At 42.9% G+C, this 144179-nt stretch overlaps 3 protein-coding genes across 4 annotated transcripts; 2 read left to right on the top strand and 1 right to left on the bottom strand.

Moving 5' to 3' along the window:
- Positions 1-2492: 2492 nt before the first annotated feature.
- On the top strand, positions 2493-50162 carry ttc12 (tetratricopeptide repeat domain 12). Of its 2 annotated transcripts, XR_010977205.1 has the most exons (22): positions 2493-2569; positions 4841-5037; positions 6076-6094; positions 7741-7818; positions 9131-9252; positions 10413-10472; positions 12857-12928; positions 14032-14092; positions 15504-15692; positions 18397-18466; positions 20723-20811; positions 21485-21653; positions 23211-23303; positions 25206-25269; positions 25511-25645; positions 28955-29059; positions 33829-33897; positions 34092-34193; positions 35806-35905; positions 37662-37887; positions 38546-38733; positions 49457-50162. XR_010977205.1 is itself a non-coding variant. In XM_068054344.1 (21 exons), exons 1-21 carry the CDS (start codon positions 2512-2514, stop codon positions 38613-38615), a joined length of 2148 nt encoding a protein of 715 aa, XP_067910445.1. In that variant the 5' UTR covers positions 2493-2511; the 3' UTR covers positions 38616-40267. The 2 variants fall into 2 exon arrangements, 1 of the variants encoding a protein (XP_067910445.1); XM_068054344.1 differs by lacking the exon at positions 49457-50162 and having other exon boundaries at positions 38546-40267.
- Positions 50163-60515: 10353 nt separating this feature from the next.
- Positions 60516-91891, top strand: ankk1 (ankyrin repeat and kinase domain containing 1). The gene is made up of 11 exons (XM_068054264.1): positions 60516-60712; positions 61747-61799; positions 66985-67180; positions 70504-70795; positions 72447-72589; positions 75297-75346; positions 76406-76561; positions 80074-80189; positions 81416-81491; positions 88682-89947; positions 91743-91891. The coding sequence occupies exons 1-11, from the start codon at positions 60516-60518 to the stop codon at positions 91889-91891; spliced, it is 2694 nt and encodes an 897-aa protein (XP_067910365.1).
- Positions 91892-91943: 52 nt separating this feature from the next.
- On the bottom strand, positions 91944-133456 carry LOC137381571 (transmembrane protease serine 5-like). The gene is made up of 13 exons (XM_068054263.1): positions 133017-133456; positions 116496-116895; positions 114886-114984; positions 106322-106438; positions 105547-105682; positions 103205-103318; positions 101494-101537; positions 98838-99000; positions 97986-98164; positions 96240-96338; positions 96007-96149; positions 94944-95096; positions 91944-92078 (listed from the first exon to the last, which is right to left on the bottom strand). The coding sequence occupies exons 1-13, from the start codon at positions 133032-133034 to the stop codon at positions 91944-91946; spliced, it is 1800 nt and encodes a 599-aa protein (XP_067910364.1). The 5' UTR covers positions 133035-133456.
- Positions 133457-144179: the final 10723 nt, after the last annotated feature.

The raw sequence follows: 144179 nt of genomic DNA, 5'->3' as shown, positions 1-144179 counted from the left end.
GGTGGCAAGGGCAGATTGGCGATATGGGAAATCAAACGATTTCCCGAGTAACACTATGAATGTTTTGATTGCGCTGTATTACCAGCGCATCCCCTTTTCTGTGAGAATCTCAAAGTATTGCTTGCCTTTTTGGGAAGTCATTGCATCTCTGTATGGTGGTACATTTAATTCATAGAATGGATACAGTAGAGGGAGGCTGTGCAGCCTGTTGTGTCTGTCGTGGATCTCTGCAACAGAAACTCAGCTAGTCCCACTGCCCTGCTGTTTCTCCATATACCTGCAAACCTTTTCTTTTCAGATGCTTATCCAATTCCCTTTTGAAAGCCACAATAGTATCTGCCTCCACCACACTCTCAGGCAATGCATTCCATTCAGTGCAGCTAAACTCTGTCTCTGGCTCATCCGTCCCGTTGTTTCAATATTTCCTGACTCCTACCTATTTACAAGCTCTAGATACAGTTTCTCTGGCTCATTATTATTGTTTTATACAAAATTTGTATTATATTTTCATAGACTCATTTCTGCTTCGTGTAAGGTTTTCATTAGGACTGTCGCTATTTCTGGAGGGGCTGAATTTTATTGACTAGTAGAGACCCGCAAAACATTTGCAGTGAAGTTAGTATTTTGATTGCAACAGTACTTCTTTAAATGCAGGATTTCTGGTTATTTTTTCACCAAAGACTTTAGCAGAATCAGAACTTCTCACTTTGGAAAAAGATACAAAAAGCTGCCCATGTGTAAAGACACGCCTAGGAATATAAATATGAATTTTGACACAAGTCTGCCCGTGTGATTTGTTTATAGCCACAGAACATGAAAGTTTAATTGGGAACAATTTTCTCCCCTCCCGTGCTGTCAGCACCTCGCCTGACTGTACCCCGGAAACTTACCTTCCACTGTTTTATTTTCTCGCAGTTAGAAAACATATCCCTGAAACAACATCTTTACAAATTTGTCAAGCATCTCATCTTGCTAAAAAAAGCATTCTTTTCCACTACTCACTCTGTCCCAGTCAAAAATGGTGCAGTAAACTGAATGTGCCCCACGTGAATGACTCTCACATATCCCAAAGTTTAATTTAATGCAATGAATGGAATTGGGTTTTTTAAAAATTGCAGTCAGCAACCACTTCCCAGAGAAAATATTTTTACAAATTTGTCATGCATCTTATTCCATTGAAAAAAATTCATTTCCACTACCCAGTCAAAAATATTGCTGAAAACTAAACTCAGGAACCGCCTACCAAATAACCCCACCAATAGATCCGTCCCTTATTGTAACATTTTATTGTAACATTGAAGTAACGTCTACTGAATGTAACAATTTTTGGTCCATTTGATTGCCACCTGGAATAAACCGACAGGCACACCTCTTAAACTGGCCAATCAAAACACTTCGGACAGACAAAAACTGCGTATTATTATTATAGATTATTGTGTATATATTTTGTATTTATCTTGATCCTATTTCTTAGATTTATTTGAGATCAGTATCTGTGCTGTTGTATATTTAATTTGATGTTGCTTCTCTGGCTTATGCCATGTACCAGGCCTGACCTGGAGTTGACATGTTTCTGGAGTGTTGGCAAGCCTAATACTGAAGGAGGTAACAGAGTGAAGACCACCACCACTAGAAACTACTCGGCAGTCGGAGAATGTAGGGATAATCCCGAAAAAAATACACAGCAGGTGAGGCAACATCTGTGGAGAGAGAAACAGAGTTAACATTTCAGGTTGATGACTTTTCGTCAGAACTGGAAAAAGTTAGAGGTGTAAGAAATTTTAACTGAGACAGCGAAATGGGGAGGGGAGGGGTAGAACAAAAGGGAATGTCTGCAATAGGGTGGAGGGCAGGAGAGATTAAATGACCATCGAGACAGCAGTGTGAGGTAAATAAAGGTGGAAATGAAGCAAGTGAAGAAACAAAAGGTAGGGCTAGAGGAGGTAAAATGCCAGAAACAATCAGCAGCAGGTCTGGCAACATTAGAGAGAGAAACAGAGTTAACGTTTCAGGTCAATGACCTTTCATCAGAACCTTTTATGGACTGTTGAGTTTTTCTGGTATTCTCTGTTTTTATTTCAGATTTCCAGCATCTGCAGTATTTTGCTAAATATTTTGATGAAATATCACAGACCTGAAAGATTAGCTGCTTCTCTCTCCACAGATGCTGCCAGACATGCTGAGTATTTCCAGCACTTTCTGTATTTATTGCAGTATTTTGCTGTTGTATGGGTCTAGAGGAGGTGCAAATATCAGGATCATTATTAAAATAAACATTATAGGCAAAATTAGATATAATTATATAAGGATAAGAGATGAACCTGAACACATAATGTCCCTGTTATTTTCTATACAGCTGCCTGTCTGGGTTGCTGCTGGAGCCCAGATGCCAACTGGTGACTCGGGGCAACGGCGTCCCCGCTCCATAGCGACCGGCCGTCCAATGGGCGCTCGGTTTGTTGGTGGGTGGGCAGCAAGAGCACGGGCTATTGGCGGAGCAGCTGGAGAAGCATGGCCGCCGCTGGGAAACAGGAGTTGGAGCGGTTCCTGAGGGAGGTGGATGAGATCAGTGAGTGGAGGCTGGGGAGGGGGCAGTGAGTGGGCGTTGTAGTGGGCGGGGGCTGGGGAGTGGGTAGTGAGGGGGCGCTGGAGTGGGTAGTGAGGGGGGGCTGGGGAGGGGGAGGGGGAGTGGGGGATGGGGGGGAAGGGAGTGGGGGGGGTGAGTGGGGGAAGAGGGGCGAGTAGGAGTTGGCGAGCGAAGGAAGGAGATGGGGGGTTGAAATGCAGCAGAGAGGTCCATGTCGGGGAGGGAGTTGAGGGAGATATCGTGGGGGAGGGAGATGTCAGGTTGGGAGATGGGAGAGAGCAAGATGTCAGCGGAGATGGGGCGGGAGAGGGATGTGTCAGGGAGGGAGATAGGAGAGAGGCGGGATAGAGGGAGATTTTGTGGGAGGGTGATGGTGGTGGTGGGGGGCTGGTGGCGGGCACTAGAGGGTTCAGTCACTGTGGGTCCATAGGTTGAAAGCTAAGGGCTGGATATACATGATAGATACCCGATAACGTACATTAGAGCTTATGTATAGTGAGCAAATTTAATTCTGTATTAGGGTTTATATCTAGTGAACATATGTAATACTCTATGTTAAAGTTTATATGTGGTGTATTCTTGTAATTCTATATTGAATCTGGTATATAGTGAGCATATGTAATTCTATGTTATAACAACAACAACTTGTATTTATATAGTGCACTTAATGCAGTAAAATGTCCCAAAGAACTTCACAGGAACATTATCAATCAAAATTTGACATCGAGCCCCATAGGGGATATTAGAGAAGGTGACCAGAAGCTTGGTCAAAGAGGTAGGTTTTAAGGAGTGACTTAAAGGAGGAGAGAGAGGTAGAGAAATGTAGAGGTTTAGGGAGAGAATTCCAGAGGTTCGGGCCCAGGCAGCTGAAGGCACGCTGCCAGTGGTCTGCACGGAATGTCCTCAAGGGCCTATGGGAAAAGGAGATGGTGGATCCTGTCCAATGGTTCACCGAGCAGACTGGCCAAGTCATTTGGCAGAATGCCTCATCGTCAGAACTTTCAAACTAGCCACCAAGACATAGCTTGGCTGGTGGAGAGAAGGGCCCTCCCCGTCAGATCCTTCCTGCACGCCCGGAGTCTCACCGCCTTCGCACGCTGCCCTCTAGGTGGCTGTGGTGAGGAAGAGACCGTTGTCCACCTCCTTCTGGAATGTGCCTTTGCAAAGCAGGTCTGGAAAGAGATGCAGTAGTTTTTGTCGAGGTTCGCCCCGAGCAGCTCTGTAACACAGAACGCTATGCTCCACGGGCTGTTCACAGGGGCGAGATAAACCATCAACTCGGTGAAGACGCTATTTGGTCTGCCTGAACCTTGAAGGTCTTCCAGTACAAAGAGTTGTCCATGACTGATTGTTGCAGACTGGCACATTCCAAGGTCTAGGACTACGTGCTGAGGGATGCACTAAAGCTTGGGGCAGCCGTCGCAAAAGCTCAATGGGGAAAGGCCACTGTGTTAGGTCCTCCCGTCGTCGTGAACCGAGAGGCTGGAACCCGTGTAAAACCCCTCGGGCGGTATGCACCAAAATGTTTCTTGCTATGTAATGCAAATGTAGATTGTGTATAAAATGGAATGGAAAGAGTTGTGAGGCAGCTTATGTTCTGTATCGAAGGAATCTGATTTCTATTGTACTTTCTGAAATGTGAAATTTGAACTGCTTTGAACTTTATTGTAATGAATGTTTTTTACAAATTTTTATGAATAAAGTATACTTTGGGGGGAAAAAAAGCCAGTGTTTAAAATCGGGATGTGCAGGAGGCCAGAATTAGATGAGTGCAGATATGTTGGAGAGTTGTAGAGCTGGAGGAGATTACAGAGTTTGGGCAAAAATCTGATTGGACAGATTCCAACATGGCATTTTGTCCCGAAGGTAGGCAACAACATGTTCAAGGACTGTGGAGAGCAAACGGAGGTAGGAGATTGGATGATCGTTTGCAAGGACAGAAAGGATCAAGGGTGAGTTTTTAAAGGAGGGGTTGAGGACTGCAGAATTGAAATGGAGGGAGAAGGAACCTGAGGATTAAGGGGTAAGGCAATTGACATGGGCAGTCTTACAGAGGTTCAGGAGATGTGTATCTGAAAAGAGAAAAGATATAGCGAGGACCTGCAGTTGAGCTACCAGGAAGGGCAGGCTTATTGTGTTGAAAGGGTTTTTGCTCTTCCTTCCACCTATTTCACTAACCCAGTCTTGAAAGAATTGAAGGATCTCCAGCGCTTTTAAAACTCAGATGTTTTCTAATTGAATCTCCTTGTCTAGCTGATCTGGTTGAAGAACTTAAGTCTGACAACCCTGCAGTTCGAGAAAAAGCTTTTCAGAAAGCAGATGAGAAGCTGGAAAAAGGTTCTGGAGCTGAGGTAGTGGAAGGATGCAGAACAAAACTGAATCGGACGCTGATCAACCCGAACCTTTCATGCAGTACACCACCCCAGCCTCCTAATTTGCCAGGCCAATATGTAAGTTTTCGATCAGATTGACCATTAGAAGTGCCATTAAATGCTGGCCTTTCACTTCTGGCACTGCAGTTCAAAGATTGAAAGTCTAGTTAGCTGACCGTGAAATAGGTTTGTGCTATGTGAGACTACTCCCCTAATTAGCAGTCTCACTCCAAGCAGATTAATGATGTGGGATCAGCATCTATGGAGAAAAGACAGGTCATGGCATTTTGGGTGTGCACCCACTGCTTCATCAGAAGATGCCATAACTTGTCTGTTCCCTTTATAGGTGCTGACTGATCTGTTTTGTTTCAGCATTTTGTTTTTTAACAACGGGGAAACCCCGATGAAGGGTCAAGGGCAATACACAGGTAGAATCGAGAAGGAGAGAAGATGAGGCAAATGAAAAAAAGTAATGATCATTAAGCTTGGGGTTTTAAAACCCTGTACAAAGGTTGGGGGTGTGGGGGGTGGTGGTGGGTGCAGTTGGGTAGGGAGTCCCAGCATTTTGAAAGTAATGTGTGGAGTGTGAGTAATCTTGATTTTAATAGACTGAGGTTACGGTGAAGCAGAGAAGCTTGCCAGAGGTTGTAATGGAGGAATGAAGGGAAAGTTTGAAGGAAGAATTACCATAAAAATAGAAACAGGGAATATTTGTATTTTTGCATGCTTAGCTGTGAAATAGTTTGAGAGTTTGGGTTGTCTAAGGGAAAGACAAAATTGACAAGTATTAAATAACAAAAACTGTTTGTAGTTTTATTAAATTGAACAGCGCTCAGTATGCTTCCAGTATTTGAGCATTTGATAAGGTCATACTTCATTTAAACCATGTGTAATGTTGGGTTTTTGCATGTTGATACCAACTGTAATTAGCTTGGATTCAGCACAGCTCATTTGACATTATGTCGGGTTCACACGATGATTTGAAATCTCCCTCATGTCTAAATCCCTCAGTTGTATTACTGGGTTTCAGTCACTACCTGGAAGCTGTTTTTCTGTGATTCCACAGAGTGCCCATCTGATGATGGTAACTGACTTTTTAAAAATCTGTTTCTACAGGGAATGGCGACGAACCAAGGTAAGCTACATTTTAAAAAAAAGATAATTTGTGGCATAGGTTTATGTAAGGTTTTGAGGCAGTACTACATTAAAATATGCAAATGACAAGTAATTTGTTCCATGGTAGCTCCAGGTGTAGCAAACTTCTAGCTCGAGTTGAGTTTGAATCTCAGTTGGCATTTGAATTGGCTTTCCCACCATTGGAATGAGTTTAGGGAAGTCTTAATCAGATACTGGTCATAGGACAACTGAAAATGCTCCTAATTCATCACTAAGTTAGCAATTGTACTCTGCCATAGGATGGTTAGTGCAGTAGGGAGTATTTTCTGAGGTAATACTGAGGCACACTGTTGGGCTGTATCTAACCTGGGAGGTGGTGGCGGCGTGGTAATGTCACTAGACTAGTAACCCAGAACCCCAGGCTAATGATCTGGGGACATGGGTTCGAATCTCACCACAGGATATGGTGAAATTTGAATTCAATTAATAAATCTGAAATTAAAAGCCGTGAAACCATTGTCAGTTGTTGTAAAAACCCATCTGGTTTGCTAATGTCCTTTAGGCTTGGCTTATATGTGACTCTAGACCCACAGCAATATGGTTGACTCTTACAACTGAGTAGCTTGCTAGGCCATTTTATCAAACCGCTACAAAGTCTGAGAAAGAATGAAGCCAGATGGACTACCTGGAATTGACCTAGACACCGTAAACGACAACGGCAAACCCAGCCCTGCCGACCCTGCAAACAGCTGGAGAGCCGTCCCATAGACGAGTCGAGCAATAGCCTTCATACCTTGCAGACAATGTCCCTGACATCACCATCTCTGCGTATGTCCTGTCCGGCCGGTGGGAGATGGCAGCACAGTGGTCTACAGTTGGGAGGAAGTTGCCCTGGGAGTCCTCAATGTTGACCTCGGAGTCCATGAATTCTCATGGCATCAGGTCACACAGGGCAAGGAGAGCTCCTGCTGATTACCACCTACTGCCCTCCATCGGCTGATGAATCAGTACTTCTCCATGTTGAACGCCATTTGGAAGAAGCACTGAGGGTGGCAAGGGCACAAAATGTACTCTGGTACATTTAAAGGACATTGCTGCTCGACTGGGTCTGGCCAGGTGGTGAAGGAACCAACAAGAGGGAAAAACCTACTTGACTTCATCCTCACCAATCTGCCACATGTATCCTCAATGTGAAGACTGGACTTTGTCTCCACCAGGACTGTGCGGTGGTCACTCCTGTCAATACTGTCATGGACAGATGCATCTGCGACAGGTAGATTCGTCGGGAGGCAGTTGCTTTGGGAGTCCTCAACTGCCACATCCAGTTGTGAGTGGTGGACAGTTAAACAACTGACAGGAGGAGGAGGGTCCACAAACATCCTCATCCTCAATGATGGGGAGGGGGGGGAGGGGGGAGCCAAGCACAGCAGTGCAAAAGACAAGGCTGAAGTATTTGCATCCATCTTCTGCCAGAAGTGCCAAGTGGATGATGCTCGATGTTGATATTATGCCTAAATTGAAAATAACTCCATTCCCCAACAGTAACATCCTTACTTAACACAAAAATTCACCATAAAAAACACCAATTACAACATGGTAGCAGAGGGATTGGTTTAGGATGTTTTTTGATTCTGCTGAATATTATTTGTGGCTTATTTTTTAAAGAGGATTTCTTAACGATTCTCGAGAGGGATGCAGAGGCAAGAGGGGAGAGAAGAAAAAAAAATCAAAAGCTAGCCAATGGTAAGTAATTTTGATTGTTGCAGCTATTATTGCATAAGATATAGGAACAGGAGTATGGCCATACGGCCCCTCAAACCTGCTCCGCTAGTTAATAAGTTCATGGCTGATCTTCTATATCAACTCCATTTTCTTGCTCTATCCTTGTATTATTATTATAATAAATACCATTTTTATTTACTTCGAACTTCCTGGTGCACTCAGGATTATATAGAAGCCCAACCACAAGTTCAAAAGTGTTCCATTAAGTAGCATTTACTGACCACTTACTAAATAAACTTGATTCAATAATAAGTTTCCCTTCTGGATCTTTGCACTATAGGTTTATGTTTGGATGTAGCTTCCCTGCGCAAAATAACATCTTGTACTTATATAGAGCCCTTAATATAGTAACACAAAAGTCCGAGTGTATCAGGCCTGTGTCCTCAGTACCTTGTTCTACGGCAGCGAGGCCTGGACAACGTATGCCAGCCAAGAGCGACGTCTCAATTCATTCCATCTTCGCTGCCTTCGGAGAATACTTGGCATCAGGTGGCAGGACTATATCTCCAACACAGAAGTCCTTGAAGCGGCCAACACCCCCAGCTTATACACACTACTGAGTCAGCGGCGCTTGAGATGGCTTGGCCATGTGAGCCGCATGGAAGATGGCAGGATCCCCAAAGACACATTGTACAGCGAGCTCGCCACTGGTATCGGACCCACCGGCCGTCCATGTCTCCGTTATAAAGACGTCTGCAAACGCGACATGAAATCGTGTGACATTGATCACAAGTCGTGGGAGTCAGTTGCCAGCATTCGCCAGAGCTGGCGGGCAGCCATAAAGACAGGGCTAAATTGTGGCGAGTCGAAGAGACTTAGTAGTTGGCAGGAAAAAAGACAGAGGCGCAAGGGGAGAGCCAACTGTGCAACAGCCCCAACAAACAAATTTCTCTGCAGCACCTGTGGAAGAGCCTGTCACTCCAGAATTGGCCTTTATAGCCACTCCAGGCGCTGCTTCACAAACCACTGACCACCTCCAGGCGCGTATCCATTGTCTCTCGAGATAAGGAGGCCCAAAAGAAAAAGAAGAAATATAGTGAAATGTCCCAATGTGTTTCTTCAAAGGGAGGAGGGGATAAACATTAAATAGGAGCTAGAGGCTACTGAAGGCATAGAAGAAATGGAATGTGTTAGGCTTCTGAAAACAAGGAGAAACTTCCACCATCCTTTAAGATCATTAACTCACTCTGTAAAATATTTCTCCTCATCTGGGACTATGTTATTAATTTTCATTCTACTTTTCTGTTTTGAACATTAATATTTTCTTCTGTAGCATTAAAAGAGAAGGGGAATGCAGCATTTAGCAATGGGGACTATGTAACTGCTGTGCAATACTATACGGATGGCTTGGAAAAGCTACGAGATTTTCAGGCCCTATACACCAATCGAGCACAGGTATGTGTAACCATTCGTTGTTAGATGTGCTCTGGAATTGTTACTTCATGAAAACTGTTTATAAGGATGGCTGTTGGAGGAAGGTGGATGTTTATGCCTATAATTTTTTTGTGAGGTTACGAAATGTATTTTTCCCCAGGGGTCACAAGCCACTTCTGGCTGAGGAGGGTAAATGACCTGTTCTTGGACCTCTATTGCTACTGTCACAAGCTGGTTGCCAGAGAAATGACTCTTAGATTTACACAGTGCCTTGCCTTGCATCTCAGAAATGTTTCCAAGCATAATCCCTTTGAAGACCTGGTAGACTTGGCAGACATTTTGCACACTAGATCCCACAAGCACGAGCGAAGTGACGGGCCAGTTAATTCAGTTTGGATGGTTTTATTTTGGGGGGGATTGTTGGCCAGGACATTAGATAACTCCCTGTTGTTTTTCGAATCGTTCCAGGCGTCTTTAACATCTATCTAAACTGCCAAAACAAGTAAATGGAGCCTTGATTTAAAAATTTCATCTGAGGGATGACATTCCCAACTGTGCAGTATACCCCTACTTTTCTCAGCTTTTAATTATGGCCAGGGGCTGTTTGATGCTGACACTAGGTGCGAGAAGTAGAAACTCTGAAAGGCTGACAAAACTTGTGCAAAAAAGTAACTCAGTTTAGACAAATTCCTTCAAATATGTCAACAAAAAGTTGGTTCATTTTTGTGAAAGATGAAGGGTCATAACATTTTCTAGCCCATTTTAAGAACAAAGATAAGTGAGATTAATGCTCTAGGCATAGTTCTCACAACAGCACTACTGTAGAGTTGAAACTATGAAGGAATATCATAAGATTATGTACTGCCTATAGTAGTATATCTTGCATTTCCTTTAAATCAGCCTGGAAGGCAAGAAATAGAGCCTACCGAAGAATCTCTCTTTATTGACCACATCCTTCCATCCTCTCTCCAGAAATACAGCTAATTATTTCTTGAATCCATTTACACTGTCCAATTCAATGGCCTTTCCTGGTAACTTATTCCACACTTCTATTCTTATGGGTGAAAAAATTCTATCTGACTTGCTCTTAATTTTCCTAATTTTTGACCTGTCCCCTAGGATTTGAACCAGTTGCCATATATATTTATAGTCACCAAATGTCTGTGTTTTTCTGTTTTCAGGCGTACATCAAGCTAGGAAAATATGATGAGGCAATCATTGACTGTGAATGGGCCCTGAAGGTAAGGGCAAAATATAAGGGTATAATAAATGGATTTTTAGATTTCGTGTGTGTGAGTGTGTGTGTGTGAACTGTTACAATTGTTCAGGTTTTTCTGAAACTACATTTTCTCTCAACTCTTTCACAACAATTCTCATAAATTTACTTAGAACTCAACAATCAGGAATCTTATTTCAGCAGCCTTTCTCTTTCCAAGCTATGTGAGCCTGAGGGTTCACTACCTTCAGTAATTTTACTGGGTTAAGCTTTGCTTGATAATTTCACCAGAGAAGCACCATGGAATGTTTTGCTACATTAAAGGCACTATATAAGTGCAAGTTGTTGTTGGTGCTGTGCAATGACAGATGCTTTGGATTGCAGGCTCAAATAAATATTTACATTGAATAGAGAATATATGAAACATGAAATATTGGTAAATACTAATTGTACAATGAAAGTATAAAATAGACGCATATTGTAAAAAGTCCATAATGAGTTAATTACCTTCGTAAAAACAGCCTTTGGATCCGGAGCGCAAGTTTCTGAATGGCAGATTCCACCTTCTTTCAAAGTGTCATATCACCTTTGGTATCATAGTGTCAATTCGAATTGAAAAGTGATGCATGTAATTGGAGCCTCACATTACAAGATAACTAATTGCTGCCATCATGAATTCCTGGAGTGCAGAGGACTTTTAATTCATTGTTACCTAATTAGACTTTTGTGGGATTGTTTTGTTTTATTATTGTTGTGCAGCCACTCAGAGGGTGAAACACTCATCCAGTTATATGCAGAATAATGCGATTTATCCTTTTGTACACCACAGCAGTACTGAGGCTGCCGTCTTGAAAATGTCCTTAATCACAAGACAAGCTTAGTAAAAATTAAAACTTACAGCAGCACTACTTTCTAAAAATGAGGTAAACGAATATTGAAATAACAAATGGAAAATATACATTCCTAGTATGGAATTAAATGCATGGTTGCTGCTTAAACTTCACGAGTATTCTCAGTATACTTTTTTCCATAATTTGTAAGGTATCTTGAAGATAGCTGCCAACAAGTTGGGGAGAGCATGGTTTCATTGATAATCCATGGTTAGTCAGTTTTATTAAGGTTAAGTGTTGCATTATCTTTAAGCAATCACGCTTGTGTAAATCAAAATTAGGTGAATGAAAAAATAAATCGGGGGTTCATTTGGACGCTAAGGGAATTAAGGAGTGGGGGATAGGGCAGCGAAGTGGAGTTGAGGTAGATGATCAGCCATGATCTCATTGAATGGCGGAGCAAACTGGAGGGGCTAAATGACCTATTCCTGCTCCTATTTTTTATGTTAGAGTCATAGAGAGATACAGCACTGAAACAGGCCCTTCGGCCCACTGAGTCTATGCCGACCAACAGCCACCCATTTATACTAATCCTACATTAACCCCATATTCCCTACCACATCCCCATCATTCTCCTACCACCTACCTACACTAGGGGCAATTTACAATGGCCAATTTACCTATCAACCTGCAAGTCTTTGGCTGTGGGAGGAAACCAGAGCACCCAGCGGAAACCCACGCAGTCACAGGGAGAACTTGCAAACTCCGCACAGGCAGTACCCAGAATCGAACCCGGGTCGCTGGAGCTGTGAGGCTGCGGTGCTGACCACTGTGCCGCCCCAATATAGCCAGTGAGGAATACAGGACCTATTGTATGAATAAAGAAAGATTTTAATTCTCTTTGGACTATATCACTTAAGTTATTAAGTCTTCCTCACTTGCAGAATGCACGGAGTATCCAACAGTGACCTTCCACTTTACCCGAGTTCCTATAATATCTTTCATCCCCACATGGCGGTGATTGGCGATTTAAGAGTTCTTGTTGCAGATGCAAGCTAAAGAACAAATTTGCATTTATATAGCATTATATTCTGTTTCTCCAAAACATCCCAAAGCGATTTACGTACAATAATTACTTTGAAATGCATTTGATGATACATAGCTAACTGTGCCAGTCAGGTTTCACATATGTAGAGTTCGACAAACAGCAGTGAGATGAATGACTAGATCATTAGTGGTTTTGGTGGTGGTAATTGAGGGAGAAATAGACCAGAACATAGGAAGAACTCCATGTTCTTCTTTCAAAAATTACCATGGGATCTTTAATGACTATCTGAACCATTTGAACAGGCAAATGGTGCCTCAGTTTAATGTTGCAGCCAGAAGATGGCACCACTGACATTGCAAAACCCTCTCAGTACTGCATTGAAGTGTCAGTCTAAATTTTGCACTCACATCCTAAAGTGGCCCGGCAGCCTCCAGCTAAACTGGTGATGGGCACAGTCAAACTGGTCTAGGTAGGTTATTGGTTCCTTACGCTTGGCCATTTAATGTGCTGCTCTTTATTTTATGACTGCAGTGCAATGAGAATTGTATAAAGGCATACGTCCATATGGGAAAGGCTAACCAGAGCTTAAAGAAGTATGAGGAGGTAAGATTGTTTCAGTAATTTACATTTATGATCACAGCTATTTGTTGATATGTAATGTAATAAGTCTGAGATTAAAAATCTAATTGCTTTAAATTGCTGAAGTGGCTTTTAACACTGCTTTTGGCTTTCAAGACAATCTTTAATCTTTACTAAATGTAAATTAAGTTGAAAGCAAAGGAGACTGTGCAACAGATAAATCTTCCTTTCCCATTTTGTTCCTCCAGTCAATCTCAGATAAACAAAGACTAGGCAGATTCTAGAATTCGAATAGATTAAGGCCAGTCAACTATTCATATTTGTTTGAGTATAATTTCCAGTTTAGGGCATTACACAACTGTCCGCTTTTTCAGTACTCCATACAATTAAGTTTTATAATTATTTCACTGTCAAGTGTGACCATAGTACACTTCTAAAGTTTAACCAATTTTGTGGGACAAGCATCAAAATAGAAAAAAAAATGTTTGTGTAGCTGAATTACAAATCAAACCTATATTTAAACTGTGGTGAAAACACATTACTGATCAAAACTATAGCTTTTAAAAAATCCTCGAAAATGGTTTCTGATGTGAATAAAACTCTCTTCACTAATGCTGTAGTATGTATCTATAGCTGTTTATATAATATTATAAGTGGGCTTACCAGTCAAACCTTAAAAACAGAAAGAAAGCCAGTTGTGACCTGCAGGCTGAAGAGCAATTGAACTGTGACCTCACCCAGTGTTTACTTAACAGCAGTTAGACTTTGTGGCCTTAAGGCTTATATAGCTTCACCTTAGCAGCAGAATAATACATCAGGCACATTATGATATAATGCTTCTGTTCTTACAAAACAGTGTATTATTTTACGAGTCGTGCCAAGTAAAATTGGCTAATATTTATATGTATAAAAGGAAGTGTTTTCAGGATGCATTCTTGTTTTCGGGGTTCAGATGACTGTATGAGCATTACTGTTGCAGTTACTGGTTTTTGCTTTTTCGCTGCAGTATTCAATTAGATCACTGCAGTGTAGTCAATCCTGAGTGCCCATTGTTCCATGTCTTCAGAAGGTCAGTGTTGCTGAAGTGGGGGATGCTCTGATCTAAATGGGTTTATGTTCCCCACCAGGCTCGAGTGTGCTATCAGAAGATTTTAGAAATTGATCCAAACCGAGAGAAGCTGGTTAAAGGTACGAGAAATGTTTGTTCACTTTAAGAAGCATTAAGCAATTGTATAGTCCAAAATATAAAGAACAAAATGTGAGTGCTTATTTGCGTGTACTAAATTATTCTCCATTTACTTATTGCTTGCTTTAGAACTGCTGGTTAGAGAGCTCCCTGTATATGAGACTAGAGGTGAGAAAAATCATCAGGGACCAACTCCTGATCATTATCCAGCATCTTTTAATTCATGGACCCAAGCCTTGTGTATCAGTGGAGCTGTTTGAGTACCGGTGCTAACTCGGCCTCACCCGATGCCAAAACGGGCATTGTTTCCAGCAAGGGTCACTGGATATCCATCTGGAACAAGAACCATGAGTGACTAAGGGTTGAATTTTATGAGACCCTCGATGTCGGGGGACATGGCGGGGGGGGCCCGCCTTGCCCCACGATGCTGAGAAGGCCCCGCCGGATACTAGCAGCGGCGGCGAGGCCTCAGTGCGGCCACCCCCACCCGGCGGTTGGGCCTTCATCCAAATGTTTAAATGAACATTAATTAAATGCAAATTACCTTACCTGCCGATGGCAGCCGTCCCACACCGATTTTATGGCCGAGCCGCCGCGTCTCGTGCGCCTTCGGCACTGTTGGAGTTCTGAGACGTGACACTGGTGGGGAAAGGGCAGGAATAAAATTGTCAGGGTGGGAGGGGTGGGGGAGCAAGGTAAACACTTTTTATTGGCTGTGGGAATGGTGGGAAGGGGTTGCAGGGCAAATGTGAGAAGGGTAGGGGGGAAAGTTCAGGTCGGGAATAAAATAAGTTTTCAGAATAAAGGGCAATGAAAAGACTATGGGGGGTGGTTGGAAAAGGGTCTTCATCTTCTAATTATTTATTAAAAACAAATGAAATGTAATATGGCTTTAAAAATGCAAAATTGTTGCTAAGGGCTTGAAAGCTCTTTAAAAATGGTGCCGGTGCCTACGTGATGGTGCCAGACACTGTTGCCAGGGACGCGGCGGCCGCCCACTCTACATCATCGGGGGCGGCCGCTCTGCTCCCTCTGTTTAAATCAGCCCCTGTGCGTAACATCGCGGGTGCTGTGCGGCGGCACTTCCGTGTCAGAAGGCCGCCGCTTTCACAGCCTGCCGCCGTGGCCATAGTGTGCTGATAAAATTCAGCCCTGAGTTTCTGTTCTCTGGCACCGGGAGCATTGAGTCCGTTTACTGCCACTTAGAAGAAAACAGAAAATGAGCCTGAGACTTTTCTGGTCTTTCTGGGTCATTATTACAACACATGTTTCATTTATCCACCGAACCATTGGGTAAACTGTATACATTACCTTAGTAGTTGCATTCTGAATATGCTTTGATTTGTTATTACTGTAGTTTATAATATTTGCCTTTTCTAACTGCTGACAGAAATTCTGTCTTTCAACATTTAGAATATATAAATTTATTGGAACTAGCTCAGAAAAAGGAACAGCAGGAGAAAGAAGTTGTGAAAGAGTTTGAACGGGGCAACGTGAACACTACAACAGCCCATGAAGTGCTAAAGAAACTATCCAGCCCCAATAAGATTCCTCTCTTCTATCTTGGTGGTGTGAGGTTACTGACTGAGTTGATGAAGGAGTGTAAGTCGAAGATAAAGTGATGCCTTTAACTGTCATAGATCTACCCAGATGCATTCAATTTTGAGATGGTGTCTCACTGTGGCAGTGTCAATACTGGATAAATGCAATCTGTGGGGCTCAGTGAATGGCATAAGTGGTGCCATATAAACAAAATGCTGGAAATACTGCCTGAACTGCTGAATATCTATGGATAGTTAATATTTCAGGCCTGTGACCTTTTGTCAGTACTGGAAGGTGTTAAGGTCTGTGATAAGGCAGAAGGCAGGACTCATTAAATTAATAGCAGAATCCTTACTGGCACCTGCTAGCTCCAAAAAATAAGTACAATGAAAATAATCTGAAATTGCTGAACTTAATGTTGAGTCCGGAAGGTTGCAAAGTGCCGAAGTGAAAGATGAAGCGCTGTTCCTGGAGCTTACGTTGAGCTTTATCGGTTCAGTGAGGGAGACTGAGGATAGAGCGGTCATAGTGGGAGTGTAACAGGGAATTAAAGTGACCAGAAGCTCAGGGTCACACTTGCAGACTGAAAGGAGGTGTTCAGCTAAGCAATTGCCCAATCTGCGTTGGTCGCCCCAATGTAGAGGAGATGACGTCGTGAGCAGAGAATATAGTATCTAATTGATGTCATCAGTTCATGTAACCTAGTCCATTTGTTACCTTGCATATTCACTTTTCTACAGATGCCTCTGGATAATGTTCAGGACAGTTTTTTTTCTTCACTGGCCTGGGGTGCTGAGGCAGTTATAGTGCTCTTATTGGTGCAGCTGAATCAGGTGACTTAGCATAAACTGTGGGTTTGAAGCTAACATCCTCCTGGTTTGTATAACTCAATTCCATATTATGGAACACACACACAGGAACTTTCAGCAGACAATGAACATGTACATTTTGAAGAGGACCGATTTGCTTGGTTATGGGAGAAAGCTGTTGGGCTGAATTTTGTTCTGCTCTCAACATTTGGGGGGGGGGGGAAGGGCACGCTGGAAGATCAGAGCAGAACGGCCCCTCTACTGAGCCTGATGCCGGGATTGCAGGGCCCGATCTTCCGGCGGCAGCGAAGCTCCACGGCAGCCCTTCTGCTCGGCAATGGGATCCTGCTTTAAATATTTAAAAAGGCCTCATGTATCCATTTAAATACAATTCCCTGCGATCTGACTGTCGGACCCGGATCTTCCGTGCGACGTGCAGCACTCTCGCACCTTCACTTTCCTGTCCAGGGAAAGCTGGCACCACCGAGTTGGGGAAGGGGGGGAATTCAGTATTTTTAGTGTAGTGGGGGCAGAAGGGGTGACCTCTGCACTTTGTGTAGTTAGGAGTTATGGAAAGAGGTGATCTCTGTACTTTGTGCAGTTGGTGGGGGGGAAAGGGACGAACTCTGAACTTTGTACATTTGTGGGGGAGAAGGGATCAACTCTGCAATTTCGGTATTTTTGTGGGGGGAAACGGGGCAAACATTTATTTTCGGTGTAGCGGGGGAGAAGGGATTCAACTCTGCAGTTGAGCAGGGCTGGCAACCCTCTACAAATGGCATCAGCGCCTGTGCAGAGACATTTGACACTGTTTTCGGCATTGCCCGAGGCCACCCCACCCTGTGGTTAGTGGGAGGGCGGGGGGTGGGTGCGGCAGCCCTGCATATTCTAATGAGCTGAAGATCGCGGTGGGAAAACAAAATCCAGCCCGTTGTGAGGGACTAAGTTGAACAGATCTTTCAAAGAGCCAACACAGGCAAGACAGGCCGAATGGCCGCCTTCTATGTGGTAAGATTTTATGATTCTAACATAGGAAGTAGGAGCAGGAGTAGGCCATTTGGCCCATCGAGCTCTGCCATTCAAACAGGTCATGGCTGATTAACATGCATCAGGGAATCCAACTGAGAAGATTCTTCTAACTTGGGGCAAATAGATACAAGTGGAAGACAATCTCAAGGCTGGAATACTTTACCAATCCTTTTCTAACAACTCCAGGAAAACCATCCCAATAACTAGTCTCTATACTATACCCAATTCCCTCAATTTGATTACATGGAAATTTTACCCTTAATAATTTGCTGCAAAATATTAAACACAGAAAAAGTAACACATAAGAGGAAAGAAGAAAATTTAACATGTTTTTAACTAATCAAAGGCTATATATAGTCTATTCACAATGCAAATGTAGATTTTAAAAAGTCTTGCCCTTTCTCCTGCTCTGCCCTCCTTGCTGAGGTACAGTTTCATGGATGCTGGTCACCCTGTGGAACCTTGACCAAGAGGCAGTTATTATGTAGCAGCTTGCCTCATTGGACTGGCAGCATTCTCACCTCTGAGTCAGAAAATTGGGGTTTGCAAGGGCGAGTTTGGTACTTTAAATCTGTAGAGAGGTATAAAAAACAATTACTCATAGGCTAATAAAGTCTTGAATTGTTTCTTTGTGGTAGGAGATTGGTTTCCTGACTTTTGACTTTCACCCGTTATTCCCCTATCCCACCCGCTGTCCTCCATGTCCCTTTGTTTTGTAAAAGGGTCTTGATTATCTCTTAATTTCAGGTCCTGATAAACTTGGACCATGCATTCATCTTTTATTTATAAATGGTGATGGCTTTATATTGTATTTCCAGCATTTCATGTTTTTGGAATCTGACACATTACCATCTGTAATAAGGGACGATGGGCATTCGTTTATTTTTAAACTTTGTCAAGAATATGTCTTTTATTTGCTGTTGTAGGCACTGAACAGACTTTATTCAGAACAAATGGTGGATTCAGTGTTATCAATGACAATGAGATTATAAGAAGGTAAGGATCCATGGCTATTGTCAATACTGGGATCAGATAACATCAAAGCCTAGACCAGGGATTGGCAACCTGCAGCTCGAGAGTCACATGCAGCTCTTTAACATCTAAAACAAAATTAAGACAAGAAAATGACATTTCAAAGGACGCGACGCAAAACAGTTTTCCTTATTTAGTTAATAAAAGCAAAATACTGCGGATGCTGGAAAGCTGAAACAAAAACAAGAAATGCTGGAATCACTCAGCAGGTCTGGCAGCATCTGTGGAAAGAAGCAGAGTTAACGTTTCGGGTCAGTGACCCTTCTTCGGAACTCATTATTTAGTTATGCATTTGCTTAATCAAAAAGGTAGTTTCTACGCTGTCGGGCTTGAAACGTGGTATGGGTACTTGAAAAGCTTTAGCAATTCATATCACAAGATGCAAAAAAGCATAGGTGTTTTAGTGTTTATATATCTCTGAATTTTGAGACAGTTCCTCAAAAAAAATGTTTGGTTACAAAAAGATTTGCAGGGAAAAAAGGGATTATAAGCTTAATATTTAGAAAAAAATGAATTCAGTCACAGAAAGCAAAAGGGTTGAATGGCATTGAAACGGAGAATCATCGAAAGATGAAAATAGTGACTTTAGCTTGGAGACGACTAGATTTTGATTTGCTCTCAAGCCAAACGGGAGTGGCGTGTGTTTAATATGGGATGAAATGTTTCAAGTTAACAAAAAATCAAATTCTGCCCGGCAATTGTTAGCAAACCTCAAAAGCTTTGCACAAAATTATCCACTTAGAAGTGAGTTAAAACATGCCATTATGATTCCCCAGGAAAAAGTTGATAAAAGTTGAAGGCAAATTCAAGATTTGGGTAGCATCAAGATTCAAGTTTGAAAGCAAAAATAATGTTTTTTTCACCTGTCCCTGGGTGTACAAACTGGATTTTTGCCCAACCTATATACAAGATTGAAAATACGTGGAATTCAGTAGTAACTGCGGTCATTCCTATAAGCGTCAGAGAGAAGTTAAAACAAATGACTTTTTACAACATCACATAAGTGCATAATGTACCTTAGATTCTTGATAAACACATTATTTTCTCAAAGACATCCTTATGCCTTTAGTCAATTCTTTAATTTTATTTTTGTCTTGTGGTTCCCAATAGTTTTTATTTTGGGCAATTTTCTTTAAAAAAAAAGAAAAGGGCCGTTCAGGTAAAAATAAAGGTTGCTGACCCCTGGCCTAGATCAACCAAATTAAGAACGACATACAGACACATTGAAATGCATTTTGCATCTAATAACCTTTATAGCTGGCACTTGACCAGGTCCCATAGTGCCTGGAAGGCCTGCTATTTGGTGTGAGCAGAAATAAATAGTAGTGGTGTGATGGGATGTGCATTCTGAGTTGCACCAGTTAAGAACTTTTATCTGACAGCAGGTTAGGTTCTAGCAAGCATTGTGATACCACCTTGAGGTGGTAGGGCCCACACACCAGCCGGACTTGAAGTACTCCTTTTTCATAGGGCGGCACAGTGGCGCAGTGGTTAGCACCACAGCCTCACAGCTCCAGCGACCCGGGTTCAATTCTGGGTACTGCCTGTGTGGAGTTTGCAAGTTCTCCCTGTGTCTGCGTGGGTTTTCTCCGGGTGCTCCGGTTTCCTCCCACAAGCCAAAAGACTTGCAGGTTGGTAGGTAAATTGGCCATTATAAATTGCCACTAGTATAGGTAGGTGGTAGGGAAATGTAGGGACAGGTGGGGATGTGGTAGGAATATGGGATTAGTGTAGGATTAGTATAAATGGGTGGTTGATGGTCGGCACAGACTCGGTGGGCCAAAGGGCCTGTTTCAGTGCTGTATCTCTAAACTATAAAACTAAATTAACTTCAGTATAACTGGTACATCAGCTTCCCTTCCTCCAGCACAGATTTGTCTTTAGATTCGGGAGCTGACACGGAGTCTGCACTAAGCACACACTACCAGGCATCTATTAAAGGCTATCTCTTTACCATTGTGTACTTTACATAGTAAATGCATATTGCATAATTACAAAGCTACGTGATAATTAATGAAAAAAAGACACATTGCAGGCATTTTTGTAATTTATAAAAATTTATGTTGCTTTTTTCAAGCTAAATTGAATCAATTTTGTCCTTCTGAAAACTAATTGAGTAATCACTGTTTTACCAGGTTTTGAACATTCCAAGCTTTATTATTTGTAAAATTTTGTAAAGACCAGCAATATATATTTTTCTATCATTCATGTTTTTAACAGGAGTCTTACCAGCTCACTGAAGGAACCATATGAGGTGGAGCTTTGTGTTTCTGTCCTTGTGCTGTGGCAGGCAGTCTCTCGTGGGAATGGTAATTAGACACATCTACGCTTATATAGTTAATCGGTCACTTTTTGTACGGATCAGCGCTCGATTTACTTTAATCTGTCAAATCATTACATATGGGAGAGGGGAGGGAATGAAGAAAAGGTAATGCTGTTGATTAGAGACAGCAAGATGATGTCCTGAAGATTTGAAGACCTTAACCTGCAGAGCCTATAAGATAAGACGGCTAAGGCGGGGAACATTAACTGATGCAGTTAAAGTAAATCCAGAATAATTATTTGAAAATAAATCAGAAAAAATAAATTTAAAACTGAGAATACCTTTCTGTAGGTGATGTTATATGGAATAATCTGCCAAATAAGGACTTATGTATAAAGGCATTCAACATGTCGGACTGGCTGAGTTAGTGTACAAAAGGGATGAGTTTCAGTGGGCTGAATGGCCTTCATTCTCTTTGGTTGTTCTCACATTTTGTATTAAACTGCGAATTGAAAAGCTATCACTGCAGGGGGCAGGGCAAGATTACGAATTAGTTCTTACAGTTAACAAGACATGAGAATAATACCAGGACATACACCTTTTACAGCAAGTAATGCAAAATAAATGGCATTCGTTTTACAGATTTCAGCCTGGGTTGGTGAAAAGGCTGGTAAACTTTGTTTGCATCTTTAATCCATAACTTTTTCTTTGGTTTATAGAGGAGAACCAACGTTTGCTTATCACTTCTTCTGGTACAAGTGAACAGTTACTGGATCTGTTGTCATGTAAGGAGAGTGAAATCTACAAGGAGTGCCTAGCTCTACTATCCATTTACTTATTGTCTGAATATGGCAAAGGTTTATTGCTTTGCAGTCTGGATTTAACCAGGTAATCCTCTCCATCAGCCTTGCAAATGGACGAACAGAAATTTTTTTGTGTGTAAGGTTGAAGAAGGAAGGGATAGTGAACTTGTCAGTATATGAGGCCAGTTCAAGTAGTACTTCACGAGAAGGCATTGCAATAGCAATTATTAGAGATAAGTAAAGGGATAATTGACACATATCTGTACCATATAGAGAAATTAAAGGTAGGCAGATGGATACTTTCAGTTGACCTGGTAACCCCAGTTTCCCAGTGCAATACAATTAAAGCCTTATATGGTTGAATTACTATGCTGCTATCTTAATTCTGGACATCTGAACTTTCAAAGATATTTGATGAAGTTTAATCAGCATTAAAGATCTTCCAATTACCACTGAAATGGTAGTGAAAAATTCACCTAATCTAGCATGTCTTGCACAGGTGACAAAAGTGCTGGTCATGGAGATCTGACCCAGTTATATAGGAGTGCATTGATTTATCACATGAAGGAAGATCCCATCATGGGACGACAGCTTTGGGAAAAAAATGGAGTTTGTCAGTGGGTTCTATGAAAAAGGAGTACTTCAAGTAAAAAAGCAATCTTATATTTTCCTTCTTCTACGACTGGAAATATTTTGAGAGGTATTAAGAACATATGAAATAGGAGCAGGAGTGGGCTATCCAGCCCCTCGAGCCTGCTCTGCTATTCAATAAGATCATGGTTGATATTCTACCTCAACTCTACTTTCCTGTCTGATCCCTATACCCCTTGATTTCCTTAGTGCCCAAAAATTTACCAATCTCTGTTTTTTGGATAAGACTGTAACCAAGGCACCCTCTGCTCTCTCAGGTGCACCTAAAAGAACCGAAGGTACTGTTTTGAAGAAGAGCAGGGAGTTACCCCCGGTGTCCAGGCCAATATTTATCCGTCAATTAATATCACTGAAAAACAGATTAACTGGTCATTATCCAATTGCTGTTTGTGGGATCTTGCTGTGCACAAATTGCCTGCCATGTTTCCTACATTACAACAGTGACTACATTTCAAAAGTACTTCACTAGCTGTAAATTGCTTTGGGAGGTCCTTTAGTCATAAAAGGCGCTCCTTAAATTAAAGTTTTGTTTTCTTTCTTTCTTTGAATATACTCAATGACTGAGCATTCACATAGTCCTCAGGGGTGGAGAAGTCTAAAGATTCACAGCCCCTGAGTGATGAATTTCTCCTCACCTCAGCCTTAAATGGCTGACCTCTTATCTGAGACTAGGAACCTAGTTCTAGACTCTCTAGCTAGGGGAAATAGCCTCTTAGCATCTACCCTGTCAAGCCATGTAAGTATTAAGCTTCAGTTAGTGGGAGAAGAATTGAAGTTTTGTTACCTGTTAGTCAACGAAAACACTGTGCCCTAGCTTATAGCGATAGTATCAGTTGGCATGCCCATGTCCATGTAATATATGTGACTGCACTTCAAAAGTTACCCATTAGTTTTCAAACTTTTATGGATGTTCTGGGTTCATGGTGAGGAACTATATAAATGTGAGTTCTTACTTTTTTGACTGGCTGATGTTAATTGTCTTTTTGTGTAGGTTGGTGCAGATCTTAATGGGATTCATGAATTGCACTGATGTAACTGCTAGCGATGCCATGGGAATCCTCAGCAGCCTAGTGCCAGAGAAGAAGTAATCTTATCTTTTCCTTCTGCTTCAAAAATTTATATCTTTCTTAGTTAATTGTTCTGGCTTTTTAAATGCCTTATGTTTGTCTGTAAAATGTTGCGTTATTGAGTCCTTTTGACCAGTCAGATCACAGAAGCAGAGACCATTACTCACCAGTGCCCACCAGCAGATCCATTCCTGTTGTTGTGTCTACCTGAGATGAAACCACGGAGATTTCCTGTTTATAATTTGATCACCATTTCAAACCACATCCCAGACTCACCATGATCAATGTTATAGAAGCTCCACAACTTATATAGAATTACATAGTATTTTGGGCACGGAAACAGGCCATTTGGCCCAATAGGTCTATGCTAGTGTTTATCCTTCACCCTAGCCTCCTCCCATCATACTTCATCTAACCTCATCAACTTAGCCTTTTACTGCTTTTTCCTTCTTGCACTTATCTAGCTTCCCCTTAAATGTATCTATACCATTCAACTCAACTACTCCTTGAGATAGCTAGTTCCACATTATAACCACTCTCTAGGTAAAGAAGTTTCTCCTGGATTCTTTATTGAACTTATTAGTTATCTTGTATTTACACTCCTAGTTTTGGCTTCCCCACAAATGAAAACATCTACCCTACATCTACCCAGTCAAACCTTTCCATAATCTTAAAGACTTATATTACCCCTCAGCCTTTCTAAAGGAAAAAGCCCCAGCCTTTTCAATCTTTCCTCCTGTATATAACCTCACAGTTGTGGTAGCATCCTTGTAAATCTTCTATGAACCTTCTCCAGTGCCTCTGTATCATTTTTATAATATAGAGACCAGGACTGCACACAGTGGTCTAACAAAGGTTTTATATCCCAGCCCAGCAAAAGCAATGCCATGGAAGATAGTACACAGTATATATAGTATACAGTGAAGATCTCTCAATTGTTAGTTCTTATTTTCCTATTGAATTTGGTTCAAAGAAAGTCCTCAAAAATAACGAGTAGAATGAAACCTTGTAGATGTCAGTGTATGATTTTAATTGGACTAGCCAATCCAGGTATGACTATCATGAGAGAGACAAGGAGCAAAGGAATTGGGAAATAGTATTATGTGTTTGTAGTATTCATTTATTCTCTTCCTTTTTTAAAATTTGGTCTAAAATAAGAGTATTTTGTGCATTTCTTGGATTTGGTAGCCATGTTTTTTTTTTAAACTGCATTTTTACAGGGTATGTTGCAACCAAAGTAGATACAAATTACGGTTTAAGCATCAGTATTGGGTTGCAGCCAACCAAAGATTTGGGCTTTCGCTGCAAAGAGTTCAACAATGGGATCATATTTCAGTCTTGCCACTGTGTGCTGCTATCAAGTTCAGGCTAGCCATTTTCTCATGGGTAGAGAGAAAAAGACTGTAGAGCCAATAGTTCCATTATTTTAAGGCCCTTTCAGTTGCTGCATGGACACCTGGATAACCCCACTCTTAGTAGCAGTCCCTTGCATCATTTCGATGGAGAGCAAGAAGGGAACAATACTGAAGCACAGCTCACTAAACCTTCCATAACCAAACAAACTTTGAAAAGAGTTACTGAGACACATGAAACCTAAGTCTGATGAGGTCCATAAGTCAAGGGTGGGGAGGGATTCAAATTGGCTCAGTAGTAGACAGGTTAAAGGCTCTCGATTCAAAATATTAAGAACATAAGATTGATCTAATGCTTCTTCCGAAGTGATGTCAGTCATGATTCCTCAGCACTGCATTGGCTGATAAATTGGGGCTATTAGCTGCTTGTGGCAGTGCCTAATATCTCATATTGAAAGGTGATGCAGGCATATATATGCAATTTTGTTTTCTAAAATTTTGAGTATTTTTGAGATTTTAGCAGAAATGTTTTCATGGCAATAAAACCTTTGATTTCTTCCCCATTAGGTTTAAAAAGCATTGTCAAAATGATTTTGCGTTCAAAGTGTTACCATCATTTGAAATCCTCCTGGTAAGGAATTATTACTGAGGTTTCCCACATATCCACCAGTCACTTAACTTTGCCAGTGTTATTTGAGGTGTTTTTCTGACATTACCTTTATAATACCTCAGGGATTATTTGCTTCAGTTAGTAAGTCCTCAGTACAGTGTCATATTCAAGTCTCAACAAAAACATTTTTCATTTGCTTCAAATAGTCACTTTACTGTTTCTAATACACATTTAAATTTTGCTGCTTTGATACTTTTTGCAGAAAAACTTGAAGTTGACGAATAAGCAGATCTTTCCACAGTGCATTTCGGTCGTGGGGAGCTTAGCATCTGACAAGACAATTTATGGGCAAATAGCAGGAAGAGAAGAATACTGGGAGTCGTGCCTAATTGCTATCGTAAGTCTCCTGAGAATGTGAAAAAACTTGAGTTAGAAATTTCCCCTGTCCATTTAGGATACGAAATATGACAATGACATCTATTTAGTGAGCACCTCTTTTATAGGGCGGCACAGTGGCGCAGTGGTTAGCACCGCAGCCTCACAGCTCCAGGGACCCGGGTTCGATTCCAGGTACTGCCTGTGTGGAGTTTGCAAGTTCTCCCTGTGTCTGCGTGGGTTTTCTCCGGGTGCTCCGGTTTCCTCCCACAAGCCAAAAGACTTGCAGGTTGATAGGTAAATTGGCTATTATGAATTGTCACTAGTGTAGGTAGGTGGTAGGGAAATATAGGGACAGGTGGGGATGTTTGGTAGGAATATGGGATTAGTGTAGGATTAGTATAAATGGGTGGTTGATGTTCGGCACAGACTCGGGCCGAAGGGCCTGTTTCAGTGCTGTATCTCTAATCTATAACAAACAATTATGCTCATTCTCAGGCATTGACAGTGAAAGATTTATAATAATTTTGTTTTATTTTTCATCGTATGGAAAGCAGTCAGAAATGTAATGTATTTTATACAGTCTTTATTCGTAAATGGCTTTCATTATTAACCTGGTTAAAATAATATGAATTGTGTGGTGGGTGGCTGCAGAGTTTATAGGAATTCCGTGACGAGCCTTGGCTCAGTGGTGCACTCTTGCCTGAGTCAGACTGTTTGATTATGCAGTTCCCATTTTATTTGGGCGTAAAACAGGCATTGCGAGATCCAATATGGAGTGTTGATTCTGCACCTGATATGCCTGCACACCATAGTAGTTAGGGTATCCTGTAGTTGTCCAGGGCAACCCTGATTTACATGAGCAATGAGCATAACACGCTGCATGCTTCAGACTGCCACAAATGAATTTTACACTTTGCTGTCAGTTTTCTCAGGTGTAGAACAATATCCAGGCTTGGGCTGATAAGTGGCAAGTAACATTCGCGCCACACAAGTGCCAGGCAATGACCATCTCCAACAAAAGAGAATCTAACCATCTCCCCTTGACATTCAACGGCATTACCATCGCTGAATCCCCCACTATCAACATCCTAGGGGCTACCATTGACCAGAAACTGGAGTAGCCATATAAATACCTTCGCTACAAGAGCAGACCAGAGGCTAGGAATCCTGAGGCGAGTAACTCACCTCCTGACTCCCTAAAGCCTGTCCACAATCTACAAAACACAAGTCAGGAGTGTGATGGAATACTCTCCACTTGCCTGGATGGGTGCAGCTCCAACAACACTCAAGAAGCTCGACACCATCCAGGACAAAGCGGCCCGCTTGATTGGCACCCCATCTACAAACATTCACTCCCTCCACCACTGACGCACAGTGGCAGCAGTGTGTACCATCTACAAGATGCACTGCAGCAATGCACCAAGGCTCCTTCGACAGCACCTTCCAAACCCGCGACCTCTACCAACTAGAAGGACAAGGGCAGCAAATACATGGGAACACCACCACCTGCAAGTTCCCCTCCGAGTCACACACTATCCTGACTTGGAACTATATCGCCGTTCCTTCACTGTCGCTGGGTCAAAATCCTGGAACTCCCTTCCTAACAGCACTGTGGGTGTACCTACCCCACATGGACTGCAGCGGTTCAAGAAGGCAGCTCACCACCACTTTCTCAAGGGCAATTAGGGATGGGCAATAAATGCTGGCCTGGCCAGCGACGCCCACATCCCGTGAATGAAAAAAAAAGAACAGCCAAGCCAATGTTCTTTAGAGGGACCACTGGAAGCTACCACTCAAAGGTAAATTTGAAGCTTTTTACTTACTGTGGAGCTGCCAGTGACTTGCTCCTCCTTCCCCCACCCCCAACCCCCTGACTGTCTGCTTCTCAAACTTATTTGAGGACCTCAGCCTGAAACCTAGCTGTCCAATCATGCTGCCCACCCCCGCCGGTTGTGACAGCTGAGCTGTCTCTGGGGCCAGTCACTACTAGTACTTTCAGCTCGCTGGTACTATCCAGAAGATCAATTTTCTATGGTCCTGTTGCCAGCTTCATTAGGTGCATGCAGCATGTGCCAATTTCTGTCCCATAATAGAGATTGACATAGTTTAGTACCGAGGAAACGCTGCTCTGTCAGAGCTACCGTCTTTCAGAAGAGACGTTAAACCAAGGCCCTGCCTGCTTGATCTGGTGGCTGTAAAAGCTTCCATGACACTATCTGAAGAACAGGGAAGTTCTCTCTGTCCTGGCCAACATTTGTTCTTAAACCAATACCATCATAAAACAGATTTTCTGGTTATTTAACTTGTTGCTGTTTGTGGGGCCTTGCCATGTGCAAATTGACTGCTGTGTTTGCGATGTTACAATAGTCCCTACTTTTTTTTTTATTCATTCATGAGATGTGGGTGTCACTGACCAGGCCAGCATTTATTGCCCATCCCTAATTGCCCTTGAGGCAACTCATCACCACCTTCTCAAGGGCAATTAGTGATGGGCAATAAATGCTGGCCTGGTCAGTGACGCCCACATCCCATGAATGAATAAAAAAAAACTCTTCAAATAGTCCTCCTTCGTGAAGCAAGTTGGGAGTGTTCTGATGACATGAAAGGTGCTGTATCTATGCAAGTTCTTGCTTTTTAGTTTGAGCTGTAAGGGTGAATGTATGATCAGCAACAACCAAAAATGAACCTTACATTGCTGAAATTATCCTTTAGCATACAAATAGATTGTGGGTTCAGGTGGGTTAGCTTCTTGGACATAAGCACACAATATGAATGTAGAGGGTCATCTTAGCTCACCCATCCAGATTCACCCTTCTCTCTCCAATTACATCGTCCAAAAGAATCATTGATGAATCCAGAGGTCCTTATTTCCATCATTTTGCCCAGACGTCCAGTCCAGGTGTTGATGACTGCATGAAGAAGAATTTCCTGACATCAGTTTTAATCATTTCAACCTATGTCCCATTCCCCAACTGTTGTAAGGTTTAGCTTTGTCACAGCAGTGATGAGTTGCAGAATTGATTCTGTAATTAAAATATGTTTGATTCTCAAAGGAGTTAGAAGAAACTTCAGAAATACAGGATTTGGAGGAATGGGTTGAAAGTCCCCAGTTGAGGTGGTGAAAGAAGTGAACTGGATAGTCAAAATGGTTTTTACTTTGTCCAAACCACCTTAATATTTCTCCTTAATTTGATTATACAATGTCATCTGAGGTTTCACTTCATCGTGGCATCACATCCCATTGATTTCTGTGTGCAGACTTGAGGGTATTAGATCTCAAATACTCGATGGTCACCCAATTTTTGATACTGTTTCTCCATTCACACAGGATGAGGCTATATCATCTGCTGCCGAGACAGAGTATAGAGAAACCCTGTACACTCTCCTAGGCCTGATGGTAAACTTTTCCATAGAGCAATGCTGTGCCATCCAGGTAGGAAATTAAGGACAAGGATAGCAAACACTTATCTTTAGATGCTTTTTTTTAAAAAACATTTTCCCACATTTCCTCTGAAGGCAGTGGCAGTACAATTTCCTATAAGTGCCACTGTGCTTCATGCGTGTATCTGAATAGTTAGTCTTGGCAGTCTGTTAACTTACAGGGCATCACAATCGATCTTGAACCTGTCTTCAGCTGATATCCATGCACATGCTTTCCAACAAGACTGTTTGGACAGCAATCAGGACTGAAAACCTTCCTGTCCTTGAGACACTTTGAACTGCTGAGATTAGCCAATTCTGCATAAACTGGGAATTGAATGCTGGCTCTCCCTGGTTTCTTTGGATCAGTGGGAATGGTTTCTTTTTTAAAGATATTAGATGTTCTGCCTGCAGCAATGCTACCAGCTATACACCATTTATTGCAGAGTGGTTATTTTGGCAGCAAGCCCTACTTTTAGCATAATAACTACTGAATGCAAAATCTGTAATATATTACCATTTATTGGCTAAAGCACTAAATGTGATGGCACATAATTGATTGAATTAAGCCATCTTCAATGCATCCTTCAATTTAATTTTTAAAATTAGGTAAAATATAAGTCACTTACATGCATTTGCAGTTTTGGAATGTGACTGCAGTGCTCAAAAGGATAGAAGGAATAAAAGGATCTGTATAAGAATGTTTGGAAATCAGGTCAAGGTTGTAAATGAATCACACTTTCTTGAAGCCCCCCAGCCCCCGGGCACTGAAAGTTGTGATAGGCCCAGTGCACCTCAAACCGCCGAACCTAGCGACATGCCCAGCGCATCCCAACTCCGGGACACCGAGCGAAACGACACCTCTGGCGCACTCCAGCTCCGAGAAGCTGGGAACAGTGATGTTTTCGAGAAGGAAACAACAGCAGAGGACAGCCCAATCCTTGCTGTCTACAAGACCCCCCCGATGTCATCCCAGCGGAACAAACCCTGCATGAGAAACCAGGAGGGGTTCCTGAGCCCAACGAACGTGAAACAGCTTGTGTACACCATGGGTATGCAGGAACATACCAAAGGACTGGATGTAGCAAGGACAAATGGTGTGGGAAACAACAACTAACTTGAAAATGGGTGTAAGGATTGCTTCAATTAACGTGCGTAGCATTAAATCCACTACGCAATGTGTTTCAACCTTGGATTACCTCGCCAAGGTCAAAGCCGACCTACTGTTTCTGCAGGAGTGTGGAATATTAAACCTCAGCACCTACGGGCAATGGTTGAGATGGTGGTCCCACGGGCCATCGATCTGGTTGGGGGTAATGATTCCCGTTCTTCCTGTCTGGGTATTCTGCTGTGGGGAGATAACTTCACCATCTCCGAGGTGAAGGAGGTGGTGGGCGGTCGCCTCTCCTTAGCAGATTTAATGTACAACAATGCTCCACTCCGGTTGATCAACGTGTACACCCCGGTTCAATGCAGCGAGCGGCTGACCATCTTCCAGCAGTTCCCACTGCTGCTGGCTACGTCCAGGCGGTGACTTCAGCTGCATCATCGATGCAGCTGGACGATCTGGCAGTGACGACAGCAAACTGGATGCTACGTCCAGATTCCTAATAGAAACAGTAAAAGATGACAAACTGCACGACGTCTTCAGCAAACCTGCAGATGGAGCACAGCGTAGATACACCTGGTCAAGATCGGACAGGTCTACCCATTCCAGGATTGACTTCCTGTTTGTGTCCCGTGCTGTCACGGTCAGATCCATCGACGTCAAGCTGGTGCTTTTCCCTGACCACTGCCCCTTACTGGCCGACTGTCACTTACAGGATGACCAGCGGGTTGGCAGGGGGACGTGGAAGCTCAATGCTACACTGCTAACCTCAGAGAACATTGAGGAACTCAAAAGGGATTGCAAAGGTTGGAGAACCGTGATATCCCTCTTTGAGTCTCCAGTTCACTGGTGGGAGGTGATCAAGGAAAACATCAAGAGGTTCTTTATGTTCAAAGGCTTTCAGAGGGCGAGAGAGAGACAGAGGGAAATCTCCCGACTCAGAAAAGTATGCAAAATCTGCTGCGGCTGCAATCGATGGGGGTCGAGGTCAAGGAGGACCTTCATGAGGTGAAGAGCCAGCAGGCCTCGCTCTTTGCCACGGAGGCCTCCAAGATCATCTTCCGGTCCAGAGTCCACTCCATTGAGCAGGATGAGATGTGCTCGCATTTCTTCTTCCAAAAGGTACACAGAGAGCGCTCTGTGATCAGCAACCTGAAGGAAGAGGATGGGTCGGTAACATCTTCGCAGTCCGACATACTAAGGATAGCTTTTATGTTGGGCTGTACGACGCGAAGCCCACAGACAGCAGAGCTTCCCAGTCCATCCTGTCATTTATCACAGAGGTCTTAGATGACAACATGAGGGAGAGACTGGACAAGCCGTTAACCCTGGACATGCTGACAAAGGCCGTCATGTCCTTCGAGGCGAGTAAAACTCCCGAAAGCAATGGCTTACCGGTTGAGTTGTTTTCGGCCCTGTGGGACTGGGTCGGCCCAGACCTGCTGGAAGTATACGAGAGTATGCATCTGGCCGGCAGCATGTCAGAATCCACGAGGAAAGGCATCATCACCCTCATCTACAAGCGGAAGGGGGAGAGGGCAGAAATCAGAAATTGGCGGCCCATCTCACTGCTTAATGCTGACTACAAGATTCTGTCCAAAGTCATAGCCACTTGAGTCAAGTCTGCTCTGGAGTTGGTGATTCACCCTGATCAGACGTGCACTGTACCCGGCAGGAAGATCTCTGATAGTCTCGCGCTACTCAGGGATACGACAGCCTATGTACAGGACAGGAGGGTGGACACCTGCCTCATCAGCCAGGACCAGGAAAAGGCTTTTGACAGGATATCGCACACCTACATGATGGACGTGCTCTCCAAAATGGGGTTTGGGGAGGGAACCTGCAATTGGATCAAACTGCTCTACACAAGCATCAGTAGCACAGTCTCAATCAATGGGTGGGAATCAGAAGTTTCCCGATCCAATCTGGAGTCAGACAGGGCTGTCCTCTCTCCCCTGTCTTGTTTGTTTGCTGTATTGAACCCTTTGCTGAGTCTATTAGGAAGGAGGCGAGCATAAGAGGGGTGACAATGCCAGGCAGTGGAGGCACTCAGGTTAAAACCTCCCTGTACATGGATGAAGTCACCGTCTTCTGCTCGGATCCGCTGTCCGTTCGCAGACTGATGAGCATCTGCGACCAGTTCGACCTGGCCTTGGGAGCCAAAGTTAACCATGGCAAGAGCGAGGCCATGTTCTTTGGGAACTGGGCTGATCGATCCTTTGTCCCCTTCACTGTCAGGTCAGACTGCCTGAAGGTGTTGGGGATATGGTTCGGAAGGGCCGGGGCATGCACCAAAACCTGGAAGGAGCGATTAGTCAGGATACACCATAAGCTGAGCATGTAGGAGCAGCGATCTCTCTCCATTGTGGGTAAGAACCTGGTCATCAGATGCGAGGCGCTCATGTTGTTGCTGTACGTGGCGTAGGTCTAGCCCATACCCCACTCCTGCGCTGTGGCGGTCACCCGAGCCATTTTCCGCTTCATATGGGGTTCCAAAATGGACTGGGTCCGGAGGGACACGATGTTCAAACCTCTTGATAAGGGCGGGAAAAATGTACCCAACGCCACCCTCATCCTGATGACCACCTTTGTGTGTGGCTGCATCAAGCTGTGCGTAGATCCCCACTACGCAAACTCCAAGTGTCGCTACATGCTGAGGTTCTATCTGTCCCCAGTGTTGCAAAGGGTGGGCCCGGTCACATTGCCGCGGAACACTCCATCTAGTTGGACCGTGCCGTACCACCTATCCTTCATGGAAAAGTTTCTGAGGAAAAACACCTTTGACCACCAATCCATCAGGCAGTGGTCTGCATGGAATGTTCTCAAGGCCCCACAGGAAAAGGAGATGGTGGATCCGGTTGGATGGTTCCCTGAGCAGACCGCCAAAGTCATTTGGCAGAATGCCTCATCACCAGAACTTACAAACAAGCACCAAGATGTAGCTTGGCTGGTGGTGAGAAGAGCCCTCCCTGTCAGATCCTTCCTGCATGCCCGGAGTCTCACCTACTCTGCACAATGTGGTGGGGAAGAGACGGTTGCCCACCTCCTTTTGGAATGTGTCTTTGCAAAGCAGGTGTGGAAAGAGATGCAGTGGTTTTAGTTAAGGTTCATCCCAAGCAGCTCTGTAACACAGCAGTCTGTGCTCTACAGGCTGTTCCCAGGGACGCACGCCGAGACAAACATCAACTGCTGCTGAAGGACGATCAATTCGGTGAAAGACGCCCTTTGGTCTGCCCGAAACTTGCTGGTCTTCCAGCGCAAAGAGTTGTCCACGACCGAATGTTGCAGACTGGCACATTCCAAGGTCCAGGACTACGTGCTGAGGGACGTATTTAGGCTTGGGGCAGCCGCGGCAAAGGCTCAATGGGGTAAGACCACTGTGTAAGGTACCCCCACCAAGGTGAACTGAAGGGCTGGATCCAAGGAAAACCCCTCGGGCTGTATCCAGAAAATATTTCTTTGCTGCAAATAGTACATGGCAGGTAAAATGAAATGGAAGGGTTGTGAGGCAACTCACTCCTGTATTGAAGGAAACTGATCTCCTTTGCACTTTTTGTATTGTCGACTTGGTGCTGTTTTTGTTTTTTAATGTATTTTTTACAGTTTTTTACGAATAAAGTATATTTTGGAAATAAAAAAAGCTTTTTTCTTTTCTTTTTATCCATGTGTTTTAGGCAAAAGCTTCTGCTACTACAGAAAGGTGCATTTCCCTGCTTGACAGTACAGATGGTGGCATTCTCACAGTAAGTACCATCCATTCTTGGTCTAATTACTGCCGTGTTTCATTCACTAATTGGATGTAGCTGACCCCTGACAGGAAATTACAAAGAAAGACTAATTTAGGTGTTTTAAGAGAGTGGTCTAACATGTTGCTAATGAATCATCTGCTTCGCACTACTTGCTGCTCTGAGAGTTAATAATTTTTGTTATTTTTCAGAGAGCCACAGGGCTTCTGAGTCACATGCTCCCTCAGTCTGCTGAAGCATTGGAAAAGGCAGTGAAAGCAGGAATGGTGAAGAAAATGCTCAGATTTATAAAGGTAGAAAACACTGATAGACATTGAAGCTTTAGTACATGATGCCAGTCAGCTTTTTAAATATACATGCCGTATGGTTTTGATGGAATAAATAAGAAAAATCTGTTTCTAGTGGTAGAAGGGCCAGTAACCAGAGGACACAGAGTTAAGGTGATTGGCAAAACAATCAGAGACAATATGTGGGGCGGTGCAGTGGTTAGCACCGCAGCCTCACAGCTCCAGCGACCCGGATTCAGTTCTGGTTACTGCCTGTGCGGAGTTTGCAAGTTCTCCCTGTGACCGCGTGGGTTTCCGCCGGGTGCTCCGGTTTCCTCCCACAGCCAAAGACTTGCAGGTTGATATGTAAATTGGCCATTGTAAATTGCCCCTAGTGTAGGTTGGTGGTCGGAGAATGGTGGGGATGTAGGATTAGTATCAATGGGTGGTTGTTGGTCAGCACAGACTCGGTGGGCCGAAGGGCCTGTTTCAGTGCTGTATCTCTCTATGACGGTATGACTCTAATATAAGGAGATTTTTTTTTTTTACATTGCATATTGTTGTGATTTGGAATGCACTGCCTGAAAGGGTGGTGGAAACAGATTCAATAGTAAATTTCAAAAAAGAATAGTCTAAATACTTGAACGGAAATTATTTACAGGGATATGGGATAACAGCAGGAGCGTGAGATTAATTAATAGCTCTGCCAAACAGCAGGCACAAGCATGATGGGCTGAATGGCTGCCATCTCTGCTGTATCATTCTACAATTCCATGTAAACTATTTTAGCTCCTAGCCTCTATCAATGACATAATTTTTCTTCAGCTGGGCATATTTTTACCTGGCAATGGAAGTCGAAGTAAATGACATGTGAAAAGAGAAGCAAATGAATCAAGTATCAGGTTTGATCTTTCTGCTGGTCTGAACCAGGGCAGCTGTTAAAGGGCTACTTTTGGTCTCGGTGCCCTGATTGCTGTTCGGTGACCCCCAAGCTGGGATGCATTGGGCATGAGCGTCAGGTGAGAGCAGCGTTGGGTTTGACGGTGATGTGTCTGCGGTTCAATAACAGCTGAGACTAACCAGGCTCCCGCTTGAATAATAATCACTTGGGCAAGGTACCAAAGAACCTTTTCCCTTAGCAGCGGTGTCAATAACCAGAGGGCATAGATTTAAGGTAAGGGGCAAGAGGTTTAGAGGGGATTTGAGGGGAAAACTTTTCATCCAGAGGGTGGTTGGAATCTGGAACACACTGCCTGAAGGGGTGGTAGAGGCAGGAGCCCTCGCAACATTTAAGAAGTATTTGAGCACTTGAAACGCCATAGCATACAAGGTTACAGGCCAAGTGCTGGAAAATGGGATTAGAATAGATAGGTGCTTGATGGCTGGCATGGACACGATTGGCTGAAGGGCCTGTTTCTGTGCTCTATAACTCTATAACTGCTGATCCCTGTGGAGCCATACCTCAGCAAGAGCAGATACTTCTAGTGGCACAGGAGTTGTGGGGTGGTGCTGAACCAGGTTGTATTGGGAGAAGAAATTAGGGCAGAGAAAAAGAAATCTGCTTCTTCAAATTTTCGTTCACCTGCTCAGTTAACTCCCACTGTGCGCACATCTACAGTTTGATTTGTTTGTGTTTCAGGCGGGTGGGAAGACAACTACACGATATGCTGTGAAGACCTTGACAGTCTGCAGCAGTAACAGTGAACAAGCCCGAAAGGAGATTGTCAAATGTGATAAAAGTACGTGGTAATTAGCTTCTAGTTTGAGCAATCCTTTTAAAATGACTTTGTCACCGAGCTTGAACAGGGCACCTGGGGCTGAGTGGGTGGACACATAGTATTGAAATGTAGTGCAATCTATTTATAATCTATCATAATTACGCACAGCACTCTCTGGTGTTTTTCCAGCATCAGCAGTAAACAGAACATTATTATAATGGTGGGTCTATACACTACCATTATTAATACATTGCCTAATCATAATTTTAAAAAAACACTAACCCCGATAATTGGAAGTAAAAGCAATGTGAAGGTGGAGAGCCCATAATTAGCACCTGAAAGAGGAAGGTAACTCAGTTATTAGCCTAATTTTATTGGTTGTCTACCACCTTTCTTTGGCCTCCTTATCTCGAGAGACAATGGGTAAGCGCCTGGAGGTGGTCGACCACCAGAAACTGCATTTAGTACCCATCTCTACTGCCCCCGAGAATGAGAAATGCTTTAAAAAAAAATTGCTGCTTTACCAGCATCACCCACATCCAGAGCGGCTGCAGTCCCTTTGCTGATGGTGCTGCCATGAGATTTGAGCCAGTGCTGAAGGAATAATGTGCAACTAATAGTTTTAACATTTTGGTTGTGTGTCCATCTTTCTCTGTTGTGGTGCTGATTGCCCTGTTGTGCATCTTTCTGTTAATACTGCGTGTGCTTCCATACATGGTAGCCATGTGCAAAGCAACTCTCCAAAATTCCATGCAGAAAATGCCTGAACAAAATCCCTGACCCTCATATAAGGTGTAGGATACCTTTCTGAAGCTTATAAATATATGGGCTGAATTTTGCTGCGAAGGCACATTGGGACGACTTCCTGACACTGTCCTGCCTCCGGCCGAGTTTCCCAGGGTTGGACTGCCACAGGAATTGGCAACCTGATCCACAGAGTCGGGCAGCCAATTAGGCCAATTAAGGGCCATTTGCAGAACCCACCGACATTTTCCTGGTGCCGGACTAGCCCCTCGCTGAGTCCAGAGGCCGGCAGCAACTTGGAGACGGCCTCCTGGCAGCAGGTCAGAGGGCCATCAGTGCCTCCTCTCACTGGCCCAATGAATGAGTGCAAGTATGAAAAGGCCACAGCCCCTCCGCACTGATGGCCCTAACAACTGTGGCCCATCTTTAATTTTAAATTTTCAGCAGGCTTCCAAGAGCGCCTCCATTTTGAGGCACCTTCGTACTCGTCTTTCTGCCTCAGCAGCGCCCACTGCTCCCAGTGGGACAGTCGGCCGGCCAGTGCTGCAGGCTCTCTCATTGGGCTTTGCCCCTCAGGAATCCACCTGCCATCCTTAATTAGATGGCAAATGCAGAGGCGGCCAGTTAGGAGCCTGCCTCGCATATAGTTGCGCTGGCGGATGCCTTGATACCAAGCGCGGTCTTGAGATCCACATATTGCCCTGACGTTGGGGCCCCGACGACCACAGAAAAATTCAGACCCATATTCTCACCTTCGCATTGCTCCACAATTCGAACATTGCAGTTCTGAAAGGTTTTGCTCTGCTGCTCCATAGTGCTGATGTTTAAACAACTCTTCCTCCTGACTCCTCTCCTGGCTCCCAGAGCTGATTTTAAATTTCCTCTTGTGCTGTGCTCATTTTAAACCAGTGAGAGGACTCGGGACTAGTGCTTTTATTTTTCCTTATCCAATCTATTGGTACTTTATTGAAACTCCATCTACATTTCCTAAATGCTTCTTTCTGTCTCTCTGTTTCTGTTGTCCTATTTCCAGAGTTCAGTGGTCTAAGGAAGCTGTTGACTTCGGATGATGAGCTGGTGGTGGGGAACACTGCCCTTTGCCTTTCACACTGCTTCGAGATCCCCGGAGCTGCTACCTCTCTACTCAGGTCTGACATTGTCAGAACATTGTTACAGCATGCTGGTGGTGATGCCAAGGAAAATGGCCTCCAACAGAATGCAGCAATCGCTCTGGGCAAGCTTTGCTTGGCAGAACCCAGGTGAGGTCTTAACATTATTAACTCTCAACATTAAGGGATTATCACAAGTCTGCAGTTTCACACAGACTGCAGTATAACTGGAACCGGTGAAATTTGACTTTAAAAAGTTCCCAGCTTTGCAAATCGTCTATGCTTAACATTTAATGTTAACAGAGATCTGACTGTGCTGTCCACTGTTCACCCTTAATGTTTAGCCAGCCTTTTGACACCAGTGACTGGAGCTTTTCAGGTGCATCAATACAAACGTTACATAGAATTTACTGCATGGAAACAGGCCATTGGGCCCATTTGAGCTGTGCTAGTATTTATGCACCACCCAAGCCTCCTCCCGTCCTATCCATATGTGTGCATAGCTCCAGGGATGAGCAACAAACGTCACTGTTGCTCACTTCCCATGAATGAATTAAAAATAAATTTCCCCTGGCTAGAGAGCCCTGAAGCCAGCAGAGCTACTTGGGTCTGCATTGCTCAAATCAGGGCACCACCTCGAGCTGGGACTTTTAATATTTAACCATTGCCTTAAAGAGCAAACTTCACCCCCCCCCCCCCCGCCCCCAAAGATCTTTGACTTTTTGTTTTAATAAATTCTGCAGCAAAACAACTATTGTTGAAAATGTTGAATGAGTTTCCCTTCTAACATTTTGCTTGCTGTACTCAGGCATAAGACTGAACTCCGAGAACTGCGTGGATTGGAAATTCTGACGTCGTGCATGAAGTACATAAAGTGAGGATGTAACGTTACCAGCCGTGGCTCAGGGATTGTGTACAGGAAGATCATGCCTCTTCGGAATTATCTAAAGAGGCTGGTTACATTTACAGACATTTTGCAACTTGGATTAATTGGAGGTAGAAGAGATTGACATTTAATGCACTCTGACTTTTTCAGCAACGTTGCTATAGACAGTGCTCCTAAAAGCTTTACTCACTTATTATTTCTAAGGTACAAAATCAGTATCCTGCACATTTTTGCTACCAACATCACTCTGTGCTGTAACCAGGGTTGACTACTACAGCTCCTTTTCTAGTTTATTCTTTCCCACTACCTGCTTTCCCTTGCTTGTTATTCCCTCCACCTACATCTACAACATTTTGAGTTCCAATAAAATAAAAGCAAAATACTGCAGATGCTGGAAATCTGAAATAAAAACAAGAAATGCTGGAAATACTCAGCAGGTCTGGCAGCATCTGTGGAGAGAGTAGCAGAATTAACGTTTCAGGTCAGTGACCCTTCATCAAAACTGCTGAGTATTTCCAGCATTTCTTGTTTTTATTTTAAGTTCCAATCTTGGCTCACATTACCTTTCGATTTACCCAGCTTTCCCTTCTGTGTTTTCCAACCTTGACAACGTCCTGGATTATGGGCCTCAGATCCTAATCTAGGTTTCCCAATCTAAAAAATAAATAAATCTTAACTCATGATTATCCCATTTATAATTTTAAAGATAACACATCAATGTGACAGATTTTAGCGACAGAGAAAAGACCACTAAACCTTACAAGCCTGGCTCATTTTAATATATTCCCACCACATCTGCCACTGTTCTTGCCTTTATCTTTCAATTTCTACTTTTTCCAAAAATGTATTTTATTCTACATTGAGTCCATTTATACTGTCAGTGGCCTTTCCTGGTAATTTATTCCACAAGTCTATTGCTATTTGGTTGTGAAATTGTGCAGTCTGAATGCTTAGTGCTATTTTACTAAACAAGTTGATCCATTTAAAATAAGATTTACACCTCCATTAAAATAGAGGATAAAAAGATTACATAGCGCTTGTACACTAAGATTTCCACAGCACAGTATTAAGGTGTTTCCAAGAACTGCAGTCCAGATTTGAATAAATTAATGGATCTGTTTGATGTTTCATGCTGATATTAAATCCTGTTCTTTCAGGGATTAACACTGGATAATAGATACTGCAAGCTTTCATATGTATTGTAACTCGTTTGTGGGACTAAATCTTTGCAGTGCTTAGCTTTTACCGTAGATGTTGGAAAAAGAGACGAGTGGAAGACTCAGGGACTGATCATGTCGATTTCTGCTCATTCGTCTCATCCCCATATATTGAAGCAATTCTTCCATCTCTCTTACAACTGTTGAAACCAAAAGTAATGTTTTGGTACATTCTGACTCTTTGCATATAACTAGTTAACATAATAAATATTAGAAAAATATTAGGGCGGCACAGTGGCGCAGTGGTTAGCACCGCAGCCTCACAGCTCCAGGGACCCGGGTTCGATTTTGTGTACTGCCTGTGCGGAGTTTGCAAGTTCCCCCTGTGACTGCGTGGGTTTTCGCCGGGTGCTCCGGTTTCTTCCCACAGCCAAAGACTTGCAGGTGATAGATAAATTGGCCGTTGTAAATTGCCCCTAGTGTCGGTAAGTGTTAGGGAATATGGGATTACTGTAGGGTTAGTATAAATGGGTGGTTGTTGGTCGGCACAGACTCGGTGGGCTGAAGGGCCTGTTTCAGTGCTGTATCTCTTAAAAAAAAAAATTAAGTAAATTTCTGTTGTTCAAGGCATTTTCTATTTCAACAACAGAATCTAAACCTACTGTTATATATGTTCAAAAGACAGTGTGTTTAAAAAAAAAAATTCCAAATGTTTCACAGCCATGATTACTTTTTTGAAGAGTTATGTAGGCACATGTGGCAACCAGTTTTCCCACAGCAAGATCCCACAAAACAAAAGAGATGAATGACCAGGTAGTTTATTTTTTGGTGCTGTTGGTTGAGGGAGTATTGTTCATTAGGACAACAGGTGAACTCTCTTTTCAGATAGTACTTTGGGAGTTTTTTTTGCAATCACTTGAAAAGGCAGACAAGGCATAAGTTTGACATCAGATGTGAAACCTCGGACAATCGGGTCTCCCTCAGTTCTACTCCTTCCCTAAGGCCAGGGGCACCAAGGTCAGTTGTTATTGAGCTCCGATCAGCTAGCCCGACACATACCTGGAATCTCCCTGCTGTGTATGGCTCACTGAACTGCTCACTTAACCAACTGAGCTAGTGCTGACGATGCTGCTATAACATCTCACACTGAAGAATGCCTGCAGAGTCTCATCGACAGGTTTGCGTCTGCCTGCAATGAATTTGGCCTAACCATCAGCCTCAAGAAAACGAACATCATGGGGCAGGATGTCAGAAATGCTCCATCCATCAATATTGGCGACCACGCTCTGGAAGTGGTTCAAGAGTTCACCTACCTAGGCTCAACTATCACCAGTAACCTGTCTCTAGATGCAGAAATCAACAAGTGCATGGGTAAGGCTTCCACTGCTATGTTCAGACTGGCCAAGAGAGTGTGGGAAAATGGCGCACTGACACGGAACACAAAAGTCCGAGTGTATCAGGCCTGTGTCCTCAGCACCTTGCTCTACGGCAGCGAGGCCTGGACAACGTATGCCAGCCAAGAGCGACGTCTCAATTCATTCCATCTTCGCTGCCTTCGGAGAATACTTGGCATCAGGTGGCAGGACTATATCTCCAACACAGAAGTCCTTGAAGCGGCCAACATCCCCAGCTTATACACACTACTGAGTCAGCGGCGCTTGAGATGGCTTGGCCATGTGAGCCGCATGGAAGATGGCAGGATCCCCAAAGACACATTGTACAGCGAGCTCGCCACTGGTATCAGACCCACCGGCCGTCCATGTCTCCGTTATAAAGACGTCTGCAAACGCGACATGAAATCGTGTGACATTGATCACAAGTCGTGGGAGTCAGTTGCCAGCATTCGCCAGAGCTGGCGGGCAGCCATAAAGACAGGGCTAAATTGTGGCGAGTCGAAGAGACTTAGTAGTTGGCAGGAAAAAAGACAGAGGCGCAAGGGGAGAGCCAACTGTGCAACAGCCCCAACAAACAAATTTCTCTGCAGCACCTGTGGAAGAGCCTGTTACTCCAGAATTGGCCTTTATAGCCACTCCAGGCGCTGTTTCACAAACCACTGACCACCTCCAGGCGCGTATCCATTGTCTCTCGAGATAAGGAGGCCCAAAAGAAGTATGGCTCACTGAACTGCTCACTTAACCAACTGAGCTAGTGGGGATGATGGTTTCTTGTCAACATCTTCACATCAGAAGACACAGTAATGGAGATCGGAAGTTTCTATTTCAAGGGTTGGGCTGTCCTTGGTCGTGCATAACAATCTGCCAATTTAAATAAATAAATTTGTCAATTGTCTGCAAGATGCCTTGCTGCTGATTGCTGCAATCATCGCATCAGTTTATTTTCAGCAAAGTCTAAGGGCTTTGAATATGCAATTACAGAATTATGTGTTCTTAACTGATTTCACAGCATAATATAAAACATCTGCAAATTCAAAGAACTCTGAGGTTATAATTTGTGGTAAAAGCAACTCAATTTGTGAAGCTATTGCAGATTATTGAAAATTTGCAATGATATTAGTACCAAAAAATTGAATTATCTAGGAACTTGAATTAAGCAATGCAAATTACAGGGACAGTTTGAATTAGGGACTAAAAGTAACTACATTATTAGATTATTTGTATCAAACAAATTAGGAGGTGTAGACTTTATACACTTTGGATGGAGAATGCCATGGGCCTATTGCCAGATGTGGTCAAGTACAAACAAAGCCAAAGCTCCCTGAATGACAAAAGAGAGAGAGTAAGATAAAGCAGACAAAGGGTGCATATGATAGATGTCAGGTGGGTAATACAAGAGAACCAGGCTGATTATAGAATGTTCAGAGGGGGAGTGAAAAAAGAAATGAGAAGCAAAAAGAGAGTATGAGAAGAGATTGACAGCTAACAAAAAAGGGAATCTAAAAGTCTCCTATAGGCATATAAATAGTAAAAGGGTGCTAAAAGGAGGAGTGAGGCCGATTCGGGACCAAAAAGGGATTTACACATGGAGGCAGAGATCATGGCTGAGTTACGAAATGAGTACTTTGCATCTCTTTACAAAGGAAGATGCTGCCCAAGTCGTAGTGAAAGAGGAGGTAGTTGAGACACTTAATGGGCCAAAAATTGAGAAAGAGGAGGTATTAGATAGGTTGGCCATATTTAAAGTTGATAAGTCACCAGGATCGAATGCGATACTGTGAGAAGCAGGGGTGGAATTATGGAGGCAATGGTCATAATCTTCCAATTCTCCTTAGATACTGGGGCAGTGCTAGAGAACTGGAGAATTGCAAACATTACACTCACTTCAAAAAAGGGTGTATGTATGGATAAGCCCAGCAACTACAGGCCAGTCAGTTTAACTTTGGTGGTGGGAAAGCTTTTAGAAATGATAATTTGGGACAAAATTAACAGTCAATTGGACAAATGTAGATTACTTAAGGAAATCCAGCATCAATTTTTTAATGGCAATTTGTGTTTAACTAACTTGATTGAGTTTTTTTGATGAGGGTAATGCGGTTGATGTGGTGTGTACATGGACTTCCAAAAGACATTTGATAAAGTGGCACATAACAGACTTGTCAACAAAGTTAAGTCCAAGGAATAAAAGGGACAGTAGCAGCATGGCTGAGTGACAGGAAACCGTAGTAGTGAACGGTTGTTTCTCTGACTGGAGGAAGGTATATACTGATGTTTCCCAGGAGTCAGTGTTAGGACCACTGCTTTTCTTGATCTATATTAAGGAACTAGATTTGGGTGTGCTGATGATATAAAACCTGGAAGTATTGTGAGGGAGATGGTGATAAACTTCAAGAGGACAAAGTCAGGCTGGTGGAATGGCCAGACACATGGCAGATGAAATTTAATAGAGAAGTATGACCATTCATTTTGGTAAGAAGGATGAGGAGAGACATTATAAGATAAAGGATACAATTCTAAAGGAGATGCGGGAGCAGAGGGAACTGGGAGTATATATGCATATATCATTGAAGGTATCAGGGCAAGTTGAGAAAGCAGTTCATTAAGCATTTGAAATCCTGGGCTTTATAAACAAGGGAATAGAGTACAAAAGCACACAAGTTATGATGAACCTGTTTGGCCTCAGCTGCAGTATTATGTCTAATTCTGGGCACCATACTTTAGGAAGGATGTGAAGGCATTAGAGAAGGTGCAGAAAAGATTTATAAGAATGGTTCCAGGGATGTGGAGCTTCAGTTACGTTGATAGATTGGAGAAGCTGGGTCTGTTCTCCTTAGAGAAGAGAAGATTAAGAGGAGATTTGATGGAGGTGCTCAAAATCATGATGGGTATAGACAGAGTAGGTAGGGAGAAGCAGTACCTGTTGGTGGAAGGGTCAAGAACCTGAGGACATCAATGTAAGGTGGTTGACAAAAGAAGCAACATCGATATGAGTAAAAACATTTTGACACAGTAAGTGTTTAGGATCTGGAATGCACTGCCTGAGAGTGTGGTGGAGGCAGATTCAATCAAGGTTTTCAAAAGAGAATTGGATAATTATCTGAAGAGAAAAAGTTTGCACAGGTATGGGGAAAAGGCGGGGGAGTATGACTAGGTGAGTTGCTCTTGCAGAGAGTTGGCATGGGCATGATGTGCTGCAACCATTCTTTGATTCTATAAGTAACCTGCTGACATTCAGTGCATGGCCTGTGTGTTAACAGTGGCTCAGTGGGTAGCACTCTGGCCTTAAATTCAGAAGGCTGTGGGTTTGAGTCCCACTTGAGAGACTTGACCATTAACTCTAGGCTGATGCTATAGTGCAGTACTGAAAGATTGCTGCATGATTGGAGGTGCTATCTTTCATATAATACATTAAACTTAGACCCTGTCTGCCCTCTCAGATGGACATAAAAGATCTCATGCCACTACTTTGACCAAATGCACTCATGGCCAATATTTATCCCTCAATCAAAGCCTAAAACAGGTTATCTACTTAAGTTTCATGTTCTCACTGCATAGTAACCCTCTCACTGGTCTCAACATGTATAAACAAAATCTGTCTGAGACAGTTTAAGATCAGGAACAACATAACAGTTATCACATTGTTGTTTGTGGGATCTTGCTATGTGCCAATTGGCTGCTGTATTTTCTACATTGCTACAATGACAACACTTTAAAAGTAATTCATTGGCTGTGAAATGCTTTGGATGTCTTGATATTGGGACATGAAATGCACTTTAGGCTTGCATGCAGAATGGTAGCTGAGATCTTTCTGAGACGTGTGATAAAGTGCTATTACAATGCAATTCTTTTTTCTGCCTTTCTGGTCATTCACTGGGAGAAATCCAAGATGAAAGACTGAAGCAATTTGGTCTTGAATCCTTCTAGCTTAGCTGGGCTGAAGAACGCAAGAAAGCTCTGACTGCATTAGATAGTGGCCTTTTGAATGGGATAACTGTTATGTTGTTCCTGATCTTAAACTGTCTCAGACAGATTTTGTTTATACATGTTGAGACCAGTGAGAGGGTTACTATGCAGTGAGAACATGAAACTTAAGTAATTAATTTGCTGTGTTGTACTTACCTGGTACAGAAGAAAATGAAATTCACAGTACCCCTGTATATAAAACATTCTCTTCAGCAGTAACAAGTACTGACGGTGTTAAAAGAAATCAATCAGTGTTGAGGTACATTGACAGAAGGACTTAATATGCCTTATTGGTCTCAAAGACACATGTCTATTTTGTGAAACATTAGATCTTCATCATTGCTGCCCTCTGTAATTCCCTTAATGGAACTCCGCAACTGTCAGATGAAGCATTGGACAGTTCAGATGTGCTAAAGGACTTTCCCGAATTTACAACACAACTTCATTCTATGCTTCCAGACACCTCTTTGATGACAGAAAGAGCATTGTATTGTTCTTTCTTGAAAGGAACATTCAGAAAAGACACAACAGCAACACTGTACACTGCATCTGGAAATCCCTTTACTTACAAAGTTCAATGCATCTACTTTTCAAAAGTCTGCATCCAGTTGTTTTGATTATGAACAAAGCAAATCTCAAACTGGAAGTAATAAAATGACTTGAAAAGCATCTCTTCACATTGGGTTGGGGAAGGGGGTGGTTAATGCAAATTTTCCTTCAATAATGTCTGAATTAACTGTGCGAGGAGCTGAAAACCTTAAAACATCTTTTGGGCAAGAAATACCAATGCATCTGATGGTTTCGCAATGGAAACCAGTGTCAGATAGCATGTTTTCTGCAAAGGAGACATTGAAATATTCTGTCAGAAAAGTACAAGAGGATTTCAAAGCTTATTTAACTCACCTATAGGGGCTAGATCCTTCATAATGACTCCAGCAATGGATAACAGCCTCAGGACTTCCCCAAATGCAACAGATGGACTGGCCAAAGAGACTCCTGCAGATAAACACTTGGGCATCTCAACAAAGATGCTCAGTAAAGACAGATATTTTGTAACATTCACACAATGAATGTCTCATGATCCCCAGCAAGTGCAGCCTTTGTCACCATCATAAGCTATGGGTAAAAATGGCAGTGGGCAGATGAGGGACCAGGCAATGAATCAAGTGACATCAGTGCTGGCATTCGAAAGCAGCAAATCAGTGGCATCAAGTGATAAACACAGATCAAAAAAAACATCAGAGCTTCCTTGGAGCTGAGTGAAAATTCCTTTAATAGGGCTAACAGCTACTTACCAATATCACTTGTTAGTACTTCTAGAGCTGAATAGAAATAAAATATAGCAGGCAATGGTAACAGGGGATCAGTGTCTGGAAATATGAAATTGCCATTAATATTTTCAGAGCCAACAGGAAAAGGAAAAGTGAATTTGACATTGAATAGCATTGAAGCTACAAAGGCAATTTGAGGAACGTTACAGCAACTTCCATTAATCTCAGTTAGTTCATCCGGAAATGTTTCTAAAAGTCAAGTACTATGGCTCAATTTTCTAGCTTTGTTTCACAGTCTTTGACAACAATAAGGCAGTGCCTCCAGAATCAATGCCTACACCAACCTTGCCGACACCTACTGTTACAACCAAGGCGGGAGGAGTGCTCTGTCTTTCTCCAGTTCCACTTCTCTACAGGTCACAACACATATTTAAATGTGTACCCAGTTACCGATGCAGCCAATTATATACTCTTATCTATTTTGTTTCAGACTAAATCCACCAACAAGGTTTCTTTAATAAACAATAACAGTATTTATTATAAAACTATACTTAGTTAATAAAGATGCAAAGCTTTAACACAGTTTGAAATATGACAGTAAATATATATATATTCCCTTCTAAATACCCAACATAGACACACACACACTGGTTAAAGGAAAAATAAAGATGCTTTGGCCAAAGTATTTGTTAATTCTTGAAGGAAAAGGATAAGATATGTTATGTTCCAGATGGCATTCGGTCTAGCATCTTAAGTACATGTAGACGGGTCACTGGGATCTTTTCAGAAGCAGTTCGTTCAGGAGATGTTGAGAGGAAGTCTTCCAAAAGCTTCTCGGGAGAAATGCGGCATCAGGCGTTACAGCTATCACACACTATTCTTTTGCAGGGAATCTCAAAGGGGTGGAGAAAATTTGAGCTGGGTAGTTCAGCAGGCTACAAACCCATCTGACTCAGAACAGTATTCATAAATGAAATCCACTCTTGAGCACTGTAAATCTTGACCTGTCACTTCTCTTGTAAACAATTCCCATTGTCAGAAGGCACCTGTAGTTTACATAGCTAAAGACATGTGACATCCAGTAAATGTTTTTAAACAGAGTGATTCCAGTGACCCTTAAAAAAACACATCCATGGAATCCCTTCAGTCTCAAATAAATCCACAATTCGAAAACACAAGTCCTCAAAAAATATAGAAAAAGAAACACTTTCATAACACTACGTATTCACCTTTAGCACTGAAACATGAAAATGTGACCACAACAAAGAATGAGGTTAGCCTTCTTGAGAACCTAAATGAACTGGCAGGTGCAGTTGCACATATAGGCCAGCCAGCTATTTTGAAGAAATGACTCCACCTTTCCCAAATGATGAAACAACCATAGCTCAGACGAGAGCCTCAAGTTTCATTGTCAAAACTATCAACACACTTTTCTTTCCCTGAAACAAAAAGTTTGAGCCCAACAGGAAACAACTATTTTTTCTCCAATTTCAAAAGTTTAAGTTGAACGAGAGCAAGAAGCTTAAGTGTTACAGCCAATGAAAAGAGGCATCAACAGATTGCAGAGTTGAAGTCGAAATAGCTTCCTCTAGATTTATCACAGATGTTACATGATTAACTATACCCAAAGGCTATGTGACATCAGCTGAAGCTGTCATCATTCAACAAGTTCCAAACACAACAAGAGAAAATAAAATTAATTCTGTTCTGTTCTGATGAAAGGTCACAGACCTGAAACGTTAACTCTGTTTCCCTCGCTACAGAGGCTGCCAGCCCTGCTGAGTATTTCCAGAACTTGCTGTTTTTATTTCAGATTTCCAGCATCTGCAGTATTTTTCTTTTATTAATTGTGTTCCACCTTCTCTGTTGATCCCAGCAATTGGAAGTCATCAGATGTTGGTTATTGATGATTTGTATAAATCAATGGCCGCTTTCTCTTCTGGTTTTCCAGACTTGGAAGCTCAAGCTTCAGGATGCAATCAAACTCTAAAATAATTATTAGAAGTCCTTCAATGTCAACAATATCCGAGCACTAGAATAGACACGGTACAAAGCACACAATTGGATGTGGAAATCAATAATCTTGAAAACTGTAGACTATCAAATGGGACAGGAAAAACTGCAGTTTACCTTATGGTCAGCAAAGCCTTCCTCAACAGTCTGATTATTTTATCTGTAACATAGACTTCTCGCAGTCTTGCTAACAGTCACTCTGAATCAGGCAGACGCAAAGGCACTTATGCGTCGTCTACAGAGAGGCCTAAATTCCTATCAGCTACACAGATGACCCTTTATAGAAACATCAACAGTAATAAAAATACAAGTATCAAAACACAGCACAGAAACACCGCTGATTTCAGGCCATGAAGCACATTTGCTGTCCAGGTTTTCAGTCTTCAGCATAATATTTACCAGTTCCTAAGAATTAAAACCTACCATTAAATTGCTATCACATTTAGCTGCTGCCCCATTGTTCAAAACTGCAGTTTCTGAAAATTGCTCATTTCAGCAATGACAGAAATCAGTCATTCTTCAGAATTACTACAGGACATCAAACACATTCTGTAACATCTCTTAGTTAAGGCAGAAGATGAATAGCTAAAATTACTTTTCTAAATCTGCAAGTGGGATCTCTCAAAACCAGTCAGATGGAATTATGGCTGACATAATAGATGAAGGAATTAGTTCCAGAGCACCACCATTAACAAACCAAATCACTGACATGTTAAACAGAAATGGAAGACGTTCAGTAAGTCCACCATTGTCTTCCTCCTCATCAGAATCAGCAAAAGCCCTGATGGATTTGATATCTCCTAAAATCATTTTACAAAGATAGAACATGCACCTCTGCAGCAGCAGCTAAACTTCAGTGGTGTTGGTGTTTTCCATAAGGTGCAACACAGCTCCATGGTTCCAACACGAAAACCATTGTCATGTTCATGGTGAGCACCACAGAGATAACTAAACCAATTGATTCTACTGCAATAGGGGACATTGTATCTTCACCTACAATTCCTGAATTATTTTCTTCATTACTGTTCCCTACAGGTTGGATAGAAGCCTCAAATGTTCAACGACTCGAGACATCGAATCATATTGTGGACATCACCAGTTTACACCTATGAATTTCTGACTTAGTGGATATACCTATATTGGGAAACACGGTTCGAAGTTAGTGACCACAACTAAATCACCAAGTGCTGCGATCTCTTTCACATCTGAAGCTTCAAATGAACAAAGCTTACAGCTATTGACAACCTACAGCTGAAACAATCCATAGTTCCTAGTCTACCCTCCAGCATAGCTGTTAGTTTGGAGAAAGTTAATTTCGTTCTTACTCCAGTTAATATTAGCCAGCCCCTGATTCTTTCTAAGTCTTTATTCAAAGACTATAACTGATCAACTCCCAGGTATCACAAATAAAGACATGGCAGCAGAGTCCTGGCAGGAGTGGACACCACCAGGCACTGAGGGACACCACCAGCTGACAATTGCTCACTACGGAAAATAAACGGCTGCATCTGCCAATGTAACATCATTAACACTGACAGACAAATCAGCTGAATTTGTGCATCAGCCTCGATGCTAAACTAGAATTATCCATGAGTCTAAAATGGAAAACATTGAAGAGCTGATAATTCCTGTCTCATCTGTCTCCAACACGAACCTATTGAAGAATGGAATTGACTCAGCATTAAAGGATGAAAATGTTTCACATTGAGAAGAAGGCAACATTGAAATGATAAAAACACTAGCCAATAATCCCACACAATGGACTCCTGACAGTGGGTTCCGTGGTGGGGGGTGGGCCTGAGAATGGGAGCAGCCGTGGCCGCCACAGATCCCAATGCCGGAATTGCCGGGCACGATCTTCCCTGGGGCAGGATGGGCTGCGACGGCCTTCCCACCCAGAGGCCAATTGAGGCCCTTAAGTGGCCTATTAATGACCACTTAAGAGCCTCTTCATGCTGCCGCTGAGCCCTTGCCAGCGGCAGGGGTGGCCTCCGTCACGAGGGGAAGATGCCTAGCAGGCTTGTGGCTCACGGAGGACCCCCACCGGGAACCAATTCACCCCCCCCCCCCCCCCGGGACCCCCCCCTCCCCCGGACCAAACATCCACCACCACCGCCCCCCAACCCCTAGACCCACGCCTGATGGGGTCATCCAGACAGGTCGAAAGGCCATTCAGCCCAAAGGTTCGGTGGGGTCGCTGGGGGGGGGGGCTGAAAAAATGCAGAGGCAGAGTTCCATCCACCTTTTCGGCCCTGCTCCAGGAGCCCCGCCTCCTACACCAAATACAGCCCAATGTGTAAGAATAGCTATTGCCAGTAAAGTAAATGCCACATGTTTGATACTATTGCACACATTCACATCACCAAGCAGCTCTGGGAGAAAAGGCCAGATGAGATTTCCACTGACAGCACCATCTAAATCCCAGGCTGAATTTTTCAGTGAATTGATGCCTTCCATACAACCACGACACATCCTTGTCTGCTGCAACACCTAAGGTTGGGATACTCGTAATGTCACTAGGTAATTCATGAAGAAATGCCTCAGCAGCTCCATTGAAGTTCTGTCCAATTCTATCAACTCCCATTCATCAAGTTTCAAATGTTCCACTGAACTCAGTACAAGAGTGAGCAATTGCATCTTTCAGACTAAGGAACAACAAAGTCTTAAGTCTTGGCTTGTTCCATTTATGTGAGATGGTTTTGCTTCAATGGTGGTTAGTGTACTTTTCAAAGGAAAAACTATCCCTGGCCAAGAGTATACAACAGATGCTAACCATTTTCCTCTTGTCCCAAGTACATTGGCAATCAAAACTCCTAAAGCAGCATTTCCTGAAACAACAAAAGCGATCAAAACTGCAATGAACATAGTCTTACTAACTACTGCTATCAACAAAACATGTTGCCAAAGATTTAATGAATCTGAGCTATCACTCACTGTCACCTTTATTTGAGGAGGTCTCTGAGTAATCGATTGGATTGTCAAAACCTGGGATATTTTTGAAGAGACTAGAGACACAATCACAGAACAAATGTAAAACATGACAACAAAGAATCTCTCTCGCAAGGCTCAACATTCCCTGTTTTCAGAAATATCTTTGCCATCATCCATAAGGATGACCATAAATCAGTCTGTGGGTCATATTGTTACAGCTGTCTTGAAGAAAATACACAGGTGGTCTCTTAACTTCCTCTTTGCTTATAGCAATAATTAGCAATTTGTCAGAAAGCTCAGATCCAACATATCTTTAAACATGACTGTCACTGTTGTGCCTTCTTTGTGAGCATTGTTGTTTAATGGGCCTTCAATACTTCAAACGTCTTTGCTAAAATGCATATAATTCCAAGGTGCAAAATGCCTCTCTTAAAGACAAACCAAAAACTGCAAGCATATTTGCCAGCACACCTACTCCTCAACCAGCAAATAAGTCCCAAACCATTTATTTACCAAATATTGCAATGGAAAATATTCAGTCAATACAGTCCCAAAATTATTCGAGCCTTGTTTTATCTCAGGCTTCGGATGAACATGTCTTAAGTTCACATGCAGCAAATGTCTAAAGAAATAGGACCATCTATAAACAATGCTTTCACTCTTCGAACAACCCAGAAAAAATGCTAAAGGTTTCCACTGCATTTACTTAATCAAAAAGCACCTTTTCTATCCTGAAGAAGGACACTAAACTACAGCACAGTAGTCTATTGAGTGGCACACCCCAACATGTATCCGCGAACTCATTGGAAACGTCTTCAATTTTTTATGGTGCCCATTTTTAAAAAAAAGCAAAAGCTTTTCATAAAGATGGACCCTTGAGACATTTTATATCAGCACAGTTATTATCAATACAGTACAAAATATAATTCCAAATACAAAATTGCATCTAACAATTCCTTCCGCTCAGCTGTCACAGTGCACAATTCCATTATTTCTGAATTGGAGAATAATAGGCCACTTACTTTCACAATAGTTGCTGCAATAAATTATTTTAGCAATGGTGAAACACCTTGGGAAGAATCTGCAGGAACTAGACAGGTGCAACAAAGCACCCCTGAATTATCTTCAACACACAACGTAGCATTAACAGGCCATTTAGAAGATGGAAGGGATGATTTTTTAAACGGAATTGTCTTCCATTTTTCATAGATGTTTAGTTCTCCCTCCGTAATGGCACTTCCTTTGACAACCCCTTCAGCATCCTCAGACAGAGGTCCTGGTGCTCTGGTGCATTTGTTTGCTTCTCTGTATCGATCAGCACCAATTTCTAGAGCAGTACAATAACCACTTTCAACGCCCACGTTGTCCACAGCAAGTAGATGAATGCCTCTAAAATTGCTGCAATATGTGAAACTTTCTACATTAAAACCATCATGACTGCCCTCTTTGGCACAAGATGCTGTGACCCAACTTTCTACAGCTTCTTATTTGTCACTAAATCAGTTCTGAAATGTATCCAGAGCTAAACACAGCACAGAAACCATCATACGTCCAAAGCCATTAAAGGCGAATAACACTGAAGAGGTCACCTTTACAAGTGAAGCGAGTTCTGATTGTGCTTTATCAAAAACTTACAACAGTGAGGAAGATAGAAGCAATCAGAATGACCTGAAAACAACTGCTTTTCAAGGGAGGTCAAGAATAAATAACAGGGTTACACTAAAAGAGAATGAAGATAAAAGCACAAAATATAACTATGATATAAAGCAGTAAATCACTTGGTTGCCTGAGCACAAAGTAACTATTCATAAAATTCATAGAAAAATGTGTGTCCATTCTCCATGTGGAACTACATGTTATGGAGCTTCATAAACTGATTCACCACTTTTTCAAGAATTCTGAAACCCTGACCTATTCAGCCCCAAAGGAGAACACTAACAAATGCAGCGCTGGCTCATTTGGAACACAGACAAGTAAATCAACAAAGCTTTTAAGTTTTCTAATAAATTGTAGCCAAACTTCTCCAAAGCCAAGCAGAATTCCAGTGGAACCAAACGGAGCCACCTCAGTTCAAAGAAGCACCCATTCTAATCTGAGAAGAACTGACAAAAGGTGATGTTAAAACTCCAACCATGGTCGAAGCTTCAGAAATAAGTAATATAGATTTAGACAGTGCCTCCTCATTAAATGGGATCACTTTCACTTTATTAACCACTATCATAACTTTAAGATCTTCCAAAAGCCCAAGTTCTTGGACCCCTGCAACACCATTAACCTTTTGGTTGAAGAAAGAGAAATCTTGAAGCCAACCAGAGTGTGAATTCATGGGTGGCAGCATCTGTGGCTGAAAGGTCACCGACCTGAAACGTTAACTCTGTTTCTCCCTCCACAGATGCTGCCTGGCCTGCTGAGCATTTCCAGCATTTTCTATTTTTATTTCAGATTTCCAGCATCCATATTATTTTGCTTTTGTGAATTCATCGCAATGGTTTCTCCAGCGACTGGTTCCAATGGGTCTAAAAACCTGGTGCTAGAACGGGCATTTATTTTAACTTACAGTGCAACTTTTAATGGGTAATTACCAAAACAATATAATGTTCTTGGGGGAGGGAGGTTAAAAAACTACTTCAGTAATCTCGCATCTTTTCCTACTCTTGATTGCATTGGGCAAGTGTCTGATGATGATAACTGCTGGATGGAAATTACATGGTTAATATGAATCTCAGGTTAGAAAGAGTGCTAAGGCCCGGATATCTTCTTAATGCAAAGGAAGACCTTTCTGTTGCTGTAGCTCTTGAAACAAACAACAGTGGTGTTATTTTGACCCTGCCATCCTGCTGTCTGTCACCAACATCCAGATCCGAAGAATCAAGTACTATCTGCTACGTTTTATCAGGTAAGATTATTGGGCTAGTCTGTTGTCGGATTATTTTTTTCCCTCTTCTCTCTGTGGTTGCTGGCTCAAACAGAGATACAATTTCATAAGGCTATTCTTCAGTGGCAGGAGGGTCGGTAACCAGAGGACACAAATTTAAGGTGATTGAGAAAAGAACCAGAGCCAACACGAAAAAACATTTTGTTACACAGCAAGTTGTTGATCTGGAAAGCAATGCCTGAAAGGGTGGGGTGGGGGGAGGGGTGGAAGCAGATTCAATAATAACATTCAAAAGAGAATTGAATAAATAATTGAAGAGGAAAAAAATTGGCTACAGAGAAAGGACAAGGGAGGGGGATTAATTGGATAGCCCTACCAAAGAGCCAGCACAGGAACGATGGGCCCAATGGCCTCCTTCTGTGCTGTATCATTCTATGATTGTCTATTTACCAACTGAGTTCTTTGCATGTGCAAATATGACCAACAGATGGCAATATCCAACCACCCTTCACCCTTGTGAACTCCATGGGTCTCTATCGAAGTTAATCTATTCTAAGATGTTCTGACCACATCACATTGGTAAAAAATCATGAAATTCTGCTCTCCCAGATCTCTTGAAATCTGCTTCTTTGATCAAACTTATGGTCACCTGAGGCTTGGCTGTGGTGCACTTCATGGAGGAATAGTCTGCTTGCACTCCCTGGGAACAATTTTCATCTAAGTTAGCTAGAAGTTGTAGAACTAGTAGACATCCCACCCTGAAGGTCAACCCTCGCTAACACTCAGTTTTCCACTTTCAGCTCTCTCTATAATTCTTTATAGCAACCAGTGCAGACTCAGATAGTTCTTGGAAGGACACAAGTGGTGGGAGAGGAAAACCATGTGTAAGTGGAATTTAAGGGGATTCGCACAATTAAAGGGAAGTTCATGACAGGGAGAAAAAAATTCAGAAAATCTTTGAAGACCCTCCAATCCATCTCAGCTCCATAAATCTGGGAATGAGAAAAGGCCATTCAGTCCATCAAGTGCCAAGTCTTTGCCACGTTTGAATGGGCAGTTTAGCAAGCTTCAATCCTCTGAATGATATTTTACATGTACCCTCCCAATCCAATAACTCACCATTGGAAACAGAGCAGTCTGCTGCCCTGGCCCCAATCATTGGAACTCCGTCTGCAAACCCCTTTGCAGCTCCACTACTCTCTGCTCCTTTAATAACTTTTCTCATGAACCCATCTTTTCAACAAGATTTTCAATCAACCACCTTTGACTCTCTTTGACTTTGCATATTTCCATTTGTGAAGTGCATTGGACTGTTTTATTAAAGGTGCAATATAAATGCAATCTGTTGTTACTCTGTGCTTTGCAATAACAAGGCACAAAGGGGTGGAAGTTATAGCTGAACAGAGCTCTGGTTAGACCCCATTAGCACCACACCTCAGGAAGGATATATTGGTCTTGGAGGGGGTGCAGTGCAGATTCACCAGCAAGATACTAGGGCTAAAAGGGTTAAATTATGAGAACTGGTTGCATAGACTAGGCTTATATTCCCTTGAATACAGATGATTTAGGAGTGATCTACTTGAGTTGATGATTAAAGGATTTGATCAAGTAGATAAGGAGGAACTATTTCCTCTGTTGGGGAAGGTCAGAATCAGGAGCATAACCTTGAAATTAGAGCGAGGCTGTTTGGGGCTGATGTCAGGAAACACTTCTTCACATAAAGTGTAGTGGAAATCTGGAACTCTCTTCCCCAAAAAGCTATTGAGGCTGGGGGGTCAATTGAAAATTTGAAAACTGAGGTTGTTAGATTTTTGTTAGGCAAGGGTATTAAGGGTTACAGAACTGAGGCAGGTAGATGGAGTTTTAGATAAAATCATCTATGATCTAATTGAATAGCAGAACAGGCTCGAGGAGCTGAATGCTGTCCTCCTGTTCTGTATGTAAGTGGAAGAGAATCCTTTCTGTATGGGGGAAGGGCTGGAAATTGAATTGATGATCTTTACCAGCTTGACATTATTGGCCACCACTGACCTGGGAGCAAGATAGCAGCCTACCTTCACAGACACAGGAAATTTGTAGTCTGTGGGAGGAATCCACGACTGAGTATAATTGGAGGAAAAGAGGGTGCATTCTCGCTGAGAAAGCTGCAAACCCTTCAACAAAAAAAAAACAGTGGACTAATTCCCTCCAAAGTCCAATGATAATTCACATAACCTTTTTCTCATCTCTACGTTGCATTCTTGGAAAAGATTACTCTGCTGAATGCTGAAATGTAGTTCACAGAATAAAATAATGATTTAAACAACACTGAAATCAAATAATGCTATTGGAAAAACTTGTTCTGACTGAATTGTAAGGGCATGTTCTGTACTCTAACTTGGATTTCAGGATTACCACACAATGCAAGCCTCAGCAATTCAAGTGACATTAGTAAAGCTTGTTTTGACTTGCTGCCGGCTCCTGACACATGGAGCTAGAAGGATGATTTTTGATGGACTGAATATTGACACCTCTGTGTCAGCCAATGAGTTGGAGTTAGAGTCTTATAGTTTTAATTTACCCATAAACTACAGCAAACAGGGAGTCCCAATTCGTGACCAAAACTACAACAGTGTTCCTGAGTACAGCAGGATTACAGCTCCAGCAAAATGTAGCAACTGGAAGATAGTTGTACATTATAAATTATGTGTGCAAAATCAATCCCAGTCACTTACGGCAGTGCAGTCTCCAGGCGTGATTGATGGGAGAATTACACAATCATCTCCAATCTGGCCAAGAGTCATGTCACTACAGGCAGCCTTTTCTCTTCAGGCAATGGCAGTGCAGAGAAGAGCCATGAGGCTGATCCCTGTGACATATGTCCGACTCTGACAGGAAAGGCTGAAGAACTGGGCCTTTCAACCTTGAAAAGAAGCATCTTGAGGTGGGGGGGGGGGGGGGGGGGGGGAATCTCATAGAGGTACATGAGATAGATAACTATATGGAAAAGGTAAACTGGGAAAGCTACTTCAAATTAGAAATATAGCACTGGGGGGAGCCATCTGGCCCATCGTGTCTATTCTGGTTCTTTGATAGAGCAATCTAATCATAGTGCAAGACTACAAGACTTTCTGGGGCTGGACGGGTGTTTCCAGTGGGATTCCATGAGGCTCAGTACTGGATCCCTTGCTTTTTGTGGTATATATCAATGATTTCGACTGAAATGTCGGGGCATGATTAAGAAATTTGCAGAATTGGCTGTGTGGTTAATAATGAGTAAGAACGCTATAGATCTTGTATGTTTGTCTTTAAGAGTGACATCCCTTTCAGATCTTAGTATGCTAATGAGATAAGTACCAGGAAGTAGTCATGTGACTTGCAGCCAGAGCCACTCTGCAACTGTAACACCTAGAGGAAGGTTCTGTAAATAATTAGCTCTGTACTGTACACAATAGTTTAGCTGGAATAAACCTGTTTGAGATCTTCAGTATAACTGGACTCCACCTATCTTATTTATGTTGCATCTGACATTGTAAAAGAACTCATTATATGGTGGCAGTGGTGGTGAGAAAACAAAGCCAAAGTTTGAAGACCACAGGCAAAAAAGCTCTGAAAATGACTTTCCTACAGGTACTGGAGAGAAAATTCAAAAAATACTAGCTCAAACAGTAAAAAAAAGGAACTTACCTCAAGCTGTAGAAGACAGAGCTCAGAATGACAGGCTGCAAGTAAATTGGGTGAGTCATTGTTCCGACGGTCAAGGGATACTGCTTTAAAAAAAAACTCTAAAGTGCTTAAAAATTGATCTCTTTTGAAACCTCTGTTAAAATAAAATGGAGAAGACCCAACTCCCCTCCCAGGCTGATTAAGGTCGGCGCCATTACAGGAGGCGTCTGTTGGAGAAATCGCGGGAAAACCCTGATCTCTGCAGAACTTCACCCACACAGCCAAAGCTTTAAAAACCTATTAAACCACTCAAGCATGAATAAAAGCTTTAATTCATGAAGCCACAGTAGAAAAAACATTAAAACCACTAAAGCGTGAACAAAGTAAACAAACCCTAGCAAAAAAACCCATTAAAGTGCCTCATGAACAGCTATGTAAACAGACCAGCTTAAGTGCTGGAAGCAAGATAAACACACAGCACGAGCAAACACCTGCTCCTGTCAATCAAAGCAGCTAGGCTAAATAGCAGACAGTTTCTTAAAGGGGATACAGTGCCGAGTCACAGAACAGGTCTTAAAGCAAGTTTTAAGCAAAGGAACAGCAGGAAGATGGATACCAAATTTCCCAGCATGAACTGGAAGGCCTTAGATAGCCTATCTGAGTTCAAACTGTTCCAACAGAGAATGCAATTATGCTTCACAGACCAGGTAATTGTACAACTAGAAAAACAGGCTGTGAAAATACTAATAGCAGTTGGAAATGAGGAATTACACAGAATCAATACCTCAGGCTTATCTGAAGAGGACCAGAAAGATCCTGCAAAAATGTGGAAAATGCTAGAAGATCAGCTCCGATTACGAGTGAATTTTTGATTCACCACCAGGAATTGATGTCCCACAGGCAACTGCGCAGGAATCTTAGTATGCTAATGAGCTAACACCAGGACATAGTCATGAGACTCAAAGCCAGAGCTACTCTGCAACTGCAACAGCTAGAGGAAGGATCTGTAAATAGTTAGCTCTGTACTGTACACAATAGTTTAGCTGTAATAAACCTGTTTGAGATCTGTTGGGCGGCACAGTGGTGCAGTGGTTAGCACCGCAGCCTCACAACTCCAGTGATCCGGGTTCAATTCTGGGTACTGCCTCTGTAGAGTTTGCAAGTTCTCCCTGTGCTTGCATGGGTTTCCTCCGGGTGCTCCGGTTTCCTCCCACATGCCAAAGACTTGCAGGTTAATTGGCCATTAGCATTTGCCCCTAGTGTAGGTAGGTGGTAGGGAAATATCGGGACAGGTGGGGATGTGGTAGGAATATGGGATTAGTGTAGCATGAGTATAAATGGGTGGTTGATGGTCGGCACAGACTCGGTGGGCCGAAGGGCCTGTTTCAGTGCTGTATCTCTAAACTTAAACTAAACTAAAACTGAACTCCATGCATCTCATTTATGTTGCATCAGACAACATAAAAGAACTCATTACAGTAGACTACAGGAAGATATCAATGGACTGGTCAGGTGGGCAGAAAAGTGGCAAGTGGAATTCAATCCGAAGAAGTGTAAGGTAATGCATTTGGGGAGGGCAAACAAGGCAACAGAATACACAACAAATAGTAGATTACTGGAAAGTGTGGAGGAACAGAGAGAATTTGAGTGTATATTTGCAGATCCTTAACAGTAGCAGGGCAGGTAGATGACGTGGTTAAGATGGCATTCCTTTATTAGCCAAGGCATAGAATATAAGAGCAGGGAGGCTATGATGGAACTGTATAAAACATTAGGCCACAACTAGAGTACTGTGTATAATTCTGGTCACATTATAAGAAGGACATGATCACACGAGAGAGGGTACAGAGGAGATTTACAAAGATGTTGCCAGGAATAGAGAATTTTAGCTATGGACGAAGATTGGATAGGCTGAGGTTGTTTTCTTTGGAACAGAGTAGGCTGAGGGGGGGGCTTTAGTTGTGGTGTGTAAAGTAATGAGGTGCCTAGATACAGTGGATAGGATGGATCTATTTTTCTTAGCAGAAAGGTCGGTGACCAGGAGGAATAGATTTAAAGTAATGGGTAACAGGATTAAAGGGGAGTTGAGGAGAGATGTTTTCCCCGGAGGGTGGTGGGGATCAGGAGTTCACTGCCTGAAAGAGCTGAATCCTTCATTACATTAAAAAAAAACACATCGTCATGCACCTGAAGTGCCATAACTTACACGGCTATGGAGTAAGAGCTGGAAAGTGGCATTAGGCTAGATGGTTGCTTCTTGGATAGTACAGACATGATGGACCGAGTGGCCACCTCCTGTGCCATAAATTACAATGATAGATTAAGCGGACATGGGTTCAAACTATCAAAAAGTAAATTAACACTAATATCCCAAAGCTCTTCTCTCAAGCAGTGACCAATACGTGGAATGGATATCAGAAGTGAGTAGTGAAGGTTAGAACTCCAGAACCATTTTGAACTTCAATGCTGCAATGGGGCAACTTTAGGGTCTTTCCACATGGATGAACCAAGCTGGGCCCATCTCATCGGTAAATACTTTGGGACAGCCTCTGCTCTGCTTGACTCCAGTAAATGGATGCAGATGCAAGTCAATCATCACTAGGCAGGGTGGTTTTGACCTGCCTGCCATGGTGCGTTGATACCATGGTGCTTGCTGCCGTATGCACCACCGCAAAACATCACAGTGAGCTTGCTTTGAAGTCTGAGGTCAAGTTGGGCACCAGTTTACCCAGCGTCCAGCTAAACAGTTCAGAAAGTAAACCCAAGTCACTCGTCTGCTACCCACAGCCTACAAAACGTGGGCACTTTCTCAAAATCCAGCCGAACCCGAAAACTCACAGGTGTGACACGACTACCTGAGTCAAAGACTGAACTCAAACAGATAGAAAATTTGAGAGTTTGGTAATTGTACACCATGTCACGTGCAAACTATGAAGTTGAACTCCACACCCCTTGCCCCTGCCCTTGTGGCTAAAGGCACTAGCCAGTGCTGTACTAGAGGATCGCAAATAAATTCTCCAATCTGTGCTAAATTAGCTGTTGTCAGCTTAGGATGCCTGTTTGATGCTGCAGTTGGCCTCAGTGTCTTTAGGCTAGGGAATAAAAAACGTATAAAACAGGACTCCCATACCGATCTCTATCCAGGAAGCCCCAGTTGGAAAGTGCTGATGTGTGGGTGCCAGGTGAACATGGGATTGGGCTCGGTTGTGATGCTTTCCCAAACGCCGCTCATATAGGAACAGTTTGCTGATGTTGTTTAGACCCACACCTGAAGAATGACCACTTGGGGAAAATACAGCAAAGAGCTTCTGGTGTATTTCTTTATTCGTTCCTGTGATATGAGCATTGCATTTGTTGCCCATCCCTAATTGCCCTTGAGAAGGTGGTGGTGAGCCACCTTCTTGAACTGCTGCAGTCCATGTGGTGTAGGTACACCCACAATGCTGTTAGGAAGGGGCTTCCAGGATTTTGACCCAGCGACAGTGAAGGAACGGCGATATAGTTCCAAGTCAGGATGGTGTGTGGCTTGGAGGGGAACTTGCAGGTGGTGGTGTTCCCAGCGCCTGTTGTCCTTGTCCTTCTAGATGGTTGAGGTCGCGGGTTTGGTAGGTGCTGTCGAAGGAGATTTGACAACAAAAAAGCAGGTGCCTTAAGGAGAGGCGGGGGGAGCATTACATTTCACAAAAAAAGACTAGTTGTGAGCAAATTTGCTACACGAGTCTGTATAAACAGGGTTTTGCTACACATCACTGAATATTCACCTGTGCAGCCACATTAATCATTTCAGCTGTCAAATTACATTATTATTTTTTGGTCAAACTATATACCAGATATAATTTTCTGTAAATGACTGTTCTGAATATTATGGAACTAGATATTGGATTAAAGATGTTTTATCGTTCACAATATTCTCAGAATCAATTGCAGGTTTGCAATCTAATTACAATGTACCAGAAATGTCACTGACTCATTGAGTTTATATTACAAAACCCACTGGAGCGACTACCACCATTTTCCTTCAACTAACTTTTAAAATAGGTGTTGAATGTATAATGAAAGTTAACTCTGTATCAAATAAAATGATCAAGCTCATAGCCTGGGTTTTTCTGGTCCTTAGCCTCTTTTACAAAGAAATTGTGCAGAATGTGACTGGATGAATCAACCAATCACACTCCCTTCTGTTCAGCTAACAAACTCTCTTTCACTTCAGTACTCTGAATATTCTTGCATGGTTGAGTGATAGGAAAGGAATCATCACAAGGGACTGGGATAAAGGTAGAAGAAGGATTGGGAGCTCTCTGTTTCCTGGCCAATATTCCTTTCTCCGCCAAAACGATTAATCCAGTCATTTGTTCCATTGTTGTGTGAGGGACCTTGCTATGTGCAATGATGGCTACGATTTTTGCCTAAAAAAACAATGGTCACTGCACTTCAAAGTAATTCATTGTGTGTTAAGAACTTTGGAAGTGGACTTGGCAGGGTGCTGTGTAATTGCAAGAGTTCTTCTCTTCTGAGTGACGTACTTGGTTAGACATCTACAATTCATACTTGAACGATTAAAGTCATGATGCTCCATTACCAGAAAAGAATTAGGTCGATTTTCCACTTGTTTATGCCAGTAATATCAGTGCAGTTCAGATAGAATTGGCCAAACCAGCAGAAAAAAAAGGGAATTTTAAATGTAAGTGAGTTATGTCCAAATCCATTTATTTGTCCATGATCTTTTATACTTTACTCAAGATTCAGTGAGCCCAGCTCAGGGCCCACCAACAAAACTGACCATGCTATGAGATTCTGCCAATTGTGCTCGTTTGAGACAGCTCCTTAAATTGCACTCATAGTCTTCTGTGGAAAGATACTAGTGTGCAGTGTTACGAAAGGTTTTATTTTTGTACTAAAATCTTGGACTTCTATGTGTTTTAAAAACTGAAAAAAAAGGATTTTCAGTAGACTTGGGCACCTGCAAATAGTTGAAATTTCTGCAATGTTTTGAAAGGAAGTTCATAACAAAAAGCTGAACTTTATGGGTGCTTTGAAAGGAAGTTGAACTTGTACAAGGACAGGAAAGCAGGCAATTTCAAAGAAACCACAGGGGTTTGGCCTTCCTCAGAGCAGTTTTTTTGAATGACAAGAAATACTGAGTCTGGACTTGTGACCATGTTCCAGAAGATTTATTTCACTTTGGACCCTTTAGAAAGCCAGTGAGTTGGACAAAGAGCAGGCATTTGAAATCTATGCTTTGACCTGCCTGGAGCAAGTGAGGAAAACCCAGAAAAGTGTTACCTCTCTCTGTAAAGGAGATTTGCATCTCTTGAAAGGGAATCCTGCATTTGAAAGGTGGCAGATTCCTGTTGCCTCCTGTCTCTGTAGAATTCCTGCATCCAGTGCGATTCTTGTTACCTCCTGTGTTTTAATAAATCCTGAAATCTGAAGAATTCTTCTACTGCTAGACTGCTGCTGACCTAAGCAGACCTGTTGCTACACCACAGATGGAAGACCTATGTGAAGCCTGCTGCCCTGCTGCAGTTAAATTGCCGTGAATGCCTACCCATCACAGATTGTCCATCAACTGCGCCTGGAGAGATTTCGAGTGGCATCTGACTATTTGAGTCTGGGACACCTCATCATACCAAAAACATCCTACCAGAATATGATAAACTCAATCATTTTTTATTATTCCTTCTATTCCTAAGAAACAGCTGTAAACCAAAATCCTTTTTCCCCCATTACCCAGTTTTTTTTAAATGTATGTGTGTGCATGAGGGTTAAGGAATTAGGGAGTTTTTCATATATATAGATTTATTTCATTAGTAATTAAGACCAATTATTTCTTTTCTAATAAATACTTAATGTTGTTGTTGTTTAAAGAAACCTGGTTTGGTGTGCTTTATTCTGGGGGACAAATAGAACATCTAATTAGCTTTTCTTTGGTAGGTGGGAAACCTTATTTTGATATGGTATGACCTGTGGAGTAGTGGGACTGAATTAACAGTGCATTACTCCCGTCTTGGTCATAACAGCAGTTTTTAAAAGTCTTCATATTAAAAATGTTTATTTTTCTAAGAAACTGACTCGTGCACACCAATGAAATGATGAAATGGTTCAGTATAGTTTTTTTTAAAAGTCATTTGCAGTGATTTTAATTCATGTTAATCACAGGTAGAGAACCAGCTTGCCACTCTTAAATACTTCAAGGAATTCTTTGTAATAGAAAGAATAAAAAACAGAAACAATTGTTTCTGCCTGATAGTGCAGGTTCATAGAAGATTTTACATTTGTGATTATGCAAATTAATTTTCGCGGTAACTTGAAGCCAAACCTAATCTAATCAGAGCAATTTTGATTGCATTTTGTGCGCAATTTCCTGATTACACCCAAAGCAGAAGCTCTACCCCAATGTATCCGCTATTTGTCTTCTTTTGCTGAGTAAAGATTTAAAAACATTAAACCAACTAATTTCAATTAGGAGTCGCCCCGCCAGAAAATATAAAATGTTTTCATTTCACTTACTGTGGCCAGAATTTTACCTGCATGCCATGGGACTTGACATTGGGACCAAATGCAGCCCCCAAGCCCGCATGGGCAGACAGCAGGACCAAGGGGGTGATTTTACTGGGCGGCCAATTAAGAGGCCGTTTCAGGACCACTGCCCAATTAAGGAAGGCGGCCTGCCTTTCTGAGCTGCCAGCCCAATCAGAGGGCTGGCAGCTTTGGAGCCTTGGCAGTGCCACCAATAGAGTTGGCCACTGCTGAGGCTAATAGGGGAAAGAGAAAGCACCTCCACATTGAGGTGTCCTCGAAGGGCTGAGGGAAAAAAATATTGATATGCCAGGGCCAGGCAGGCAGGCCCCAGTGATTTGAGGAGTCAGTCGTCCGTCAGTGACGTCGGGACGGAGGGGCCATCCGTTGCCCCTCCGTGGATCATGGAGTTTCGTAAAAAGAAGGCCGCCCTCCCATGACACCGCTAGGAGGCCAGCTCAATGAAGCTGGCAGACTCCTCATGTGTTGGGGCCATTCCGACACCACTAAAATACCAGCAGGGCTGTAAAATGGCTGTCAATAGGCCAATTAATTACCTTAATTGGCCACCCGGCTCTGCCGTTGCCACCTTTGGAAATCCCCCATGGTAGTGGGAACATGTCAGTCTCCCCCCCACCAACCCCCGATGCCTTCCACCACCATTTTACAACCTCACCTACCTCCTAGCCTGTCTCCAATCATGTAAGGCAATGTTGTATTTCTCCTTCTTTCAGTGCCCAGATAATTAATTATAAGATTATCCCTGAACCTTCGTGTTGGGCTTGTGGTTGGTGTCAATCGGATGCTTGTCTATCAAGTTATTCACTATGTTCAGCTCAAGATGTCAAATAAAGGTCTGATTACAATACAATGCCATTCCTATAACATATGTAAAAGTGATGTAACCTTGGGCCTGGAGAATTTCATCTTTCAACATAACAATTATATTGTAAGCAAGAGGCACAGCCACAGGGCATCATTTTATAAGGACTATGATCAAATCTTAGTTGCTTTGCTACTTTGCTTTGTATTTGGTGTCAACTGTGGCTCAATTGGTAGCTCTATTGCCTCTGAGTTATAACTTTGTAAGTTTAATCCCCACTCCAGAGGCTTCAGCATCAAATCTAGGCTGATATTCCCAGTGCGGGGAGTGCTGAACTGTTGAAAGTACCGTCTTTCAGTGGAGATGTTAAACTGTCTTCTCCCATTCCAGGTGGACGTAAAAGATCCTTTGGCACCATTTGATAAAAAGCGGAGGAATTCTCCCCAGTGTCTTGGCCAATATTTACCCCTCAATATTACATGAGTTAGTTAACTGTCAAGGGTGGGAGGAGCTTCGAACATGGTCTGTTGCTGAGGTACAGCTTCCATTTATGAGTCAGTGTATTGTAGTTCAGAATGAGTCAGTGGGGGTGAAATTGGTCTCGAGCGGGAGCACAAAACAGGAGATAGCGAATGGGCAGCAAATTTTACAATATCAATGGAAAAGACAATGAGACAGGGTTTAAAATGAGCGGCTGATTCATTATCACCCAATTTGTGCTCCCTCCCAGTTCAATTTAGACAAAAGCAGAGGAAGAGACAAAACTGATTTGCAAAGTAAAACAATTAAACTATTTGAAACATGTAACAGCCTCGATGAATTTAGAAGAGTGTAGTTTAGAAGAATGAGAAATACCTAATTGAAACATATAAAATTCTTAAGGGGCTCAATAGGGTAGTTGCTGACAAGACGTTTGCTCCGATTGGGGGATTCTAGAACACGGGGTCACAGCCCCAGGATAAGGGGTCAGCCATTGAGACTGAGATGAGGAGAAAATTCTTCATAGAGTCATTTATGGCTCAGGAGGAGGCCATTTAGCCCAACAAGTCCATGCCAGCTCTCCACAGAGCTATGCAGTCAGTTCCACTCCCCAGCTCGATCCCCTTAGCCTTGCAAGTCTGATCTCTCAGGTGGTCATCCAACTTCCTCTTGAAGTCATTGATTGTCTCCACTTCCACCACCCTTGTGGGCAGTGAGTTCCAGGTCATTACCACCTGGTGCGTAAAAAAAGTGCTTCCTCATATTCCCCCTGCATCTTTTGCCCAAAACTTTCAATCTTCACTCAAAGGGTTGTGAATCTTTGGAACTCTATACCACAGAGAGCTGTGGATGCTCAGTTGTTGAGTATATTCCAGGTAGAGGTCGATAGATTTTTGGATATTAAGGAAACTAAGGGATATGGGGATAGTGCAGGAGGGTGGAGTTGAGGTAAAAGATCAGCCATAATCTGTATAGGGGAGCAGGCTCGAAGAGCCAGATACTCCAGCTCCTATTTCTTACGTTCTTATGAGGAAAAAAAATCACATTGGTCCAGCTGAATTATTGCAGTAAACCGATCAGTGCTTTTATTATTGGAACGGTTTAGCAATGAGCCTCCTACCATTAATGATGTTATAACATCCAGCATAGTAATTGTCTTGAGTTACAACATTCCTGTTTTGAAAGCACATAGTTTCGTTTTACACTCAATTCTCCGCCCAGACTTTTGAGCAGGAAGTGCAGCTGGCAAAGACTTGTCCTCGAAGCTGCTTTTCCTTCTCATAATGGCAGGTGAGCTGAAGAACCCTTTCCTCCAGCAGCCAAGCACCAATGTCAGCTACTTCACAGAGGACGACTTTGTGTCTTTCAACAAGATTGCATCGGGAGGGTTCACAAAGGTCTTCAAAGCAAAGCACAAACTGTGGAGGGTGAACCTGGCTGTGAAATGCTGCCACTTGTTATGTGAAGAATCCTCCTCATTTGAGAGGTAGGTACCAGTGTTTACAGCTAACAGTATGAATCATGTTCCCCGTGGCACACTCTGTTGTAGAGTCTATTCCACCAAAGCTAGGCAATATGATCAAAGTAAGAGCATGATAAACTAAAATAAAAGCAAAATGCTGCAGATGCTGGAAATCTGAAATAAAAACAGAAAGTGTTGGAAATACTCAGCAGGTCTGGCAGCATCTGTGGAGAGACAAGAAGAATTAGCGGGCTGGATTCTATAGAGCCCGCGACGTCATGATCTGTGGTGGGGGAAGACTGAAGATGGCCCCGGATGAGGCCCGTCACGGACCTCAACACCGGCAGGGCCCGGCCCGATATTGCCGGCAGTGGCGAGGCCTCGTGGCGGCCCACCGCCGCTCGGTGACGGGACTGCAATTTAAATATTTAAACAAATTAAAATGCCAGCTTTAATTACTCTCCCTTCGCCTCCTGAAGTCCCGCCGTGATCTTCACCTGGCGGCCGGCACTTCCGCTCCTTCGGATCCCCGTCCGGGGTAATGAGGCGCAACACTGGTGGGGAGTGGGGAGGAGGTAAGTTTCTCAGTGCAGTGGGGGGGGGGGGGGTCAAATTAATGTCATGGGTGTAGGGGATGGTGGGATGGGTTATAGTTTAAAACTTGTGCAGTTGTGGTATATGGTCAGATGGTAAAGGTAAGTGTTTTGGGGGGAAGGGCAAATAATTAATTTAGTTGTTAATGGGGGGCTAGGAGAGGGGCAAAAGAGAGTTTTTGTTTTAATACTATTTAACTTTAAATGTTTAAATTTGCTAGTAGGGCTAATAGCCTTTTAAAAATGTTATCTGCGCCTGCACACAGGCAGCTGACGCCATTGCCGGGGATGGACAGACAGCCCTCTCCGTGTGATCGGGGGGGGGGGGGTGGGGGGCGGCCTACCCCAGCTATTTAAACGAGCCACTGCCCTTGGAATCATGGCAGCTCTTTGGCATGCTGCCCGTTTGGGTGGGCCGACATTTTTTTCGGCAACGGATTTATAGAATTCAGCCCATTTCAGATCTGTGACCTTTCTCTCTCTACGGAAGCTTCCCGATCTGCTGAGTATTTACAACACTTTTTTTTATTATGGCATGATAAACTAATACTTTTTAGGGAGCAATGAGTTGGTAATTAATGCTCTGTAAATCAATAAACGCAGCTAAACTTGGTTGGTATTGTTTATACAGAGCACAGTGGCCCTTAGCTGGTGGATCTAGTTAAGGGGAAGCATTTGCCTGTTGGCATCTCAAGATTTACATAATTCATTGACTAATAACATTGATAGTTAGATTGTTGGCACAGTGACACACTTTATCATTGCAGTATCATTGAAAGGTGAGATCCCAGTGAAATCTTATATTCATTCTTGGGATGTGAACGTCACTGGCAAGTCCAGCATTTATTGCCTGTCCCTAATTGCCCTTGAGCAGGTGGTGAGTTGCTCTCTAATTGGCCTGGGTTTATAAAAAAATCTTTTTTTTGCCTCTCCCAGGGGATTAGATGATTCTGGGTGTGGTGGGGAGAGTTTGTATTGTAATGCATAAAGCAGTGCAATTCTGTGCAACAGGCTGAATACCCAGTGGGTTACCCTGTCCATTATTTTCTAGGTTCGTGTAGGAATGCACAGGTCTGGGGAAAAATATCATTGGGCTCAATCTGGTCTCAGAATTTTCAATCTTGAATATAATAGCAAGGGGCAATAGCCAAGTGAAAGCCAAATATTTCACCCGGAGAAGTGATAATTAACAGACAGGTCGTGTTATGCTTTTGGGTTTTTTCTGCTCTTCTTACCGTGGTTATTTCAGCTTCCATATTTTAGCCCACTCTAAATGGTGAGTTGTGGCTGTCTGAGACTCTGATATCTAGGTAAGTTTTTGTCTTGTGCCTGGGATAATGAGCAGGAAACCTGTCTTTTGCTTTCTTTGGGGTCTATCTTATGCTTCCACAAGATTCTCATTGTCATTACTGGCAACAGGGCTATATTCTCTGGAGTTTAGAAGAATGAGAGGTGAGCTCATTAAAACATATACAGCTCTTAGCGGGCTTGACTAGGTTGATGCTGAAAGGTTGTTTTTCTTGGCTGGAGAATCTAGAACCAGGGTCTTGGTTTCAGGACAGGGGTTGGCCTGAGATCAGGAGAAGTTTCTTCTCTCAAATGATTGTGAATGTTTGGAATTCTGTACCTTAGAGTGCAGTGGATGCTCAGTCATTGAATATATTCAAGACTGAGGTTGGTAGATTCTTGGGCACTAAGGGAATCACGGGATATGGGGATAGGGTAAGAAAGTGGAGTTGTGGTGGAAGATCAGGCATGATCTTATTGAATGGCGGAGCAGGCTGAGGGGTCATTTGGCCTACTCCTGCTCCTATTTCTTATGCTCTTACATCTTCAAAAGAGGCATAATATCAAGAGCAACTGGCCCTATTATAGGCTTGAACTGCCAAATTAATTTATCGAATAATAATACCTATTGGGATAGGTTTGGGCTCTTTTCTCTATAAAAGAGATGGCTGAAGGATGACCTGATAGAGGTCTTCAAAATTATGAAAGGGTTTGATATGGTAGATACAGAAAAATGTTTCCACTTGCTGGTGAGATCAGAACTCGAGCCTTGAATATAAAATATAAATCCAATAGGGAATTTCCGAGAAACTTCTTAGCCAGAGAGTGGTTAGAATGTGGAACTCACTACCACAAGGAGTAATTAATGCAAATAACATAGATGCCTTTAAAGGAGAAGCTAAGTAAGGACATGAAGGGGAAAGGAACGGAAGGATAAATTGATGGGATTAGATTAAGAGGGATGGGAGGAGACTCATGTAGAGCAGTGGAATGGACCTGTTGGGCTGAATAGCCTGTTCCTGTGCTGTAAATACTATGCAATACTATGCTCTGGATAAGTAAGAGAATAAATGAGTAATGCAGTAAATATTTACAGTGAGCTATGCTAGCTCTTTGAATAGTAAAATTAAGAAATAGTTCAGAAACTCTGACTTAAATTATAATTTTATCATTAACTTTTATATGTATGTTGTTTTCTTGTAACTTTAGGAAGTACCCAGATTGGCTTGTCTTGAGTTGACCAATACAAGCTACATCAGTGCTCTGCTGCACACCACCACCATCTTCCCAAGGGCAATTAGGGATGGGCAATAAATGCTGGCCTGGCCAGCGATGTCCACACTCTGGGAATGATTAAAAAAGGTCTCTGGAGGCTAATATTTCAAGTCTGGCATAAGAGTGATTTACGGTGGAATTACTGTAGGAAATTGATAATTACAACTATCTTTTCTCATTAACTTGTTACAGGAACATGAGCCATCTGGTGGAGGAGGCAGCAAAGATGTTGAAAATTAATTTTAAGTACATTTTGCCGATATATGGGATTTGTACAAGACCGGCTGGGATTGTAATGGAATACATGGAGAATGGCTCCTTGGATAAGCTGCTCGTCAGGTATACGTTAACTTGGCCAATGAAGTTCCGGATTATTCATGAGATTGCAGTGGGAATGAATTTCCTACACAGTGTGAATCCACCCCTACTTCATCTGAACCTGAAACCTGGAAACGTACTTGTGGATGAGAACCTTCATATCAAGGTTGCTGTGTTAAATAGTCTGACTAGAGTGTATTATATCTCAGATTTTAAAGGTATCCAGTGTGAGATACAATTAAATATCATCTTTGGCTCATTGATACCTCGTCCATCAAGGTTGTGGGTTCAAGTCCCACTCCAGACACTCGAGTGTATAATGCAGGATGACACTCCAGCACAGCAATGAGGGACTGCTGCACTGTCTGAGGTGCCACCTTCATGAGATTTTAAACTGAGCCTTGTCTTTGCTTAATGTCTCATCTGAAAGACAGGCCATATTACAGATTGATATAGTGAAAAGATATAGGGGGAGAAATTAGTTTGCCTAGCACCACTTCAAGCAGTGCTATGCTACTTGTGTTGATTCCCTGGGGGCAGACAGTGTGGCATTCTTCAATACCAAATGATAGAAAGTTGCACTACGTTATGCATTGTAAGAGATGAGCTGCAAACACTGAAATTTCTACATCAATTTAACATGATTTCCTTGTCGCTGTAACATGCATATTACAGTGTAGCTGTGAATTGAAGTCATTTTTTTTTATTCGTTCATGGGATTTGAGCGTCAGTAGCAAGCCTAGCATTTGTTGCCCGTCCCAAATTGCCCTTGAGAAGGTGGTAGTGAGCTGCCTTCTTGAACTGCTGCAGTCCATGGTTTGTAGGTATAATCACATTGGTGTTCGGTTTTTGACCCAGCGACAGTGAAGGAACGGTGATATAGTTCCATGTCAGGATGGTGCGTAGCTTGGAGGGGAACTGGCAGTTCATGGTGTTCCCATGCGTCTTCTGCCCTTGTCCTTCTAGGTGGTAGAGGTTGTGGGTTTGGAAGGTGCTGTCTAAGGAGCCTTGGTGAGTTGCTGCAGTGCATCTTGTAGATGGTACACACTGCTGCTACAGTGCTCTGGTGGTGAAGGGAATGAATGCTTAAGATGCTGAATGGGGTGCCGACTAAGTGGGGTGCTTTGTCCTGGATGGTGTCGAGCTTCTTGAGTGTTGCTCAAGCTGCACTCATTCAGGAAACTGCTGACTTATGCCTTGTAGATGGCGGACAGGCTTTGGGAGGCTGAAGGTGAGGCAGTCACCCCAGAATTCCAGGCCTCTGACCTGCTCTTGCAGCCACAATATTTATATGGCTGCTCCTGTAAAGTTTCTGGTCAATAATGACCCCCCCCCCCCCCCCACCCCAAGATATTAATGGTGGGGAATTCAGCAATAGTAATGCTGTTGAACGTCACAGGAAATGTTAGATTCTCTCTTGTTTGAGATGGTCGTTGTGTAGGGCGAGTGTTACTTGCCAATTATTAGCCAAGCCTAAATGTTGACCAGGACTTGCTGCATGCACACACTGCTTCAGTATCTGAGGGGTCGCGAATGGTACTGAACACTGAACAATCATCAGCAAACATTAATTGAGGGGATTCAAATTCTGCCACTTCAAAGAGTCTCACCAATATTAGTGTGATAAGTGTGAAGCCATCTATCTAAATGCCAGTGAGCAGAGTTGCCTGTATGGAGCTGAGATACTAACTCGCTGCTTCTTTCTCTGCACCTTTTTTAATGGTGTCAGAATAATACCTGCAGTGTAACAAAATCATAATAGGCTTTTACCATCATGAAGGCATTTAGTCTTGCTATGTGAGTGTTATATATTTCAGATTTCAGATTTTGGATTATCAAAATGGGAAGACTATTTGAGTAGTATGGAGCAAATTGAAAGGTCTGTGGTAAGAGGAACCATCAGATACATGCCACCTGAACTACTGAACAGACCTTCTGGAGTCAAGCACGATGTTTACAGGTTAGAGTTTAATGGGACTGCAGGACTCAGTGATGTTTTCAAGTTCCACTCCAGAGACTTGAGCACGTCAGTGCAGCACTGAGGGAGTGCTGCACTGTCGGAGGTGCCATCTTTCAGGTGTTGAGATGTTACACCAAGGCTCCCACTGCCCTCTCAGGTGGACGTTAAAGATCTGATGGCACTATTCAAAGGAGAGCAGGCAAGTTCTCCCTGTGTCCTGTCTAACATTTATTCCTCAATCAGCACTATTAAAACAGATTAGCTGCTCAGTATCGCGTTGCTGTTTGTGGGAGCTTGCTGTGTGCACATTAACTGCTATGTTTCCGCCATTACAACTGCGACTACACTTCAAAAGTACTACATTGGCTATAAAGCATTTGGGACATCCTGAAGTCGTGAAAGGTGCTATATAAATGCAAGTTCTTTCTGGCTGTCCTTTCTTCTTTCTTTCTCCAATAAGTGTGTAGTTTGTGTAAGTTTGCTCTACATTGCTCTGCTAGGATGAAGTGATTTATGACTTGAACCCCTTACAGGGACTAAACCAAATCAGGAGTACATCACTATAGAGTCATAGAGAGATACAACACCAAAACAGGCCCTCCAGCCCACTGAGTCCATGCCGATCATCAACGACCCATTTATGCTAATCCTACATTAATCCCATTTTTCCTCTCACATCCCCACCTTCCTTGAATTCTCCGACCACCTACCTACACTAGGGACAATTTTTACAATGGCCAATTTACCTATCAACCCGCAAGTCTTTGGCATGTGGGAGGAAACCGGAGCACCCGGAGGGAACCCATGCAGTCACAGGGAGAACTTGCAAACTCTGCACAGGCAGTACCCAGTTCAAACCAGACAAATTCTCAGACACTTATTTGGGTCCAAAGAATTGTACTAACTTTCCCTCAAAGAAAGAAAACCAACAGAGAAAACCAACATCTTTCGGATAGCCTATTTTTAATAGTAAATATAAGGGTCTGGGAAACTCTCTTCAATACGTATTTCTCCACTTAAGTGGGGGGGGGGGGGTTCTTGTAGTTGGAAACAGAATACTACATGAGAGGATTTATTAGCTTTAATAGATTTATTAAAGAATTTAACGTAATAAATTTCTTAAGTGGATGAGTATATCACAATATCAAATATTACTGAGAGATGTAACACACATTCTTATCTCTAACATAGAATCCAAAAGTTTAACCTTGCTATTGTTACAGTAAAGTTATCCTAGAATATCCAGAATATCAATCAAAATTTAAAGTAAACTTTTACCTTAAATCCCTCAAGCAAGGCATGGGATGAGAATTGTTGTTTGAGGATACAACACCCCTAAACTTTGCTTTCAAAACCTCTCATTTGTATACTATTTCTAAGGTGTCATCTGACTTCCAGCATTTATGTGACCTTCCTGTGTTCCTTTTAAAATCCATATTTTAATTACCATTTACACTTAATGTTTTACTGGAAATCCCCTGTTTTTTTAAGTTGTAAGCCTTTATCTGGTCAAAATGTTTATAATTGTGTTTACTTGACCTCCTGTGAGTCCATTTTCTATAATTGCCTTTTTATGGCACCTTAAAGCAACCTCTGGAGCCGATTTGTCTGCATCAACAGCCGCATAAACTAATTAAGTTTATTGCTACCTCTTACTGAGGTCACACAAGTGTGTGCTCATCTTCCAATTCCCTGGCAACAGAAATTCTATTCTAGCAGGGACCTTGAAACTTCCTAACTTCTTAAAGAGGAATTTCAGTGAGGTCTGAAAACTGACCATTTATTCAATCTTTACTTCTAAAAGGCTTAATACACTAACTATTTCCAAATTCTACTTAATTAAGCTTATTATACCTATATTCCATCACAAGGTCTTTGTTTTCTGTCCAGTAACCCCTAAATTACGTTTGTTTAGGGAGAGATGAAAGTCACAAGCCAGCTGTCAGCTGAATTCTGTCACTAATACTGGTTAGAAATGAGAGTCATAATACCATTCTATTGATGAATTACAACCACTGTGTCATTTATCAGTCAAGATTTAACTGATTATTATGGAGTTTGTTAATAAATTTTTCAGTGCCTTCTATGTAATAAACACAGAATATTGCAGAGGTATTAAACTCACACCAAGTCCCATTTATTCATCAGCCCTGTGCTCGCTGACTTATGTTGACTCCAAGTTAAACAATACCTCAATTTAAAAAAAATCTCATTCTTGTTTTCAAATCCCTCCATGGCCTAATCCCTTACCTATCTTTGTAACCTCGTCCAGCTCTAAACCCTCTGAGTTCTTTTTACTCCTTCAATTCTGGCCTCTTGTAAATTTCTGGTTTCAATCGCTCTACCATTGGTGGCCATGGTTTTAGCTGTCTGAGCTCTAAGCTTTGGAATACCCTCCTTAAACCCCTCCCCCCCCCCACTCTCTACCTCTCTTTCCTCCTTTAAGACACTCCTTAAAACCTGCCTCTTTGATCAAGATTTTGGCACCAGTCCCAATATCACCTTATGTGGCTCGATGCCACATTTGTTTGATAAAACTCCTGTGAAGCTGCTTCAGATATTTTACTATGTTAGAGGTGCTATATAAATGCATGTTTTTGTTGTGTTGTATTAAAAATCACTTGTTCATCCAATTTAAATATAGTATTGAACAAATAACTTTCTTTTTTGTCATGAGGAAACTTACCGTAAACTTTTATTCTTCTAGCTTTTCCATTGTTATGTGGGAGATCCTAACTCAGCAGAAGTCCTATGCAGGTAACACGATCTCTGGTACCTCATACATTCCAACCATTCCAGCATACGTGGCAACTGCTAATTCCTTTTCAGAATAATTCACAAACCTTGTGAATAGGATAATCCTTATCTACTCAGAGAAAGACCAACTTTCCTTTTCCCCCCACCACGCGATCATATTGTGACGGTTCATTATTATCATAACATTTAATTGTGATCACAAATTTTCATTTTGACCATGAGTTTCTTGGCCATTGAAGGTGGATGAGGTTGAATAGAATTGCTTGCTTCGTGTTATCATCACAATGGTACACAGTGAACACTGAAGAGGTCATGCATCACTGCTCCTCTGCTGAGAATTTGATGCTTTCTCTGATTCATAATACTCCAAAACTGTTTCATGTAGACTGGTCAATCCCCTTGTTGTGGTATTCTGATTTGCTCATTAATCTGTTTAAAATAAATGGGTTACTGGCTGTATTACAAAAATGCAGAAAAAAATTATACGCAAATATGTTAACCAGCGTGTTACCACAGCAATGAAACTTCCTTACTGGAAAAGTAAGAGCTGAAATTAATCTGTCAATGCATTCTCAAAGATCCCTGAATTCCTGCCAACTACTCCTGTTTATTCCTGTCTGGTTATTTCAATCATTGAGGAGAATTAATGCTGTGTTTCAAAATAAGCGCAAACGTAGAAAGATTGACGACACGAAGGAGGCCATTCGGCCTATCATGTCCATGCTGGCTGAAAAAGAGCTATCCAGCCTAATCCCACCTTCCAGCCCTTGGTCCATAGCCCAGTATGTTATGCCACCTCACGTGCATATCCAAATGTTTTTTAAATGCAATCAGTGTTTCTACCTCTACCACCCTTTCAGGCAGTGCAACATGTAGCAGGTATATATGTGCATGATGTGTATATGTAAATGATATGCGTGTGTGTATAATTACTTAGCTAGTGATCTAGATGGCGCTGTGTATCTAAGCAATGGTGCAAAATGCTTTGGTCTTTCTTTGATTTAAGAATGTGATATTGTTGAGTATCTAAATGATTCTGACAGTTTGTTCACATTTCAGGGGAAAACATAATGGCTGTGTTTGTTAAAGTGGCGGCAGGAGAGAGACCGTGCCTTCAATTAATTCCAGAAAATTCTCCACAGGAGTGTACACAGATAATTGACTTGATGAAGAGATGCTGGGATCAGGAGCTAAAACGAAGGCCAGCATTCTCAGGCATGAGATTCATTTATAGTGGAACAAACGGTCTTTAAAAGTGTTGTGAACCTATAGAATGGTGAACATTGGTCATATACAATATATAGGTCAGGGATTAAAAATGTGGGTGGATTTGACATGCCAAGTTGCTCATGGGAATTCCCAACACATTGTCCATTGATGACTCAAAAATTCTATAACCTGTCAACACATTCTTGGATTCCAGTCAACTTTTAAATAACCACATTAAGCAACTATAACAACTACCCTGTTCCCAGCAGCTCTCTTGCTGCCTCTTGATCTATGACCTACTATTTTCTTTAGGACCCTTGAATATTCTGTCATGGGCTGTTTTCACATGTGGCTTAGCATTGTGCCAACATCACTGGCTCTTGACTCCTGTGTCTTGTGCAGTTGGGGGCAAAAAAACCAACAATTTGCATTTATATCGTGCCTTTAATGTCATAAAATGTCTAAAGGTGCTTCACAGGTGCATAATGGGACAAAAGAAATAGACACTCAACCAAAGAATGAGACATTAGGACAGGTGACCAAAAGGTTGGTCAAGGAGGTAGGTTTTATGCTATCTCTTAAAGGAGGAGAAGGATAGAGAGGTGGGGTGTGAATTCCAGAGTTTATGTCCTAGACGGCTGAAGGCATGGTTGTCAATGCTGGGCCGAAGAAAGTGGAGCGATCCACGAGGCCAGAGTTCTTGGAGGGCTGGAGGAGCTCACAGAGATAGTGAGGGTGAGGCCATGGAGAGATTTGAGCATGAGGCATTGTTGGACCGATGTAGGTCAGCGAGCATAGGGATAATGGGTGAATGGGACTTGGTGGGGGTTAGGACTTGGGCAGCAAAGCTTTGGATGAGCCCTAAAATAAATCTGTCAGAGTCCATTTATTAAGTGGCTTTAATGCAACTGGTAAGTTTAGGATCAAAAGCAAGCGGCACTGGAAAAGGGTCTTTTATCATACAAAGGCAGCTGAAATAAGTCTCATCGCTCTCTCATTTCTTGTGCTAGTTCAAGAATTCTGTCATCAGTCAGTCTTATTGAAGTAACTTGCTGACTGGCCAACCGAATACCTACTCACTTGACCTGTGTGGCAGGCAACAGGGTAGTTGGATGCTGGCCTTTGTGTGTGATTCCCTTGTGAGGCAGATTTCAAGCTTTGTGCCAAGCAGATACTAGGCCCTTCTCCGCAGAAATCGAAAAAGCGGGAGAGAGAGGGAGATGGATAGGTAAAGGTCTGGGGTTACCGGATCAAGTAAGATAATATCTGATATATATAAATCCAATATTCAAAAATATTTGAAGAGCATGTTATTCTCACTGATATAATATGAACACTAAAGGGATAATAGGGCTATGGTGGGAAAGTAGTGTTGAGGTAGAAGATCAGCTATGATCTAATTGAATTGTGGAGCAGGCTCAAGGGGCTGCAAAAGAACATAAGAAATAGGAGCAGGAGTAGGCCATCCAGCCCCTCAAGACTGCCCCGCCATTCAATAAGATCATGGCTGATCTGTCCCAGGCCTCAATTCCTCTTTTGGGCCTGCTCCGCATACCCCTCGACTCCCCGAGATTTCAAAAATCTATCTACCTCCTCCTTAAATACATTTAGTGACCTAGCCTCCACAACTCTCTGAGGTAGAGAATTCCAGAGATTCACCACCCTCTGAGAGAAGAAAAGGGGATTGACAGGGCATCTCTGTTTCAAATGTGTGCCCCCTTATTCTGTAACTATGTTCCCTAGTTCGAGATTCCCCCACCAGTGGAAACATATTCTCAACATCTACCCTGTCAAGCCCCCTTAAAATCTTATATGTTTCAATAAGATCACCTCTCATTATTCTAAACTCCAATGAGTAAAGGCCTAACCTGTTTAGCCTGTTCTTGATCAGCCAACCCCTTCATCCCAGGAATCAGCCTAGTGAACCTTTTCTGAACTGCCTCAAATGCTAGTATATCCTTCCTTAAATACTGAGTCAGCGGCGCTTGAGATGGCTTGGCCATGTGAGCCGCATGGAAGATGGCAGGATCCCCAAAGACACATTGTACAGCGAGCTCGCCACTGGTATCAGACCCACCGGCCGTCCATGTCTCCGTTATAAAGACGTCTGCAAACGCGACATGAAATCGTGTGACATTGATCACAAGTCGTGGGAGTCAGTTGCCAGCATTCGCCAGAGCTGGCGGGCAGCCATAAAGACAGGGCTAAATTGTGGCGAGTCGAAGAGACTTAGTAGTTGGCAGGAAAAAAGACAGAGGCGCAAGGGGAGAGCCAACTGTGCAACAGCCCCAACAAACAAATTTCTCTGCAGCACCTGTGGAAGAGCCTGTTACTCCAGAATTGGCCTTTATAGCCACTCCAGGCGCTGCTTCACAAACCACTGACCACCTCCAGGCGCGTATCCATTGTCTCTCGAGATAAGGAGGCCCAAAAGAAAAAAAGAAATACGGGGACCAAAACTGTACGCAGTACTCCAGGTGTGGCCTCACCAACACCCTGTACAGTTGAAATAAGACTTCTCTATTTTTAAACTTTAACCCCCTAGCAATAAAGGCCAAAATTCCATTTGCCTTCCTAATTACTTGCTGCACCTGCATGCTAACTTTTTGTGTTTCATGTAGAAGAACACACAGATCCCTCTGTATTGCAGTATTTTGTAGTCTTTCTCCATCTAAATAATAATCTGCCTTTTTATTCTTCCTAATAAAAGCCTACTCCTACTCCTTCTCCTATTTCTTATGTTCATATGTGGGTTAAAATTTCCTCAATCTGATTTGCACTGAAATTACACTGCAATTTACACGAGTTTCGATGGCATTCAGTTTCCTGAGAATCTTATCAGTATATGCTTAAACATGAAACCCAGCACTAAACAAATGGAAATCAGAGTAAACAATTGGGCCTGTGGAAAGGAGAGAACATACACCTTCTCTCTTCTTTAAGTCCTTCTTTATCTTACTAATGTTAATTGTTAACTTTCATAGTGAAAATTAATGAATGAAGCCATTAAACCAAAATTTATGCAAATTAAGTGCAACATGTTTATAAAAATGTAATTGTGGAAGCATTTCTGTTAATGTAATAGATTTTGGTGTCATTAAAAAAATTCAAAGCAAAATACACTGCAGGTCTCAGTAATGAACAAAAATTGCAAAATGTTCGCTATAAAATACCAGAAATGATGATTTTGGGTCCTGCTGAGACTAAATTTACACCCATTCAGAACTGGCGTAAATGCAGGAAACTCCTATTTGCTGGACATTTCCATGCAGTGGTGGGGTGAAGTTGGGGGCAGAGCAATGGTAATGAGTTCAATGGGGTTCAGACAGACATAACTTGGGAGCAGCAGAAATGGTTGAGGAAATGTTGCACTGTAAAACTGGCATAAACCATTTGTGCGTGAATTTCCTGGGGAAAAAAATTTGTTTCAGCTCTGTTCTCAAGCTGAAAATTTCCAGGTAATGCAGGGTGATAATCTATAGGTTGGAAACTAAATTTTAAACATTTTTTTTCTCTAGAAATTGTTGTGGAAACTGAAATGCTCTACAGCCTGTTACAATTTCCAGATATTCAAATGAACAAGCAGACAGAAAAATCAAAGTTGGCTCCTCAATCGTCAAGTAGCAGCCTCCATGTATGATGATCTTTCAATATCAGTTACTTTGCAAAGAGTTGTGTTTGATTGGCGTGAGTATTGTTGCTCTAAACAGAAGCATATGCAGATAGGGTGAGATGAAGATTGGTGGAAGGCAGCACAGGCAGAGCATTTTGACCAGCAGAGAGGTGTTGGCCTGTTCCTGTGCTGCAAATTCTATGTAATTCAATGTAACTAGCTTTACCCAGACCAGTAGGCAAATAGGGGGCAACTGTTTCCTCTGGCAAGTAGGTCGGCAACCAGAGGTCATAGATTTAAAATAATTGTTATAAGGACTGGAGGGGAAATGTGAAAATTCTTCACAAAGCGTTGTTAAGATTGGGAATGCACTCCCTGAAAAAGTGGGGGAATCAGATTCCAATGGAGCCTCCAAAAAGCACTTGGACAGGACACATTTGCAGGGTTATAGGGGAAAACCTGGGGAGTGGAACTAAATTGGATAGCTCTGTCAAAGAGCCGACACAGGCATGAAGGGCCAAATGGCCTCCTTCTGTGCTATACGATTCTACGATTCTATGATTCCCCATGGGAAATTAAATTGTTTCCAGTAGGTTATTTTTCTGCTACACCATGAATGAGATTGTGGTTCTGTTTTACTTATGGAGGAATTGGCCAGGCAGAGAGTGAGGACATAGTGGACTGAGTGTTGCTGCAGCTGGTATTAAATAGCATAAGGACATAAGAAATAAGAGGAGTAGTCCATGCATCCCCTTGAGCCTGCTCTGCCATTCAATAAGATCATAGCTAATCTTCTACCTCAACTCCACTTTCCGCCCTGTCCCTGGATTCCCTTAGTGTTCAAAAATCTATCGATCTCAGTCTTGAATATACTAAACGACTGGGCATCCATAGCCCTCAGGGATACAGAATTCTGAGTGAAGAAATTTCTCCTTATTTCTGTCCTAAGTGGCCCACCCCTTATCCTGAGACTATGACCCTTAGTCTAGACTCTCCAGCCAGGGGAAACCTTGTAAAGCCCTCAAAGAATTTTATACATTTCAATGAGATCACTCTTGTTCTTCTAAACTTCAGAAAGTGTTTCACTCCTCAATTTTGACGTTCCTCAACTTGATATGCACAATACTTCTGTCAGCGAACATTCGCAAGACGACCAGGAACTTATTGACCGTCACTTAAGCAAATAAAAAGAAAAGGTCTAGAATTTCCCAACAGACAGCCAACATTCTTTTTCTCCCTTCCTGCAGAATGAAGCAATAATTGCAGAGATTGCAAGTATCGAATTGCAGAAGTTGAATCTGTTGTCAGAGACTGGTAGCAATGGTGAGTATATATACTGTGCACATACTGCAGAGTCCAGGTTACTTATTGTACCTATGACAAGAATATGAGGCCAAGTGACATAAATATTGCTTGCACCAAGGCATCATTTGACCTTCTGGTTTTCAGGCTGTATTTAGAAGCAACGAACGAATTGTATTTTGTGACTGGAATCTTGATATATGTGGCCGTGCTTAGGTTGAGTGGAGCAGAGATAATGAATGGGTTGAGACCTGGCCATACAGGAGACAGAATAAAACAAAAGAAAGTGAAGAGCACGGAAATTATATTTTTGAAGAATAAAATTGGAGCAAATATTATAAAATAAGAAAATAAAATAAAAAATGATGGAAGAGACACCATCAACATAAATTGGCTGCCTTGTATGGTCATTTGAAATTGATTGTTGTGTTGCGATTGGTCCATGGTGATGATGCATTCACATTTTTAACACAGGCAGAACAGGGATGCTCTGCAAACTCTACAATATGACATGTTTGTTCTTTACAATCATAAAATGTTTGTGTCTAGCAGATACAAAATTTTAAATAGTATGAATTTTTTTGTTCATTTGTTCTCAGTTTTAAGTGTCACATTTATTGGCCTTCCCCAGTTGCCCTAATAAGGTGGTGATGGCACTTCTAGTCACCCATTGTTGTGGCTTGCTAGACAAATTCAGAGGGCATGAAGGGCCCTATTTAACTCACTCAAAACCCATTCACGTCGAGTTAAAAGTGGTTCCAAAGTGTCAACCACATACTGTGGACTGGAGTTACATGCAGTCTTGATTGGGTAAGGGGTAGCAGATTCCCTGTCTGTAGGTCCCAGAACTTTTCATTTGGATTCTGACCTTACATCTCTGAGTCGCTTGTCCGACATCATAACCACACATACAAAAGCGAAATACTGCAGATGCTGGAAATCTGAAATAAAAACACCAAATGCTGGAAATACTCAGCAGGTCGGGCAACATCTATGAAGAGGGAAACAGTTAAATAGAGAAACAGTTAATGTTTCAGGTCATTGAACTTTCATCGGAAACATTAACTCTGTGGGCCAGATTTTAACTCTAAGTGAATGAGTTAAAATCTTATCCTGATTATATCATAACTACTACAATACTGTACCCTATATATTTAACTGTCTACATATGTTGCTCTAAGTGTGTAATATATATAATAAACATTCCTCTTCAAATGTAGCCATAGTATGTGTGCCATCCTTGTACTTGTATGGATTTTGGCTTGACTTTCTCCCTTTGACTTTGAATGGATGAGCTCAGTACTAGGTTTAGCTCTAATGCCCGTCTAAGGCTAAATAACCTACTGACACTCATTGTTTGGGGTTACACCTGCAAGATAGCCACTTGGGTGGTGTCAGATGGAAGCTGGCAGCAATGGAATGATACCCTAACATTAGTCAATACCTTGAGGTGTACATTTATCTATCTATCTGTGTGAGTGATTGTATATTTCTGCATTAGAGATAGATAAATACCAAAAGTTGGTATCTAATTCCACACCCATTAGCTTAGGTGCAATGCCAGTATCAGATCGAGATGCCACTCGTGGTTGGCTCATTTTCACAGGAAACCGAAACACACTCTGCATCCAGGGAAAGTAAACGTGCCAGATGCATTTTTTATAAATAAATCAATTTTCTTCATTATTTTAACAAGTCCACTTCTAGAACAGGGGAGGCTAAGCAGAACCTTCAAGTCACAACGATAACCAGTCTTACATTTCATTGAGACAGTTAGTAGTGCACCAGAAACTGTTGTGATTTTCACTTAGTAGTAAAGTGTTACTCAATGTGTGACAGAATCAGCCTCAGGACATCCTTAAGTTTCCTCAGTCAATTACAAGAGAGTGGGAGCTTTAACACTTGTTCAGTCTCAGTGTGGTGATGATCTACTCCAGTTACTGTGTGTGGAACCATCATGAACAAGTGTGGGAAATTTTGCCTCTGGTGTTTCAGTTAAGTAGAAATACCAAGGAGGGCAAATCTTCCCACATATATTTTAGGCTTTGCTATACAATGTGGGGTCATTTTCTAACTCCCACTAATTGGCGGGTAATTGAAGTAAAGTTACAGATCAGGTATAACCTAACTGACTGCAAAGCTGACTTGAGTGGAAGGCAATCCTGTACAGGAGCCTTCATTAGAGGTCTGGAGAGTTTTAAAGTTTGGACCTCATTTGAAGGTCGCTGGTCAGCTGTTCACTTGTTTCCGATGGAAGACGGCAGCTGGTGGGGTCAAAGATCAGTGGAGGAGGGAGTTCAGGAGCAAGCGCTAGCACCAAGAGAAAGCTGGGATGGGGGGTGGGGTCAGCAAGTTATGTCCAGGTGGGGGAGGTGTTCCAAAGATTTAATGGTTGGGAAGGCCAACGCAGTAGAGGACTGAACTTTCTTCTGGGAACCAGAGGTCATAGAGTCATAGAGTCGTACAGCATAGAAACAGGCCCTTCGGCCCATCGCATCCATGCCGACCATAATGCCTATCTATACTAATCCCACCTGACTGCATTAATTCCATATCCCTCTATGCCTTGCTCATTCAAGTACCTGTCCAGATGCCTCTTAAATGTTGCTGCTGTTCCTGCCTCCACCACCTCCTCTGGCAGCTCATTCCAGATACCCACTATTCTTTGTGTGAAAAATTTACCCCTTTGATCCCCTTTAAACCTCCTCCCGCTCACCTTAAATCTATGCCCTCTAGTTTTAGTCACCCCTACCATGGGAAACAGACTCTGGCTATCTATCCTATCTATGCCTCTCATAATTTTATATACCTCTATCATGTCCCCTCTCAGCCTCCTTCGCTCCAGGGAAAACAGACCCAGCCTATCCAATCTCTCTTTATAACTCAAGCCCTCCAAACCAGGCAACATCCTTGTGAATCTTTTCTGCACCCTCTCTAGCTTAATCACATCTTTCCTGTAGTGCGGCGACCAGAACTGCACACAGTGCTCCAAAATTGGCCTAACCAACGTTATGTACAACTGTAACATGATGTCCCAACTCTTGTACTCAATGCCTCGGCCGATGAAGGCAAGCTTGCCATACGCCTTCTTCACCACCCTGTCTACCTGTGTTGCCACTTTCAGGGAACTATGTACTTGCACCCCAAGGTCTCTCTGCTCAACAACACTCCCCAGGGCCCTGCCATTCACTGTATATGTCTTGCCCTGGTTTAACTTCCCAAAATGCATCACTTCGCACTTGTCTGCTTTAAATTCCATTTGCCAATCCCTTGCCCACTTTCCCAGTTGATCTATATCCTGTTGTAACCTTAGACAACCTTCTTCACTGTCCGCTATACCACCAATTTTGGTGTCATCTGCAAACTTACTAATCATGCCCCCTACATTTACATCCAAGTCATTAATATATATGACAAACAACAGAGGGCTCAGCACCGATCCCTGCGGCACAACACTGGTCACCGGCCTCCAATCTGAAAAGCAACCCTCCACTACCACTCTCTGCCTCCTATCACCAAGCCAATTTTGTATCCAATTGGTTAGCTCACCCTGGATCCCGTGTGTTCGAACCTTCTGGACTAGCTTACCATGCAGGACCTTGTCAAAGGCCTTGCTAAAGTCCATGTAAACAATGTCCATCGCCCTGCCCTCGTCAATCCTCTTGGTCGCCTCCTCAAAAGACTCACTCAAATTCATGAGACATGATTTCTCACGCACAAAGCCATGCTGATATCCCTAATCAGACCTTGCCTTTCCAAATGCATATAATTCCTATCTCTCAGAATCCCTTCCAATAACTTTCCCACCACTGATGTAAGGCTCACCGGCCTGTAGTTCCCTGGCTTATCCCTGCTGCCCTTCTTAAATAAAGGCACAGTATTAGCTATCCTTCAGTCTTCCGCTACCTCACTCGTGGCTAATGATGATACAAAAATCTCTGCCAGGGCCCCAGCAATCTCTCCTCCCTTGCATCCCATAGCATCCTAGGATACACCTGGTCAGGCCCTGGGGGTCTATCCGCCTTAATGCGCTTCAAAACCTCCAACACCTTCTCCTTTATAATGTTGATATGTTCCAGGATATCGCTGTTCGTTCCCTTGAACTCATTAGCTTCCATGACCTTCTCCACGGTAAATACAGATGAGAAGTATTCATTTAAGACCTCGCCCATTACCCGTGGCTCCACACATAGATTACCACACTGATCCTTAAGGGGACCTACTCTCTCCCTAGCTACCCTTCTACTCCTAATATAGAATCTTTTAGGATTTTCCTTTATCTTATCTGCCAGGGAAATCTCATGGCCCCTTTTTGCCCTCCTAATTTCCTTCTTAAGTGTACTCCTAATCCCTTATACTCCTCAAGGGACTCGCTCGATCCCAGCTGCCTATACCTGACATATACCTCCTTCTTTGTCCTGACCAGACCCTCAGTATCCCTCGTCAACCAAGGTTCCCTAAACTTGCCAGCCATGTCCTTCAATCTAACAGCAACATGCTGGCCCTGAACTCTTCCTATCTCACTTTTAAATGCCTCTCACTTGCCAGATGTCCCTTTACCTATAAACAGCCTCTCCCATTTAACTTTTGAGAGTTCCTGTCTGATGCCATCGAAATTAGCCTTCCCCCAATTTAGGACTTCAATTTGAAGACCAGTCCTATCGTTTTCCATAACTATCTTGAAGCTAATAGAGTTATGGTCATTGGTCCCAAAGTGCTGCCCCACTGACACATCAACCACCTGCCCATCCTCATTTCCTAAGAGGAGGCCCTTCTTTAGTAGGGCCATTCACATACCGCTTCAGAAAACTATCGTGGACACACTTAACATATTCTCCCCCATCTGATCCCTTAGCACTAAGGCAGTCTCAGTCAATATTAGGGAAGTTAAAATCACCTACTATTACAACCCTATACTCCTACACTTATGTGTGATTTCCCTGCATATATGCTCCTCCAATTTCCTCTGACTATTGGGGGACCTATAGTATAATCCCATCAATGTGATCACCCCTTTCTTATTTCTAAGTTCTACCCATATGGCCTCACTGGACGTTCCCCCCGGGATATCCTGTCTAAGTACTGCCGTGATGTCCTCCCTAATCAATAGTGCAACTCCCCCTCCTCTCTTACCTCCACCTCTGTCTTGCCGGAAGCATTGGTACCCCGGAACATTGAGCTGCCAGTCCTGCCCATCCCTCAACCACGTTTCCGTAATAGCTATAACATCACTATCCCATGTACCGATCCATGCTCTGAGTTCATCTGCCTTACCTGTAAGGCTTCTTGCATTAAAGTAAATGCAGTTTAGCCTACCAGACCTTCCACGCTCCCTGTCCTGCCCCTGCTCGGCCTGCCTACTGCACTTGCTTGCTTTAACCTCTGCATTTGCCTCAACTATCTCATCAGAAAGACTACTACTTTGGGTCCCAGCCCCCTGCCAGACTAGTTTAAACCCTCCCGAGTAGTACTAGCAAACCTCCCTGCAAGGATATTGGTCCCCTTCCAGTTCAGATGCAACCCGTCCTTCTTGTACAGGTCACCTCTGCATCAGAAGAGATCCCAATGATCCAAGTAGCTGAAGCCCTCCAGCCTACACCAGCTCTTCAACCATGCATTCATTTGCCTTATCCTCCTATTCCTACCCTCACTAGCACGTGGCACAGGGAGTAATCCTGACATTACAACCCTAGAGGTCCTGCTTTTTAACCTTCTGCCTAACTCCCTATATTTACTTTGCAGGACCTCATCTCTCTTCCTGCCTATGTCGTTAGTACCAATATGGACCACGACCTCTGGCTGCTCACCCTCCCCTTTCAGAATGTCCTGCAGCCGCTCCGAGACATCTTTGACGCTAGCACTAGGGAGGCAACATACCATCCTGGAGTCTCGTTTGCGGCCACAGAAACACCTAGCTGCACCCCTTACGATAGAATCCCCTATCCCCTATCTTCCACCCCTTTTCCTCCCCTGCTGTGCAGCAGAGCCCTCCGTGGTGCCACGAACTTGACTGTTGCTGCTTTGCCCTGGAAGGTCATCCCCCCCAACAGTATCCAAAGCTGTTTGAGAGGGGGATGGCCGCAGGGGACTCCTGCACTACCTGCCCTCTTTTAAAAATGACCTTAGAGGATGTCGCTAGTTATACAACAGCTTAACATGCTGGTATATGGCTGTGATGAATATCTTGACCTAGGATTGGGTGAAAATGCCATCAGGATCCCATGTACCTCATTTATTAATGAGGCTACTAAAATCACCATCCATTAAAATGGAGAATATGCAGGAATCAAGCAGAAAATGGAACTGTTTGTTTTTAACAGTTCTCCTGCTACTTCACTGCCGATTGGGGTCTCTTGGAAGTGTTAAAATTTGTTGGGGTCCTCCACAGAGAACAGTTTGAAAGTCACTGGGTTAATGATAATCGATCTGATCCACTGATGGGCACTCGTCTGTTCTGCCGTAGTCTAGATGCATTGGAGTCCTTAACAGTTAATGAGATAATGCATTCCCTTTAAGACATGTTAAAGATACTTAAAGGAGTTGATAGGGTAGATAGAGCAAAACTATTTTCTCTGGTGAGGGGACCTCAGAACAAGGGGGCAAAACCCTAAAACTAGAACTAAGTTGCGAAGTCAGAGGGTAGTAGGAATTTGGAACTCTGTCCCCCAAAAAGCTGATGAGGCTGGGAGTCAATTGAAAATGTCAAAACTAATAGTGATAGATTTTTGTTGGGTAAAGGGATTAGGGTTATGGAGCCATGGCGCATAATTGGAGTTAAGATGCAGATCAGCCATGATCTAATTGAATGATAGAACAAGCTTGAGGGGCAGAATGGCCTCCTCTTGTTCCTATGTTCCCTTGCAGTCTGTTTAGTACTCTCTTTTATTCACACATTGGTCTTTTCAGTCAGTTTGGCCTTGAGCATTCAAATTTCTCGCACTCTCAAAATTTATGTTTATCTGAATATTCGCCTCAAGTCTAGAACACCTTGTTCAAATGGTTCAAATGAGTTGCCTAAAACAGCTCCCAGGACCTAGCCAGTAAAACTGGTTCTTTCCAGTCTTTCACTTCTGACTTTTGATAATCAGGCAGCGCTAGGATCAGACATAAAACATGGATTGGATTAATGTAATACAAGCTCCATGTTAGTGATACTAGAGATCATAAGCAGGGTGCACCTAATATGCTGTAATGATGTTTTCTAATTGTAGATGAACTCTCCGTTGACTGCAGAAAGGAACTCCTGCAGCTTCTATTAGAAAAAGACATCGGTAACTTGAAGAGAATATTAAGAAAGGAACATGTCACCCTAAACTTTGTGGAGGACTACACTTTGTTGCACCTGGCTGTTCTCACTGGAGATGTGGAATTTGTCAAGCTTGTACTAAGGTATGGAGGCTCTGTAAATGCCCAAACATCCAGAGGGTTAACACCTCTGATTGTAGCCGTACAGAACAGGTTTGTGGACTTGTGCATGTTACTAATTGAGGAAGGAGCTGATGTGAATCTAACGGATGAGGGCAATTGGGCACCTCTGCATTTTGCATCGCAAAATGGGGATGATCGGATTAGCCGTCTGCTGTTGGACAAAGATGCTCATGTCAACATAAAGGAGCATGACGGTTGGTCACCTCTCCACCTGGCATCTCAAAATGGCCATGAAAATGTGATCCGAGTTCTCTTCACCCGCCAAGCCAATCTCGACCTACAGGAAAGTGACAATCGTACATCCCTTCATCTCGCAGCCTATCATGGCCACTATAATATTGCCAAGCTTCTGATTGGGCAAGGAGCTGATTTAAACAAAACACAGGTTGGCCTCAGGACACCACTCCATTTGGCTGCCGAAAGGGGTTTCTTCAGGGTTGCTAGGCTACTGGTGAACAGTGGAGCTGATGTTGACTGTCTGGACCACTCTCATTCCACCCCTTTGCATTTGTCAGCACTGAATGGTCACACGGGGATCAGTAGACATCTCCTGAAACATGGGGCGAACATCAATGAAAAGACCTTACAGAACTGGACTCCTCTGCACCTTGCCTCTCAGAAGGGGCAATTAACAACTGTCCACCTGCTAATTGAAAGTTTCTCTGACCTTGATGTCACTGGAGACATGGAATGGACTCCTTTGCACTTAGCAACATGTTACAACCATGAGGAAGTTGTCTCGGAGCTCCTAGTCAGCGGTGCCAATCCCAATAAAACTGACGAATCTGGGTGGACGCCCCTCCACCTTGCTGCCCACAAAGGCAGACTCCACATTCTCGTGAAATTACTTGATCACAAAGCCAATGTTAATGCCGCCAATAAGTTTGGGTGGACCTCACTGCATCTGGCAGCCCTGAATGGCAATGCTGCTATTGTAAAGACACTGATAAGACACAATGCAGATTTGAAAGCTGAGGACACGTATCAGAACACCCCCCTCCAGCTGGCCATGAAACACCGGAAACAAAGTGTGGTCAGTGTACTTACAGGTGAGGAGTCGTCAAAGGCCGATTCATAACCCTAGATTCATATGTTGCACCATTCCACTGTATCAGGCCAACAAACTCAAAGACGTTAAATGCAATAATCAAGGGACTTGGAAAGTGAAGTGCGTTAGAAAATAGTTCTTCCATATCTGGAACTTGGACTTAAATTCAGACTGAACTGGTAGATTAAAGACCCCTCACTCTGCCAGGGTCTTTTTGTGAAATCAGTGTTGGGGATACCTCAACCCAGATAAATCCTAGTAAATTTGTTACCGTAGCACCAAACTGTTCATAAGAACCTAAGAAATAGGAGCAGAAATAGGCCATGCGACCCCTCGAGCCTGCTCCGCCATTCAATAAGATCATGGCTGATCATCTATCTCAACTCCACCGTCAGCATAATCCCCATATCCCTTGTTTTCCTTTGTATTCATAACTTGCTGATTCATAATCTCACACAAAGCGGTTATCATCTTTCAGAAGATTATGCTACAAAACTATGATTTTTTTGAGCAATTACACTAATGAAATGAGACTCGACGTTGAAAAGCCTCGCCTTTCTCTCTTCAAGACTTTAAGTGAAGATCTCTCTCTTTCTCTCTCTCCCCCTTTATCTCTCTGATCTCCCTCTCTGCTATAATCCTGCAGCTCTAATTCTTCTGCTATTCAACTGTGCTGGGAGTGTGGGATTGTATGAATCCAGATCAATACTTCAACGTAAGGTTTGAGAACAATAACAAGAAAAATGGACGTACAGGAGGAACAAGAAGATGAATAAAAGTGTAGTTTATTTCGAATAAACTGTATTTGTATTCCAAAGAAGAAAAATGATAAACAATAAAAATACTCAACCAGCAAGGCACCAGAGGAATTTAATGAAATTGCTCCCCTTACTGGGTGGTATATGCATTGATCACACGATGAGGTTTTTGATATAGAGGCTGGCAGCACCTATAGCAGGTTTGTAGCAGATCCGTATGGGCAAATTTTACACTCATCTCCCTAAATTTTAATATGAACTCAACACTTTTGCTCGATTTTGCATTTTTTAATAACAATCTCTTTAGTCGTTTGGTAGTACAGAACTTGAGTATTGCAGAAAATAGAGACATTTTGTCGAAGCTTTTTTGTCTTGCACTCATCAGGACAATTCACAAGAATACCAATGTAAGGGAAAGCAATAGATTTATACTGTATGAGAAGAGAGTGCTGATTGGTTGGCAAGTGGACTCTGACAATCAAACAATCTCTTTGTTTTCTCTCTCTCCCTACAACAATAACTTGCATTTATATAGAGCCTTTAATATAGTAAAATGTCACAGGAGCATTATTGACAAAATCTGACACCAAGCCACATAAGGAGCTATTAGGACAGGTGACCAAAAACTTGGTCAAAGAGGTAGGTTTTGAGGAGCATCTTAAAGGAGGAGCAAGAGGTAGACAGGTGCATGCAGGAAATTCCAAAGCTTAGGGGTCTGTGCAGCTGAAGGTAAAGCCATCAATCGTGGAGTGCTAAACATCAGGGATGCACAAGAGGCCAGAATTGGAAGAGTGCAAAATTACAGGAATAGCTCAACCACAGTAGGCGACCCTAGACTGAGCTTCACCCTAGACATTACCAATGCTTGTGATTTGATCCCAGGTCTTCATCTTGCAGCTGGAACAGAGGACAATTGGCTTCCAATACTTGGGATGAGCCTGGATCACTTTAAGCCAAGTTTTTCCTTTAAAATTTGAACATCGTGTGCAAATCATTAAACCTCATGATATTTTCCCTTTTTATTTTTTGATTTTATAGGTCAGTGTCCATTACAAGTGATGGATATAAAGCCAGGAAAGTTACAAAACATTAACCTCTACCATCAAATTCTTGCACGTACTCCATCATTTGAAACTCTGCATCGAACTGTAAACCTGGTATTTCTGACTGATGATGTTCCCATATGAAGGTTTAACATGTTGGTACTAAATTCCTCTGTGTGCTTTCTTGGTGCAGGAGTTAACCCAAAATCTGCCCTTTCATTTCTTTGCTTAGGGTGTTGCTGCCAAGCTCTAGTTTGCCAACCCTCCAGGATTGTCCTGGAGTCTCCAGGAATTGAAGATTAATCTCCTGGACACCTCTGTGAGCAAAACCCTGGGAGAATTATCATAAGGGTATTTTAAAAAAAGTGTTTTTTTTTTCATTTCTTTGAACGCATGGTTTATAAATTATAAAAAAATTGGACAGGGGGAAGAAAAGGCTGTTTGACTGGGTGGGGCGGTTGGAGGCACAGGTCATGTGATGAAACCTTCAGGAATATACTCAACCAGAGTTGGCAACCCTAGGCTAAGATTCCCTCTCATCCACACAAGGCAGTTTAAAGACCACTTCAGCACCAGGCTCCCGCATTATTGCTACATGAACACTCACAGCAGTACTTGTGATCAAAGTGAAGCATTAAAAAAAAAGAGAAGTCTTTTATTTTGGCTATAATACCAATTTGTGTGATTTCATTTTGCCAGGCAGTCTCTTAAGAGTCATGTCCTGCCCATAACGTTCTGCAAAATTTGTACTGGAAACAGGGACAGACTCTCAAACAGTGAATTCATGAGGTGTGCTGAAAATGCATTTTAATTTTTTGTTTTTTGATGTGGTAAATGTCAATGTGCTCAAGTAGCTGAAGAATATCAACCGCCGTTTATTTGGTGAGTTTTAGATGTGTGAAGGACTGTTTTTATAAGAGGAGTTGAACATATGTAAAATAATAGAGGAGGTAGCTGACTGCATCAGGTACACTAATATCCCATTATGGGAAAATCAGATTACTGGGCTCTTTTAAAAAAAGAACACATGGTTAATCTCACTCAGTGAGCCTGGAGTCATAACATTTTTTAAACCTTCCTCGCATTGAGAGAATAACTTAAGCAGATTCTCGAGGTCTAATGCCAGGGCATGGCACTTGTGCAAAACCTTCAGATCACTCGGAGTCGCTGGCTACTCCTCTTCCTCATGTTGTTTAGAAGATCCTAGAATCTCTTCTAAGAGGCGGAGGTGTCCCAACTCTGAGAGAGAGAAAGTTATACAATCAAGTTTTTTATTCTTTTCTTAAAAACACAGGAACAGGATGAGGCCATTCAGCCCCTCGAGCCAGCTCCGCTATTCAATTAGATCATGGCTGATCTGCAACTCAACTCTATTTACCTGCCTTAACTCCATAGCCCTTGATTCCCTTACCTATCTATCAATCTATCAATCTGTTTGATCGATAATGATTGAAACTGATCATTATTCAGGGTATAAAGAGTACAACAGATTGTACTGAGGCTAGGAATCCTGCGGCGAGTAACTCACCTCCTGACTCCCCAAAGCCTATCCACCATCTACAAGGCACAAGTCAGGAGTGTGATGGAATACTCTCCACTTGCCTGGGTGGGTGCAGTTCCAACAACACTCACGAAGCTCGGCACCATCCAGGACAAAGCAGCCCGCTTGATTGGCACCCCATACACAAATATTCATTCCTTCCACCACCGACGCACAGTGGCAGCAGTGTGTACCATCTATAAGATGCACAGCAGCAATGCACCAAGGCTCCTTAGACAGCACCTTCCAAACCCACGATCTCTACCAACTAGAAGGACAAGGGCAGCAAATACATGGGAACACCACCACCTGAAAGTTCCCTCCAAGTCACACACCATCCAGGCTTGGAACCATATCGGCGTTCCTTCACTGTCACTGGGTCAAAGTCCTGGAACGCTTTTCCTAACAGCACTTTGGCTGTACCTACCTCTCATGGACTGCAGTGGTTCAAGAAGGCAGCTCATCATCACCTTCTCAAGGGCAATTAGGGATGGGCAATAAATGCTGGCCTGGCCAGTGACGCCCACATCCCATGATTGAATAAAAAAAAAAATTTGGACTCATGGGCAGGATTTAATGAGGAGGCAGTGTCCCCGCCCACCGGTTGGAGCCAGGGCCGAACCCGCGTCTGCCAGCCCTGGAAGAATGTCGCTATTTTGCGTGGCTCAGGCAATTAATTGCCTGAGGTCATGGCTTCTGCCCCTCTGAGGCAGGGAGTCCTGCCTCCATGAGCTGCCGGCCAATCAGAGGACCAGCAGCTCTTCAGTCCCGGACTGCAGCAGGCCTCTGACCCAGCCAATGATGGAAGCTGCAGAAGCAGGTGAGTGGGGCCGAGGTTTGCCAGGGCCAATCAGCTAGGCCCTGGCAAGGGGAATGGAGGTCGATAGCAAGGGCAGGGGGTTGGTTTTCCAGTAGGGCAGCCTGTGCCGCTGTGGAAGGGGGGGCCTTCTGTGGGGCACAGTGTGCCCAATCATGAGGGACCACACGGAGCTGTCAAGGAGGTTTTACTGGGCGGCCTCCCCTGGTGGCAGGATGCCTAAACACCCCTGATAAAATACCAGCATCGGTGGGAAGAACCCCTAAAGTGGCCATTAATTGGCCACTTAAGGGCCTCAATTAGTCTAAGCATGGGCGGGCCGTCCACCACCTTCCCTACCTCCCAACCCACTCCCTGGGGAGGTGTAAAATTCCAGCCCATGTCTCCAGATCTTTAGTCCCAGCCTCTGGATTACTAGCCCAGTAACATAACCACTATGCTACCATACACCATAGAATTTATGTACCTATAAGGCAACTGGGTGTTAATGAGATGTTATTCACTTATTTTTGTCCTTGCATTCACTGCACCTTGATAAGGTTCAAATTAGTGAGTAAGCACAGCAGCTTTTGCCCAAAATCAACACAGTACTTAAGATGAATAACCGGCTTTTGAAAGTGACATAGTGCAAACGAACATTGGTCAATGTCATTTTTTGGTCAATACGTTTTAAGTGATGGGGACTGTATTAGAAAACTACTGTTTTGACCATTCAGCCATAGCCCAGTTGAGAGATAGATAGAAAAAGATGGAGATATACTGGATGTAACTGAGAATATTATTGATGAAGGATAAACCCATAGCACTACTCTTTAATTCTCTAGAATTGGATCGCTTACCTCAATAACATTGTATATCCAATCTAGGAACTCGGACACCTTTGTATAAACTCCTGGGTGATTAGCTTCAGCACAGCCGATGCCCCAACTCACTATTCCGATCAAATGCCAAGCTTGGACATCCTCACATACCAAAGGGCCACCACTGTCTCCCTGCAATGTACATTCACAGTCAGTGTTCATTAAATCTCTCGGGCACGGGGCTGGCCACACAAAATTGTCCACAGTCCAATGCAAATTGCTGATCCCACTTGAGGCCGAAGAGATAAGGGGCGTGGGAAGTAGAATGTTCATACTGGAGTGGTAGGGGGCGCTTCTTTTGGGTTCAGGGCAATAAACATTTTTAGGACAGAATAGAAGAAGCTCTCCTCAACTTCCAGGTCAGGTATAGCACTCTGCATCTGTCTGTCCTGTACCTGACACTGGAAGTGTTTTATGTTGCTACTGAGCAACAAAGCTGGAAAATGCATTGCATCTCCCAACACTGGCATCCTTTCCCTTGAACGTCATATAAAAAGGAAACAAAAAGAAAAAACTTGCTTTTATATAGTGTCTTTCATGACCTCAGGATGCCCCAAAGCGCTTAGCCAATGAAATTACTTTTGAAGTGTAGTCACCGTTGTAGTGTCGGAGTTGCAGCAGCCAATTTGCGTACAGCAAGCTCCCACAAACAGCAAGGTGATAATGACCATATAATCTGTTCTAATGATGTTGATGGAGGGATCAATATTGCTGAGGACAAAGTGGCGAATTTCCTCACCCTTCTTCAAATAGTACCATGGGATCTTTTATGTCCACCTGAGAGGACAGATGGGGCCTCAGTTTAACGTTTCATCCCAAAGAAGGCACCTCCGACAGTGCAGCATTCCCTCAGTACTGCAGTGAGACTGACAGCCTACAGTTTTGTGCTACACTGGGACTTGAACTCACAACCTCTGTCTCAGGGGCGAGAATGCTACCCACTGATGCCAAGGCAATTAACATACAATAACTGACTTCCCTTATTAGAATGAGAAGCAAAGTAATTTTCGATCCATGTGCCTTTTCTCTAACCTCAGCTCACCTGACATGCATCAACTTTTCCCTCCTTGTATCCTGCACACAACATTCTGGGAGATATGGCACCATTGTACATGCAGGTGCTGTTACATCTCTCAGTGCTAATGAGAGGGACAGATGCTTCCTTTAAAATATCTTCTACCTTATCTGGAAGGAACAAATTGAGAATGAATGAGTCAAATCCAAAGATTCCTCTACTGTATAAACAATCTTCATCCTGGTGTCTCTAATACTTACAGGAGTCTGCACTTGTATGGCCCCAGCCAGATATCCAACACTTTTTACCCAATGCAACCTGCTGGTTGTACCCTGGTAGACAGACTGCTCTCACCGTATCTGTAAAACAAGAAATGATGTGAAGATGCTACCACTGCTGACAATTTGAAAATAAAAACAGAAGGAGGAAAAAAACAGCTGACCTCTGTAAAGGGAAAGACAGGTTAATGTTGCTGGAGGAAATGCAACCAAAATGTTAGCCTTTCTCTTCTCTCATTACAGATGCTGGGCAGCCCTCCTGCGTATTTCTATTATTTTCTGTTCTTATGAAAGAAAGATCGTATTGATATAATGCCTTATTCCTCCTCTCAGATCTGTTTCCTCACACACTAAATGACTTTGAATTGTTGTCACTGTTGTTACGTAGTAAACACACATGGTAGCGATTTTATGCACACAAGATTCTCTCATAAACACCAATGAGATGGCTGACCAGTTGATATGTTTTTAATGTTAGAATTAGTTGAGGGAGGAAAGTTGGCCAGGATTTCCTGCTCTCATATGAAGAATGGGATGGATATGGTTGAAGGTATATGAGTGAGAGCGTCTTAGAAACACAGGAATAGGAGTAGGCCATTCTGCCACTCAGGCCTACTCTGCCATTTAATTAATTCATTGCTGATCTGCACCTCAACTCCTTTGCTCCAATTCCCTCTTATACCCTTGCCTAATGAAAATCTATTGATCTCAGTTTTGAAAATTTCAATTGCTCCCCAGAATCCAATGTATTTTGTGGGAGAGAGCTCCAAAATTCTACTAACCTTTGTGTGTAAAAGTGCTTCCTGATTTTAATCCTGAACAACCTAGCTCTGATTTTGAGACTATTTCCCCATGTTCTTGATTCCCCCACCAGGGGAAATACTTTCTCCATATCTACTTTATCGAGTTATTTTAACATTTCAAACACGTCAATCAGATCACCCCTGAATCTCCTGTACTCAAGAAAATGTAAGCACACTTTATGCATCGAAAGCCCGCCAGCTATTTACTCTAGTCATTAAGATTCCAACAGCGTCATTCCTCCTGTAGCTGCCAGTTTATATTTGGCTGCTATACAAAACTGGGAAATTTCCTGACAAGTTGTCCATTGATTTTCTGGTAATGTTTTTGGAGGAGTTCTCCCAATGTGTCGGTAAGGTTTCCCAACTTTCCTCTTTGTACTGAGCTAAGCAGGCCCTGAAAAAGTAAGGCCTGACCTCCATCCTGTACTGAGTTAGCAGGGGCAAAGGTTAGGATTGCCTCAGGTATTAATGGTTAGGGTAAGGGGGAAAGAAATCAACCAGAGTCATTAGTCTTAATTAATATAGGTTAATTAGTGCTGGAAAATGCACAGCTATATTTGCCAAGAGATTACAGGGTCCTATGTAATGCCTACCATGGTTGAACAACTTAACTAACTACAGTTGAATAGTTGGTGGGCACTCATTGTCTAGGCTGAGCTATGAAGAATGAACATGTGAGAGATGGAAGGACCCGTAACACAGCAAATAATCCCTTCTGGAGAGAAGGTGGGGGAAGGTTGAGGTGGGGGGGGGGGGGGCGGGGAAGGTTGAGGTGGGGAGAGAATGGGATGGGTGTTGGAGGGGGAGAGAGAATAAAATGGTGTTTGTATTAGAAACCTCGGTTGACTTTTACTAGGAATCCATTGTACAGATTTTGGCTGAGGAAGGAACAATCTGTGTGTCCGAATTAAACAAAAGTTCATACTTGAATATTCAATTGGGTTTTTTAGCTTCATGAGGGCGATATCATAGTCATGAGTGGCATGATCATAGTTATTGCTGAAGATGATTTTCTCGACCATGTAGCTTGTTTGGCTACTGAACCAGATGACCTGTCTGTCCAAAATGCCGGCAAACACTTGCCATTTGTAAGCAAGTGGTGATCTGTAACAGGAAGACACTGTTAATTGCCCTGCAGTTCAAGAAACTTCTACATCAAGTAGTAAAATTCCACAAGGTGTTTCGTAGGAGTGATTCACAGGAGAATTAGAGGAGCGTAGAGATCTTTTTTTATTCTTTCATGGGATGTGGGCGTCACTGGCAAGGCCAGTATTTGTTGCCCAACCCTAATTGCCCTGCACAATGAGTGGCTTATTAGGCCATTTAAGAGGGCAGTTAGGAGGGGAGTTAAGAGCCAACCACATTGCTGTGGGTCTGGAGTCACATGTAGACCAGACCAGGTAAGGACAGCAGATTTCCTTCCCTAAGAACCACAGAAAAATTACGGCACAGAAGGAGGCCATTCAACCCATCGTGTCTGCGCCGGCTGAAAAAACTAGCCGCCCCAAGGACATTAGTGAACCAGATGGTTACAAAATGCAAATGATGTGCATAAAAGTAATTCCAGTCACTTAGTAGTGTATTCTCCATGCACGGTTGATGGGGAAATTACCCATTTGTCTCCATTCTGGCTGGGAATACTGGTGTCACTATAGGCAGCTGCCAAAACCCTAAACCATCAGATCTCCTCCAGGATAGGCATTAAGATACAAATATTCCATGAATATTATTTGATTCTTATCTCCCATGGATCAATTGGAAACAAAGGATGACTTACTTGTGTACACAGTGTGCTGCAGTTATGATCCAGTATTGGTCTATGATGGAGCCTCCACACACATGGTTGTAGTTATAGTACAATGTGACCTGCCAGGGCCAACTCCCCTGTTTAGCTTCCTGACCTCCAATTATCATGGAGAAATCATGCTTCTCCCCACAGTCTTCATATTGAGGAAGACAATAATGTAAAGGTTAGACAGACTTGCATTAAATAGCAATTTTCATGACCACTAAACAACTCATGGTGCTTCACAGCCAGTTAAGTACTTTTGAAGTGTAGTCCAAGTTGTAATGTAGGAAACACAGCAGCCAATTTGCACACAGCAAGCTCCCACAAACAGCAATGTGATAATGACCAGATAATCTGTTTTTTGTGATGTTGATTGAGAGATAAATATTGCCCTAAACACCAGGGATAACTTCCTTGCTGTTCTTCAAAATAGTGCCATGGGCTCTCTTACATCCACCTGAGAGAGCAGACTGGCCTTGCTTTAATGTCTCATCCAGAAGATCTCTGGCAGTGCAGCACTGCCTCAGTACTGAACTGGATAGTCAGTCTCGATTTTTGTGCTCAAGTCCTGGACGGAACCTTGAACCTGGAACCTGGTTGCTCAGAGGCAAGAGTACCAACTGAACCATGGTTGGCACTGTTATGGCTCCTGAATACTAATGGCATACAAGGGTCTCAATTTAAACTGTTGATATCTAAGAAGTGATGAAGGGCCACTATTTTCAGTATGCCAGTTGTTTATGTTTGAGATTGTGGGATCAATGCTCAAGATTTATGACTTGCAAGGATCCCAACTTTGTTCCACTGTTAAATGGGCTAATGTACCATTGACAAGACATTGACTATACAAACTAAGGAAGATCCCCGGCTCAGCCCCTGGTCCGTGCTGAGTTTGTATATCTCGGCTAGAGTGTTGGTAGTTCTTAAAGAATACCTCGGTGCCCCTGGTCTGTAGTCTTGGATTCCCATCCCTAATTTCCATCCAATGACCCTCAGTGTTCTTGTGTGTTTGTGCATGCATGATGTCAAGTGATAATGGGATTTCCTGCTGAGCAGTGATGACCCACAAGGTCGAACAGCCTGCTATTACTCGCTACCAATGCTCACAATGAAGAATGGATGCTTGAGAGAGCTATCAGAGGCAGCAACTGTGCAGCAAGAGGGCCAGCGGGAGTCAGTGTCAGACTGACAGAAAAGGGAAGGAGATTGGGGCAGGGTGGGGCCAGGTGGCAATGAGTGGAAGCTGGCCAATTCCTCAAGGAGGGAGGGAGGGGAAATCAGATGATGAGTCACCTCAGCCTGGGCAATGCAGAGAGTTATTGAATCATCCAGCGGAGAAGGAGGCCATTTGGCCCTTTGAGCCTGTGCTGGCTCCTTGAAAAAGCTATCCAATTCGTCCCACTCCCTCCTCCTCTTTTACTACAGCCCTGCAAAATTTTCCCCTTTAAGTATTTATCCAATTGCCTTTAGTAAGTTACTATTGGATCTGCTTCCACTGCCCTTTCAGGCAGTGCATTCCAGATCACAACAACCCACTGTGTAAATAAAATCCTCATCTCTCCCCTCCGGTTCTTTTGGCCAATTATTTTAGTTCTGTGTTTTCTGGTCACGGACCCTCCTGTCACTTGAAACAGTTCCTCTTTATTTACTCTATCAAAATCCTTCATAATTTTGAACACCTCTTTGAATTCTCCTCTTGACCTCCTCTGTTTTAAAGAGACCAATCCCAGTTTCTCTGGTTGTATCCAATCTCTCTAATTTCTCATGCGCATGGTGCAAGGGAGAGAAGTTATCTCTAAGAATGGTTTAAAAATGATCGATAAGGTAATAAAAAATATTTAAAATTAGTATATAGTATTTTAAAATATTCAGGACAATAACGCGCACAGGAGTCACTATGGGTTTTTGCACAGACCCACTGCTCCACAAATTGGTGAGATTCAAGGTCACAGCTGAAATTCCTCGACAGGTACTGGAGATATACCTTTAAGAACCTTCCAGAATATTCAAATAAAGTGATTTGCTGACAGGGTGAGATGAAGTAATGTGGGAGGAGGCTTGTGTGGAGTATAGACTATTTGGCCCAAATGGCCTGTTTCTCTGTAGTAAATGCTGTGTAATTCTATGCAAATATTTCTATCTTCTCCTGCGCACCTTCATTCTCTCTCACTTTTCAAGTTCCAGGAATGATGGCGCTGCCTTCGTATGATTTTTCAGAGAGGCCTATTAAAAGGGCGACATCAAAAAGTGTTTGTCAAACATATTTTGCAATGTCACAATTCCTCTGGGGTTCATTCTTGTCCCGAGGTAAAGACGGGGCCCCTTAAAAATCAACTCCCCAAATACACAAACAAAAGGTTCATCTTCAATTGTTCCAGCCAATGTGGTCAGTCAGAAATAAGTTAGAATTGCCTGCTTATGGCAGAATGGTTTAACCAAGCAAATTCCAGGATATTGACCCAGCGACAATGAAGGAACTGCAAATATATGTTTAAGCCAGGATGGTGTGTGACTTTGAGGAGAATTTGTAAGGTGAAACACTACTCTTTCCCAGTGCTAATGGACCTGCTGTACTTTCCCAGTTTGAGACCAATGAATCAAAGCAATGTCGATTAAAAATTCTATTTTGAATAATTATACTTACCAGAGCATTTCAATTTTATTACTTTTCCAGATGCACAGCTAGCCCTAGAGAAAGGAACAAGAAGAATTCATTTGCAGTAAGATACCTGAGGATTTCAAATACCTGTCACCAGTGGGAGTTAATGAATAAGTGGATGATGGATATATTTTGTATCTTCCTGTTCTGCTGATTCAGGTTGATGCTAACAAGGATGTTGCTAGAAAGAAAGGAAGAATTTCTATTTATATAGCACTTTTTACAGCCTCAGGATGTTCAAAAGTGCTTTACAATGAATTAAGCACTTTTGAAGTCTAGTCACTGTGCAATGTAGGAAACAGGGCAACCAATTTTCACACAGCAAGCTCCCACAAACATCAGTTTGACAATGACCAGATAAACAGTTTTTTACAGATGTTGTTTGAGGGATAGATATTGGCCAAAATACAGAGGCGAACTCCCCTGTTCTTCTTCAAAATAGTGCCATGGGATCTCTTATGTCCACCCAAAAGGGCAGGGTGGGAGGGTGCACCTTGGTTTTACTGTCCCATCTGAAAGACAGCACCTCCAACAGTGCAGCACTGGAGCTTCAACCTGGATTTTGTGCTTAAATCTCTGGCAGGAAGTGGTGGAGGGTGTGGTTGGGGAGTGGCGGTGGGGGTGGGGGGGGGGGGGGGTCCCTGAACCCACATTCTTCTGACTTTAAGGCAAGAGGGCTACACACTGAGCCACAGATGGAATCTTATACCAGTCCACCTGTACAATTGCACAGGGCTGACAAACGAGTCAGAGACCCCAGACACATCCACTGAAGGGACAGCTACGCAATAGTAACAGCTGATCCCAGGTCAAACTGTCATTAATTTGTCATGATCGTACGTGTGCAGATTTGACATCAGATGAAGTTGGTAGTATTTAGGAACATTGTCTAATGAAATGTAGGGCCCGCAAATTGAGCTCTTGCACAAGACTCCCCCAAGGCAAATATTTTTCAGCACAATTTGAAGAGGAGCAGAGGGTTGTCACAACATCCTGGTCAACATTCCTCCCTCAATCACCAAAAAAACATAGATTAACTGGCTACTCACTGTTGGTGAGATGTTGCTGGGATAAAATGGTTGTCAGATTTGCCAGCCTCATGACATTCACTACAATCCGAAAGTATTTCATTACATGAAATGCATGGAGACATTTGGAGATGAAAATGTGCTATATGAATTCTGATTTTGTTACATGTTCTGCTTTGCCAGTAGTGTGCTCTTTTGGAGTCAGGTAGCTCCGGGTCCACTCTAACTGCCATTAAAATAAACAAGAGCCGATTTTCCAAATGTGCTCTCTTGGTGCAGGTTTCACCAGGCAGGCCAGCCTATTGGGAATTGCCCGCGTTCTCCAAAAATTCCCTTTTAAAAGCCGCAATTGAATCTTCCTGAGGGAGTGCATTCCAGATCCTAACCACTCGCTGCGTGGAAAAACTTTTCCTCATGCTGCCTTTGACTCTTTTGCCAATTACCTTAAATCTGTGTCCTCTGGTTCTTGACCTTTCTGCCAGTGAGAACAGTTTCTTCCTATTCAGACCCCTCATGATTTTGAACAGCTCTATCAAATCTTCTCTCAACCTTCTTTTCTTTAAGGAGAACAACCACAGGTTCTCCAATCTATCCACGTAACTGAAGTCCCTCATCCCTGGAACTAGTGTAATTATAAATTTGAACAGATCTGAGGGAATGGTGCAAACCTGTGGCTCCAGATCTTTTCTAAATCATTGTCCTGCCCATTAGTGATTTCAGCGAATCCTTGTGTGTAATTGGGTCCAATCTCGCTCACAATCATTACACTGGAATTAAGGTATCTGTAGAATAAAACACAAACGTTTGGATTGCTGTTACACCTTCTGGAGTTTACTTAATCCCTGTCAACATCCACAGCCAACCCACCAATATTGCTATTTCTCACCCTCTTACTATGCTTTGAGTGCAATACTTTCTATGGAGACAAATCAACTTTCCTTTTTGATTCAAATCTTTGAAACTCTTTGGTTTTTGAAACGTGGGTTTGAAGTTTGAGGATCTCCCTGTCTAACAGTCTGCAATGTGATGGACACCAGCTGTGATACCCTCTTACTTCTTTTGGGCCTCCTTATCTCGAGAGACAATGGATACGCGCCTGGAGGTGGTCAGTGGTTTGTGAAGCAGCACCTGGAGTGGCTATAAAGGCCAATTCTAGAGTGACAGACTCTTCCACAGGTGCTGCAGAGAAATTTGTTTGTCGGGGCTGTTGCACAGTTAGCTCTCCCCTTGCGCCTCTATCTTTTTTCCTGCCAACTACTAAGTCTCTTCGACTCGCCACATTTTAGCCCTGTCTTTATGGCTGCCCCCCAGCTCTGGCGAACGCTGGCAACTGACTCCCACGACTTGTGACCAATGTCACAGGATTTCATGTCACGTTTGCAGACGTCTTTAAAGCGGAGACGTGGACGGCCGGTGGGTCTGATACCAATGGCGAGCTCGCTGTACAATGTGTCTTTGGGGATCCTGCCATCTTCCATGCGGATCACATGGCCAAGCCATCTCAAGCGCCGCTGACTCAGTAGGGTGTACAAGCTGGGGATGTTGGCCGCCTCGAGGACTTCTGTGTTGGAGATACGGTCCTGCCACCTGATGCCAAGTATTCTCCGGAGGCAGCGAAGATGGAATGAATTGAGACGTCGCTCTTGGCTGGCATACGTTGTCCAGGCCTCGCTGCCATAGAGCAAGGTACTGAGGACACAGGCATGATACACTCGGACTTTTGTGTTCCGTGTCAGTGCGCCATTTTCCTGTGGCACACCGCAGGCTGCGCATTATACAACAGCTTAAAACAATAATTTATATTCACAGAGTGCCTTTAACATCATAAAATGTCTCAATGCACTGCCCAGGAGTGTTATAAAGCAAAATTAGACAATAATCTGCATAAGGCAGATGACCAAAAGCATGGTCAAAGAGCTGGTTTAAGGAGTATCTTAATGGAGGAAAGAGAGGTAGAGAGTCATAGAGATTTAGAAAGGGAATTTCAGAATTTAGGGCCCAGGCAGATGAAAGCATGGCCATCAATGGTGAAGCAATTAAAATCAGGGATGTTCATGAGGCCAGAATTAGAGGTTCACAGATATCTCAGAGGGTTATGGAGCTGGAGGAGATTACAGAGGATGGGAGGGGAAATGCAATGGAGAGATTTGAAAACAAAGATGGAAATTTTAAAATCAAGACGTTGCTGGACCGGGAGTGAATGTAGGTCAGCAAGAATAGGGAGGAGAGGGAACGGGACTTGGTGCAAGTTAGGACACGGGCAGCAGAGTTTTGGATGACCTCAAGTTTATGGCGGTTAGGATGTGGGAGGCTGGTCAGGAGGGTCTCGGAATAGTCAAGTCTAGAGGTAGCAAAGGCAAGGATGATGGTTTCAACAGTAGATGAACTGAGGTAGGGATGAAGTCGGGCGATGTTACAGATGTAGAAATAGGCAGTGCCGATGATATGGATATATGGTCTGAAGCTATCCAGTAAATAATATACTATAGTCTATGCACTATCCTTTACATAACATTCATACTGGGCATTATCTGTTTATGATACTCTCATGCCTGTTTAGTCATACACTATATGAAACTGTTCAATGCACACTGTGCATAACATAATACAAATTATTCATTATTCTGTTTATAAAACTCTTCAGGCTGAATTATATCCTATAAATACACAACAGATTGTTATCCTATGTTTAACACTTTGTAATTTTGACAGGAGTCTGCTGGAATAGCCAAAAAAAAAGGCTAGGAGCCAGATAAGTTGAGCCCTGACTGAAAATGGCCCTGTTCAGTCTTCGCCTGTCCCTTATGAGTTCGTTGTGGTACGGAGCCTGAATAAGGACCAGGTAGCCCCAACATTTGGAGTACTTGGAGCCTTCAGAGGGACCTGTGGATGGTCAATGGAGGTTTGCCTGGTCAAACCAGTTGTACTTCCAACAGGAGGGGTTGTCCTGGCGAGAGTTTAAAAAGTTCTCATTGTACACTAATGTATTGGGTGAGGAATCACAGCGTACTTGATATGTCCCATGTATCTGCACATCAGTTTACCCAGCGAGGAGTTCCACTTGTCGTCACACACGGGAAGCCATCCTTGCCACGATTGGTGATGTATTTCCAGTAGGGAGTTCTCAGTATTAATTCTGAAAGAGACTAAATACAAATCATTGATAATCAAAACAGATTTCACTCTCTGACGCTGCTAAGTTAGATTCCTATTGATTCACATTGCTTTACTTCATCACTACCTTCAAAAGTAGTATTGAAGGAACCGTCCCAGGAGCAAACTAACTCCGGGAGCAGGCTCACACCTGGAGCAGACTAACTTCAGGAGAGTCTAACTCAAGGAGCAGTGTAACTCCAAAAGCAGACTCACTCCAGCGGAATAATTCCAGGAGCAAACTAACTCCAGGAATAGACTCACACCAGGAGTGGAATTACTCTGGGACAAGAGTAACTCCAGAAACAGACTCACACCAGGAGCAGACTAACTCCAGGAGCAGATTAACACCAAGAGCAGACTAAATTCAGGAGTAGACTCACTCCAGGAGTGGACTAACTCCAGAAACAGACTCACACCAGGAGTAGACTCACACCAGGAGCAGACTAACATCAGGACCGTCCAACTATCAACGTTATTGCCAACCATCCAAGTATAGAAAGAGAACCATTAGCTGAAATGTCAATAGCTAAGAGGGATGAACAGAACTGCTCTCCAACCCAGTCAACCTTCACCTTATGTTTACAAATAAAACCAAGTCCTTTCTAAGAAAGCTACAGTATATCACCAACCTGTCCTTGGAGCTGTACTGTTGACATGGTTGTCAGTTCCATTGCAGTCAGTTGTGGGTGCATTCCCTCCTTTTGGTATCAAGGTTTTATTTTCAATCGGCCTCTCCAAATACCTTACTAATATAAAACAAAAAAATTAAAGGGAAGACATTTTTAGTTGCTAGGATAACTCACAGGGCTGGGCTCTCCATCTCACACTTCTCATGCACACTACAATAATTAGAAAATAAGGAAAACGGAATATATAGAATAACTTATGGGCTTGTGAGATGCAGTGAGGTCTTTCCTGATCTTCCAGCATATCTTTGGCAATTTCCCTCAAACAGCAATAAGATAATGAGCAGATTATCTGTTTCAGTGATGTTGGTTGATGGATACATGTTGACCAGGACTGCCCTGCTTATCTTCAAATAGTGCCATGGGATCTTTTACTTGCACCTGAGAAGGCGCTTCGCTTTAATGTCTCATCTGAAATATGGCTCCTTCAACAATGCAGCACTCCTTCAGCGCTGCACTGTGGAGTGTTGGCCTAGATTTTGTGCTCAAGTCTCTGGATTGAGACTTCAAACCCACAGCCTTCTGACTCAGAAGTGAGCGTGCTACCCTCCGAGACGTGGTTTACGCCTCAGGCAAGATTTTGAGCCCCCGCTGCAAATGGGAACAGAGATGGGTGGGAGCTAAAAATAGCCCCACCAACCAGCGGACAGTTCCCCAGCTCCAACCACCTCTGGGCCATTTTTGCAAGTGGCCGACACGGCTCATGAAGCGCCTATTAAGATCAATTAAAGGAGGCTGGCTGGGATTTTCTAGTCGACTTCCAGGTTCCCGCAGCCGGCGGGGGCCAGTCTAGGTGCCTGGAGGCGGCCTCCCGGCGGCAGGGTAGGGGCCAATGATCTAGGCAGGCCTAGCGACCCTCTCTGTGCGCCAAGGTGCTGCAAAAGCTGCAGGCCACCCTGTACAGGGTTCCTCCTCCTGCTGCCACCGCACCCTCCCCCACGCATCTCCCCACACAGTGATGGCCTTACAGCAAGATCTATTTTCCCATTTCTCTTTTAAAAAGTTGGAGATACTTACCCTGCTCCTTTCAAGCTGGAAGGCCTCTGATTGGTCCTCCAGCTTTGACAGCCTACCTGCCATCCTTAATTGGATGGCGAGTCTGCCCTCTGGCCATTAATTGGTCACCCCAGGAAAAATCACAGAGTAGCTGTTTCCCCTGGGGGCAGGTTCAGGACCCCCAGATTGTCCTGACCTCTGTTTCCTGCCCCCAGTGGGAAAAACTTGCCTCTCATGAATTAAGAACATCCAGTTGATATGTGGTCTACATGCTTGACTCTGCCAAGAGAGCATTGATGTGCTATGTTTGAGTTCAGCACTTCCGAATAAGTGAGTGGAAAACAGTCAGCCAGGGTTCCTTCTCTTCCAGATTGAGCAAATCCCATTGGAAAGGGCGGATATTTGAATGGAAATGCCTCTGGTTAGTGCCCATTGAACAGTCCAGGACAAAATAGCCCATTTAATCAGCACCCCGTCACCACCATAAACATTTACTCCCTCCACCACCGGTGCACAGTGGCAGCAGTGTGTACCATCTACAAAATGCACTGCAGCTACTCACCAAGCCTCCTTCGACAGCACCTTCCAAACCCACGGCCTCTACCATCTAGAAGTAAAAGGGCAGCAGATGCATGGGAACACCACCACCTGCAAATCACACACCATCCTGATTGGAACTATATCGTTGTTCCTTCACTGTCACTGGGTCAAAATCCTGGAACTCCATCCCTAAAGCACTTTGGGTGTATCTACACCACATGGACTGCAGTGGTTCATGAAGGTGGCTCACCACCACCTTCTCAAGGACAATTAAGGATGGGCAATAAATGTGACATCCACATCCCATGGAAGAATAATTTTTTGAAAATGTTCCCCAATATAAATTAGTGCCTTCAGTGGGGGTGGGGTGGGGGGGGGAGGTGTGGTGGTGGGTGAAGGTGAGAGGGGGGAGGGCTATGTGTTGAGCAACATTGATTTTATTTGATGTAAGATATTATGGTGTAATTCTCTGTACAGACACACCTGTATATTACTCATCTAATGATAGGAGTTTTGCATTAAAATTCTATTAAGTTAGCAATTAGATTGCGGAACGGCATTTTTTTGACAGATTATTATTCACAGTTAAATAAAACACAATAGTTGAAACTCAGTGTGGGCCAATGCTACCCTAGAAGCACATTCAGTCTGCTTGTCCTCAGATTATCCCTTTAGTTTCCAGCAGTCAGCTCTTAAATGCCCTGCTCTATTACAATGGAAGCACACAGGTCACCGGGTCTCACTCCTACTCACAGAACCTACCTTTTGGAGTAGGGCCCTGTGTCTCCTGCTTTTCCTTCCTTCCCAGGACTGCTTGGGCTTCTATCACCTTCCCACCCTTTGTCCTTTTCGGATTTGTGGTGGTGATTAGGAAAGGTTTCCCTCTGGGAAACCGACTTATAAATGACATCAGACTCAACGGCCAGGACTGAGGCTTGCCGGGCTCTATGAGCCATCTGTTCATCTTCATGTGTCTTTTTGGAGAGCAGGAGAGAGTTTTTAAATTCCTCTAACAAAATTACTTCTCTGAGATTTTCATAGCTGAGCTGTACTTTAAGAGCCCTCAGCCACTCGTCAAAAGCCAGCTGCTTATTTCTCTCAAACTCCAGGTAAGTTTGATCAGTTTGCTTCTTGAGGGTTCTAAACTTTTGGCGATGGCTTCCGGTACTAACTCATATGCCCCGAGGATTTTTTATCAGTTCATAATTTGATGAACTTTCATATGGCAACATAGAATAAACCTCATGGGCTTTTCCGGTTAATTTACCCTGTAACAGCAGAGTCCAGGCCTCAGCTGGCCACTTTAACTGCCTTGCCAGTTTTTCAAAAGACATAAAAAATTCTTCCACATCTCCCTCATTGAATTTGGGATCAGTTGGGAAAGTTTTAACAATCCTGTACCCAGCCCTAAATTACACTCCTCCATATTGGCTATGCTTTCACTGGGGTTACTCTGTCGCCCCCCCCTAGTTAACTCAAGCCACTTTAGCTCCCTCTCTTTGCATTCTTTCTGGAAGGTTCTTTCTCTTTCTCTCTCCTTTCTTGCCTTTTCTCTCTCCTGTCTCTCTTTTTCTTCATGTTCCTTCTGGAAGGCTCTTTCTTTCTCTCTCTCCTGTCTCTCTTTTTCTATCTCCTGTCACTCCCTTTCTCTTTCCCTGTCTTCTAATTCAAGTTTCCCTTGTTCCAATTGTATCTTTGCTAGCAGTACCCTGTCTGGGTCTGCTTCTGACACTGCTTCTGTTTCTTTAGATTCAAGGGAAAATGGTTGGCCACTAGTCTTATGAGTTCAGACTTCCTAGCCTTGCCACATACAGTGATCCCACACTGCTCAGCCATTTTCCTCAACTCCTCTATAGACAGTGCTTTTAACTTATCCCAAGTTACTTTGCCCTGGCTTGGGGAGCTACTAGCTTCAGTTATGTTCGTACTCTGGCACACGCAGCCACAAGAAAACCTGTATTGAAATCGTTTCTCTTCTTAGATTGGGAACAATTTGGCTTCCCACTTCCAATTTCTCATTTGTCTGTGGGTAAAATCCAGCCCCCAAATTTCTGTTATGACCAGGTGAGAAGAGGCCTGTCAGCCTTTGCCTGGTCTAACCATAACAGTGTTTAATTTTAGAAACACCGTGTTTTTAGCTCCCCCTTAGTGATTTCTTGTTCACTGCTCCAATTGTAAGGCAAAGAAATCAAACAGGTTTCCTTAGATTTAAACAAGAAAGGTAGAAGTTTATTGATCTTAAACTCTAATCTGGCTCCGACTACGAATATGCGACACGACCATGCTAGCATGCATACACGATAAACACACACGCAGATAGAGACAGAAAAGTAGAAAAGAATAAAAGGGGAAAAGTTTGAGGCAATAGATGGGTTTCTATTTTACTGTCCTTTGAGTTTGCTGTGACGGCTTTGGGTGCCGGTCAGACTTGCAATTCATTGGGGCCCAGTGCACGCTTCAACTTATTTCAAGGTCAGAGTCTTGAGGTTTATGTGTCTTCTGTGGGTTCGGTGGCTTGGGAGAAAGTGAGAGAGAGAGGCTTCCTTGCTCCAGCTTCAGTGTGAACTCCCTTTGCCTTTCTCTGTGGCACAATTCAAAAAACCCCAGGTTGCCCAAGCAGGTTAGTCATGTGACTAGCTGGTTTGACTACTTCTGTTTGTGGATTCTGCCATCTTAGCAGTCATCCTGGAATGTGATCGTCCTCGCCTTCAATGTCTGGTGATCACAGCCAATTTTGGGTTATGTGGATCATGGAATAGTCCTTTGTCTCTCCAAGCACTGTCTGTTAGTATGCAAATGTTTTTCCAGCCATGTGTCTGGTGATTTTTTTTAACAAGTCCTTTCTTCACTCCAAAAACAGTTTAAAATCAATGTAAAAATGACAACATTAATATGCCTCATTCTTGGCAGATGGGGATCTGCATGACAAGCTCCTTAAGACAGCTCTCAAGTATCTGAAAGCAGTTCCTTGATAATTAATCACTTTGAAGTTCATTTACCATCATTAACCAGGTAAGCACAGCAGCCAACTTGTGCAAAGCAACTAGACGAATGCCCACTTAATGGGGTTGATTTTGACTTTGTGGTAAATCTGAATCAACAGACTGTTCTACACCTTTCTTATTTTTATTTCCACGGCAGTCAATCAGTTGAGTTTTTGGCGCACAGTGGCAGCAGTGTGTACTATCTATAAGATGAACTGCAGCAACTCGCCAAGACTCCTTCGACAGCACCTTCCAAACCCATGACCTTAGCATCTAGAAGGACAAGGGCAGCAGATGCATGGGAACATCACCACCTGCAAGTTCTCTTTCAAGTCACACACCATTCTGACTTGGAATTATATCACTGTTCCTTCACTGTCACTGGGTTAAAAATTCAGGAATTCGCTCCCCATCAGTACTGTGGGTCTACCTACACCACATGGACACAGACTGCAGTGGTTCAAGAAGGTGGCCTTCCACTACTTTCTCAAAGGCTATTAGGAATGGGCAATAAATGCCGGCCTAGCCAGGAATGCCCATGTCCCGTGAATGAATAAATTAAATAATCTTAAATTAGAACTTTGTTTCAGTTTCCCAGTTGTTGAGTTTTTGGATCTCCGAACTCCAGTGTCAAAACTTAATCAGTGATCGTAAGTAAGCTAAAGAATGGCTGCTATCAGCAAATTTGTCTCTCAACATCCAGCATACAATGCTTCCCTCCCACACAACTCAGTGCCGTATTGATTTATATCCTCTTGGGCATTGGTTCAGTTTCTATCACTTCAGAAATATTCAAGAGCTGAGATGGAGTCAGGTTAACCTGAACTAACCTAGCCAACTCTAACCTTATCAACATTAATTCAACATTTACCGGCATTATTTACACGGGTGGAAATAGCAATACAATTTTATTGGATTTGAGAAAGACCACATCTTCAGCAAACAAAATGTTTTGGGTAAAATAATTCTGGTGTGTTCACTTTAACAAAAACTGGACTTGTGGTGAATTTCTGGAAGTGAGGAGTGTTGGAAATCAGCAGCATAAAAATTATTCTATTGCTAGCTGTCACTTGTGGAAGAAAAGTTACAATTGCATCGGCTCATCAGCCAGACAGGGCTAATGTTGTGAACTCATCCAATGAATCGGAATCTTATAAGATCAAAGAGGCTTGGACGTATTGTAGTTTTGCTCAAAAGCCTGTGATCTTTCAAACCAAGTAGGGGGAGTCTATTGCAAGGGGACATAACCTTAAAATCAGAACCAGTGCAACTCAGCAGAGAAGTTAGCAAGCACTTCTTCATACAGAGGGTGGTAAAAGTGACAAACTCGCACTCCTGCACAAAGCAGTATATGGTAGCTCAATTAATAATTTTAAACCTGATCGGTTTTGGCTAGCTAAAGGTATTAAGGGATATGGAGCCAAGGCAGGTTGATGAAGTTAGGATCCAGATTAACCATGATCTCATTGACTGGTGGAACAGGCTCGAGGGCTGAATGGCCTACTCCTATATTCCTATGCATAATTGATTTGCGTCTAATTTACTGGTGTAAGCGGGTGCAAATACGAAGGAAACTCTAAACCCTTGTGACCTACATCTTTATTCAACACAACCATTTACACCTGCTCATGGTGGTGCCATGCTCTTAGGAGGGAATACTTGAGGTGGCATCCCATGTGAGCTGGGTACTAGTGCCATCTCACTTATATTACAGTGCTGCTGGACTCAGGGATACCTTCAGTAGCCACGCTGTAATATGAGTATAGTACCTGACAGAGGTCTTTAAGATAATGGAAGGGTTTGATAGGGTAGATGCAGAGAAAGTGTTTGTAATTGTGGAGAAAACCAACACTAGACGTCATGAATATAAGGTGGTCACTAATAATTCCAACAGAGAATGTGGGAGGAACTCTTTTTAACCCAGAGAGTGGTGAGAATGTGGAAATTGCTACTACAAGGAATAGTTGAGGTGAATAGTATAGATGCATTTAAAGGGAAGATAGATAAACACATGAGGGAGAAAGGAATAGAAGGATATGCTGATGGGGTTAGATAAAGCAGGCTGGCAGGAGGCTCGTGTGGAGCATAAGCACCTGCATGGTCCTGTTGGGCCGAATGGCCTGGTATTGTATTGTACATTCGATGTAAAAATCAACATTCTTCAGTACGGCAGGAGTTGTTAGCAAATGTGAGAGTGCTGCAGAAATTCTACTGGAGTCCTGAATTCTCTGAAGGGTGTGGAAACTTTGAGTGAAATGTTTATCCTTGTATCCTAGGACAGTTGCATGGGAATGAGAATAATCAAATTTTTGCCTCACCTTTTATTTGCACAATCATTTTGACTTCAGTGGGTAAGTTGGTCATGTAAATGGCAAAAGGACAGAAATGAAACCCAACCCAAATGAATCCTAAATTCCTGTTAATCTGGTTTGTGTTCCAGACTCAGTATTGAGTTCAACAATTTTCAGATCATAACCACTGCTCCCAGTTTTTCAAACAGCAGCTGTTGGTAATGTTTCTACTGTTGCTATTTACAGCTCCTCTAGATCTATCGTCTGTTTCCTAACTTGCACTATCATCCATCTTGTCATTTAATCACTCTCACTTTCCATCCTATCACAGACAGAGGAGATGATGGCGTGTGGTAACGTTACTGGACTAGAAATCCAGAGGCCCAGGCTAGTGCTCTGAGGCTCAAATTTAAATTCAATTAATTAATAAAAAATCTGGAATTGAAAGCTAGTCTCAGTACCGGTGCCATGAAACTCTCATTGATTGTTGTAAAAAGAAAATCCATCTGGTTCACTAATGGTCTTTAGGGAAGGAAATCTGCTGTCCTTACCTGGTCTGGCCTACATGTGACTCCAGATCCACAGCAATGTGATTGACTCTTTACTTCCCTCTGAAATGGCCTAGCCAGTCATTTAGTTGTCAAGGGTAATTAGGGATGGGCAACAAATGCTGGCCAGTGATGCCCACATCCCATGAAAAAATTAAAAAAACTTCTCTTTTGTCTGTCCTCCATTCCTGCCCACCTTTCGCTATCTCTGTAATTGCTTAAATCATATTACATTTCTAACTTTTCCCAGTTCTGATGAAAGGTCATTGACCTGAAAAGTTAACTCTGTTTCTCTCTCCACTAAGGTTGCCAGACCTGCTGAGTATTTCCAACAATTTCTGTTCTCATTTCAAATTTCCAGCATCCACAGTATTTTGTTTCTGTGTTCTGGTAAAGAATAAGATTGGCGATTCCACGCCAAAGTTACCAGCTGTCCATTTTTCCAGGTTGAGTCAGTGAGGTGAAAATGTTATCCACAGTCTCTGCAGAGTTAATTAATAGCAGCCATGGAGGTGGGCATGGGGATGCAGAGGAAGCAGTTGTGCTACAATCGGCTTCCATCCGGCCCTGAGTTAGGGAGGAGAGAGAAATTCAGTTGGTGATTCTGATCACTCTTCAGCAATGCCTGTTCACGTATGAAGAGTAGGCACTTGGGAAAGGCACTGAAGGACTCTGGCCATTCATGAAGCTGTACCCCATCATCAACCACTTCAGCTGAGGGTGAGATGAAATGTTTTCAGACATTTCACCATTGCCTCTTGAATTGCGCATCAAAGCATAACAGTCCAAAGTGTCTTCTACATCTGATCTAAGAGCCATGTCAGTGTTCGATGAGGGAGATGACTGCACTGTGTAAGATAACACCATTAAGAATTGTACTCTGCAATGCTTCACAGAACTAAGGCTCATATTTTAGAGCTGCATTTACTGTTGTTCGATAAAGTTATATAGTGATGTTGTAGAATGTAAATGATATACTGGTGTGTTAGCCCTTTGGGAGTGCACTGCAGTATAAAGAAACAGCAACTGTCTGGTGATGAAAAAGTGTAAAGAACACTTATCAAGTTGATAGTTTAAAATTAGAGATGCTCATTTTAAAAATTCACACCCGACGCAGTGTTGTTCAGTGGGACTTGTTGTTGCCTTACCTATAATAGAAATTCCAACTACAATTGCAGAGAAGATGACGACTACACACAGGAGCACCAGAATCCTCTTGGTTGCACGGGGTGGCCGTCTGCGAGGTCCTAGGGTACAAGATGACAAATGAATTTAATGCTGTCATCCCCCTCTGAAGCAGGAAATTTGCCAACCACCAACTTTTACTTGATGCAGCAACAACTTGCACTTATATAGTGCTTGCAACATAGTAAAATGTCCCAAGGCACGTCATAGGAACAACTTTAAACAAAATTGGACACCGAGCAAAAAAAGAAATAAGGAGATATTAGGATACATGGCCAAAGGCTTGGTTAAAGACACTAAGCAGCGTCTTAAAGGAGGAGAGAGAGAAGGAGAGGTTTAGGGAAGGAATTCCAGATCTTTGTGCCTAAGAAACTCATGACACAGCCACCAATGAACAAAAAGAACAAAGAACAAAGAGCAGTACAGCACAGGAACAGGCCATTCGGCCCTCCAAGCCTGCGCCGATCTTGATGCCTGCCTAAACTAACACATTCTGCACTTCCGGGGCCCATATCCCTCTATTCCCTTCCTATTCATGTATTTGTCAAGATGTCTCTTAAATGTTGCTATCATATCTGCTTCCACCACCTCCCCAGCAGCAAGTTCCAGGCACTCACCACCCTCTGTGTAAAAAACTTGCCTCGCACATCCCCTCTAAACTTTGCCCCTCGCACCTTAAACCTATGTCCCCTAGTAACTGACTCTTCCACCCTGGGAAAAAGCTTCTGACTATCCACTCTGTCCATACCGCTCATTACTTTGTAAACCTCTATCATGTCGCCCCTCCACCTCCCTTGTTCCAGTGAAAACAATCCGAGTTTTTCCAACCTCTCCTCATAGCTAATGCCCTCCAGACCAGGCAACATCCTGGTAAACCTCTTCTGTACCCACTCCAAAGCCTCCACGTCCTTCTGGTAGTGTGGCGACCAGAATTGCACGCAATATTCTAAGTGTGGCCTAACTAAGGTTCTGTACAGCGAGTGATTAAAAAAAGACATGATATGTGGTGAGTCTAGCATGATTGGGAGGAACAGGTAACTTTGGTCTTGTTCCCAGAGCTCTCCACCACTAGAGGGTTTCCTCGCTTCATGTCTGGGTTTGCTGTCGACTAATTGATAGAGATTGATTGCTATGATTAGTCAATAATTCTATTATCATTGTATCACACGACTACCAGGATGGCTGAAGGTGACCTAGATAAACCTTGGTCTTTCATCACCCAGCAATTCCTATGTTTCTAATCAGTACATGATCAGGAGCTGGTGAATGAAAAGAAATTGAAGAAAGGTTTTTTACATTAATACTTGGTGCTTTCTATAGGCATCATAGAACGTAGGCTTATTCTACCTCTGTTCTAGTCTTAGTGAAGGTAGTGGATAGGAGGATAAAGTGGAGTTCATGGTCCCCGGGTCATCTAAGGTCATGTAAAATCACAACAAATTGCATTTATTTGGTGCCCCTAACATAGTAAAATATCCCGAGGAGCTTCACAGGAGCTATTTCAAACAAAATTGGACCCTGAGTCACATGAGGACATGTTAGGACAGGCAACCAAAAGCTTTTCCAGACTTACTGAATCGTCGGCGCCAGCGTTTGCGACGGATAGCTTCTGAGGGGCCCTCTGCTGGCTGTGCTGTTGGCGCTTCGGATGTTGGTGCCTCTAACAAGGGCATGCCCTGCTCCTGCGGCTCAGCCGGATTACTGGTGTGGGATGGATCATTCTTTGAATCCAATAGCATTGATTCAGAACCCTGGATGGGATCTTCTGAGCAAAGCTGAGGTGATGCTTCCAATCTTGTCACTGCCATTAAGGGTACACCCTGCTCCTGGGGCTCAGTGCATTCAGAACTCAGAGTGGGGTCTTCTGAAAACTTTGGTGGTGATGCTTCAGATTGTTTTGATTCTAATAAGGGTATAGTCTCTCCCTGGGGTTCGGCATGTTTCGTGGTTCCAGATGGTTCAACCGTCAAATCCTGTAACATTGATTCATAATTTTGGAAATTAATAATAAAATATAGTAGAAGCATATATAATATATATTATTAAAAATACTTCAACAACAGCTTGCATTTGTATAGTGCCTTTAAAGTAGTAAAACATCTCAACACAGTAGTGTTATCAGACAAAATACTGATAGTGAGCCACATCAGGGTATACTAGGACAGGTGCCCCAAACTTTGGCCAAAGCGGTAGGTTATAAAAACCATATTGAAGGAGGAGCCGTCGAAAGGCAAAGAGGTTTAGGGATGGAATTCCAGAGCTTACGGCCTGGACAGCTAAAGGCATGGCTGTCAATGGTGGAGTGATGGAAATTGGGGATGTGCAAGAGGAAGTGCAGAGGTCTCAGATGGCTTTGTAGGACATTAAGTTCCCAGTCCCGAGCCTTGCTTTCTGTACTCATAATTTTTGGTCACACTGTTGTGTCAACATTTACCAGTGTAAATTCCTATATCAACATTTCCATTAAATTTTGTCATGCCAGTTGTCACAATGTAATTGTAGGCTCTGGCCACAAGGTGAGTGTCTAAAACATCTCTTCCAACTTCATTGTCATTGACTACATTAAAACAAACTGAACTTCATCAGCTGTGGGCATTGATACAGGCAATTTACAAATGTTATTGTAAGATTTTGGTTGTTGTTCAAGCTCCAGAGAGTTGAGCACAAAATCTAGGCTGACGTCCTAGTGCAGTACTGAGGGAATGCTGCTGAGGGATTGAGGGTGCTGTCTTTCAGATGAAATGTCAAACCAAGGCCCTGTCTGCTCTCCCAGGTGGACATTAACTAATCCTGTGGCACTATTTTGAAAAAGTGGGGGGTGGAGTTCTCCAGATCAATATTTATCTCTCAACCAACTTCGCTAAAATAGACAATTTGGTCATTATCACATTGCTGTTTGTGGGAGCTTGCTGTGTGCAAATTGGCTGCTGCATTTCCTACATTACGACAGTGACTACATTTCAAAAGTACTTCATTGGCTGTAAAGCACTCTGGGACATCCTCAGATTGTGAACAGCAGTATATAAATGCAACTTCTTCCTTTATTTTGGGCCAAACTCACCGCATTGCCAGCAGTACTGGAACATAGTGGAGGGCATAGCTGAGATATTAAATGAATACTTTGCATCTGTCTTTTCTCAGGAACAAGATGCAACCCAGGAAGAAAGAGGAGGTAATTCAGACACCAGAAAATTGATAAGGAGGAAGTATTGGATAAGGCACCAGGAACAGATGCGATACATCCGAGGATACCGCGGGAATTGAGAGTGGAAATTGTGGGGGGCTGCAGAAGTAGAGGGACTTGGGTGTATATGTGCATATGTCATTGAAGGTGGCAGGACAGGTTGAGAGAGTGGTTAATAAAGCATACAATATCCTGGGATTTATTAATAGGGGCATAGAGTACAAGAGCAAGGATGAATTGAACTCTAAACAGACACCTTTTGCTAAAAAACAAGATGGAGTAAGAGGTCAGGTGACCTCTCCTATACTGTGAATACACATGGTAACTGCTGGAATGCTGAAAAAATTGTCATATCTGGTCAAGTGTTGAAGAAAGGATTAGAAATGTAAATGACCCATTCTATGTTAATGGCTATCCCTAATCAACTAGTTGGATGAACAATGACCTGGCAGACAGGGAGACTCCAGACTTAAATTCAGGATAATGTGTGTGGATGACTTGGAGATGAGCAACGTCCAAACCCATTGTCTAACAATGGCCACACCATCAAACACCATTTAGGAAAACACAATGGGACATAAACTTGGGTGACCTAACAGAAACCAAGGGCTGAATTTTACAGGCCACTCGACGCTGTGGGTCACAGAGCGGGGGCCGGTTAAAATCTGTGTGGGAGGCCGGCCTCAACCCGCGACGTCGAGAAGGGCCTGCCACTTATTACTGGCAGCCGAGGGACCTCAGTGCAGCCTCCACGCCGCTTGGCGGCGGGCTCTTCATCTCCATATGTAAATTAACATTAATTATATCCAAATTTACTTACCTGCAGGCGGCAGCCATCCCATGCCGATTTTACGGCCTCCGTTCGGCCTTCACACGCCTTCGGAGCTCCGCATGGAGTTCCGAGGCGAGTACCTGGTGGGGTGGGGGGAGGAATAAAATTTTCAGGGCGGGAGGGGTGGAGGAGTGGGGAAAACAATTTCGAATGGATGTGGGGATGGTGGGAAGGGGCTGAAGGGCAAAAGATTGAAGGTTGGGGGGGAAGTTCGGGTGTATGAGAGATCAATTGTTGGTAATTTCGGGCAATGAAATGACCATTGGCGGCATTTGGGGAAGGGCCTCCATCACTTAATTTTATATTTAATAAAAATTGCAACTGATGTCCCTTTAAATATTAAAATGAATTGTAAGGGCTTAAAGCCCTTTAAAAATGGTGCCGATGCCTGCGTGGTGGCGCTGGACTCCGTAGCCGGGGATGCGTCGGCTGCCTTTATGCGTCATTGGCGGCGGCCTCTCCACTCCCACTATTTAAATACGCCCCACGCGCAGAATATCATGGCCGTTCCTCGGTGACCCTTCTGCGTCAGAAGGCTGCCGAGTTGAAAGCGCGCTGCCGAGGAACGTGGCGCGCGATTAAAATTCAGCCCCAAGTCTCTGATAAGGAGGTTTTAATAAGAGACATTTTCTGTGAAGAAAAGCCAAAAGCAGAAGGAAGAGAGATCCACCCCGGCAAGAGCGACCCTACCAGAATACCATATTTAAACTACCTAGAGGCAGAGACGGAAGGTGACCTTGAATATCCCTACCTGAGAAATTATAACAAGATTTCTGCCATTGAACAGTGACTGATTTAACCAAAGAAGTCTTCAGCAAAGCATCTATCCACCTGAAACTTTTCGAAGTTTGATGTCAGTGAACCAGGAAAAAGGAAAAACAAGCCTGTACCGTTTTTAAACCTTCCTCCTGGGGAAACAGACAATCTTTCACAATGGTCTCTTAGTTAACACCAGCAGACTTAAATGCATGCTATCTTTTAATCGCTATATTTTCTTGAGAGCGTGTGTGTATGTGTGTGTGAGTGGGTGAGGTTGTGAATAGTTTCAGCTATTGCTTAATAAGCATATATCTTTCTTTAAATCTCGAGAAAATCTGTCACATGTCTGTTTATTGACAATTAAAACACTCAAGGGTTAAAACACAATTCGAAGAAAAACACACTGGCCGGAAATTTACGCCCCCTGCAGGAACGGGCTGGACACTGGGGGTGGAAGGGGTATAATTGAGTAGGAGGCGGGGGTTGCCATTCCTGTCGCCATCCCACCCCCACTGCAATTGAGTGGTGGTGGAGGTGACAACGGCCCATCCACCCCATGCCAATTAAAGCCCTTAAGTGGCCAATTAATTGCCACTTAAGGGCCTCCTCCCACCGCTGCTGCAATATTACCAGCGGCGGGTAGGTGGTTCAGTCGCTCAGGAGGCCACCTCATAAAACCTGGCGGCCTCCTTGTGAGCTGTGATGGGGGACCCACCTGATTGGGCACCCTGTGCCCAACAGAGTGTCCCCCCATGGCACAAGCCATCCCCTCAGGAGCACCTCCCCACCCACTCTTGAGCGACCACCCTTCCCCCACCGCAGCACCATTGCCCAGCCGATTGTCCTCAGCGAGGCCCCCACACTTACCTGTATTCCAGTGCCTCATCCATGTTGCCAGTCCTGGCTGGGTGCATTCCAAACAGTGGCCACCGCTCTCAGTGGCGCTGTTGGGCCCAAAGAGCTGCCAGCCCGCTGATTGGCCAGCAGCTCTTGGAGGCGAGAATTCCTGCCCAAGAGGGGCAGAAGTCCCACCTGAGGCCAATTCAGGGCCTGGGCCTTGTAAAATTACAGTGTGGCTTCCAGGCCCAGCAGAAGTGGGCTTGCCACTGACGTTTTCTGTTGGTGGGTGGGGCCTCTGGTCCGAAGTAAACTTCCGGCCACTGCCTTCAGCCAGTTTATCAGTGAAAAGTGGAAATCATCCCTATTATTTCCCACCTGTCCATAACAAAAGAATGCAATCATTTTACATTCTGTGACTTAAGAGATACTGCCACCATATATTTGAGGCATGAGAATTTTATGTAGTTTGCAATGCTATTGGATTCGAAGTTTAGGGGTAGATTTTACAATTTCATGCAACTGAAGGCGGGAGAACACATTTGTGGAGGTCAACTCTTTTTTTCTTTATTCATTTATGATGTGGCCATTGCTGGCAAGGCCTGATACTTATTGACCGTCTCTAGCTGCCCTTGAGCAGGTGGTGGTGAGTCGCCTTTTTGAACTGCTGCAGTCCATGCGATGAAGATGCTCCAACAGTGCTGCTTGTTTGGGAGTTACAGGATTTTGAGCCAGCAACTATGAAGGAAAGGCCGATCTTTTTCCAAGTCAGGTTGTGGTGTTCCCATGAGCCTGCTGCCCTTGTCCTTTTAGGTGGTAGAGGTCACAGATTTGGGAGGTGATGTTGTAACCATTATGTTGACCTCTGCACTTACAGTGGGTGGAAGTCTGCGCGGGGAGAGTCAAATTGTAAATTTCCCCTATTAAGTGTGGAATGATAAAAAAGACATTCTGCTTATGAAACCCCTCACCCCCCAGCCCCATTACCACCCAAGTACAATAAGGTGCAGATAGGAAAGTAGGAACAGGAGGAGGCCATTTGGCACCTGGAGCATGTTCAACATTCAATGAGATGATGGCTGATCTAACTCCATATACCTGCCCCTTTGCCCCACATCCCTTAATATATTTGAATATCTCTGATGTAAAATTTATCATTGATCTAGCATCAACTGCCTTTTGTGGACGAGAGTTCCAAACTTCCACCACCCTTTGTGTGTAGAAGTGTTTCCTAACTTCACTCCTGAAAGGTCTGTCTCTATTTTTTAGGCTCTTTCCCCCTAGTCCTAGACTCCCCAACCAGCAGAAATTGTTTCTGTCTATCGACTTTATCTATTTCCCTTAATATCTTGGAAACTTCAATCAAATCTTCTAAATTCCAGGGAAAGCAATCCCAATGGATTGAATTCCCTGAGACAGCTGAGCAGCATCAATTAAATATTCTTAGCTGTAAAAACATTGTAAAATGTCCTTGATTTCCCTGAATTTTTGGACAATACCCACATTATTCAACCTGAGCAGTTCAATTTCATAATTGGCAGGAATGATGATGTAGAACCATGGAGAATCTTTAATTCCACTCTTTCTTTTGTTTCATTTTAATTCCCCCTTCTGTCCACCTGCTGAGGTACAGATCCATGAACAGCTGCAGCTCCTCTCTCCACCCTGTGTCTCACCCAATTGACCATATGTGAGTCTAGACAGTAAGTGTTGGGAGATTATGTGACTGTGGAGGATGTTCCAACAGATACTGCTTCGTCCCAATGCCATCAGATAGCATACAGCAGTGACAATCCTGACTTTCCTCCAACCCAGGTCACTGAGGCCAATTGTTACACCCCGGCTGACTGAGATCAGTTAACTCAATTTTAACCCAAGTGTATGAAAAGAATTGATGTCCAATGAGATTGTAGGGTTGCATAAGGTCCTCATGGTCAGCACAGTGTGTATCATGGAACCTTGGGGACCACAGATGAAGGTTAAATCTCTGTTCCCGTTAATTTACTGATATCTCAGGTTGCGGATACATCTTAGTGTTTTGATTTAGGATTTATCCACCAATGAGACAACTGCCCATTCCAATCCTTCCAGCAAGCAAAGTTCAAATAGAAAAGACCAGCAAAGTATAAGCGCAAAAAGGATGGAGTTGTCTGAGCTTTAAGGCAGGATCCAGTGCTTGGAGGTGGATGAGGGAAAGGAGAGAAGGGGAGAGGGGGAGCAGAGTGGGAGAGAGCAGGCTTTGAAGAGAGAGGGAGGGTTGGATGGAAGTGTGGGTGGAAGTGAGAGACAAGGGAGAGAGAGAGAGAGCGGGTCAGGTAGGAGAGAGGCAGAGGGAGGGAGAGGAGGAGGGTGGAGAGAGTGGGGAAAATGAGAGAGGCTTCACATTGAATTCCCCTAATAAATGGTTCTCTCACCCAGAATGGAAGAAATTATTTGCAATAATGCTGAGTATCCACGAGTATTTCATTATTATTTACACCCTCCTTCTCTCATCTCCAAATCTATATTCACAGGCTTGCAAATGTTCACTGTCATTAAGGTAGGGCTTGTTTTCCAGCCTTTCACATGCAATTGTAAATCCCATTTAATATATGGATGATCCTGTTCCATTCATTCTGATTCTCTGACATCTGAAGTTGGTTTCTGCAATAGCTATCACATTGGAGTGAAATGGGTTGGGTTCTTTGCTTCGAGCAAGAGGCAAAGCATTGGCAACTTGCAAATGGGGAGTGCCTGTTAGTCAAGATACATATTACACCCCTGCTGTTGTACACGATGAAACATCAGCATTCCTCAAATGGACTGATCTTTAGGTCCCTTTGTCCATCTGGCTAAGTTTCATATTTAGATTGATCTGTCAACAACAACTTGCATTTATAAAGTGCCTTTAAAATAGAGAAACGTCCCAAGATGTTGTAATGCCAGCTATGACATTTGAATTACATAGAATGTACAGCACAGAAACAGACCATTCAGCCCAACAGGTCCATGCCAGTGCTTATGATCCACACGAGCCTCCTCCCACTCTACCACATCTCATGCTATCAACATATCCCTTCCATTCCTTTCTCCCTCATGCACAAGTTCCCCATAAATGCGTCTACGCTCTTCGCCTTAACCACTCCCTGTCATAGCAAGTTTCACATTCCCCATCACAGTAAAATTAGCGCAATATCAGTTTAACATTGATTGCTCACTGACAGCTGTCATTATTTGACAAGATAAAAATGTTACATTCAGAAATACTGCAATTTTTTATCAAAGAAATTGTTCGTCAATGCAGCATGTGGCAAGGTGATGCAGAAACCCACTGCTCCGTGGAAATTTCTAAAACTGTGGACTGTGTTTAAATACATTCGCTAGATGTTGGTGCCTTGGGAGCACGCTGAAAATACAAAGATTCAGCAGAACCTGTCCCGTGGCCTATCTGCTAAGAATCTGTGTAAAGCTCAGTGTTATATATTATATACACTGAACTTTGTATAAAATGCATTAAGAAACCAGTGCTGTCTTTTGCAGCACCTTTCACAACCTCAGGACATTCCAAAGTGCTTGACAGCTGATTAAGAACTTCTGAAGTGTAGTCAGTGTTGTAATGTAGGAAACATGGCAGCAAATTTTCACAGAGCAAGATCCCATAAACAGCGACACGATAATGAACAGATAATTTGGTTTTAGTGATGTTCGTTGAGGGATAAATATTGATAAAGATACCAGGAGAGGTCCCCTGCTCTCTTCTTTGAAATGTTCCATGGGATCACTGACAAGAGTGTTATCCACTGAGCCACAGCCGACACCACTACCTGGAAGGACGATTGCAATATAATTCTGTAAATACACAGCTGGTTTCTCAGCACTTAACAGAAAAGAGCAGCATTTGGGTACAGGCCCCTCAGTGGAATCAGTGGATAGTGTCTACCTGAAGCATTAGCCGATCTGTTCCCTTTTAGATGCTGACCGACTTGCAGTGCACATCCAACTTACATTTAAACTTTGATAAAAAATTTTTTTTTAATATAATAATTTATACTTCAGAACACTGATTTAAATTTGCCATGTTTGAGTCTTACCATAATTGAAGGTTTTCAGCACACGCGATTCATGACTGTCAGTGGTTCATGTGTTTCGGTGCCTGGTTTTAGACTAAGTGGCACAGCCCTGTGTCGCAGCGAGAGATAATGCAATCAGCATTATAGTAGAGGATGAGTGCTGTTTTTATACAGCAATCAAGAGAGCTATTCAGCTGGTAGAACCAGTTTTCAAGCGTCACGTTGTGGACAAATTCTACAAAAATATAGCTGCTCTGTTGCTGGGCAACCACTTAATTTTGCTGGTAATATCCATATGTGACTCAAAAAACTATTTTAGGAAGTGGAGTTGCCCGATGGTAAGGGTCAAACAGACTGATACTGAGCTATGAAGATCAAAACATCACAGATTCCATTTCCCATTCTCTACTTAGTTGATCTTGCCTGAAGTGACAGTGGGGCTAGGAAGAAAGTTTTTCATATAAACCGCCCCTTTCACAACCTCGAGACATTCTGAAGCACTTTGCAGCCAATGAAGTGCTTTTGAATTGTAGTCGCTGTTACAACGTAAGAATTCAATGATTAACCTCAGTCCATGGAAGGGAGCACAGTTCCCAGCTGGAAAGTGCAAGTGTGCAGACTTCAGGGAGAATAGAATTGGGCTTGGCAGACTACTCCCAGCATCATTCTATTGTTAAGCAATCCTTCACAGGTAATGATGATGGATACGTGCTGTGGAATACTAGCAAAACCAGATCTAAGACAATTGACAAAAGAACAAGAGGTGACATGAGGAAATATATTTATATGCAGTGAGTTGTTATGATCTGAAACACACTACCTGAAAGGGTGACAGAGTCAGACTCAATAATAATTTTCCAAAGGGAATTGGACAGATAGTTAAAAGTGGAAAAATTTGCCTGGCCATGGTGAAAGAGCAGGCAGTGAGCCAGACTGATGGAGAGCTCTTTCAAAGAACTGACTCAGGAGCGATGGCCAGAATGGTCTCCTTCTGTCCTGTATGATTCCATGATCAATTTAGGGACAGTCTTATCCTTTGGCCCTTTTCTACTATGAATTGGATTGAGACTTTCTGAACTTATTTAACTTGGGACACTTGAAGGCAGCAGAGACTCTCAGCTGGTCTGGCTAGATTTAAACTTGAATCCCGGTGTAAAAAGACATCTTGCTAACCTCACCTCAATGTTCACAATGCTTTCAGAATGCTGACTTGGTTAAGTATGAAATCTGGTTGCGTTCTTGTTCAGTAATCTTCTGTTTGCCTAGTGAAGTCAGTAGAACTACAATGGCACCAAACAAAACTCATAATCTTCATTAATCTTTCCAAAGCTGCATCTGTACCTTTAAACTCCTAGCAACCACATGCAATTGGGAACATCACGATCTGTGCTGGATTTGTAAAGTGGAAGGCTATTCTATGGGTCAGTCTGTTTAGAAGACGTGAATTGAATTAAATACTTTATACATGTACAAGTTTATAACGTACACATTAAATCCACAGGAAATCTATTAGGCTTTTGTTCTTATCTGATGCTAAAAGTGAAGGTAAGATTTAGATTTTAGATTTTAGAGATACAGCACTGAAACAGGCCCTTCGGCCCACCGAGTCTGTGCCGACCATTAACCACCCATTTATACTAATCCTACACTAATCCCATATTCCTACCACATCCTCACCTGTTCCTATATTCCCCTACCACCTACCTATACTAGTGGCAATTTATAATGGCCAATTCACCTATCAACCTGCAAGTCTTTTGGCTGTGGGAGGAAACCTACCTAATTGAAGTGAATAACTCTAACTGCTGGTACCTCTCCAGTTTCAGATTGCAGCCCTTTTTTCATCCAAGTGTCAGCTATGGCTCAGTTGGTAACCATCCTGCCTCTAAGTCAGAAGATTGTGACTTCAGGTTCCACTTCATAAAAATCAAGGCTGACGTTTCAGTGTGGTACTGAGAGAGTGTTGCACTGTCAGAGGTGGTATCTGCCTGCTCAGGTTGATGTAAAAGATCCCATGGCATTATTTCAAAGAAGTGCAGTGGCGTTATCTTTGGTATCCTGGCCAAAATTTATCCCTCAATCAACGTCACAAAAATGGATTATCTGATCATTGTCATATTGATGTTTGTGGGAGCTTGCTGTGTGCAAATCAGCTGCCGTGTTTCCTACACTACAACAGTGACTATACTTCAAAAATATATTGAATTGGCTATAAAGTGCTTTGAGACGTCCGGTGGTAGTGAAAGGTGCCATATAAATGCAAGTCTTTCTTTCAACTGAAGAGGCAGCTGCTGACCTGGGTCCCATATTAAATTCATCCTGTGCATTTTGGGGTAAATGATGTGGGATTCTTGCACACAGCCAGGACATATCGGACAATGGCAGTGATTTCTTTTTCTGCTCATTGATTTTTGGTGCAGAGCTGAGGGTTTGCCTACCCTCCAGGATTGACCTGGAGTCTCCAGGAATTAAAGGTTAATTTCCTGGACACTGCTTCAGCAACCTTTGATAAATTTAAAAAAAGTGCTTTTTGTCTATTTAGTTTCAACATTTGTGCTTATTATTTGTACAATATTGGAAATGTGGGGAAAGTGCTGTTTGACTGACAAGCCATGAATCATTCATTCAGGTAAAGGAGAGGCTGTATGCTTTACATTGGTGTGTGAAGGTGGAGGAGTGCAACGGCGATTGTGTTGGGTGACTAATGGTGAGGGTGGGGTGGTGGGAGTGTCATGTGACACTACCTCCAGAAATACATCCAACCCGAGTGGAGCCTTCTAAATAGGTTACCTTTATTCAGTAACTCAGGACACCACAGGGTAGTTTCCCGTGAGTTTGCTCTTGGTCTCTTACAAACTTGCAGAGTTGGCAATACTGCAAAGCTGTTTTAAGATTTCATTCTGCACCGACCTGACCCTGTGTACTGTTTGCACAAATTCACAAGTATAATATGACCATTGAACACAGCAATATGTACTTTAAGTGGGCCACTCCTTTAAGCTCAAGTTATTTTTGATCCAGTAATTTTAGTTTCACCCTTGCATCCATGACCCATCTCCTCTTAAAGGGGCGGTGCCCTCTGGATGAAAAAACAAAAAACCTTTTGCCAAAATTGTAACAGCGTGACATAAACGTTGAAAGCAATCATTACCTCATTTATCAGGTGACAACAGTTACAACCTGCATTATTATAGTCCTTGTTGTGTACAGAGAGAGAAGCTTGATTGGGCTTTAAAGGATAGAGAACAACAAATGAAGACTGAATAAGGGGAAACGTTAAGAGGCAAAAATGCTATTGAGTGGAAGGCTTGAAAGCAGAAAGAGAAGAGAGACAGTGGAGGCATTAAGCTTGAGTTCCAAATGATATTTTTATTTTTTATTTATTCATTCACAGAATGTGGACATTGTTGGCAAGACCAGCATTTATTGTCCATCCTTAATTGCCCTTGAGAAAGTGGTGGTGAGCCGCCTTCTTGAACCTCTGTAGTCCATGTGGTGAGAGAGTTTCCATGGGGCTGTTAGGGCGGAGCGCCAGGATTCTGACCCAGTGATGATGATGAAGGAACAGTGATATATTTCCAAATCAAGATGGTGTGTGACATGGAGGTGATGGTGTTCCCATGCAACTGCTGCCATTATCTTTCTAGATGGTAGAGTCCATAGATTTGGAAGATGGTGTTGCAACCAGTGCTCATCACACTTGGCTTGTGTCAATTGGTAGCACTCGTGTCTCTGAGTCAGAAAGTTGTGGGTTCAAGTTCCATTCCACCGACTTGAGCACATAAATCAAGGCTGACGTTCCAGTGTAGTACTGAGGGAGTGCTACATTGTGGGAGGTGCCATCTTCCATATGAGATGTTTAACAGAGGCCCTGTCTGCTCTCTCAGGTGGATGTAAAAGATTCCATGGTACCATGTTGAAGAAGGACAGGTGAATTATCCATGATGCCTGATCAATATTTATCCCTCAATCAACATCACAGAAACAGATTATCTGGTTATTATCACATTGCTATTTGTGGGAGCTTGCTGTGTGCAAGTTGGCCACTGGGCTTCCTACATTCCAACAGTTAGTACACTACAAAAGTACACCATTGGTTGTAAAGTGCTTTGGGAAAACCTGTGGTTGTGAAAGGCACTACATTAAATGGAAATTTTTCAATTTGTGCACAAACATTTCTTACCAAGGGAAATTGTGTCCTTTTAAAAGAGATTACCCTGTAAATCTATACAATTGAATGTTGTGATTGCGACTTTTGTTAGCAGTGTTTGAGAGTAACTGGTATCAATCTGAATGGAGCATGAGAGAGCTGAGGAGTGACTGAGAGATACTCGTGATCTCCTCATCTGGCCACTGAGCCTGGGTGTTTGTCCTTGGATATTGCAAATGTGCCATTCATGTCAAGAACAGGATTGACAGCTGACTCGACACAAATTATAAAAAAGATTTGAAATCCAAAGCTCTCTGAATCCTATTGGGAGAAATTGATATTTAGCTGTGTAGATGATTGAAGTGTCTAATTTTCCTCTGGTGTCTGTACTTGATTGTGATGGATTTTAGTCTTATGGTAATAAATGCAGTGCCCAGCTGACTGAGCAGGTGTAGAAGTTTTTGTTTTACTGCAGGGAAACCAGAATTTCTTTTCCCAATTTCAGAAGTGAATAGGAGCACGATAGGAGCAGGTGAGGTGAAAGGGGTCATAGATTGAGTTGTGGGGTTCGATACCAAAGACCAGGCACTTTGAGTACAAAGCTACACATGGAGAGAGAGTGGACATATGAACATTCGAACATACGAATTCGAAGCAGGAGTAGGCCACTCGACCCCTTGAGCCTGCTCCACCATTCAACAAGATCACGGCTGATCTGATTGTAACTTCAACTCCACATTTCCGCCTATCCCCGATAACCTTTCACCCCCTTGTTTATCAAGAATCTATCTACCTCTACCTTAAAAATATTCAAAGACTCTGCTTCCACCACCTTTTGAGGCAGAGAGTTCCAAAGACTCATGACCCTCTAAGAGAAAAAACATTCTCCTCATCTCTGTCTTAAATGGACGACCCCTTATTTTTAAATAGTGATCCCTAGTTCTAGTTTCTCCTACAAGAGGAAACATCCTTTCCACATCCACTCTGTTAAGATCAGTGCATCTGTGACATTTTTTTGTGTTATGTATTAATTCCCAGAACCTCCATATCATAAACAGTTAGAAGCAAATGGGGGGATGGGCTTTTATTTAAAACAAGATTTTGAACATGCAGTTTAAATTTTAGAAACATCTGGTTGGATGATCCAATAAACCAGACTGGTGGGTTTGAAACCTTAGGGACCTCCAGAATGGGCAATGCTGTAATTGTTTCATTTTGCAGTCTATAAGAGGTAAAGAGTTTGTATATATAAACTCAATCTGTATCAATTTGCATATAAAGTATCTGGCCTTCAGTTATATTTGTAGCCTACTCTCCTCCGTACGTTGATAATTGTTTTGCAGTTGCTTTGCTGAATCTCATTTGCACAAATCAATATGGCTTTCCAGGTGCTAAGCTACATGTCCAAAGCTTAGCCTCAAGTGTAAGTCTTAAAGTCATTCTTAGCCAATCCGAATCTTCCCCTATGAGTGCTTGTCATGAACACGTGCTATGTTGAATGATGACTTTTTTTATCCATCAGTTGGAAACCTGAATTAAACTTTAAAAAAAGAACAGGAGACGAAGAACTGATAAAGGATCACTACTAGCAGCTAAAATGGCCACCACATTTTACATCTAAATACCTTGCATTCCAAGGTATCGAGGTGGAGACGAAAGTCTGGTTAGTCCTCATCCAGAACAATGGTGAGAATTTTGAATGGATTACCTGGTCCTGCCTTCATTAACAAGACATTAAAGGCAATCTTGGAACATTAACACTGATAGAGATGAACCAGTCAAAGGGTAAGCCTGGAACAATGGAGTTCTGAGAGATTGGAATTTTTAGACATGATCCAATAATTTGCAAAAGAGAGAATACACTGGGCCGTCATGTGACAGACTCTCCATCTGTGTGAAAACTTGCAGGTCCTTCTCTCTACAGCACACAAGCAGCTAAATTTGACCAGTGAAGGACCCAAGTGGGAGTCTCCCTCTCTCTCCCTCTCCAGGCGACCTTGCAAGTTCAAATCCTGCCTGCTGACTGCAAAACATCCAAGTCTATCATTGTTGCAAATAGAGACCCCAGGAAGAAAACCATCTGCATCACTGTCTCCAAGAAATCCCTTAACCAGTTGGCCAGATCTACCAGCCAGAAACTTCAGGACCACCAAGTTCAGCTGGAAGACCATTGAATGACCCGACTCCACAAACTGTATATTCTTTTTTATTGTTCCAGACTCTAATCCAACTAATCTATTCTTCTCCACTCTGTAACCTATTTGTGTGTGTGATTCTCGTGTGTGCGCGTGTGAGTGTGTGAAAGTTAGAGTGTAGTTTATTATTTTACTCAGATCGGGTTTTGGTTTTAGTACAATAAACTAATTTCTTCCTTGTTTAAACTCAAGAAAACCTGTCCAATTACTTCTTTTATGATCATAGCACATAATGGGTTAAACATGCACTGAATTGGTAAGCACATCCACTGTTTCCACCCCTCCTCACCTGATCGTAACAGTGCTCCTCTTGTCTAAAGTCCATTTCTTTGATCCAGTTTTGCTTTTTTTAGGTATCTTTAATCTTGACAGCTTAATTCAATGACAAGCCAGTTTAGGTCAATTAATTGTGTTTTCTGTGCTAGGCGCAACCAATTGTAATGGCAAACAACAGAATTAATTACATTGGCAAAACCAATGGCTAATCTCTGCCAGGCAACCTGCAATCGCTGTTGTCCCCTTTTTGAAGTGAGAACTCATTAGTTGCAGTGGTGTTCCAATGTTTAATAATGATAATCCATTAAATTAGACCATTGTCTTATTTCTCAAAAAGCCTTTGGGTAAGGAGCATATCAAACTTCAGTCGTAGGAAACAACATCATCCCCACTGGGTTACATAGGACTCAGAGACTTGAAGAAGGCCATTAGGCCTGACTGGTCTGTGCTGGTGTTTATTTTCCACACAAGCTTCCTCCCACTTCTCCCTTCATCTCACCTTATCAGCCAACCATTCTATTCCTTTCTTGGAATGGACTGAGGAGGGAGGTGGGGAGTGAGGTGGGGAGAGGAGGGAGGGGTGTATGAGGGAGATGTTTAGGGGAGGGAGATGTGGGTGTGGGGGGAGAGAGGGAGGTGTGGGCATGAGGGAGAGAGGTGTTTGGGGAGGGATGGGAGGGAGGTGTGTGTGGAGGGGTGGGAGGGAGGTGTTTGGGGAGGGGTATGAGTGTTGGGCAGAGGGAGGGAGATGGGTGTGGGTGAGGGAGGAAGTTACAGTTGGCTCTTTGGCCTAGAGCTACTAAGGCTGTATATAATCGCTATTTTAAATACCTTAAATTGATTTGTGATAACTAAAATTAATTTTCTTCAGATACAAGAAGACATTAAATATGAATGTATATCTTTCACACTATTTCAAAAACGCTAATGCAGCACTTGGGAAAAAAAACCCTCACATTTTACTACTGAAAGTAGGCTTGAATCTAGGCCCTTTGGCAATGTGGCCTAATATGTTTGAAGTCCTTTTTCTGTGTCAAAGAATTTCTGGATTTTTATTACTGCTTTGGGATCACGTTCCACGGATTCAGTTTATTTTTCTCTGAAATCCCAAAAGTTTCACACCTGACTTATGAAAAAGAAAATTAATATTTCTAGTGGAAGTGTGGTGAGACATGAACCTGTCATGACTGAACCATTAGCTGTATCCAGTGACCCATCAGTTGGATTATAGGAGAATAAAACTGAAATATGCACAAAGCACAATATTTTCATTGGTAAACTTAGATTTGAGGGAGAAAGCCCACTCTAATGCTGTGAAAGTCAGCTTGCTGGTGAATATAGGGGCAGTGCCCTCCCAGAAAAAAGATTTTTGACAATGTTTCGATCCGTTTTCGAAAATTTTGAACTCTACTGTGATTCAGTACTGAAGCCAAAAATATATTAATTTTGAAATTCCAAGCTTGGAGTTTAAATTCCTGTCAATGCAGGAGGAAGGGAAAGATCCCACACTTCTGAAGTCTTAAAAAACATTGGGTATGTGAGACCGTTATCTTGCTCAAGGTGTTCCAAGTCTAACCATATTCTGCTGCAGAGCATCCAGGCATGTTGTCTACATGGCCAAGACTCGTCTGCATGTTGTCTCCATCGTAAAATATTTGGGATTATTAGACAGAGCACAAATCATTCCCATGGTCATTAAGAAACAGAGTTAATTGTAATTATAAAGTAACCGGTGTCAACATAACAACCTTCAGCGCAGCCCCATGATAGTTACACAAACCTGCAATGAATCTACATGTCAGTTGGATTTACCTGCACAGCAGACTGCATTGTAGGCTGAGTCAGTTGATGACAATATGGAGGTCCTGTGTTGGTTGCAATAACTGCAGTGGAGCTCCCAGGTCAGTTGCACTCACCTCCTTTCACCATCTCAAATATGAGAACAAGTTTGAAAAAGGAAAACAGAGACGTGCTGCTAATTAGGTTAAAACTCCTGATACAATGCCTGACTATTTTGACATTGCTTTAATTTGAAACAAAGGGCAACGTTCTTCTTTTAAAAAAACAATAAATTGTACCCTGTGACGATAAGAAGAAGATGACTTGCTGTGTTAATCTGACCGGCACTCTCTCCTGGAATTGTTCATGCACTATGGTACCTGGTTACACATCCACAATGGAAAAGAGGGCCGGTTCGAAGCCTTACAGTTGGACAAGAGGCCAGGCTGCAGTGTAACCTGAAAGGCACAGTTTCAGGTGCTGGCTGCAGTTATTTCAGGGCAATGGGAGAGAGCTGTTCATTTATATGGAGATGTGGGAATTGCATCCTTATGATTGGCACTGGCGAAGAGCCTGTAGCATGTTTCCAAAAGGTGCAAGTTGTTTGCTGCAGATGTTATCTATTTTGTACAGTCCTTTAATATTTAACCTTGAAGATATTTCATTTCAGCCTCCACTTAGCTAATCTCGAATAGTATTTTGAATTATTCAGTGTGCTTATCTACAAAACGTATAGAGCTTGGGCAGGACTGTGCTCTTTGTTTGTTACAAGTTCCAGTTTAGACTTTGAGTAGATCATCAGTAAACATAGTGTTGCAACTTTATAATTGCAAGACCCCATTCACGAGACTGCTGCCTAAACAAGTGCTTCCTTCTCTCTAAAGTTATTACTTTGCTCCTTCTGTACATTTACAGATATAATTCACACAGATGCAGTTAATTTGTGAGACAGGAGTCACTCTGGGCCCAGAAATGCTGTTTGACGATCTACACCACACGAATGGGCCAGTCAGGGGAAGGCAAAGGTGAGTTGCCCACTCCAAATGTGGATGGTTAACAACTATGATCTTGTGTGTTGCTGGAATCCATACTGTAAGGCCTATAGTGCACATATATATTACAAAAGAAATGACAGAGTATGTGATTTATAGCCCTGACTCAGCTTCTGCGGTGACTTAGGCTGCATTTAAACAAAGGTAGTAAATGATCTGTCCTCTTCGCTCTACAGCCACTCAGGCCTTAACACGACACAACATAGATTACAGCTCGCAACTTCAGAGCTAGCACAAAATCAAAACCACTTTACGGACATGAAGCTTGTAGTGTGAAGGCTGTCTTTCCACAACCGTAGTGTCAGTGCATGTGTTTTCACTTTGCAGCAATGCTAAAGCTCTAGAGCAATTCTGGACTTGGGGCCCAACTGAGTCTTGAATGAGGTGGTGTGACAGTTCCTGGAGGAGTGCATTGTGTGTACTATCTACAAGATGCACTGCAAAAACTTGCCAAAGATTCTTCAATAGAAACTCCAAAACTACTGATCTCCACCACCTAGAACAATAAGGGCAGCAGGTGCATGGTAACATCAACACCTGCACGTTCCCCTCCAACTTACACACAATTATGACTTGGAATTATATTGCCGGTCCTTCATCGTCGCTGAGATGTCCTACAGGTCGATGCCACATGACATTTCTGATATGAGCGCCAAGCCCCCTCGGAATGGTTTCACACCACTTTAACAAAATTGTAAACCCATTAGGATTGGTGCAGTTGAACTGTGCTGTGTGCCTAAATGTGATTTGAGAACGATATGGTATCAAGACAGAAATGGAAAAAAACTGGTCCATAACAGATACCACAGCCCTGATATTAGTGGGGAGGGTGTGGGTGAGGCTGACAAAGGCTGAGAAACTGGTAAAGTTGGGGTTTCATATTTTAGCTTCATTTCCTGCCCAGCAGCTGGTCAAATGGAAAGCCTGCTCGACAGCTGTGAGGGAATACCGGTGGCAGGAAGCTGTAGCCAGGGACCTTTGAGGATTTACCTGAGGAGTTGGGAGAGGTCACGATTAGGAGGGAGAGACTGAAGGCTTCCTTGAGAGGCCTGGGGTGTTTTTTTTGGGAGGGAGCTCTGGACGACAGAAAGCAGCTCATGCCTCCCTTTCACTGCTGAGTTTCCTAACCCTTGGGAAACATGTGCAATCAATTTCACTGTGGGAGTCCAATGTAAACATGTGACGTGTCCTGCCTATCCATACTGAAACACTCTGACGCCCTGATATCTGACGCCATTAAAAACTGTGCACTGCATGTTAGAGTTACCTTCCCCATATTTAATTCTTTAACACTGACCCTCTCCTGCCTATCATTGCAGGGCTGGGGATAGACGTGGTAACTTAGAAGTACAGCGGTATATAACACTTGCAACTTAACACCTTTTGCTATGGCACTTTCTTTTATATAATAGCCTGCAAGGTAGATAGAGTCCTGCTTTGCACAGAGATTAACTAGTTTCCAAAGTCTATGTAGAAGATTCTGTCTGATTGACACTTTAATACAGCCCCAGGATCCCAAGAGTATGAACGTGATTCGTTTTGAATTCAAAAGCTGTAAATCAGAGCTGTAGTCATCCTCTCATTTCACTCATTTATTCAGCATTGTATTAATGTGATACAATTAAGATTCTTTGGACAGTTAACAGCTGTGCCTGTGATCAGGCTTATTTCCAAGCTGCTCTTTTTGCCTTCTTGCTTATTATTATACTCACATTTACAGGCATCTCATCAAAATGCGCAGGAGATTTTGTCTGGTTCCCTTTGGAGTAACTGGCCCTACATTAATTGCAAAATTAATGTGTTCACAAACAAAGCAGTTATGATTATAATTTAAAAATAAACAGGGTAGGTGTAATAGTGATATCTTCCATAGCCCAGTGCGCGATGATTTAGGTTCAGACTTAACCTTGCTTCTCCCTTCTCTGTAAACCCTACAGCTCTACGACTCTCTGGGTTCTCTGCACTCCTCCAGCTTCGTCCTCTTGAGCATCTCCGATCTTTATCATTCCACCATTGGCGGCCATGCCATCAGCTACTGAGGTCCTAAGCTCTGGAATTCCCTAAACTGCTCCACCTCTCTATCTCTCTCTTCTCCTTTAAGATGTTCCTTCAAACCTACATCTTTAACCAAGCATTTGGCCACCTGTCCTTCTGTCTCCTTATGTAGCTCCCTGCCAAATTTTTCTTGATAACGCTGTTGTGAAGCACCTTGGGATGTATTATTACATTAATGCCATAAAAATGCAAGTTGTTGTTGTTGTGAGTGAGCCTCCCAGTCTGATTGCAGGAATGTGCCCTTCCTCTTGCCCCCAACCCTTACTGAAGTGTATTTACACCTAATCTGTACTAATGCTTTGTCTTTCAACACCATTAACATATTGTTTGCCTTTGCTCCGTGATCTTTTGGTCAGCTATGTGGCCTGGTCCAATCTAGACCTCCTTTGTTATCTCTTGCCCCACCCCCACCTCACTTGCTTATAACCTGTGACTTTTCTAATATTTGTCAGTTCCGATGAAGGGTCACTGACCCGAAACGTTAACTCTGCTTCTCTCTCCACAGATGCTGCCAGACCTGCTGAGTGATTCCAGCATTTCTTGTTTTTATTTCAGATTTCCAGCATCCGCAGTATTTTGCTTTTATTTTAGAAAACATGTGAACCTCACTCGCAAGGAGCACGCATCGCGATTCCCGCAATTTCTTGATTTGCATTCCAGCAGGTAAGCTTTGTACTGGAAGTGTTCATTCATAAAATCCTTACTTTGGTGTCTTGTTTAACTCTTTGGCGGTGAACTCATGGGGTGCAATATTAATAGTGGATGAACTTAATGCACATATATTTGGGGTTCCTCACAGTATATGAGTGATTTGAGACATGACATGGTGAGTGCGGCAATGCTTGGGAGAAAATGCTTCTGAAAGCTCTCCACTATTGGGGATTTCCTCACCTCAGGTCTGGCTCTGTTGTGGACTAATTAATAGTGATTGATCGCTGCGTTTAGTCAACAACTCCATTATCGTTGTATCGTGCGACTACCAGGATGGTCGAAAGCGAAATAAAATCAGAAAATGCTCGACATACTCAGCCAGTCTTGCAGCATCTGTAAAGAGAGAACATTTCAGGTTGAGAACTTCTCATCAATAGGCGAACTAGATAGAACTTGGTCTTTTCTGTTTAAGCAATTCCCATCAAATTCCATCGACTGAGATTTTGATGATGACATTAACCCATGTTAACATCCTCATTCAATAGTGGGCATGGATTATAAATAGCCCACAGCATGATTTCAATCCAGTAATTTCCATTAAAAGCTGGACTATCATATTGAAAAACGGCAGATATCCTACGTGCCAACCAACACCTAGTTTGGCATCTGAAAATGAACAGCCAGTGACACTTATATCTATTATTACTCCATTGACAATCACACCTCCTGTCATTGCCAGTCCCTTAATGTCCTTTGATGACTGCAGCATGAGAAGCAAGTAATTGAAGAGACAATTTCTTGTGCTGTTTCGCTCCTTGTATAAATGATTCTATCAGGTTTTATGCAGACAGATTGCCTTGGCACATCTCCATTCAGTGCACTAGCACTTGGATTCTGTGCTGCAGAATACATTTTATTATTGACAAATATTTGATTAGATAATGAGGATTGTTCTGAAAGTACAGCAATGATTGCAATGTCACAGTCACACTGAGAGCATTGCTTACAGGACATTGGACAGCTGTCAGTGAATTGCAATGTAGAGTTTACTGAGGGTTTTGGACACTTGCATGAATCGAGATAAAGGTTCAGCAATTTAGATCAACTCCTTAGATGTTCTTCTTTCTGTTCTTCTTCTGAAGGACTGGTCTCAGAGTACGGGGTAGAAATCACAGCGACCACCGATTCTACTCTCAAGTTACCATCATCCACGAGAAAACCTAGGCAATCGGTGTTGGGGGGCTTTTTAAAGAAAAGTATTATTCTTTCTTGGGATGTGGGTGTCACTGGCAAGGCTGGTATTTATTGCCATCCCTAATCACCCAGTGAAGGGGGCAGTGTTGGGCCTTTTGAACTGTCGCTGGTGATTTGACACAGCTAAGTGGCTTGCTAAGCCACTTCAGAGGGCAGTTAAGAATCCTGCCATCTTCCAATTCCACCAAAACTTAGTCCGGGGTTGGGGGGGTAATGCCTGTGAACGGCCTTCCCACCCTGCCACCAATTGAGGCCCTCAACTGGGCAAATAATCCCCAATTAAGGGCCTCATCCCACCATCACCACAATTAGCCATGTGATGGGTGGCCCTGTCACTGCACAGGAAGCACGGCATGAAAAATTGTACGGGCTGCTTCCCTGTTCTAGGGTGGGGGTAGGTGGTGGGGGTGGGGGGGGGTGTGGTTGTGGTGTCCCTTGTTAAAAGGAATTTAGTGAAAGTAAAAGGCACTGGTTGGTGAGTCAATAACGAGGGAGCATAAGTTTGTGATCAACACAAGAGGGCAGAGAGGAAAAGTTAGGACCTTCTGGGTCAGTCTCTCTCTCTGTCTCTCTCTCTTTCTCTGTGGCTATCGTTTTTTAAGGTAAAACTGTGTCGCTTCTCACTTCCTGGTGGGAGACATTCTGGTTTCTTTCCCATGGTGATCACACAATGGCCCAGGATGTGGCTACTTCACACCTCCTTCATTTTACAAGAAGACAATTAATGCTGGAATGTTTTTAGGATAGGTGTAAGATGGGTTTCATTAACACCTTTGAAAATTTGTCCTTTGTCTTTGTCAGACTGTTTGAGTACACAAAAGGCTAATCCCCATTTTCTTTGGTGGCCATTTTGGACCATTGCTCATTTTTAAAAATAAAGGTTCATTTTTTAGAGACAAAATCCGTTTTTTTCATAACTCTTGAGAGTATCATCGTACCTCTGATGTGCGTGACAATAGAGGGCTGTTGGGATGTGAAATGTCTTACCAGGAACAGCGGTGGAAACAGAAACTATAATAGTTTATAAAAAGAAAGAGGGTTTATATTTGAAAAACTAACTTTTGCAAAGAATAGGGGTATGAAACTAAATGAAAACTCATTGAGAGAACTGATGCAGCTGTGATGGGCTAAAAGGCTTCTTTCGATGCTATAAAAGGCTATAATTTTGTGATGCATACAGCATGTCTATCCTTAAAACCGATTATTACAATCTTTTCATTTTGGGCTTTTGTAAAACATTGTAGATTTTACGAAATTAACAAAACACTTTCTTCCGCCTCCAAAATGGAGGGGAGGTGATGAGAAGGGAGATAATTAAAACATTTAAACTTAATTTTTAAAGAGTGAAGGCTTGGTTAGAAAAGATGAACTGGGGCCAATTTTCCTGGCCTTTGACCCTAAAGATTGCCCCTTTCTGATGGCACAGAGACCTTCTCGAGTGAGTTGCCAGGTTATACAGACTAGGAAGGCTCTGGGCTTGATCTCCAGTCTGTGCTGTGTTAGATAGCGTTAAGTCGGGCAGCCTTGGAGATGCTCTCGATTTATTACTGTTCGTGTTTAATATTGTACGTGTGTGAACTGAAACTAAGGAACAGCAACTTCTCAGAGGCAGAAGCTTCCATGAGCATTGTAACCTCAATATTCTGCTCCTCCAGCCTCAATTTTAGAACAAAAGGAAGGAGGAGGCCAATCAGCCCCTTGAGTCTGTTCTGCCATTCAATGAGATCACAGCTAATCTGTATCTCAACTCCATCTACCTGCCTTGGCTCCACATCCGTTTATACCTTTGCCTAGCAGAAATTTAGCAATCTCAGATTTAAAATGATTAATGGAGCTAGCATCTACTGTGGGAGAGATTTCCACACTTCCACCACCATTTGTGTGGAGAAGTATTTTCTAACTTCTCTCCTGAATGGCCTGCCACTGATTTTAAGGTTAAGTCTTCTTCTCCTAGACTCCCCCACCAGCAGAAAAAGCTTCTCTTTACCTGCCCTATCATTCTTTTCAATGTGCTCAGATTTTAAAAACTCAATCAAACGCTCTCCTCTTCTAACTTAGGTTAATGCATGATGAAAGAAAAAAGAATTACAGATTAGCAAAGCCAGATTTGTTATTTGGAAAAAAAAAGAAATCTCCTAGGAGTACGTTTGACGAATTACAAATCCTGCAAGGTTATAGAATACAAGTTATTAAATGTCTGCATGTTATGAAAACAGGCGGTTTCTTGTGCACAGGGGAGGTGATATTTTTGCTTAATTTCCCTACTGTGTTTAAAGATCCGAGTGTACTTTATCTGGATCAGCTAAAGTAACTCTCTGGAGGCTAGGCGTTTATTAATATTAATTACACACACCAAGTATGATAGCTTTCTTTTTCTCATAAAGATGGTTTTAAATTAAATTTTAAAGCAAAACTAGTGTCAGCTCAACGTAACTTGAAACTTAATGAATTTCCATATTAAATAAAAAAACTTTTGATAAGTTGAATTCTTCTCATTACCTCCTCTTTTTCTTTCCCTTTGCTTCCCTCCACAATGTTGAAGGTACATGCAAATTTGAGTAAAATTGAGTATTCCTTGGTTTTATCTCCACCTTAAAGACCAGGCCTGAGGTTTTGAAGTTCTGAAGAAGGGTCACTGACCTGAAACGTTGGCTCTGCTTCTCTCTCCACAGATGCTGCCAGACCTGCTGAGTATTTCCAGCATTTCTTGTTTTTATATCTGAAGTTTTGTAGTTCCACTTCCCCCAATGTTTGATTTTATTTCCTCTCATTGATGCTTGTGTTCCCCTGAGTACAGAAAGATGATCTAATTGAGGTGGTAAAATGATCTGATAAGGTGAGATAGAGATAAGCTTCTCTGGTGGGGGGGAGTCGAGAACAAAGGGGCAGAACCTTGCAATTAGAGCTCGGCCATTCAGGGGTGATGCCAGGAAGCATTTCTTCACACAAAGGGTAGTGAAAATCCAGAACTCTCTCTCCCCAAAAAAGCTGTTGAGGCTGGAGGGGTCAAATAAAATTTTAGAACTGAAATTGATCAATTTTATTAAGCAAGGGTATTAAGGGTTTTGGAACCAAGGCAGGTGGATGAGGGTTAAGATATACATCAACCATGACTTAATTGAATGGTGGGATAGGCTTGAGGGACTGAATGGCCTACTCTTGTACCTGTATTAAACTGAGTGGTAGGTAGGCTTGCGAGCTGCGGATTGGAGAAAATGAAAATTCTGGCCCAATTTTCCAACCAACCGAAAGCCCCATGCATCAAGATTGTCATGGTTGCATCACAGACTGCAGCAATCAATAATTAGGGTGGTTTGTGAATTTAATAGACTTGTTTTAAAGGAGACAAATTGCATTAGTTGTCTGAACAATTAGTAATGGCAGGAAATAGTAAGGCTGCTGCTGTATTGCATTTATATAGCACCTTATCACATCTGCGGTCTGTCACGACCAAGCACTTCAGCCAATGGAGTACTTTTGAAGTGTAGTCGTGTTGCTTGTGTTAAATGCAGTGACCCAAAATTGTTTACAGAAAAATTGTACAAACGGCAAAAGAGATAGGTTACCAATTTGTCTCTTTGCTGTAGATTGAGAGAGGAATGTTGGCCAGGAGATGAGAAGACTTCCTCAACTCATTTAGGAATAGTACCACAGGGATCTTTTACATCTACAACAGATGCTGGAAATAATCAGCAGGCCAGCCAGCAGCTGTGGAGAGAGAAACAGAATTAATGCTTCAGGTCTGTGTGACCTTTCATCAGTTCTGGCTTGAAACGTTAACTCTGCTTCTCTCTCCACGGATGCTGCCAGACTTGCTGAGTATTTCCAGCACTTTCTGTTTTTGTTTCGGATTTCCAGCAACCGCAGTATTTTGCTTTTATATCTTTTACATCTACCTGAGCGGGCAGACAGGATCCTTGGGCTAATGTTTCATCCAAAAGAAGACACTTTCAACAGTCCAACAACTCCCTCAGTCTAACACTGAACTGCCAGTCTGTATAGTGAGCTTCAGCTCTGGAGTGGAAACTGTATAGCCTTTGACAAAGCTACAGTCCCATCTGTGATCCAAGGGGAAAGGAAGAAAAGAAAGACTCATATTTTGTCGCGCTTTTCACGTGCACTGGACATCTCAAAGTGCATAACAGCCAATGTAGTATTTTTGAAGTGTAGTCACTTTTGTAATGTAGGAAACCACAGCAGCCAATTTGTGCACAGCAAGCTCCACAACCAGATATGTGATAATGACCAGATAATCTGTTTTTGTGATGTTGATTGAGGGATAAATATTGGCCAGGACATTGGGGAGAACTCCCCTGCTCTTCTTCAAAATAACACCTTGGGTTCTTTTGTCTTCACCTGAGAGGGCAGACAGAGCCTTGGTTTAAAATCTCCTCCAAAAGACAGCACCTCCAACAGTCCAGCACTCCCTCAGTACTATAATGCAATGTCAGCCTGGATAAGCAACTTGAACTCAGAACCTAAAATCTGGGGGTGGAGTGCTACCCACTGAGCCACAGCTGACACAATCAGAAAAAGGGTATGATCTGCCAATGAAATAGACTCATTAGTAGCCCCGAGCCTGCCTGGACCCAGAGTTGTGTAAGGGTTATGTTGCCAATATATGGGGATTTTGATGGTGAATGTTGTCAATTTCAAGGAGGCAGCTGCGATCACTCCCTCAGTCTCCAGTCTCCCAGTACCTGCTTTCATCCTTAGTAGTAAACTGATTTCTTTCCACTAGGGTTCCAGTCCTACCTGAGAAATGTTCAAGCTGAACTATCCCTTGGATAGAGCATGAAATTAATTAGATTGTCTCGTGCAGTGAGTGACATTGCAATCTTTGGCAGGTTATGTTTCCATTGCCTGTTCAGGGAGGACGATGCATACAATATTCTAAATGGACATTGGAAATTGTTACAATTTAGCCTTTTAAAAGACTCAATGGCTGTACAATTATGATCTCCATGATAGTACTTCCTCTGGAAGCACACACTGTATTATATCCCTAGCTTTACAGAGGTAAAGTGTGCCAGGTTTAACAAAGAATCTTAACTGTTCACTAAATGTTACATAGGTACATTGTATATCTCCTCCCATTAAAGTGGATGAACTATCATGAGTTGAATAGTTAAAAAATGGTGTACGGACCAAAATACAAATACATTGCAACTGACGGAACGAGGAACAAGTATCGAGGATAAATAAGAAAGTGACAGACTTTTTGATCAGTTAGAGGGTTTACTTTGAGTGGATGCTTGGCCCTACTTTTGTTTGATAAATGTTGTTTTGGAATTATTGAAGGTTTTGAAGCAGCCAGTATAATAGGTTGGTCTTGCGAAAATAATTAGAATAAATGGTTTGCAAAAATAAAGCTTCCATAGTCATCACGTTTTATGTTCTGTTCAAGATGTAGTTATCCTGAATTGGCAAGAAAGTGTCTTAGCAACATATTAACATTTTGTGCCCAATGGTTCCTCACATTTCATAGATTCTTAGAAATTCTAGCAGTTTAGTCCCTCATGCTCCTCTACCTGGTGGTGACTTCTCAGGTGGAAAGTTTAGGGAACAAAACTCTGAATTTACCTCTTGTTGCTCCCATGCTCCAACTGTTGTCATTGTACACATTACCTCTGAGGCAGGAGTGATGCACTGTCAATTCAGTCCCATCACTCCACAGGTCGTGGCATATTATTAAAGTTTTCCCACCCAAACAGAAAAGAGCCAAATTAAACCCTCTAGTAACCCCTAGAATAAAACAGATCAAACCAGGTATCTTTACACAACAATAAATTAACTATTTATTAAAAAAGCTAAATCTTAAACGCTATTAAGATAAACCTATGTCTAAAGACCTTATAACTTCCTATTTTAACATAACTCCCCCATACACACACATAGGCCTGCATTTTATGGTGGATGGACGGGAGCCGGACTCCGACGTGAAAGTCGGTGGCGGACTTGCTTCCGCCTAGCCTGGGGATCTGTCTCATATTTTACGGATCCCCAGGCTTTAATTGCCCCGAGGCAGGACTTCCACCCACTTGAGGGAGGAGGTGACGCCTCAGTGAGCTGCCGGCCAATCAGCGGGCTGGCAGCTCTTAGTCCCAGAAGCACCACCGGAAGCAGTGGCCAATGCTGGGACTGCAGCCCAGCCGATGGCATGGATCAAGGAGGGAAGGTAAGT

The sequence above is a fragment of the Heterodontus francisci genome, chromosome 22 (genome assembly GCF_036365525.1).
Source record: "Heterodontus francisci isolate sHetFra1 chromosome 22, sHetFra1.hap1, whole genome shotgun sequence".
NCBI lineage: Eukaryota > Metazoa > Chordata > Chondrichthyes > Heterodontiformes > Heterodontidae > Heterodontus > Heterodontus francisci.
The sequence above is the reverse complement of the archived record's forward strand: the minus strand, read 5'-3'. Positions and strand labels throughout refer to the sequence as shown.

Excerpts from the sequence above, each read along its gene's own strand:
- ttc12 (XM_068054344.1), top strand. The coding sequence starts at position 2,512 with ATGGCCGCCGCTGGGAAACAGGAGTTGGAGCGGTTCCTGAGGGAGGTG. Across the intron at positions 14,093-15,503 it reads CCGAGAGAAGCTGGTTAAAG|AATATATAAATTTATTGGAA; the intron begins GTACGAGAAATG and ends TTCAACATTTAG. Across the intron at positions 21,654-23,210 it reads TGCAGTCTGGATTTAACCAG|GTTGGTGCAGATCTTAATGG; the intron begins GTAATCCTCTCC and ends CTTTTTGTGTAG.
- LOC137381571 (XM_068054263.1), bottom strand. Across the intron at positions 105,683-106,321 it reads CAGTACAGCTCCAAGGACAG|TCTCTTTCAGAATTAATACT; the intron begins GTTGGTGATATA and ends ATTTGTATTTAG. Across the intron at positions 103,319-105,546 it reads AGATACATGGGACATATCAA|ATACCTTAATTCCAGTGTAA; the intron begins GTACGCTGTGAT and ends TTTATTCTACAG.
- ankk1 (XM_068054264.1), top strand. The coding sequence starts at position 60,516 with ATGGTGCTTGCTGCCGTATGCACCACCGCAAAACATCACAGTGAGCTT. Across the intron at positions 60,713-61,746 it reads CCGAACCCGAAAACTCACAG|ATATTGGATTAAAGATGTTT; the intron begins GTGTGACACGAC and ends TTATGGAACTAG. Across the intron at positions 67,181-70,503 it reads GAATCCTCCTCATTTGAGAG|GAACATGAGCCATCTGGTGG; the intron begins GTAGGTACCAGT and ends AACTTGTTACAG.